This window comes from Nymphaea colorata, chromosome 4, assembly GCF_008831285.2.
Source record: "Nymphaea colorata isolate Beijing-Zhang1983 chromosome 4, ASM883128v2, whole genome shotgun sequence".
NCBI classification, from domain to species: domain Eukaryota; kingdom Viridiplantae; phylum Streptophyta; class Magnoliopsida; order Nymphaeales; family Nymphaeaceae; genus Nymphaea; species Nymphaea colorata.
The window spans coordinates 15,299,346-15,433,145 of record NC_045141.1 but is presented as its reverse complement, the minus strand read 5'-3'; the positions used below and the strand labels follow the sequence as shown (position 1 = coordinate 15,433,145).

Below are 133,800 nucleotides of genomic sequence, written 5' to 3'. Positions count from 1 at the left end.
GTATAGAGAAAAGCGGTTAAGACATGAAAATGGTCAAGAATAGGACAGGAATTCTGTGGAACCTATAGAAATGTCACATACTTTGTATTTTGAAAGTATTTCCATGAAAATATATTATTTTGTGACATGAAATGAACACTTTAAGATCCAGGTGCACTTCTTGAGTCTTGCGGGAATTTTGACTTGTAAATTTTTGTAGTGATTTAATAAAAGCGTTGGGGGCTTTATCCCCCACTGTGTTTGCATCGTTTATGTAAAATATTTTTGTATATTAATGTTAATAATTTGTAATTTTCAGGTACTTAATTTTTTTTTTTTTGTTCTGGACGAATTCTTAAAATACACTTGTTCGTAATATGAAAAGTACAAACACAACATATTGTTTCTATTTAGAACTTATGGGTGTATTGTTACTCGCTGATAAGACTCTTGGCGTTTGATTGGCCCCGACTTTGAATCATCAGGATTTGAAACCAATGGAGTCAAGATCAGGAATTCTTCACTTTGATTTAAGATCATACAAAGTTGAAAAAAAAAAAACAGTAAACTAAGGATTCCAAGTGTGGATTTAATTCAAAAAATAAAATTTTGTATCGATGAACCATAGATTTTATGGTGAATCTTTTGTCACATCAACAAAAACATACCTTATCTATGTAATCTATGGAACTTAATCTAATATTGATTCTATGGAGTCAATATTAGACCTTCTTCACTTTGATTTTAGATCGAACAACCAAAAAAGAAAAAAATAGTAAACTAAGGATTTTAAATGTGAATTTCAGTTCAGAAATACAATCTTTATATTGATGAACTATAGATTATACCATGAATCTTTTGCCACATCAAAAAAAAAAAAAAAAAACATACTATTTACTAAACAAATGCACCCTCAGGTCTGAGATCTGCATGTATGAAGTCAGACCTTGCTTCACCGACTTCACATCTATGTTTTTTTTTTTTTCTTTTTTTGGTAGCATCACCTACTTGTTTGAAAAGTAGATCTCGCTAACATAAATTCGAAATTTGTCTCGGATATGATATCCAATGCTACCAAACATGACCCTTTCAGCTATGGAATGGAAACTGTTTTTTCGACGTGGTTTGTTTAAAGATTGACAGATGGGAGGATTTCAGATTGAGATTGCAAAATCTGATTTAGAATTTGGATTCCAACATGATTTTCTTCAACTGTCTTTGAATAATACGAGTATATGTATATTCGAAAAAACAACAGATACTTTTAACGGTTTAAGAAGATATGTGACACGAATCTGATTTGTTGATATATCTAGACGAACCTGACACGAAATTTATGGTTAATGACTAAAATAGGCTCCGTTCACACTTAAACAGGAAACTTAGTTTTTGTTGAAAATCTCAAAAAGTAAAAAAAAAAAACTATAAAAGACATTTTTTTAAAAATATTTCTAAAACGTCTCATCTACTCTTCAAGGCATATATAGGTGCGTGCGAGAATAAATACATTTATATTTTTAGTCTAGACCACTGTGCATGGCTACCACTGGCCACATGGGTATTTGGGTGGAATTCTTTTCATTTGGAAAAGATTTTTTTTTTTCTAAAAAATGTACTCTTTTCACCTTTCTGTATTAAACGGTATACGGGGATTTATCTTTTTCATTGTCCAGAATATTTTTGTCGTTTAAGCACCCGACCATCGAGTTAGATGGTTGGTCTATGTTTTTTTTTTAATTATAAAAATCATATTTAGAGTTTCTTAAGATTCAAGATTTTCATGAAAATACAGGTTTAAACTTAAAAGCAAATTTTTGTTATCTTGAAAAACAAAGTTTATAAACAAGAAAATATTTTTACAGTACTATTACCGTTTATTAATATTTGAAAAGAGTGGAGTTGTATACAGAGGGGTGTCCGCAAGAGCGGAACTAAAATTTTTTCATTATTTGGGCCAAGGTGTAATTTAAATTTTTTTTTTTGCCTGTATCAAAACTTCATGGATGCATGCTACCAATGTTGTTATCGGCGTTGGAACTTATTAGGAGGCAAAGCACATGCTTTGAAGCATAAGCTTCAAGAATTAGTTAGTATAATAGTACCAACAAAAATAATGAAAACTTCGACAAAACACAAAACATTTAATAAAAAAATTATTAATAAGACAGAAATTATCGAATTATTAGGTAACTAAAAAAATCATACCTAATATATCACACAGAAAACACAACTTAGTTCAACTGGAGAATAACGTAGATAAAATGCCGCTTTCAACAATTACGCTTTCATCAAGGTCTTGCTGTTCAAATTTCAATAGTTCATCTTTGTTCGATATGCTCAACAAATTCATCTTGTTTTTCTATAATCAAAACTTTCATTTTCGAAATTTCCTTATTTCCTTTTAAGTTAATTAAAAAACATTAACTGCTTAGAAAGGGGCTCGCTTCCTACTTCCCCTGCCTTCACACCAGTGTGATGGGCTCGCATAGACAATGATAGTGGCGTATCTTCAACTTGGGTACCAGACTTTACCACCTTAAAACCTAAGGACATAGTCTCTATTTTAACCTAACCAGCTATACTATAGCTCTTGATGCTTCATTTAAAGAAATTAACACACAAAAAATACGTTGCATTGATCTCTGTTTAATATTATATAAATTACACCAGTATTGGTTAGAGTCTTTAAAATATAAAGTGGCCATATCTATCAGGGTGAGTGGGGTTACCATCATTCGAATGCAGTATCATAGAGCCAGAAATTTTTTTGTTATAAGGTACTGTTGTGAAAATTCTCATTTTTTCAAAGCGCACAACATATATATATATAAGTAAGTGAATAATTGAAAAATATCTATATAAAATTAAATATAAAATTTTGTTGTTGGCGTAAGCAACTACCCAGACCAGCTTATATGTAGCTCTGCTACAACCTGCCTAAAGCGAGAAGGTCCCCACCTTCATTTTGGCTCTGGGTCCTACGCTATGTTGGGGTTTGGGTAGACAACATGTTCGGTCCACCTTGAACTGCTCATGAGAATAGCACTCACAAAAATCAAAACAAAAACATGCCATCTAAGAGCCCCCTTCTAACCAGCTGTGAAATGCCTCTTGAAGGGAGTGGCATGATAGTCGAGGCGATGGAATGTAAGCTTCCATAACAAATTAGCAAAATATTTACTGCTAATAAAAACAATGACAATTTGCAAAAGGAACAAAAGCAGACAATTAGATAATAATTTAACACAGATCATTCAGGCTTTCCATCGCCATTAGCTCGTTAAGAATAATCTAATAATTAGATCATTCAAGCTTTCCATCGCCATTAACACGTTCTATTTATGAATCTACATGTTCTTTAATTAATAAAGCATGAAGAGAACTTTGGTTATTTTTATTTTTAGAATTATAAATGGTATACGCATTTTTGTTAACTCGTATAATTGTGAATGATGAATCGTAGGTTTTTGTTGCTGAAACGTCAAATAGAGTTATGTTTATGCCAACCATATTGAAAGTTGAGGCCAGTTAAGAACTTCTTATTAAAACAAGTTCTTCTTTTCCACTATTCTTTTAAAATTATATATGACTGGCAATGGGCCAGCCCATATTATATATTATTATTTTATATTTTATATGTTTATATATTTTTGTCTTATATTTACATACAAAAACATAAGTATTTGTACTTTTTTAATTAAAATTAGATCTTCTGCCCTGGACTTACTATTGACCTACCTTTGACCCACCGCAGCTACAGTAATAGGAGGATAAGTATTGAATTCCAAAGTAATAGGAAGATTCGTGCTGTATTCGAAAAGGATGCTGGAGAGCATATGTCATAGAAAAAATGGCTTACATATAACCAGCTTGCTCCGGCCGATCCCTGTCTCTACGTGCTTGGCATATACAATACAGTGTAAACTTCAGTGCAGTCGCAGCTATCAACTAATCAAGAGGTGGGCGACGTTTAATTTTGCTTTTGTGCAGATGCTCACACCGAGTTCTCTCCGTCTATACGAGACTTTGGTGATCGCTTTCCGAATCTTTTGTCGAAACTCTTTTTGATTCGTAACATCGTGGATCTACCGAAACAGCCGGCGTCAGCGTTGAAACCTCACATGTTCATCCCCTAGCTTGACAGTCCAAGAAGCTTGGAAAGAACAACAGATATATATATATCCCTGGTAGCAGTGTGTAAGTTACGACTACACGGCGCTACTGTACTGATTAGCAACATTTCGATCGAACTTCATATTGACCAAATTGGATACATAGATTCGTTTTCTGAGTTTACTGTATTGAAAATTGTGGTGAAACTCACTGTGTTGCATGATAAATGGTGATCATGAACTGATTCTGTGACCAGGTTGGTGTTGGGTGCATGCTTCGAAGTTAGAGCTGCATGCAAGAGGAAATCTAAAATACTTAGTGATTTACTAGTAATTAGTTAAAGACAAGGAGGGAGAGAGAGAGATGGATGTAAGTAGGTGATACACCGAATTGCTAGAGAGAGCCAAGGTGGTTAGCTTTGCCTGTTGCATGCATGGCCATGGCCCGACTGATTGGTTGGACAACGTGCGTCTGTATGCATGAACAAGAACTGCTTGAATAATGTGTGCATGTTACTATGCATGAACCCGGGTGCGTGCACCGACACGCAGATAGAGTTGCATGTAGGCACTCCCAAAACGCATATCTTCCACAATGGGTGTTCATCAGCTCCTCTCTCGCTATTCATACTTGCAGTAGGGCTCCGGCTTCTTTGTTCTTGTCCCTGCGACATGAATAACAAAAAGCTAGTAGAAACCCTTGCTACTGCTTAGTACGTTCAAAGCTTGCCAACAGAGTGTCACACACCCACCATGAAATTAGCGCTCGATCGAGAGTGGTAACAGACATGCTTTTTCTTGCAGTCGAGCAGCAAGTTGATCGGCTTGCCTTGAAACTCTATAGTAGTCGTTTGAACGACTCAATGGGCTGCCCATTGTGTAGATTTGCAATAAATAGTTACAAATGATGCTTCCAGGTTTGATCCCATGTAATGGTTCATGCGCATTACTGTGAAAGAAATTGCCGGCCGCCGGTCGAGAGAAGCTGCAGCAAATTATGCAGAACTTCACGCATGCCGCCTTCAGGCGCAGAGAAGGGGATGCTGAAGGCAGGTGGAGATCTGGAAACCGGTAGGTTCGAATTTTAAATCCAATAACACTTGCATCTAGCACCGCCGTCGCGCGGACTCCCTTATCTCAACGGCGATCGATACCGCTTCACCCACCAAAGGAGGAAAGTTGGCTCGAGGGAGAGCCACGACGACGACGGAACCAGCTGCTAGCTCATCCTTGGGAGACACCTGGGGTCGAGGATCACCTCCCTGTTCTTGGCTAGCGGACGAGCCACGTCACGTGGTGTGGCATGTGGAGTGGGACCGAGGGAGAATGGCTGGCTAACAACTTCCTTGGACGTACCCGTGGGGATGAACAACGGGTTCGAGCCCAAGGGTGGATGGCGTGGACCAGGTTCGACCACATCGGCAGGGTGGGCACGGAGATCCCAAGGAAGGCGACGTCGCGATACGATCGGTTCGCCACCTGCACTGCCGTGAGTATGAACAACCAGCTGGTGGACGAGCTTGAAACCGACGCAAGGTCAGATCACCAGAGACTTCTAGAGATCGACTAGAATGCGGCCATGGACGTCTATAAAAGCAGCGGCGGGCGATGGTGGTAGATCAGGCCTAAGTAAGCTACCACTGCTTCTTCCATGGCTGCTGCACTCTTCTTGATCTCCATCCATCTCCGTTTTCGTCTCGTGTATGTGCTGCATGTCTTGCGACTCTTGCATGCACGCACGTACATCTATATGTGGTTGTGTGGAGTATTTCTGTGTTTTCGAGAGAGAGGTTCGTCCAAGGCGAGAGAGAGAGTGATTCATGGTGGGGGGTGGTGAGATGCAGAGCAGAGATCTAGAGAGAGAGAATCTTGGGGTGCACAGAGCGGGGCACGACGAGTGAGCCGATCATGGCTGACACGTCGTGCCACGCTGCGTGCACCCGTAGCCTTCTCTCTGCCCAAGGGTCGAACATGTGAAGAAGGAAGAGTGTCTATGGAGGTCTGGTGCGACAGTTGTTGTCGGCATGTTCATGCACATGCATGTAAGAAGCGTGGTGACGGAGATACTGTCGATCATACGCGATCATCATGATAACTTCACTGGTGAGCATCCAAGTTTCGCTTGTTTTCATCCTCAAAAGTGCGTCGTCGTTTGTCTCTCTCTCTTTCTTTATGATCATAACTGTTTTCTCGTTATCTTTCTCATGCAGAAACCGTCAGGTTTCAGAAAGAAGAAAACTTTATCCATGCACGAAACCAGTAAGTGAGTTTTTCGAAAAAGTTTTCAAGGTGGGGAGTAAGATCGATGTCGCGTTGTTCTTCCTCTTTCCTGCTCATCTGTTTTTCGTTATATTTATTCTTCAAAATATAAACGACTCCCCCTTTTTCGATCTTCACGTCCATTTTTGCATGGAGTTTATCGTTTGGAAACCATGCGTCAGTCGTATATTACTTTTTTTTTATATAGAAAATCGTATTAAAATTTTAATCTTTTATATTGAAGAGTTTTGTACAAGATATGGGCCCAGATCTATATTATGGGTTGCTTTTCATATGCGAATTTCCACTGTCGTATCCAATCATGCGGATTGACATCAGCTCTTTAAAATTCATTGATTAGAAATTTAACATTTACTATATATATATATAATATAAATATTTCTAAATAGGTACCCTCTAATTTATTTTTTCAATTTACTTTTTGTCAGCTCCGCCACCGTTAGTATCCATGGTATCGGTTTTCATTTGCTTGTTATGATTATGTTCCTTATTTAAGTTAATTTTCTTTCCGCCGAACAAGGAAAAGACTTTCAACATTAAATATATTAATCGGTAGATAAAAATTTTCAGCAACTTATAAGCTCTGGTTAGCGGTTGACAACCGGCCATGAAGTGGCTCTTCATGTGCGCTTTAGACATGTTGCAGAGACCCGAAGTTGTCTACACAAATAAGCTACCTCTTGTGTTCGCGCCTTCTTCTCGTGAGTTCTTCATTTTCTTTGCAACTTCGAACTCACGATATCGAGAACAACCATTTATCATTGCGAAAAGGAACTTTATTTTTCTCTCGTCGTCTTATTATTTCTATGCTTGCTACAGTTTTATTTTCCTTGCTGGTATTGCATTATGAATTCTCTAACACGTATATTCGTCATTATTCCATGCAATATATTGCTGTTACTGGAAAAGGTATATACATATATATATGTGTGTGATGTCGTGTCAACGGCTGGTTATGATGATCTCCTCATGACACGAGAAATGAAACGACGTGGGGTTGCTGCTGGTGGGAGCTGTGGCTGGTGCCGACTTGGGCAGCTTGTCTTGTAATGGTTGCCGGGGACTGGTGGGTGGATGTACACGCCTGTAAAAGGTCCAAATTATGCACGTGTTCCCGTTCACAAGACGCCACTTGAGGTTATGAGGGAAGGATTGGTTTTTCCGCTTTGTCCTTGCTGGGAGGGGCCAGCTTCGTTATGTTTGGCTGTTTGCTAACACTCTTTTTGGGCATTTTATCGGCGGGAGTTTTGTTCTTTTCCGGCGCCCGATCGAATATTTCCGGCCCGAGCATATGATCGTCTCCGATAAGGAGGTTAAGCACCAGTGCTCTGGAGATTAATCTGTTTGAAGTTTGCAGCGGATTTAGAGAAACGTTTGGTGTCATGTAAATTTTGACACAAGTTGCTGTTATTTTGCTACGATGCTCCCATATAGATGTTGCAGAAATTTCAACTTAAATGTTCTGCCAATTAATTTTTCCGATCCGACAGATCGGCCGATTGAAACACTTTATTTGGTATTCAGGATTTTTTTGCTTCACGAATCAAAAAAGGAAAAGTGAAAGGATTCTTAGACGAACTTATTGAGTCATGTTTTCGTTTACAGTCAATTGCCCTGCTGTGGTTTAGATTCAGATGGTTGTGGATCCAAATTCAATCTCGGCGTTGAAGTTAGCGGCTGGATTTTTCACTTTTTGCTTCAAAGCTGGTTATGCACATAGTGCTGGTGTATGAATGACGAACATTATTTTATTTAAACAAGAAACTTTTTATGAAAAATAAAAGAATCAAAAAATATTTTTTTTTTCAAAAATGATCATTTTTCTTGTGCACCAAGCGAGCACGCAACTCTATCTCCATTTGCTTTGGTGTGAAGAGCACATAAAATTTTAGAATTTTTTAGATATGACAACGTGGTCTTGAGACATTATATATGAGATTGTGATGGGCTGGCCAACCGGTAGCGGATTTATATATTGCAACGGGTTCTCGAGACATTATATAATGAGATTTTGATGGGCTCGCCAACGCTGACGTTAAGAACAAGTTATGTCAAGTTGGTTTTACGATATTTGTCAATTAACCTGGTTTCGGCCGATATTTTGCATGTTCTCCTAATTGTAGCATATTTTTGGTAATCCAAAGCATCCAAACTGATATTCTTATAGTACCAAAAAAAATGGCAATTAGGGTTTAAATTTGGTAGAAGAGCATAGTTTAATTACAAAACTGTGGGATTTATATCCTAAATCACTCATTCCTTAATATTGTTTTGTGTTTTGACGGTTAAGTTATAAATTTCGTGTCTATGTGTACATAAGACTGATCAATCTGATAGTAAGATCTTCATGCATGTAGGGGTGGAGTCAGGATTTTTTTTTAGGAGCAAACCTAAAAAATTCACGGGTTAGGCCAAGAAGAGTGACAGGTCGAGCGAAGAGGAGCGATGGGTTGAGTCAAATTAGAAAATTTTGATTTTTTTAATATAAAAAAAATTCCTGCACTCACCCACGGTCGCTGCTGCATGCATGTGCAAACAAGTCAAGTCAAAGGTTAACGTAATCTGGTTGGTAGGGACTAAAGGACTATTACACAAATTAGGTGTATGAGTTGTCTGTATCTGCCAACGCCCTTTCACTGAAAGAAGTAACAACGTGTACGGTTGTGCTCTTCGTCTCGAAAAGAACTTGCGATCGCTACTAAGTCTGACAGCCATATCTGATTTGGAACCAAAACCAAACCTTACATTCACTTTAGATGGAAAATCAGGCCATAATCTGCCTTTTGGACCTCATTCATATGTAAGTGTACCTTTCATATCCATTTTAGATCTAAACTATCAATTTCAGATCCAAATATAGTTCCTCAATCTTATTTGGTTCCAGAACCAACTTTTGGATCCATTTCAGATCCAAACGATCAATTTCAAATCCAAATGTAGTCTCTAGATTCCACTCGGATCCAAATCTAATTTCTGAATCCATTTTCATCAATTTTACAAATCCAACGGATACAAATCATTTTGGATTCAAACTATCAATTTCATATCCAAATCCACCTTCTGGATCCAAGTTGAACCCAATCTCACTTCAGGATCCATTTTACATCTACACTACCAATTTCTATCCAAATCTAGCTTTTGTATCCAATCCGAATCCAAACTCATTTTTGGACCTTTTTAGGTCCACACTATCAATTTTATATCCAAATTTAACTTTTGGATCCAAATTTTACTTCCAGATCAATTTTAGATCCGAAGTATCACTTCTAGATCCAAATGTAGCTTCTTGATCCAAATCTCATTTTTGGATCCATTTCAGATCCACCTTATCAGTTTCATGCCTAACTAAATCTAGCTTTTGAATCAATGTGGATCCACCTTCCTCCTTAGCTGGTCCGCCTTCTAGGCATTTTCCTCCTCTTTTCTTTTATTTGTTTGCATTTCAATTGTCATGCTTAGTTAATTAATTGCTTTTGTTAGTTAGTTATTTCATTAGTTTCAATTTAAATATTATTATTTTATGGTTTTGCACTAGTTTGGCCTAAAATACAACAATAGGTCATTGTTTTTATTAGTATTCTTAAGCATGTTTAGCTCAAGTTTAGACTTAGTCTATTGACATCAGGCCTTAAAGGGGTTAGGTATGCCCCCTCTCTCTTAAGCTTAGTTTCTAATTTACTTAGATAATACATATACCAATACTTTATTTAAGTCTTAAAGACGATAAATCCTAATAATGATATTAATATTGCATTAGAGAACTGATGATTGTCACTTAAGCCTTGATGAATCACGACTTAAATTCAGCATGCTTTATCTTATTTAATTATGCTTAGAATAAGACTAACTACCAACTTTTATGCACTTCTTGTAGTTTTATCTTTAAATTTTAATTTAATACATACTTTCACATAATATGCTTAGTTGAAGATTTGTGGATGATTAGAACCCCTAATTGTAGCATTATCCATTGTTTAGGAAATAAATAATCATCTAATCAATACTTCAGGTAAGTTCACTTGAATTTAATTTCCTCGTCAATTACATAATATAGGTTAAGGTAAGGTGTATCCCTCTTTCCCTCTCTCATACTCTAAGTTGTTAATTTCAATTTTAATTGTATGCATTTCATTTATTTATTTTTTTTTAGTATTAAAATCGTTCACACATAGCATTTTGAGGTCTGAGGATTATTAATCCTTTAACCGTTGTACTAACCCAGTTTATGAAATAAATAGTCATATTTAAAACTCTAAAATAAAGTCACTTAGATTAGACATGCATAACTTTTAATCATGCACAATTAGCACACAAATCCTACGCACTTTACCTATAATTAGAATTTAAGCACGGGTAATTTAGTTCTATACCATAGGTACTAACTTCGGTATAACAAAAGTCAACCTTGCTTAAACTCTAATTTCCAGATATTCATATCTGCATATTTGATTTTGGATATCCAAATCTGAAATCTGATTTTACAATCCAAATCTGATCTAAATAAGAATTTTGAACACAATCCATCCGATCTTCAAAATATAAGAGCATTGGGTGTAAAATTAAATCTGATATGAATCCTTATCCAATAAGATGTTTTCGTATATCTGAATCTCAATACGGTTAAATGTTATTTCATAAATCTGAATCTATCCTATTTCTTAGTTGAATATTTATTTTTCTTTTTGCATCCATTTTTCTTTTTGGTAGATCCAAATCCAACATATTGACACAAGCAACTTATTGGAAAACCATCAATCTTTTTTTTTTAGTTTGTCCTTTACATGGAGAATGACGAGCAAGATGGCAGCCATTAAAATGTCATCCCTGTCTGTGGCTCACCGGTCCTTTCATTCCCAAGGGCAGAGGAGTCACTGCATTAATGGTTCCATTCGGGGCCATTGTCTGTACTTTTAATGCAATTGGCAACCCCGTTTGACTCAATGTGAAATGAAATTTGATTAGAAAAACGAAGCGGGTGAGAAAGCGGCTGGCCTTTCAACAAGCGTTAGCTTTTTCCCAGATCTGAGCTCCAAATTCCAATAAGTAGAATTAGTTCAATCCCCTCTACAAATTCCGTGCTTTCTGCCTTTCTTGGGTACCTTTCCTGACGAGCTGTCCGAAAATGGCCGGAGGCTCTTTTGCGCCGGCCGGCGTGGCCAAGGAAAGGGCGCAGCAGTACCAGGGGAGGGTCACTTTCTTTGTGGTCTCGGCCTGCATGGTTGCTGCAGTTGGGGGCTCCATCTTCGGCTATGACATCGGAATCTCAGGTGAAGTTTGATGATGGATCATGAATCCTTCCTAGACGCAGATACTTGGTAGTTTCTTTTCGATGGCTATTATACTTATAAGAAGCAAATCACTTGCAGTCTTGCATCCAGGCTTGACAGACTATTTGTAAAACATGATTCCCATCGAACGGGGTGAAATTCCTCCCGAAGAATTTCATCTGTTCCATGCTTTTTTTGAAATTTCAAGAAGAAAAAGGTCTGCCGCAAAGTGGTCGGACTGTTTTTCTCGAAAAAATTGGAAGACCTGTATCAATCGCGCCGTAGATTATTGTGAACAGATAAATTGTTTCGGAGTAGTTGATATGATTCTGAAAACTGCAGGTGGAGTGACGTCCATGGACCCTTTCCTGGAGAAATTCTTCCCCGTGGTTTACAGAAAGAAGAATTACCATTCGAAGGACAGCAATTACTGCAAGTACAACAACCAAGGCCTGTCAGCCTTCACCTCTTCGCTCTACCTGGCTGGCCTGGTCGCCTCCCTCGCCGCATCGCCGGTGACGCGGAAGTACGGTCGCCGGGCGAGCATCGTGTGTGGCGGAATCAGCTTCCTCTGCGGGGCGACCCTAAACGCGTCCGCTATTAATCTCGGAATGTTGCTGTTGGGAAGGATCCTGCTCGGCGTCGGAATTGGATTTGGCAATCAGGTGAAACCCCAGTTGGGGAGTCTGGATTTCTCTTTGGCTTTTCCCACTGTGATTGTTGGGGAACTCTGGTCTAATTAAGCAACTTTGATTTGAAATATGCAAGCTTTGCTTTTTGGTTGGTGATCAAAAGAATAATCTAATGAAGATGGTAACCTTGGCGTGATAAAAGCATGTTCTTCTGTGCTTTTGTTCAATTAGTTGGGAAAGAAAGCGCCCACCTAACTTTCATTGGGGAAACTCCAAATCTAGTTGCATTTATGTGATCAAAATATTGTATATACCTTTAGCTTCGACTTGCCCCACAATTGGGTCCCTTTTGCTACTTTGTGAAAAACGAATGAACTGTCAACTTTTTTTTTTTAACATATTCTATGACTTTTTGTACTTATGATCGACTTTCATATATGTTTTCTTGTATTCTTAGATCTAAATAACCAAAATCTACTTTAATTTGCATGGGAGCAAAAAAGCATTTTCTGTAAATGCATAGACTCTACCATCTAGTTACTAGTTGGAAAAGGCTAACTCGATGACTGAAGAACATTATATTACTGTATATCATGTCCGAACCAGAACGGAGAACTTGATGAATTAAGGCGCTGATCTCTCCTGGAAGATCTCAACTGAACAGTGTAAAACTGATGGTAGATGTTTGTTCTTTTGTGTCATCTTTGGACTTGCAGGCGGTTCCTCTTTATTTGTCGGAGATGGCGCCGGCGCACCTGAGGGGCGGCCTGAACATGATGTTCCAGCTCGCCACGACCCTCGGCATCTTCACGGCCAACATGGTCAACTACGGAACCGAGAAGCTGCGGCCGTGGGGGTGGAGGCTGTCCCTGGGCCTAGCGGCGGTGCCCGCTCTACTGATGACCGTTGGCGGCCTCCTGCTGCCGGAGACGCCCAACTGCCTGATAGAAAGGGGGCACAAGGAGGAAGGCAGGCGGGTTCTGGAGAGGATCAGAGGCACCCGGAATGTGGGTGCGGAGTTCGAGGACATGGTGGACGCGAGCGAGCTGGCGAACGCGATAGAGCACCCGTTCCGGAACATACTGGAGAGGAGGAACCGGCCTCAGCTGGTCATGGCCATCTTCATGCCCATGTTTCAGATTCTGACGGGGATAAACTCCATTCTGTTCTACGCGCCGGTGCTGTTCCAGAGCATGGGGTTCGGCGGGCACGCGTCGCTCTACTCGTCGGTGTTGACGGGGGCTGTGCTTGCCTCCTCGACGCTCGTCTCCATTGCCACCGTCGATAAGTGGGGGAGGAGGGCTCTGCTCATCGGCGGCGGCATCCAGATGATAGTCTGTCAGGTATTTCCAGCCTCTCTCTCTCTTTCTCTCTTTCTGGCATTCTCCATGAACCCACCAATAAACAATTGCCCTTTCGGCTGAGCTCAATCCTCATGTACAAGACGATGGTGCCTTTCAGATTGTGGTGGCAGTCATCCTGGGCCTCAAATTTGGGAACGACAGAGAGCTGTCCAAGGGGTTCTCCATCTTGGTGGTGGTGGTGATCTGCCTGTTCGTCGCCGCCTTCGGGTGGTCGTGGGGGCCTCTTGGGTGGACGGTGCCGAGCGAGATATTCCCTCTGGAGACGCGCTCCGCCGGGCAGAGTATCACGGTCGCCGTCAACCTCTTATTCACCTTCGCCATTGCCCAGTCCTTCTTGTCCCTCCTCTGCTCCTTCAGATACGGCATCTTCCTCTTCTTCGCCGGGTGGATCACCATCATGACTCTCTTCGTGTTCGTCTTCCTACCCGAGACGAAGGGCGTCCCCATCGAGGAGATGATTCTCCTGTGGAGGAAGCACTGGTTCTGGAAGAGGGTAATGCCTCCTGTGGCTGAGCAAGACGATGATGACTCCTCCCCTGCGTCCAACCACCTGCAGCTCTAGATGTACCTTTATATATATATATATATATTAAGGTAGAAAATCTTGTACATCAATTGGCTTCCTCTTGGGATTCATTATTTTTATTGAGATTGCAGTCAAGATATGAATAAATAGAGAGAGAGAGAGATCCAAATTTGAAACATAGTGGGAGTTGGTGGGATGACAAAGAAGCAGCAGCCATTTTATGCAATGCAAAGGTGATGATCTTCAGACAGACTGAACACAAAATAACTTGCAAAAGATGGGGAAAAAAGAAAGACAGCAGCCTCTGCAAAAGTCTATCGTAGCAGGCAGGCCCCTCCAAATTCTAGATCAATGATAATCACAGAGGCCCATTGTCGCCCCACCATTCTCACCTTCTTCCACTTTCCTCTCAAAAGCATCCTCAATCACGCTCTCACAAATTACATTCCTTCCCTTTCGCTCTATGTTCTCTTTTCTGCCGTCACCGCTATTTCATGGCAGTAGGTTTCCATTGATGCACCTACCGTTTGTCTTTCCTTTTTCCTGTTCCTTGGTTCTTGTTAAAGGCAGTCTTGTACTGTTTTCAAATCCAGTCATCTGAGATGCATTTGGGATGCAAATGATCGGATTTTGATTTTCTTTTCTTTTCCTTCTTCCAATCTTAATGTTGTCAAAGGTTTTAGTGGTGTGGACGGAAAAATTTTACCTATGGTCTTGTCTTTTTATTAAAACCATTAAAAAAACTTGATGTTTCTCTAACAACTATCCAATTGCACAAACATTATCCAACCATCGGTTCAAAATTGAATCCAAATGATCAGATTCGACAAGAAGAAACGAATTCAATTATCAGTTTATCAAATTTGAATATGATTTCCTCTTCAAACCTAAAGCTCTAGCTCGAAAGGGTTGTTTGGTAGCAAGAAAATTTGTTTGCAGCTGAAATTATTAGTGTGTAGGGCAGTGCAATAATTGAGGAAAATAGTTGGTCCTCTCTCGGATTAGCTAACAAGGATGAAGTTTTCCTTAGAATGTACAGGCAAGCTGAAATTTTAGCGCTCAGAATACCCAGAAATACCAAAACTATTGACAAAATATGGGATTTGTCTGCATGATTATTGTTGTAGATGCATTTGAGGCGCACACTATAAACATGTATGTGTGTTGGTTGTTGTGAATTTGTTTGGATCTGGATCGGGCCTAGTTTGAGATATATATGTGCATGTATGCATAAAATGTTCCTGCTTCACATTTGAGATCCAGATTTTTGTGCTAGTAAATGGGTATATGTGCTTGTGGACATGTGACTCATAAATGGATCCCAATGGTTATGAATTTATAGTAAGTGATTTATTTCTGGCATGTTATGTTTTATAGTGATATATGCTGAACGCATGCGATGGATGAATCATATGACCAAGATCAATGAGTTTAGTACTAGCGCGTCTTGTAGACATTATTAGTTGTTCTTTTGGACACTGTAATAAAAATACTGTGTAAATCGGCTGTGGCATCACTTGCATAGTGCCAGTAGTGAATTAACAAGAGAAACTTAATCATGTTTGCAAGAGCATGCCAACAAATAATAACTATTGCATATATTGCATTTATAGGCATGATGTAGTTGTAAATATTTGCTGTTTTTAAATGCTTTTACCCATGTGTATATTTGATGTGAGTCCATGTATTGTTTTCCTGAATATATGCAATAACAAGGTAATTTTGAATTTTTAATCCTTCATATATGCTAGCCTAAACTAAGGGTAGACATCATATTGATAACTTCTCCAAGTTCTCATCCCCAATTTCTCTTTTCATGTGTTCGCGGATATAAAAGATATTGACGAGGTTGTTGCATTGTCATGATAATCTTATGCTGCCCAACCAATCTAGTTAATGAATTAGATTTTATAAATTTAGGGACTTTTGGATGTCTCACAGACTTTTGTATTATGCGTTTTTGTGAAACTCTATCTTCAAATGTGTCATCTGTTTTATAAAACAATGCATTCAAATGTGTAATCTGATTTTTCATTTAAGTGTTGGTGGTTGGAATTTAGTTAGTCATGAATCCTAATAGCTTTAAGAGGTACAAAATAGTTTTGAAATTTGATTTTTTTTTTTGTGCAATTTGGTTTTGTAATTTAAAATGATTTGGATTAAAAAAATCATTGTCTTAAAAATTAGGGTCATTATAGACGAAGCCAGTTATATATGTCACCTCTGTAATTTCATGTGTCATTTTAACTATGACAAAAAAACCCATAATTAATTAGGGATAAAAATGAAAATTAAAAAAAGAAAAAAAAAGATTTATGGATTCTATAAAAGTAAAATTTGTCAGTCGTCTCTATGACCAATGTACCTCTTTAAGCAATAAAGAGTGTTTTTGTTTTTTGTCCTGCTTATCTCATTATCTCATAAAGATTATCTCATATATTCATTCATTATTTTATTATCTCATAAATACTTTATTATCTCATATATTCATTCATTATTTTATTATCTCATAAATATTTTATTATTTCATAAATATTATTATGTTTAACTTTTTATGTCATGCATCTCTTTGTTATCTCAACATCTTATTATTATGTTTAACTTTATCTCATGCATCTCTTTGTTATCTCAACATGTCATAAATTTTTTGTTACTTATAAACATTATATGTTTAGCCGTTGAGAAATATACATAAAAGGGAGAAAGTGATGGTGCACAAAAAATTCAACGGTACTAAGAGCAACCCAACACCTCCAACGAGGCGTTAAAGGGCACCACATCCTACAAGAAACAGAGACCAACCAAGCAATAAAAGTCGGAGAGGGAGAAAGAGGAACGACCGAGTGACTGCGAGATGAAGAAAATTTTACGGGAAAGAAGGTCTTCCTTCGATGGCAACATTGAAGACCCCATGAAAGAGGCACTTGTAGTCTTTTTTTTCAAAAAAATAAATAAGAAACCTTTTTTTTACTCAATCCAATCGATTGGGTTTGATAAAAGATCCAAATCTAATTAGTAACTAGACTTGGATTCTCAAAACCTCTCTCTTCTGCTCGTTGCTGACTGCCATTTTGCCGCTAGAGAAGTGATCGTCACTTCCACATTGCATGTCTGTTGCCCTTTAGAGGGCGTTTGGTTTGGGTTACGAACTGTTCTAAGAATATTATGTCCTAAAAAATGAGTAATGCCCCCAAACATTAAGACAGAAAAATATGGAGGACACAACTTCTCCAGCTCCAAAGCTTTTTTCACAATCTCTGGCTCTCTCTTGCCGTAGGTGTTGTGCATGTATCTCTCTCTCTCTCTTTTAGCTGTTGGTCTGACGCAAAAGCATTTGTATCTTCTTCTTCTCCTTCTTCCTCTTCATTTTCTCCCTTCTTTTCCTCATTTACCATTCTTTATCTTCTGTGCTTCCTCTCCTCTTCCTCCTTTTCATTCACTGTTCCTTTTCTTTTCTTCTTCATTTTTATCATTTCCCTCTTCTTTCTTGCCAATGGAAAAAACTTATCATCACTTGGTAAAGTCAACCATCTCATCTTTTCAATATGCAAGAGATAAAGGGTCGTCTCCACTCTATGAATGATAAACCAAAACAGAACAAGGAGAAATTGGGAATAAATAAATAAAATAAAATATCAAAAAATAAAAAAAATTGGGTAAAAAATCAACATGGGTTCAACTGGTGTTAAGGGTGAACACGAGCCGAGTTGAGCTTGAGTTCAATTAGCTCGAACTCAGTTTGATTAATGAAAACTCAAGCTTGAGGCAGCTCAAGCTCGACCCTATAATTACGTGTTGAGCTCGAGCTTGACTCGATTAACACTCCACAAACTAGTTTGATAGAATTGATACTCATTGTTACATGTTAAGCTCGAGCTAGACTTGTTTAAGGCTCGACACAAATTCTTTTGAATACATCGACTTGATTAAGGTTCAACAAACTCGATTAAGGCTCGAGCTTGACTTGGCAGTTACGTGTTGAGCTCGAACTCAACTTGATTATTTGAACGGATTGACTCACGAACTCAAGCTGGACTTGTTGTTCACCTCTAACTAACTGGTGTCGTGTTCTTGTTGTCGGGCTGGTGGCCAGAGCCACTCCGGTGATAGCCATATGGCAGCCTCAGCCGAGAAGGGGAAAAAAAGGGAAGAAGACAGAGGGTTTTGGGCAATGGTCGGTTGCACTTACACTCAATTTATAAAAATTTCAAAATCGACCAATATCTTACTAAAATTTTCAAAAACATGCTTAAAAATTTTAATATTTCAATATTTTAATATTTTTGACCTCATTTTTCAATATTTTATTTGCATAAAAAGGCTTTCAATATTTAGTTTGCAATATTTGTATGATGTTTTACATGTTTACAAGTTCACTCATTTACAAGTTCACTCGTCCAGTGAAGGTAATGTAATGGAGAAGAATGACAGTCTCATCTCACTCGAACACCACGACCAGTCTTCCTTGGGTTCGTCTTCCTCCTGAGATTTCTTAGACTACTCATTTGCATGACGGTACGTTGCCATCAATATAACAGCAAACACATCAGGTCTCAACTCATTTTTACCATGTTTGCAATAGTGGCCATCTCTTCTACATGTCCACTAGACTCGTTTGAACCATAAGCCAAACCACCTCCAACTAACTTCAATCCATACTCAAGTTTAGTTGGTTCTAACGACCTTCATCCAACTTCACAAAAGTAAATACAGACAAAGACAACACAGAAGCATTTGAGCTTCCATAACTAGCATTAGCATTGGGTATGCCAATCAATTTATTTTCTGGTTGTAGATCTTGATCCAATCTGATTAATTAGATTCAATAAAGATAGGATCCAATTACAATTTTGGATTGGGTATGCCATGTTCTGTATTCTTGTCCAAATACTGTGAAAATCTTTGATTTCGAGATTAGTGGACATATATAGCTCCAGCTTCAGAAAATCTTGTCAAACATTATTGAATCCTCTCCAAATTTGAATACTTTAGACCAGGCTTTTGAGTTGAACTATGCCTGACTATAAAGAAGTAAGGAGAACAAGATAAATCAAGAGTTGAACTAGACCAGGCTTTTGAGTTGAACTATGCCTGACTATAAAGAAGTAAGGAGAACAAGATAAATCAAGAGTTGAACTAGACCAGGCTTTTGAGTTGAACTATGTCTGACTCCATCCCTAACAAAAATCAGCCGTATCACATAATATGTTTGTGATATAACAAATTCCCAAAGAAGAAAAACATGTACACGATAACTATATATTTAATCTAAGTCACACTAATCCAAACTAAAATGTAGTAATAACCTCACCTAAGTCAAAGTGTCCAACGGTCACGTCTTCATTTTGTGGTTTCCTCTTCATTTTAGCAAATCCATTGATATTGTTCATGTAAGATTAAAATATTTGATTCCTTGGCTTTCTCTAGTAGTATAAAGAAGTAAGGAGAACAAGATAAATCAAGAGTGAAATTAACAAGTTAAAGCCTAATACTGATCATCGTTTCCAAAGGTGGATAACACTGCGATGAATGCAATATTCTAGATAACTAAGTTCTCACAGCACACTGTAGTTTTAACCCTCCCAAGATGGATCCAAGAAGATGATGACGAGAATTGATCACAATTTATTGAATATTTGTCATAAACTATTGCTCATGGGTGAGACTCTGCTCCCAAGTATACTTTGTATGGCTGTCACCATATTAAATGAGAACACTCAATAACATTTCCCTCTATCATCAAGTTTTCAAGGTTCCCAAAACATAAAAAAAAGATTAAAAGATCTAATTGTTTATATATGAGAGGGAGCCAACAAAATGGTTAAGAAATTGGGTACATGTTGCCACTAAAGTAGAAAAAGCGATGAAAACGGAAGAAACTGAAGAGACACAAAGCAGAGAGGGTGAAAGGATGAGAGTGAGTTGCATGCACCGCTCGCAAGATCTATACACCCAAAAAAAAAAAAAGTTAGTTGAAAATTGTTTAAAAAGAAATATCTTTTTTGGTCTTTTAATTTTTTCTCGAAGAGTTTGCTTTTTCTATTAACAGGAGCATTAAGCATATTAGTGCACAAAAAAATATCATGCACCAGTAACTGCCTAAATGGCTTTAGATGGAGAAACCGCTTCTGCGAATAATCCATTAGGGCGTGTTTGGTAGAGATCCAAGGCTGGATGAGATCCATGGATTTAAACCCCCGATCTCTCGCGCGTATCACCGCGGGGGGAAATTCTCGCGGGAAACCCCGCGCTTCTTTCCTCTTCCTCCTCCTCCCTTTCTTCTTTCCTCTTCACCAGTTACTGGGTTTCGTCATACTTCCACTCCAGTCAGTAAGCTGCACGAAGATTAAAAAGAGGATTATGATTTTTTCAGCCCATCTTCTCTGGGTCTCTCTGAATCCCATCTCTCTGGGCTTCAGTGAAACCCTCATGAACGAGGGTCTCTCTGAAGCCCTCAACGAGGGGTTCTCTCGTTGAGGGCTTCAAAGAGAAACCCTCATAAAAAATTAGGGTTTCGGTTTCTTTGAAGCCCTCAACGAGGGTTTCACATCAACATTGTTTCTCTGAGACCTTCGTTGACGGTTTCAGATAGACCGTTCTGGACAGAGAGAGAGAGAGAGAGAGAGAGAGAGAGAGAGGCTCACCATCGTCACGCCGCGTGCCATGGCTGTCGTCCATTCGAGCTCGCTCCGGTCGGGGAGAGAGGGACTGAGAGAGCTTTCGATGATATCAAGCAAAGGTTTTTAAAACCCAGGTTTTTAAGATTCGTGGATTTGAGATCCGATCTGTAAAATAACATTTAAGAAGCCTAACTGGATCAAGGCTGCCTGGATCCGATCCGAATGGATTTCCCGCCAAAACGTTTCCCGCCAAATCGCCTCCTTTCGTCCATATCGACAATAAAATAATGGGCAGAGAAGAAAAAAAGGAAATCTACTACAACGAAAGAGTCTCTGCATTTCTTGGGTTTTTTTCCTCTTTTCTTCTTCTTCTTCGTCGTCGTCGCTGATCGTTTGTTGGGCGTGTGGTCAGAGAAGAGGAGGAAGAAGTTGGCTGCTCAAAATGTCTGGATGGGACGAGGGTGCTATCTTTTACAGCGATCATACCCAATTCCCGCCGGAAGGACAGGAACGCCACGGTTCCCAATCCAGACACGCTGCCCTTGTTAAGTTCAAGGAGTTCATACGAAGCTTTACTAACGATAAGCGCGAATTCGTCTACCGGTAATCGCTTCTCTCCTACCCATCTTATTTTCTTCCGAATTTATTACTAGAGTTTCCTCTCAATCGATTCGACTGATTCTGTTGGGTTTGCTACAGAGAGAGTCTCATACAAAATCCCAAGTTCCTGCTTGTCGAGATGGAGCATCTGGATTCGTTTGATACCGATCTCACGACGAAGATCCGGAAGCAGCCTGCGGATTATTTACCCTTGGTGGGTAGTACTTTTTGACACATAACCACTTTTTGCATTCTCCCTCTCTCTTTTTCTCGATATGTTCTTTTTCTCATGGGGATTTCGTGGTTTTCAGTTTGAAACTGCTGCTGGCGAGGTTCTTGCAGGTTTGCGGTCTAAAGTCGCTGGAGAGACGGGCGAAATGGAGGAACCCAACATAGGTGATGTGCAGATCCTGCTATCTTCTAAGGAGGATTCCTTGTCGATGCGGTCACTTGGGGTTTGTATTTTAAACTTACATATTTGCTTTCAGGTTTTTGTTCTCCACATCCAATTTGTTAAATGTGACACTGGAACTGGGCAGGCTGAGTATATCTCGAAGCTTGTTAAGATTTCTGGAATCTCTATTGCTGCATCGAAAACGAAAGCGAAGGCGACATATGTGACATTATTGTGTAAGAACTGCAAGAATGTGAGAACCGTTCCTTGTCGCGCAGGTCTAGGTGGAGCCATTGTTCCTCGTTCATGTGACCATGTTCCTCAGGTAGTAATTTTGTTCTATTTCTCCAAGAATCTGATGCTTTCTTGGCAAAATTTTCGGTATTCTGTCAATCTAAGTGAATTTTTTGTTTAAGTAAATTTGAATATCATTAGTTTAACACTTTTTTCAATTGTTTAGCCTGGAGAAGAGGCGTGCCCAATTGACCCTTGGATAGTTGTTCCTGATAAAAGCAAGTACGTTGATCAACAGACGCTGAAGTTGCAGGAGAACCCTGAGGTAGATTACATGTTGCTCTTTCTTACGTGTTACTGGTTATTTATCGTTTTGGACTACTTTTGCTCCTTTTCAGACCGCAATGGTGATCCTAGTCACTGAAACTGCCTAATGCTTTATATGTTCTACATGGTCCTTTTCAGCAATCGGCATTTGAATTTTCCTGCTTTCCTTTTTTCCCTTTATCAGCAAACTATGAAGCTAAGGTTAAATGTACTTTTTAGTTATCTTTGGTTCTTCTAAACGAGTGAAGCTTATCTGTGAATGTTGGGCGAGAAGTTTGTATATAAACAAGCCATTCAAAATCTTTCCCATTCTTTATACTTTTATTCGTCCGAGGGAACTAGATTACTTCTGTATTCCCTACAATGGCAATCAGGGGTAGGAAACTATACCGACTATCTACCTTGACTCTTCATAATTTATTGTAGAAATTTCTAGGATCAGTGATTAGGCCATGCAAAAAAATAAAAATACTTTTTGATGGGTAAAGGAAGAGATGACTTGATGCGTTTCCTTATTGATGATGATATATGTAATAATTTGGGAAAATTTTGGCTAGCATGAGATTTTTAGCTGCAATTTTTTGTCCTCTGTCATCTGGTGCATTACAAGGGAAGAGAAAGAAAATGTCAAAATAAGGGAAAGTAATAGATGTTATTCTCAGTAACGCTTATCACAAATTTGATATTCTTTTTAAACTTGAAGGATGTCCCAACTGGAGAGCTTCCACGACACATGTTGCTGTCTGTTGACCGTCATCTTGTTCAAACAATTGTTCCTGGCACAAGACTTACAGTTATGGGTATCTACAGCATCTATCAATCTTCCGGATCTTCTGCGTAAGAGTTGGTTTGCTCAATCATTATATTTAGAAATATGCTTTCAGCTTAATCTAGATAACTGAGATTTGGCTCTATGATTGTTTAGCAACCAGAAAGGTGCAGTTGCAGTTAGACAACCTTATATCAGAGTAGTAGGTGTTGAGCAAGTGCATGAATCCAATTCATCTGGCCCTACATCCTTCATGAGAGATGAGGTAACAAATATAAAGAATACTTAGAATAGTACCATAATACTTTTTTTTTTCTTTGTGTTTCTGAAGAAATGCTTTGTTAATGTGCGAGCCATTCAGTTCTGCATACCTGTTATACTTTGTGCAATGGGCAAGTGATTGAGTTTTTATGACATATTTGCATGTATACTGAAGTTCCCTGAATCACAACTCGCTTTTATGTCACATATTTCTTGTACAAGTTACTGTTCCTGCATTCTGACAATGGTTTTACAGGAGGCAGAATTTAAAGAATTTGCTCAAAGACCAGATGCATATGAAAAGATATGTTCCATGATTGCTCCTTCCATATTTGGGCATGCTGATGTTAAGAAAGCAATTGCCTGCCTCCTGTTTGGAGGTTCAAGAAAGGTTTGGACGTGTACTAATCTTGGTAATCTTTGTTATAAGTCATACTTCTTTCCTGATTTCCTGCTCTGTGGTGCAGAAATTGCCAGATGGGGTGAAACTAAGAGGAGATATCAATGTCTTACTACTAGGTGACCCATCCACTGCTAAATCTCAGGTGATTTTTTAGTGACTTCTGATCATGCATCTGGGGCTTGGATGCCTGCTTCTTTTTTGCTAGAGATAGTGATTTAAACTGCAGAGGGTCACTCCAATGATCTGTGGCACTATGAATTTGAATTTAGTTGGTCTGGTAGAGTTTATGCCTATGTTCTGCTACTGTCAGAAATAGGCATCTTCATGCATTTCATGGAGATTGCTAGTCTAACACACTTTTTTAGCAGTATTAGAAACTCATTTTTGAAATGAGAGCTTATCTCATCTGCAAAAGTGTTGAGCATCCATGAGCTGTATCATTACATTGTCTGACAAACTAAAGTACTCTTTGTTCCCTGGGGGGCTTTGCTATCCACCACATGCTGCAGATGTTTTTCCCACTAATTATAGGAAAGTCTCAGGGTCTTGTCAGTGTGGGGTGATCTACTAGATACTTTCAATTTGTTTATTACTTAACCTTCTTTATGGATGTTCTCCGAAACTTATGGATGTCTTAAATATTCCTTATGGTTTGCAAAGAAGCATAGAATCACATTCCTTATCAGTTGGCTTTCAGATCCTTATGGTTTTTCTTTTATTTTGTTTGTGCAGTTTCTGAAGTTTGTTGAGAAGACAGCCCCTGTGGCTGTTTATACTTCTGGAAAAGGTTCATCTGCTGCTGGTTTGACCGCTTCTGTCATTCGTGATAGCAGCTCTGTGAGTATTATATGTATACGTTTGTCTATGAAATACCATAACTATGCTCTTTCATCTACTAAGTTATATTCCTTAATGAGTTGTGTTATGCATCTCATTTCCTTTCGATGATTATATTGTATCATGAATTGTCTTCAAAACAAAAGTATTGACTCAGCTATTTGCCTTTTTCATCTAGCGAGAATTTTACCTGGAAGGTGGTGCAATGGTTCTGGCGGATGGTGGAGTTGTCTGTATTGATGAATTTGACAAAATGAGGGTTGAAGATAGGTGAGATTCTTGCAGTTGCCATTGCATGAAGTTTCTTTTTCCCCCTTTACTGAATTCAACCTATAAACCTTGCTATGATGAATCCATGATCTTTTACATCTTATGTGCATTTTGCATTGGAGACATCACCATCATTGTAGCATCTTGTAAGGTTGCCCCAATACTTTTTACTTTTGTGTTTATCTCTATTTTGGTCCAGTGATGCAAAACTCACTTCTTGTTTTGCGGAAGAATTCTGTCAACTGTTTAATGCCTATGGTCGCACTTAGGCTTTTATCTATCGAATTACCTCTTTGTATCCTTTGGATAAATTAAAATTTTTCCAGGCTTTGAAATTTTACTCTGTTACAAAGGCTTCATTTTTAGGGCCTTTGTCCATGGCCATGAGGGCTATTTACTTTCGCAACAGGACAGGAAATGCCTATGAAGTTCATGGAGAATACCGATGCATTTTTATGATCACCTCTGGGTGCTTCCTGGCCTCCTTGTCTTATACAATGTGATTTTGGTATAGAAGACTATCTTAGTAAGAGTGGTTTTGTCCCATCTAGAGCAAAAAGCCAAAAACTACTTTGTTTTCTTATCATAATCATGAGTCCAGATCCAATGTATCTTATCTGCCGTTACTTTTCATCCAAGTCTTTTTGCTTATTCAATAACACATCAGTGCCATTTTGTAATTTGAAGTTTGTCTATATTTCACAAAACTTACAAGGTTATGCATGGGTTTCATTCATGTAGAGTTGCTATTCATGAAGCCATGGAGCAACAAACTATTTCGATTGCAAAGGCAGGAATAACTACTGTGCTCAACTCTCGGACATCAGTGCTTGCTGCTGCTAATCCGCCATCTGGTCGTTATGATGATCTTAAGGTTCAAAAACTAAAGAAACATATTTTTCTTGGCCTTCCATGCTTTCAATCTCATCTCGGTTACCCATCTGTGAATTTTCTGAGTTCTAAAAAAATATGGAAGAGGAATTAACTGAAGCTGCAACCTTCTTTCAGACTGCACAAGACAACATTGATTTGCAGACTACGATTCTGTCACGATTTGATCTTATTTTTATTGTGAAGGATATCCGGATGTATAGTCAAGATAAGGTAACCATCCTCCATGTATGACTTCTGCTCACTTTTTCAGATGGGATTTCTAAAAGGTTGTCCTTCTGTAGCTTATAGCTAGCCACATCATAAAAGTTCATGCCAGTGCTGGTGCAATCTCTAAGGAACCCGATGCTATAGAGGGAGAGAACTGGCTGAAGAGGTATTATATTCTTCCAATTTATTACATCTTGTAGCTTACATTTTATTGCTCAAAAGCTATTCTTCAATCCATGCAGATACCTTGAGTACTGCCGGGTGCATTGCATGCCACGGTTGTCAGATTCTGCTGCGAGCATGTTGCAAAGTAATTATGTCAGAATCAGGCAGGTAAGATGTGATACACTAGCACTTTATATTTGTGGTTTTTAGTTTTCTTATGATACATTCATTCACAATCATTAGAATGTGTCAATTTGCAGCAAATGAGACAGCAGGCTAATGAATCTGGTGAGGCTACCGCGATACCTATCACTGTGAGACAATTAGAAGCTATAATAAGGCTGAGTGAATCCCTTGCAAAGATGAGGCTGTGAGTATTAACTGTATCAATTGTGAATGTTCCTTACAGATCAAATGATTTTTAAATGAAATGGATTGTTGAATAATTTGTTAGTGCGCTCAATATCATAAATGTCCACATGAGTCAGACTGAGCATGTTATTTGCCTGCTGCTAGACTATCCAACAAGTGAATTGTGTCCTCATTTTTAAGGTTTCTCCTGATGCAGTTGTAGCTACCAATTGCTTTTTTTGCCTATTTCAATTGGTTATATTAGAGTAATTCATCAGCTTGAACTTACCCACTGATTCAGAAAAGAAGGTGAAGAATTGCCTTTTTGCTAATTAAGTACGCGATTGTACATGGACTTGCATATGTAAGGCAATGTTTGTGTTGTTCTTTAAAGTTTAAAGTTTTAAACTGCTTTGGGTTCAATGTCTCTTTCAGATCTGCTGTTGCTACGGAGGAGCATGTTACGGAAGCTCTAAGACTCTTCCATGTCTCCACGATGGATGCTGCACGATCCGGGTTAAATGAACAGATGAATTTGACAGCAGAAATGAGAAACGAGATAAAGGTATATGGGGTGTTAATTTTGTACAACCTGAACCAATCAGGTATGGTTACTGGTATCTGCAATGAAGGCAAGGATCTTATTGCATGTTCACAATCCTGTTTACAGCAAGCTGAAACGCAAATAAAGAGAAGAATGGGAATTGGAAGTCATATCTCAGAAAGGCGGCTAATTGATGACCTTACCAGAATGGGAATGAATGAATCAATTGTATGCAGTTTCTTTTTTGTTGTGATTTGGCTCAGTAAATTGTTTCTGATCTCTTTTCTACATGGATGAACTTAGTTTGTGCTTTATGGTTGCCAGGTAAGGAGGGCGCTGTTGATTATGCACCAGAGGGATGAGGTTGAGTATAAGCGTGAAAGAAGGGTTATTGTTCGGAAAGCTTGAGTGAGAATTGGGCACTTCTGTGGTGATTACAAGCAAGTGTTAATGAACCTTTGGCTGCCATTCTGCAGTGTCACCTAGGCTGTACCTGAACTTATAGTGAACCTTGAGCCACTGAATCAGTCAAGAGAGTGATTCCTAAAAGTGTAACGGCATCCATGAAGCTCAAGGGTTAACTTGCAGGGAGTATGCCTCAAAAAATGATGCCTGACTAATGATCTTAAAATAGTTGACAACCATGTTCCGTGAACTGGTTAATATATGTTCCCAAAATGCAGTTCTGCGTTCTATTATTTGCAATTGGTCGTGTCGCATCTGATCCATTCCTGTTTCACTTATAGCTTCAGAAGTCGCATTCTATTCTAATTTATTATTCTTCAAAGCTTTCACTTCTCATGATCTCCGTCATGTATCTTTGCGCAAACGTTTGCACTATAACAAGTATTCTCATTGCTTGTCTTGAAAAGAAACAAATTAATAAGGTAGCTTTATGGCTTAGAGAGCTTTTTTGAGTTGTACCAATGTCTTGTATCCCATATACATATAAATTCTGTAAGAGTTACTATGATCACATTTTTTTCAAAATATAAGATCAGCCATTCACATTTAGGCAGGATTACAGAATTTTTACTTTCCAATGGAGAACTCATGAGGTTGAGCTTGAAGTAGATGAAATTTGAGAAGGTTTGATCTATTTAGAGGGAGACTCAGTCAGTATTAGAGAGTTTTAACCAATTGAAATAACGGACTTGTGTAATATAATTTGAACATCTGAAAAATTCTTTGTAATTACCATCACTAAGTGAAATGCACAAGGGAAGCTGCATATGAAAGTTGAAACTTGGTAAAGAATCATGTAAAGCAGGAAGCAAATCCGATGGGGGAAGGTGAAGTGAAGACAAGGGTAGCCCCGTCAGTATCATAATAAATGGACAAGGTGTCAGAAAAAAATATATCGAGTGCAGAGGATGTTCTCCAGTGAACTATACCTTTTTACTGTTTTAAGTCATTTTAAAAAAGCAAGGATTCATTAGAGAATGACTTCTTGGGAATGGCTTTCGCTAATAGAGGATCCTGCTTGCTAGAAAAATGCATCCTCGCGCCTGGTCAAATTTCAGGGTTCGGAAACCCTGCTTTCTTGCTGCGGTTTGCCATTAGGGTTGCTAATGAATTTCACACAATAAAATGCATTAGAGAGGTCTCATTAAAGTCAGATCCCGTACATTAGAAAACCAATTAACACAATCTCAAAATAGACTACCTGCAACACTATTGCCAGTTGAACCTTTTATAGAAGGTCATCAAAATTTAACAGCAAAAGCAGAAAGGAAACTATATCAAGCCATCATTCTTCTATACAACTGAGAAAGAAACAAGATATGGCCATTCGGTAGAAGATAGCAACTAAAAGTACTCAAGAGCAGAAGAACACCCCCACTCACATTTGCCTGTTTCGCCCAAGGCACACCCGTAGACACCAATCCATGCCTTTACTTATTTCTCTCCACCTACCACATCATTTAGACACTGCAAAACAGAACCTATATACCTGTTAGATTCCTCTCAGGCCTCCCAGCAGATACCGCCATTTCCTTACTCTCAGTAGTAGCAGTACTCTCTTAAACAGTGTAGTGTTGTTGCATGGTGTCTATATCCAAGCCCTTCAACTTGACAACAGACTCTACATGTCCCTTAAGTGTGTGAAGCTCTCGTAACCTGCAGTACAAAGCACGAAGATCATCTGAATCAGTTTCCACAATCGAAGCAAATTCTGGGAAGTTTGACAAAGGATCACATCCAATTTCATTTCATTTGCTAGAAATCAACTTTTTGTGTTTTCTTCCGAATGTTATATACATGAACTCTAGACTGTTTGAAACCCAAAAGTTGATCCTTAGACTAGTCTCTTTCACTACTAGTTACCATTGATAAGATTGCAAGAACAAAAGCCTAAGATTTTTGAAGTTTTATTACATCTCAATTACATCTAAAACCGATTGAGGCAGTGCATCTCCATGTTTTTAATCATGTTCATTACAAACACATGGTAAGAATTTTTTAAAAGAACGTAAAATTTTCATTTCTGCATGTAACTGCAAAAAAATTACACAATTATGTATACTAGGTTCGATCTCAAGAATGATTTTGACATGCCAACAAGGCTCCTTTTTTCCAAGAATTCTCTTACCTGGCGACCTCGGCACGCCTCTTTGCCTGCTCTGCAATCTCTGACAGTTCCCTGTAGCTGTTCTTCTCGTTCAAAAGGTCAGAAACCTCGGGGTTTTGAAGCCCATGGAGGGTGCGCTGTGCAAGAGCCCACTGCGCCTCCCTCTCTCCTTTCCCGTAATCCCTCTTCGTTGTGAAGGCCGTCTGCAGCAGAACCAGAACCATGTTAACATATTAACAGTAAATCTCAATTACGGAAATCAGAAGAAGTAAGAGCGTCAAGCAACAAAGGCTATGTATCTCGTTCTGCTGTTGCTTTTCATCCTTCTGTCGACCACCAAGCATTATCAGGATAACACGAAGCAACAAAATGGCTTCATATCACCATTGCATCGTTTTTTATTCTACCTTCCTTACCAACTTATAATACATTCACTTACCTTGTTTTCGAGCAAGGAATCCCAGGCTTTCCCACTCAAACCATAGCGGACTGCAAACTTGAGGATGTCAAGGGGAATGTAGAAGATAACACTGTAGAGCCAGATCACTCCTGCCCATCCCCATCCCATTCCTTTGATTCGTGCGAAGCCCCAGTTAGCATAGACAGCAATGAACGTTGCAATCTGGGAAAAGAAGTCAAAATCACGTTGCAAACATGAGCTGATTCCATTTGGTGAGTCTTTTTAAAGAAAGCAGATAATTTGCTAATTAGATGAGTTCAATCTTCCTGGCCGTCGATTTATTTGACAATCTGGAGCATGCACTTAGGGGCCGCCTTATATCATGCGTGAATAGATTGTGTTCTCTATCAGACGAATGATTTATGGCTTCTGAGCACATAGGATCTACGTGTACCATCCAAAGCAAGAATCTCTAAGGAAAAGAGTGAACTCACCAGCTGGGCAATGAAGAAGGCGCCGACCAACAAGAGGCCAGGGCGCTCGATGAAGGACCAGCTCCTTGAACGTGTCACGAAGATGAGGGCCTGGCTCACTATACTTACTTGGAGGTAAAGAGCGGCTGTCAATTCGTAATTGCTGTCTCTAATCGATCTGACACCAAATGTATTCTGCCAAAACATACTCAGGTAAGATCATACCGCCAAATAGTTTCTTGGCTTTTGTAGTTAGTTTTAAGTGTTGATGAAAGTGCCTCTTTTTTTTCCGAGTTTTCAAGTTTCATGTTCATAGCCTCCTAGAATTGTTCAGTACTTTATACTGGTAGAATTTGACTGTGTTAGCCTGCTGTTTACTACTTACGGAGAAGAAGTCAGTCTCATGAGCACCCCAGAAGAAGATGACCGTCATCATGGCGAGGTAGCTTCCGAGTATAATACCGGTGGCAAAGATCTCCTTCAACTTCCAACTGTCCGGCAGGGGCGATGGCTTCACTCTGTCCTTTGAGATCGTCATGATCGTCCCTGTAGTGCTCATTCGACTAACAAGTTAAGCATATTGCATGCGCACACATATATGAAAGGGAGTGAAAGAAAGAGAGATTACCATCGTTGAGAATGGCGATGATCAAAACCATGAAAGGGGAGAAGTCAAACTTCCAAATAAGAGCAATGAGCATGAAACCGAGCTGCCATTTGTCAACCATGATCAGTGAAAGAGGAAAAAGCAAGTTAAGCATCAAAGTGGGCAGCTCACAACACACAAAAGAAGAACAAAAACCAGACATGTAAACTATATAATACTTACAACTATACGGATCGTGATGGACACGGCGTATATCTGAAAGAAAAGAAAACACAGTTGTCCTTCTTAGTGTGAGTTTGCTAAGTACCTATCACAGACAGAGGTAGAGGAGACCGAGAGAGAGTTTCTTACAGTGTAATTCTTCATCCTCTGGAAGATGGCCCTGCTCGTCAAGACAGCACTAACAATGACGCTCAAACCAGGTTCAGTGAGTACGATATCTGATGCACCCCTGGCTGCATCGGTGGCGTCTGCGACGGCGATGCCAATGTCAGCCTTCTTGAGTGCAGGAGCATCGTTGACACCATCTCCAGTCATGCCACAGATGTGCTTCCTCTCCTGTAGTTTCCTCACGATCTCGTACTTGTGCTCTGTTTTTCTCGATCCAATCAGAAACAAGCAAAGTGGAGTTCCGATCAGTTACAAGCCAAAGATGGAACAAGAACAGGATTTCTGAGGGTTCCTAGTCGCTGAGGTAGCTCTAGTAGCTCACCTGGGAAGACGCCAGCGAAGCCATCGGCCTTCTCAATCAATTCATCGACAGGGAGAGCCGCAATTGACTGGTCCTTACTCTGGCCCAGCAGAGTGGAGGAAGGGTACATATTGGTGCCCATGCCCAGCCTTCTCCCAGTCTCCTTGGCGATGGCAAGCTGATCGCCGGTGATCATCTTGACGTTGACGCCCAGGTTGAGAGCCCGCCGGATGGTCTCGGCGCTGTCGTGTCGAGGCGGGTCAAACAGAGGCAACAAACCAACGAACTGCCATGGACCTCCTGCGCTTTCTTTCGTCTTCTCAGGCACCACCTGCACATGCCCACATGACATACAGGAGAACTTCACAATTTTACAAGAACTGTTTCTCCACTGTACAAGAGGTGAAGTTCACCTGTTTTTTCACATTCTTACTGTTTGTTAACTAACTCCTGTATACAAAAGGTGAAGTTCATCTGTCTTCTTACATTCTACTGCTTGTTCTGTTAACCAAGGCTGAGAAGAAAAACTCACTTTTCCGCACTGAGACCCAACGCGTTCCCTTTTCAGGTGAATGAGAAAGTCTCAACACATTTCCTTTTCGGGAGAAAGACGAATCCGACCACCCAAGTGAGACGCAACTTTGCTTTCAAAATAAAGCAGATTGAGAAACGTACGATTGCCATTCTTTCGGCTCATACTTTTCCCACAGCTTAGCTTCTTTTGATATATGAATCGCTTAGTGTGAAAAGAAAAAACCAAACTTTTCTCACACACATGTGCAAGCCCAAGACTGTACAGTGGACAGAGATCCTTTATAAGGATGTTTTCTTTGGAGGCACACAAAATAGAATCGAACACCAGTAGACAATTAAGTATCCAGCTTCAAATTCAATTGTCAAATGGAGAAAAAGGATGAGGCGTTTTTGACAGAGATGCCAACCTGTCTTGCGACTGCCAGTGAGCGGAGACCACGATCAGCAAACCTATCGATGATGGAGTGAACCTTCTTCTTGGTATCCTCTCTCAAATTGCAGAGCTCCACTATCTGTTTGAAGTCGATGTGAGTACAAGTTATCAATAATCGAACACAGAAAGGTCTTTTCTCTGTTTCCTCAAAATATGCAACTGCAAGCTCTAAATCTCTTCAATTCGGCGGACCCATATTTACGTCAACAGAGTCGCATCAGGTAGTGAATGCGAGACCATCTTCAAATTGAAGATCTTAAGTATACCCCCCCAGCTATGTGGGTGGATCTCCTCTAACAAATATAAAAGGACTTCGAAAAATTCACATATAGAGTACAGGAGACGGGATGCAATGTTGTCATCCATTGAAGAGAATGGAAATTTCACTCTAACAACTAAGGCTTTAGGAACCTTTTCCCCTTTTTTGGCATTTGGTATTTTGATATTGAACCTGGTTGTAGCATTGGACTGCCTTTCCAGAAACAGATTTTGCTATAGTCAGTCCCAGCAGTTGGGTCTCTGAAATATTATGTCCTTGAGGCATGCTTTTACGATCAAATTTAACTATATAGATGTGGCGCACAATTGATTTAATAGTAATCCACTTATATTTTTAAGTAAATTTTTCATATGACAAGATCATGACATTTTCAATCACTGATCTTTCAAATGCCGAAGAATCCTATATATGTTTGACATTGGGAAGTCATGGTTGATTCTCACCAAGTAATTGCTCCTATTAGATCCACCCAAAATTTTTAGCAACTTATTATTGAAATGTAATAACGTTAACATAAGCAAAACTTGTAATGAATCCCAACTCCAAAGATGGAGGCTGAATTCGGGTTAGGTGGCCGATATATATTTGAGTAACTGGCGCTGATAATTGAACAAAGTAGCTCGTCGCTTAAATAGGTTCAGTTCATATAACACTTATCTCAATTTAGTTCTGCAAGTTAATGACCTAAATAGCTAACTTGTTAGGAGTACTGAGTCTATCATTTACATGTTAATCGATTCAACCTTAGCTCGATTAGGGCTCATTAGCTATGTGTGTGTGTGTGTGTGAAGCCCAACATGCGTTGTCTTACTAATGTTCATTACTGCATATACTTATGAAGTTAGTTTATGTGTTATTCAGATTGTTTCTACATTTGTGCCAATAGTCCTTACAAAAAACTCAAAGGCTAAATTGTGCACATATATGCAATTTTGTGATTGCTAAGTAATGGTCACGACCTCAAGCTGCACTTATACAGCTTTTTATATAATCAAGTAGTACATGAGACGAGTTTGAACAATTCATCTCCCAGCATTTGGATAGCCAAAAGAAGGTATGACCATGTTTTTTTTTTTTTTTTCAAAAGAAAAAGTCGAGCGAGCTCAATTGGCAATACGCATGACATGTATTTCTTGCTAAACACATAAATTATAATAAAATTAGCCATTAATGCAGCCATCTTTGCCTGACAAAAAGCCAGGCAATCTGAGCTAGTGCTGTTAAAAACTGAAAATAGATTTGGAACAGACCAAGTCGAATGCTTTAGAAAAATTAGAATGTACATCAATTCAGGTTTTTGTTTATATGTTTTATACTCCATTATTATTAAATAGTAATTAATATATTTTTTACAAGACCATCGAGTAGTGTAACCTTAGGTGATTCCAAACCAGTAAGCCTTAACAAAACAGGGATATAAAAAGCTTTAGAGCTTGATTCATGGTCATCATGACAGTATTTACACCCCCTTGTTCTTATCACCCGTTCACCACCTGTGTTATCGATTAATAACTATTAGCATTTTATTTTTTACAATTTTTTTTCTTTATTTCAATAACCCTTTAACAAATATTTCTAAATTTGTTAATGAACTTTGCCCATCTTAGCCTAGCCATAACCCGATAATAACCACTTCAGGCTCAAAGCCCAGGTTAATCCTTTTCAGTTTTCAAGCATGGATGTTGAGCCATAATCAGATCTTTCTCAGCCTATTCGGGTCAAGTTAAAGGTCAAATCACTTGGTCTTTTAAACGACTTGCATAAATTAAGGAGATTGAAATCAAATCCGGCACACTAAAAATTGAGAAACTTTTCAAACAAAATCTAGACTCCTTGCAAGCTACTACATGAAAACTACAGTCCTATCAGTTTTATGTTCAGTACACCACTGTGAATCAATGATGCAATATTAACAAACGTTTCACATTGCAAAGCAACCAAACTAATGTTCAACCTTTAAGGGGAAGAAGGGAGTGCACGATAGGAAGAAAAAAAAGGCAATCAATTCAAAGGCAATTTTTTGGTCTTTACTGAAGTCATGTCATGTCATGGCGGACAAAGAAGGTGACAAATGAACTCTCTCTCACCTGCTCGGGTGCACCTTTGCTGGCACGGTGCCAAGAGCCGTCTTGTTCGATGTAGGTGATGGCCGTCCTCTTGTCAACCGGGTTGAAAGGCAAGAAGTGAACCTCCTTGATGCCTGCTCTTGCCTGATTTTAACTCAAATATAAAACCAAACACAAAAATGAACCAGTTCCGGAAGCAAAACTAAATATAAAATGCGAGTCACCACCTTGCCGTGTCCCGTTAATTTACTTCACGATTTCAACTACCATATATGATATTTGGACTATGGCGCTTGAAACGGTTAGTAGACCAACGAGCCGGCCGGAAGGCAGCAGGCAATTTTCGGCGAACCAACCTCTTTAGGGTCTGCCAGCATTCCGACGGTGGCAGCATCGATGGCGTCCTGGTTTTCAACCCTCGACGCCCTTGCCGCAAGCAACATCGCCATGTCCTTCTCCAGTCCCTTGACGAACACCTGCAATTAACAACACCTCAACAGTGACAAGCCGTAGCTCAGAATCCTCCATTGAAGCTGGAAACTTCGCGTAACTAGGCCAGCCTAGCTAGCTTCAATTCGGACCTAGCGCACCTGACCAAGTGAGTTAACAAAATAAGTTGAAGGAGTTAAACACTCCAATAAAACTCTTTTACAGCAAGGGCAGATCGCTGTGCCAGATGGGTACGTAAAAGGTTACTGCGCACCTTAATGCCAGGCAAGTTACAATAACTAGAAGAGGACCCAACAAATTTCTCTGTTTTGACAAGATAGGGCCAGTCCTGTAAGTACTCGGTGTGTGTACTGTCCGTCTTAATGCACGGCTTTTTCTTGTAGTCTGTAGAGTTTGAATATATAAATTCGTGCTTGCAATTCATATTACTAGTTTCACGGCCATTGCTTGATACTGCTTTATTGTGTTTCAGAAGGCATAAAACGGCATGCAACTCTTAAGGTTCCCACCTCCCAAGTTACGTTGGATAATGTTACTCTTGAGGAGATTGAGTTGCGTACGCAACAAATATCCACCAAAAAGGAGATGGAGTATGTTTAAAATTTTTTACAAAGTAGTGGATATTTTAGACTTCTTTGTAATTCTTATTTACCATTTCAAAAATTTTCTTAAAAAACTGTGCACAGAGGTGTGCACATAACCGGGTTCCACTCTAAAGAGGAGCGTTGTCTCCCTCTGATAACAATACAGTAATGTATAATGTATGTGTAGGAAGATCCTATCAAATATTGGTAGGTGCAGCTCACTGATTTTACGTTTCTCTCTGATCACGATACAGTAATTTGCATATATATACCAGCTAGTTGTGTGAAGTCTACTCAACGCACAACAGTTCAATAAAAGAGAGTCAGTATCAAGTACTCGGTTGAAGCACTGTTTCTAAAGCAGACTTGGTCCTGAGGTAAAGGGCCACGATGATCCGTGGTCCTTAACACATTTTTTTTGCACGTGGTTGTTCAGGTACATTTCCTTCTCCAATCACTATAAAATAATGTGTATAGATCCCACCAAGTTCAGTGATCCACGCATTTTTATACAGAGAAAGTTAATCACCGAACCTGGGACATTTCTTTTTAAGATTACCAAAATACCCATTCCCTTGACGGCGTACCTTGCGACCTGCGCACACAACTTTCTCCAGTCCATCACTACATTCAGGATTTGGGTATGTGCATACTTTACCTCGATGAGGTTCTTGTCGATGGTGAGCTTGTTGAGAGTGAGGGTGCCGGTCTTGTCGCTGCAAAGGACGTCCATTCCCGCCATCTCCTCGATGGCAGTCATGCGCTTAGTGATGGCACCCTGCTCGGACAGCCTGTGGGAACCGATGGCCATGGTCACGGACAGGACAGTGGGCATGGCAATGGGGATGCCGCCGATCAAGAGCACCAGCAGGTTGTCGATCCCATCCCTGTACCGACGGCGCTGGATGGGGTACATCACCAAGATCTCGATTAACATGCCTATAGCGATGGAACATATACAGAAGTTGCCGATAGCCGTAAGAACCTGCGTTCCAATCACGGAACCGTCACCCGACCATAAGAACAGTGCAGAAGTCAATCAGAAACCGTAGTGCAGTAAGAAGGAACATTCGAGCGAGTTTCAGAAGCAGCGGAAAGTATCGACCTTCTGGAAGTGGCCGACGTTGTTAGTGCTGTCCACCAAGTGGGCTGCCTTCCCAAAGAAGGTGTGGACGCCGGTGGCAATGACGATGGCCTCGATCTCACCTTGCTTGCAGGTCGAGCCGGAGAAGACCTCGTCGCCGGGGTTCTTGGTGACGGGCAGGGACTCGCCGGTGAGGGCGGCTTGGTCGATCTTCAGAGGGTCCCCTTCAAGAAGCCGGGCATCGGCGGGGACGATGTCGCCGAGCTTGATGCTGATCACGTCCCCTGGCACAAGAATCGAAGCGTCCTGCTCACTCCATCTCCCATCTCGAAGCACCTTCATCGTTCAACCAAAGCCATGAGCTTACACTTCTCTCTCTCTCTCTCTCTCTCTCTCTCTCTCAGACATTTCTCCATTTTTCCTAACCTTGGTTTTTGGAGCAAGACCCGCCATGAGAGCAGCTGCTGCGTTCCCAGCATTGTTCTCTTCAATGAAACTGATAGTGGAGTTGATGAATAGCAGAACGACGATACCCACGAAATCTTGCCAATCCGGTGGCTTTCCCTGAAAAAGTCAACCTTGCCATCAATAAATCGAAGGGATCCTTCTTTCAATACCGAGAAATCACTGAATAGAAGACCTCGCCCTCTTACTACTACCCCTGCGATAGTTAAGAATCATGTTGGAAATATCCGTAACCGCTCTGCATCGGTTTGCTTGCCAACACGAATCGGCTTGTATCAGCTTTTTTGTTTCTTAAATTTAAAAAGATATTTTAAATTGATATACAATTTAAAGAATTAAAAGACGAATATATGCCGGCCTTCAACTGTAACCATAAGATCTCTTTCTCCAGCGTTATACATTTTTGAAAAGGAAGCCACTTGAGCTTACAAAAATAAAAAGCCAAGATGCTCCATCTTAGAAGAGATAACGATGAATTTGAAACCTATCCGATCCACAGTTATCTAGTTAGTTGGATAAGTAAGTTGGATTTGATAAGGATTGAAAATTTGATGGTTAGAAATCTTTGGAAATTATAAAAATTTATTTTGGCATACAAATATCCAAATTCATCCATCTTACCAATTAATGTTGAGATGGATCCCGAGATCATCTTCAAAAAACTCAGTAGGTAAGCAAGCTATTCAATAGGGATTTGGACGTTAAGCACGTAGAGATGCAGCATATTAAGGGACCTCTAAGAAAATGCTCTTAGAATATTCAACATCTTGTGACTGTTATATCTGGAAAGTTAGTATCTGCCGTCTGGAGTAAATGTTAATAAAATTTTGGTGTTTGAAATATAATTGCGGAAACATTTGTGATCGTTCCCACTACACTGCAGTACCCTAACCTCGTTCCATCGATTCCGAGACATTGAAGAAAGGAAAACGTACTCCTCCGTTGGCAAGAGCGATGGCCATGACGGCGGCGATCTCCATGACCCAGGACAGGGGGTTCCACATGAAGCCCAAGAACTTGAGGAGCTTGCTCTCCTGATCAGTAATTCACAATGAACAAGATAATGAGAAAAAGAAGAAGAAGAAGAAGGCCATTGCAAGAGATTTTCTTTATCATCACAGAGATCTAGAGGGAGAGGGGACCTTCTTTTCCTCCAACTTGTTTGGGCCAAAGATCTGGAGACGATGCTGCCCCTCCTCCGTGGTCAAGCCCTTATCGGTGCATTTCAACAGCTCGAATACCTCCCCGATGGGGATCCTCACCTGGTGATGATGGAGATAATCAACGCTAGAAAAAGTTTTATGTTCACAATGAAAAAGCGGTTTCATACAAAAGGCACTCAACATTTTGCGGCACATATAACAAAAACATCTTTTTTGATATTTTTATTTCAAATGTTGTGCTATTAGGAATTTTTTGAAGCTAATTAGATGTTTTTTTCAAGAAAGAGTTAACTCTTGATCGAGGAATTGACAATCTAAATAACATTAAAAAAAGAGGAAAGAAGAAAAGAGATAACTAATTATACGAAGTTAAGCACACCAAACTGATCTCACGAGAAAATCAAATCACTAAAGCGGAATTTAAGAGATCGATTCTTCCCGGGAAGAATACGAAAAAGGAGTAAACTAAATGAAGAAAATAAGATCAGATGATGGTCTCACAAGATCAACAGCTTCGTTCTTGATCTCCTCGAGGGTGAGCCCCGTCCCACTGCTGCCCTCCTCGGGCGGCGCCATCTCTGCTCTTTACTTGGAAACGAGAACGACGACGCGGGCACTGTCGCTCTCCACTAGAAAGACATCCTGCGCATCGTTAAAGAGAGAAGCAACAGCAACAACAACAACAGTGGCGGGGCCGAGCCCGCATCCCTTTAAGGGTTAACGAGATCGAATCTGTAATCTTTGCTTGCGTAAAAGGGTTAACGAAAACCAGCTATAATCTTGCTCGATCTTTCTCCTCTCTCCCTTCCTTCTACCTCGGGCACCTTTGCTTCGATCCGGCAACTTGAGCGAAGAGATCAGAGACAGAGAAAGGGAAGGTCGTTGCGGGCGCCGCGCTCCCCTTTAATACGTGTTCTCCTCCTCCGCCTCTCTCGCCTGCAACCGCTCAACGGCGAGAGCGGGAGGAGCTGCTGGCTGTTCGGGTTTGAACCCCCAAAGCTTTTTGGGGCCCAACCAATCACCTCCTTCCTCTCCCTCATGTGGGGCCCACCTTAATATAATTAAAATGAAATTCTTAATTTATTAACATTTCCTTGGTCAGTCGCACTATTTTAACTTTTTTTCCATTTTCAGCTCTTTCTTATGTTGTATTTCTCCGTTAACACATTCATTTCAAGTTGTCGTGCAGCGGCTGCGCCGCAATAATTATAAAACAGTGCCATATATAAATTAATATATTTTTAAAAACCATCAATATGGAAATAAAGAGATTTTCTAGAGTTCGTGTGGGCAACTGCCCACACTTTCTTATATGTGGCTCCGCCACCCTTCCCATTTTATGAAGAAGATAAATATAGTAATTAATGCGAATTAAACTTGAATATATTGTCACGAAGATCGAAATCAATTTTTTAAAACATATTAAAAACTTTCTAAAGATAAATTGGTGGGATCATCTTCGATCTAGTTGTAATGGTCTGATTTAAGCTTATAATGGATATGGTAGATTTATGTATGACTTAATTAAGAAAAAACAATTACTAACATAATTAGGTGACTTACTAAATGAGTAGATTATTTTTCTTAAGGAAAATTGATTACAATTCTGAATTTGTTTATGACTATCGATATTTTCAAAATTTAAATTTAATTGTTTTTCAAGTTGGGATCTTGTAAAAATGGTGCAAATGTCGTAGCGAAGTTTCTTATTTTAAAATCTATAACGTAAAATAGTGAAACATGCTTTGCATTGTATATAACGAAGAGTTAGTCATGGTTCTAAAAATATTTATTTTTTGTCTTCAAATTATATATTTAATTATAAAACGTATCAAAATTATATTGAATTTATATATGTCTATAACCAAATTTAGATGGTAGTGCAAACTAGGTATCTACTCGAGTTGTAAAAAAAAAAAAAACAAGTTTCTTGGATGTTTCAAAATAATGTAAGGTGTATATTAGTAACTATTTTAATTATATTATAACTTATCAATTATTTGCTATAGATTTATGAGTGACGTCAATAAAGCATTGGCTGACAATTGTGGATGATGATAAAAACTCTTCCTGTTCAACGAAAAAATTGTAGATGATAAACTTGGATGACTATCCTTATCCTTAAAAAGGTGGCAAAGAAAATCACACCTTGGTGAAAAATCAAATTTGATTTCTATACATTTGAAGTATAAGAAGTAAAAACAAACTTACAACAGTTGTTCAAATTTCTCATGTGTAAAAAAAGATAGAACTCCGAGTCATCAAAATTACCTCGATTCATATACTTAATTTATTTATTTATTAAAAATGACACAAACTCAAAGCCAGGGATTCATAATTTGTGTTTTTATGATCAACAAATCAAGAGTTGGGATAAATAATTTTGCAGTAGATCTGAATTGGACCCAAAAAAACCTAAACTGGATCCATTCAGTAGATCCAAGATGGAAACGGGACCTCATTATTTATAAATGCACACGGTTTAAGTGACCAAATTCGAGATCTGATAAAGGGTCCAATCCAATTTCATATGACTTTTCGGATGATAAACCCGTTCGATCCAGATTTGATTTTAAAAAAATTTAATTCCAAGTTTGAGTCCCACTATGAATTCCCATTAGAGGAATCTGATTAAGTCGGATCTAGTAAACGGTTACCTCTGACCCGGCCCGAACCGTTTACATCCCCAACCGCCCCTTGTTTTTTCCCGCTAAAATTGTTGAAGCGTCGAGAAGCTATTTGGCGGTAACATCATCGGAGGGCCGTAGAAGCGCGACGAGGGAGTGGGAAGGAGCTTGGCGGTGCGTCCTCTCCCATCCTCATCGCCTTCCTCTCTCTCTCACCACCTGATCTCAGAGCGATCAATGGCGTCCCTCACAGATTATGAGAAGACGAGGCTAGAGAACATCAAGCGCAACCAAGAGAAACTTGCCTCTCTCAACCTCAATGTCGATGAACTGCGCCTTAACCTTCAGAAGCGGTATATCGTATACCCCATCTCTTTCTATTCCCTCCCCCCACACTCTATCTCTGTGGTTGTCATCCGTTTCATTCGTGATCAGGAAGGAGGTGAAAGGGTACAAGGCGTCTCCTAGCAAAAAACCCAAGAAGGAGAATGCTCCGGTCGTTATCAGAAGATCTCTTCGGGCTAGAGGAATTGCCCCCGATGCCGTCCTCTCTAAAGGCCTCGACGACGACCTGCCCACGCCCGACCGGCACCAACCATCTTTCCCTTCTTCTCCGACTCCTCCTCCCTACAAGCGCGAAACGCCTTTCTCCACAAAGGAAGTTTACGAAGGCAAATCTGACGAGGGGGAGTTCAAGAAAACTGTCCTCGATATCTGCGAGACTACCCCTCTGGGTCGATTCCGCGGTCGCGGGGAACCGAGGGATTTGGTGGATTCTTCTTTCAAGGTGGAGAAGTTGCGGTTGAAAGAGGAGAACATAGCAAGGGTCGTAAGTGGTAGGATTCTGACCGTGAAGTTCTTTCCGACGGATCAACGAACCGTGGTCGTGGCCGGTGATAAGTATGGTCATGTTGGGTTCTGGGATGTTGATTATGGCGACGAAAAGGAGGGCGGCGATGGGGTTTACATTTATTGCCCGCACTCAGCTCCTGTCTCAGGGATTACAGTTCAGCCGTTTGCTTTGTCGAAGGTAATCACTCCTGTTCTTAGGTACTTGTCCCTTCATTCAACCACGATGCTTATTTTGTGCAAGCTAATGGTTACTTAAGTGGACTCCTCTGCAGTTTGTGAACAGATTTGGTATTTCTGGATTGTTGGTTTTACCAGATCCAGTACTGTTAGCTTGATGGTCGGTGAATTATTCTATTTGCATGGCTTTTGAAACGGGCTTCAAGTTAGTTTCAAGACGTTGGCTACCATTTTCACAAAATTTGCTAGTAGTTTAGGTTTCGAGTCACAGTTAGAGTTAGTAGATCCATTATTCATTTGGTGAACTTAGCATTTCTATTTTTGTTTATCCCAACACTTCAGGTATCGGACGACTTGCCAGCTCTTATTATGCCCTTTATTTTCCCTTTCTATCTGGTTGGTCCTGCTGCTCGGGAGTTGCAACAACCTTTAGTAATTATTTGATATTTACAGTCACTGTCTTTAGCTTATTGTCTCAACTCCAACTTATTTGTAGGAATGGTTGTCTAAATCCTGGTGAAAAATAAAAAACGAGGGAGATAAATGTATTATCATGTTAGGCCAAAGTTGGTATTGATCAAGGTAGTCAACTAATGTCAGACCTACATCGAACCTTTCTGGGAACACAGTTCCTTGCCCTTTTGTTTTGTTTTTTGGTTGTGCGAGAGGAGAATGGGTCGTAATTTAAGAGAATACAATTTTTAAAATTGTAATACAGACATGTATGCAGGTACGAAGAAAAACTTCACAAAAAAAATTTATTTGAATTTGCAAAACATGATTTTAAAACACTAACGAGATTTTGGCATGTAGTATTTTGTGGAATTATGCCTATTGCCTGCCCTCTACAAATGACATTATGAAAACCGTCCTACTTTGTGAATGCCATTAACATTTTGTTGCATTGATAAGACATCACTTGGCAGATGCTTCTGAGGGACACTTGGATGCCTGTTGGCGTGATAAAATGTGAATGCGAGTCCTCAGGAAACGGAGCCAGGAATATTTGACAAGGTCAACTATGAATGAGGTCACCTGATTAAGCGACAAACTTTGGCAGTCCAGGCCATCAGATTTAGATCTGAACGATCATTTATTATAATTTGCTTCGAACACTTTTGAATCTCCTAGAAGCTCATAGATTCTACTTGAAGTTGTACCAAAGGAATTTTGATGAATGCTTTAAATCATTTAACAGGTAACGTAGCACTTGCACACAGGAAACATTTTCATAATACTAACTTTAATATGTACGTCTTCTTGTGATGTTATCTACCACTGACTGGAAGGAAATGAGAAGATGAAACTAAAACAAAACTCTATCTCAAACGAGGAAGGATGAAAGAAAATTTCCCTCTGGTGAGTCATTTGGAGAGAACTTTATGTGCCTGTTTGTGCCAAGGGAAGAGTAACGTTGTGACTATTGCTGTCCTGTGTGGTTGTGATCAGCTTTTAAGATGTAAGTGGCACCAGGGACTTCAGTCTATAAACTGCTGCAACACTTAAATGGGATCCTGGTCAAATATCTCCATTTTCCCTCTCTCCTCTTTTCCCTTGCTCAACTATTGTCATTCAATCAATACTTGGCTGCGAATCTTCTCCTACTTCTTCATCTGCACTCGGCAAGCACATACGTGGAATGTGGCAAGGACCATACGCAACAGTTTTCTTTAACTAGAGAAGATGCTGACACCAAGGCATGAGATTATGAGGAATAACAAAGGATAGAATCTCGTTTGTCTTGGAATCTGCATAAAGGTCCCTCCTGTCCTTGGACCTCACTAAGGTCCTAAATACAAAATGATTAGGAAAGAAGGCTGTGCAACAGTGCAGCTACTTGGCGAAGGTACACATAAATTAAATATTAGGGGAAAAAGACTGTAGAGGAAAACTAATTGTATGGATCCAAGAATAGGTAATTTGAGCCACCAGATAGTCTTTTATTTATATGGTGACTGGACACATGGTGATCTGAAAGCTACTCGTCAATCATCATGCTGGTTGCCCAAGAATAAATTCTTCAAGAAGCAAACATTGGAATGAGATATTTCATTCTTCTTAGAAAAAAGCTATATTTGAATACTTGCAACACATAATTTGAGACTATTCCTACGTGGACAACTCTCCTCTAATGTAAATGTCACATCTGATCTGACTATGACTAGAATTTCTATATTTTATGCACTTTCTTGACTACAGAAATCACATAGGGCACATTTGAACATCACAAAGATGAGGACGTCAGTGACATATATTTCTGATCTGCTCATAATCTTTCATCATGCATGTGACTAATTTGCTCTCTATTTTGCCCACATAATATGGTTTGATTCAGCATGAGTATCCTAAGGAAAAATTTAAACTTTCACTGGGAGCAAAAATTGGTTTGGGAAAAGTCATATACTACCCATAGGTACTGCAAAAACCACAAAATTCATGATTTAATTATTCAAATAGACATTGTACTTGTGAACCTCTATCAATCTGAATCACTCCGTTTTGGTCAAGCATAATGTGACTGCTTGGTTCGGTTTGCCTATTGCTGAAAAAGAACAACAGGAAAGGGCAAAGTGAATCTCATCTGGAACACACTTGACCATCCTGCACTAGGTCAGAAAAGAAGCAACTGGAAAGGGCAAAGAAGTATAATTTGCAATGATGTTGTTCCTTTCCAATAACCTTAAAATCAGGCATAGCTATGCACAATCAAGCAGCTGACTATATCTGACCCTACCAGCCGCTGCTTGCAGTCTTACACTGCTGCCAATTGTTGCTACTAGGAAAATCTGTCTCCTCTCACCCATCTTCATGCCTTTCAATATGCTAGATTGAAGCATTCTCAAGGATAAATCAGCATTTAAGTTGTATCACTGTTCATGATGCTGAATGCTTCAGGGCTGTCTCCCTGTTTCCTTTGTCTTCTTTACATGGCTTTGATTATTTTATGATTCAAATTGCAGGTGTTTACCAGTGGTTATGATGGCTTTATTCGTATGATGGACATTGAAGAAGAGACCTTTCATATGGTTTACTCTACTTCTGAGGCAATTTTTTCTCTTGCACAATGTCCTAATGAGAATAAATTGTTATACTTTGCGGAAGGTTCAGGTGAATTGAAGATTTGGGATAATAAATCAGGGAAGATCACAACCTCTTGCCATTTGCATGAGAGTAGGATCAACTCCATTGACTTTCATCCGAGCAGCACCAACTTAATGTTGACAAGCTCATCAGATGGGACTGCCTGCATTTGGGATTTAAGGAATATCAAGCAAAGCCGGTCAAGGTGTATAACTACTGTACGTCATGAACGGGCAATCCATTCAGCCTATTTCTCACCAACTGGAAGCCATCTAGCAACCACAAGGTTTTGCATCTGATCTTAGGATTCATTTTGAAAAATTTTCGTGTCTTCCAGATTGCAGGTCTATTGATCTGGTTGTATTTATTGAAGTTTTCTTATCTCTTAATCTGTGACATTTTAGAAAAAAAAAATCTCTGTAAATTTGGATTTTTTATTTGCATATATTTGGTCATTTTTTTCTATTTAAGTTTCAAATATCTACTTGTGTAATGATGATGTTTCTTCCTTAATGTTCACCATGCTTAAAATTTTTAGTTGTTTCGTGATGGAGTTGTTGCTTGCTGTTAATCCTTTAAGATTATTTGCTTTTGTACTTCTTCCTTTTTTTGTCACTCCATTCATAACCTAGTCATTGTTAATGAAGGTCGAGAAGCAATTTATATGAGTAAAATTGTTTGATAACAGGCAGATTCTGTACATCTACTAGCCACAATATCTGATCCAGTTGCCTAGGCCATGACTCCGAGTCCCAGACAATTAGCTTGAGATATTTATAGCTTCACATTTTGTACATATAAATTGAACTTAAGTTGAATGTGTAAGTTTATCAAGTGAAGTCAAAATAATGCACCTGCACATAAGGTTCAGAAGAGATGGCTCGAACCCTGCTGTTTCATAAAAATCTCTCTTTTATTATGAGTTAGTAGCTTTTTCCCTCCTTTAGGTATTGTCAAATGGGTTCCTGGCAATGCTGGTGTCCCTCTCTATTGTTCAGCAAGAATGGTCCTTCTCTACATGTTCCATTCCGCGAATTTGTCGCCCGAATACTGTACACACATATATATACATGCATACATATCGTAGTCACAAAAAACGTGTTGTTTTCGAAAAAACATGAAAAAATGCGAGAAAATGAAATGCCCTTTAAAACTAAAAAAAATGCAAAAAACGAAAAAACTAGTTTTTTTCATTTTTTTAATGCCAAACAATTTTTTTTTCATTTTCTATTTTTTATTTGTTGCAATCTATTTATCTTTTGATGTTTATGCTATTATTTTCTCACTTATTTTATTTTTCTCCATTTTTAGTTTTTTATTTAAAAGAACATTTTTTCCCCTTTTTTTCTGTATTTTTCAAACCGCCGTATTATACCCGAAAAAAACCTCGCCGTTTAAAACTCCAAGACGTTATATGATACATATACATGGTTACACAGCCATACATAGTGTTACATACCATGACCACAAATCTGTGATGCTCTTATAATATCCTGATATGTGGCCATTTTGAAGCCAGCTGATATTATTGGCAAAATATTTTGGCATTTTCAAAATGTTATCAAAAACAAAATAGAACAATATCCTCATTCCTCACAGTAAATCCCACATACTTTTGATAACTTTTTGAACTTTCAAAAGTTTATTTTTTATATTTTAAGCAGTGATTTTTCCATTTTGTTCTTCACGTTTTTCAAAAAAAAAGTTTTCTTTTTTTTTATCTTTTTGCAAGAAAATTACTTGAAAACCTATTGCCCAATAACTGTTTTTTTATTATATTTTCAAGTTCTAAAATTCCAAAATTTTCCCAATACTTTTCAGAGGAAAACGACAATTTGAAAAAAATTGTATAGAAGATCTTGCAAAGAAATTGCATGTTGGTGACTATGGTACATTGAACATACATATATAGTATTCAAAATAAAGCTAGGATTATCTTTTCACTTGAATTTTAACTCATGGGTCCACCTAATGGTTAGACCCAAGAATGGATATTTTTATGGTTAAAAAATGGCATGTTTGGAAAAATCTAATTCAAAAAATGAATGTGAATTTCGTTAATGGAGGGAACAACTTTTCTGTAACTGTATGACTGACTAGAGAGGGTGGGAAATTTACGTGCCATACTTCAGGTCCAAGGTTGGCATTTCACCCAGTATCTGAGCCCTTTCTTGGATTTTTTGTGTCAAGCCTGCAATGTAGGCGACATGAATTTGCGAGTGCCAAAAATCATGGTGATTAGGGGAAGATTTGATCTGGCAATTTTGTTCTTGGTCGGTTCATGAGTGTGCAAGCTCTGCTTTCTTCTTGAAATATATGTTTTCATCCTTTTTTCTTTTACATCTTTAACCATAAGTGTAGGATAAAATGGTCTTTTCATGATGATCTGTTTGAATTATTGGATGCAGCTATGACAATCGAGTGGGATTGTTGCGAGGCACTGATGCTCGGGAATTAAAATATGTTCACCATAACAATCAGACAAGCAGATGGATTTCCTCCTTCAGGTATGAACCATAGAATTGGTTGATCTGCTTCAGATACTTTCAGTCTTGACACTTAGTTTCGCTGCTGGGAACAGTGGATTTTTCTGTTGGAAAGGTATTTCACCAGGTTTTGTGGCTTGGTGAAGAGCCAGCTTTTGCTAGTTTTTTATTTTGCATTCTTTTGCATTCAATGCAGTGTGTTTGCTGATAGCCACTGATTTCATCCAAGACAGCCTGCAGCCTTCCACAGTCGTCTAATCCTTGATTGTGTCATGATCTTTTGGGGTAATCATGCGATGAAATATCAATTCTGGCTAATGCAAAAAAAATATCGTTTGATATCTTCAGATATCAGTATAAAAATGCAAAAGGATGATGAAGAAAGTGTAGCTAGGAACACTATTTTCATAAGAATTCAAAAATATTTTTAGCAATTAATGATGTAAAAAAATCTCTTGATTAAAATTTTTTTATCAATTATGATGTGAAACAATCTCTTGAAATTATCATGAACTTTAGTTTGCTTCTGCTTTTAAGAATAAGCGAAACTATGAACCAACATTTTGATGGCCAATGATACAGGAAAAGTCAAAGAAATGTCAACAATATTTGTGACAATTGCAATCACGTTTGAAGGTGGTGCTGATTCTGTCTGCCTCGTGCTCTTATTTTGCTTTTGCTTGAACAATATCGAATGCGCCTCTGCTGACGTTAAACGACGAATAAATGTTTCTGTAAGCTGTAAGACAAAGACCAAAATCAGCACTGTGTAAGGCCAGAGGATCGCATGCTTAATTCCATCTTAGTATTCTAGAGTGATTTTGCAGGTGGACCTGTGTCCAACCAGTTTCCTTTTGCATCTTATGTTCAATGCTTTGTGCCTTGATTTTCTGTCATTTGGTTCCTTTTCCATGTCTTTACATCTTTTTTTGGGACAGAGCCATCTGGGGATGGGATGATTCATACCTTTTCATTGGTAACACAAAGCGGGCAGTAGATGTCATCTCCACAAGTTCCAGAACCACAACGACCTTGGAGAGCTCCTTGATGACTGCTATTCCATGCCGTTTTGCTGCACATCCCCATCTCCCAGGAAGCCTAGCAGGTGGCACCGGTGGAGGTCAGGTGTATCTGTGGACGACTGGTTAAGAAAGCCACCACGCTGCTACTTAACCATCATTCTGTCATTGAATGAGTGCGGGTAGTGAGTTAGTAAGCATGTGTTAGCTCATAGGCTTTCTTTGATGTTAGGTCTAGCTGAAGCTGTGTAAACTGTAAACTACTGCAGGTAATCCTCCAATGGTTTCTGAGCAAGTGTATAAATGATATTATGGCCGTCTAGTGAATTCTGGAATGGTATCTCTCGATCAGGCCATGCTTTCTGATGAAGCTCTTGGTTTAGGCTCCTTAAATTGCTGAACTTGAGACTACTGGTCCATGTCTCGCCGACACACCGAAAAAAGCTGCAGCATCTGTACTGTGGCGCATATGGTTCAGGCTGATATTTATTTCTCGTTGGGTGCAGGCTGATATTTACTTCTTATTCATCCCTTATTTAGTTCAAGTTATTTAACCGTTATTACTTAAAAACAGAAAACTACCTGATAACCGGCTCAAGGTAACAAATTTTATTTTTAAAAAAATGCAAAGACGTACCCAAATTAATGTTATAGAATTTACTTAAAACTCTGTCAGTAAAATAATTCTCAAATGGGTGTTTAAAACTAAAGCATTGAAGCTTAGCTTTTATGCTCTTTATTGTTTGGCAGCTCCTGTTTTCAGTTGAGCTTTCCAGTTCTTGCTTGGAACAGATGAATTCTTGGTGCCCATGAACATGAGATTGATTTCACCATCGTGTTGGAAAATGAGTTGACCCAAAACTTCAAGAAAAGAAAAGTGCCATAACTGCAGCATACCCAAAAAGATCGTGGTAGAGGGAATACGCTGACGTAATTAAGAGCCAGAGCCACACTCTCTCATATGCGCTGTTTACTTATGAGATGATCACTGATCACCACTGTTTCCGTTGCATGGGAACAACAGTAAAGCATTCCGAAGAGAGAGAGAGAGAGGCCCAAATGTTCCACTTATTTATGGGTAATTAAAGATTCATTAATATACTTAATCTAAAGGTTGTAAACAAAAATGGGTGTTAGAAAATTGCCTATAAACTTACACAAGGTTAAATTTTAAGCGCTTTTTTATAATTTCTCGTTTAATTTTTTGGTGGCTTTACTTTCCAAATTTGGAGGTGCTCAATTGTTGCTTTTCTACTTTCATTGCCAACTTTTCCAGCCAATCGTTCCCGAAAGTTGTTTTAATACATGGGGCAGCCAGACTTCACGCCATTCAGTCGTCACTCTTCCTGGTTGATCCAGTTGCCTGAGTCACGGTCTAGCAAGAAATTTTTGTAATATTTCGTGAAAATATCAGTAGGGGCAATTGCGCACGGATCTTGCAGGCCACTTTTTCACGAGTCAACTGTCAAGTGCTCAGCCTTTCTTCGAGGAAACCTGCTCTTGCCTTGTTATAAAGAGCGCAGTTGATTGGTCAGTTTATTCGCTTCGGTAACTAATGCATCTCTCAGAAGTCAGAATCTAGGTGGGTTGTTGCCGGGTACTGATTCTGGGAAATTAAAATGTATTAGTCATATTGGTGAGACTTTCGGGGTAGAATTTCTTCTTCAGGTATGAACCATTAGAATCGATTACTCTGTTTCAAAGATTTGCAATATTAACTTACGACTTGTTATGTTTTCCTCCACCGTTACTGCTGATAGAAAGCAGTAAAATATGTAGAAGGGGAAATAAGGGAATGATTAGCATGAAAGTTCCAACAAAATGGTTTCAACTATTTATATTGTGAAAAAAGCAACGTTTTCGAAGTATACGAAGTCCTCAGGCTGCCACGTTCTTTGGTTTTATCTCGTTTTATTTCAAAATATAATAGCAAATAACAAGTATCAAAATATTCACTATATTTTTTATTATTGTAGTTATTGCTGATTGAGTTCATCATTTGTGCAATAATTGTCAAAGACACATGCAGCTCCAAATTGTAACTCCATCGGAAAAAGTCAGTGCTGTTAAGTTCAGCCTGATCGGCCAACACGAACGAAACGGCAGCAATTCAGTAATTCTCATGCTGGGAGAGTGTTCAAAAATTGGCTGATGCACTGTGAATCGGCCATTGAAGCTTCATATTTCCACTTAGCTTTTTATGTTTAAAGTTTCTTCAAGCGGGTTGCGGGCGCCTGGCGTATGTCGATTTATTAAAAACCTTTTTTTCACTTACTGAACTTCAAATGTCTGTTTTCAGTTGTTTGTATATTTTCTTGAATTTTCCTGCAATTTTCTCTTTTTCCTTCTTTCTGTTGTGTATTTGAAATTATGGCTTTAATGAATCCGATTTACAAGTGACTTCAATTCCGATTTGTTTCAGCCGATTCACTGAATTCTCTAGCCTAACAATTTGATTCGGAAACCGATTTTAATAACATTATGTAAGAAAAAGGCCAATAGAGCATGAGCGCATCTTAGATCTTTGAACAAAGATCTTGCATTTCCTCATCTCCCTCCTACCGTATTCAACTTTCATACTTTGATTGCACTAAATTTTACCCTGTGCCTTCGGTTCTGTCATTGGCTGGTTTCGCTTTCATGTCTTACATGCTTCGATTTCACTATCTGTCATAGAGGTATATGGGGAAGGGATGCTTCATGTTTTTCCATTGGTTACATGGAGCAGGCAGTGGATTTCTCCTATGATGCTGTTCTGCTGCAGTTGAAGACTGATTCGATGTTGTTCTTCTGAACATCTCAATATTTCGGTTACCTATCTGCGGGACTATGAATTGAGGAAGCCGTCGACTATGATGTTGAATTGAACTACCAGTATAATTTTGAATTGATATAATTTGCTTAATTGGCCATAATTATGCATGATACTCACAAGATATTACTGTGCTGCGATTGGAAGGGAGTGTACACGGACTGCTGAGTTATTAGAGAAGTGTAAACCTTCTGTCGGTCATTTAAAGCATTCTTTAGCAATGAGAGAGAACTTACGCTCGTATATTCATTTAAGGATGGCGGTAAAGTTTCTTGTTGGAATAGCCTTCTTCTATTTGCTAAAGAATTTCCTTTCCTGGTTCTGGGGATTTAGCAAGAAGTTGGCATTCCAACAATTTTGAATTTGTCCCGGCTAGTCTGTGGAACAACTGATTCAACATTTTCCATTTTGAGATTTAAATTAATGTTTAAGTGCATTTTGCTTGGCTCTAGATGTTCATAGATGTCACAATTGCAATTAGCAGGTGAGATGTTGGTCAATGACCTGACTAGCATTCTCTACATCAAGTATTCAGGATGTAGAGGTCATATGGTTTAATAGACACTGGTTTGACATGAACACCTCTAGACGTGCAGCTCTGCTGGAATAGTTCCATAAAGGCCCTAGTCATTCCATTTGGCCTATCTCCGAAAATTAAATATGAAGAAACCAGCAAAACGAAGTTTTAAAGGTCAAAAAAAGACGTCTATGAGCATCTGGTATATGGAGTCATGGTTAACATGACCACCATTGCTTTTTGACATCATTACACAGGCACGAGCATTTTGCAGCCTCTACATCAGCACAACAATGATGGTGTTTTCCAATCCTCCGATCGAATAATGGTGCTCCTCTCTCTCTCTCTCTCATTCAAACATCTGGCTGAGTTTTTACGAAGTGCTTGACTATCAGTCTGGCATGCACGTCGATGAATCTTCTCAAATGGCCGTCCTGGTCATGCTGCTGGCTTCGTTGTGAAAGTAGCAAACTGCACGCTCCTTCAGGCGCCACACAAACCATGCGGATGAAAATACCTCAGGTTAGATGTATCCTATCAGATGCGCGGGTTGAGCATTTTTGTTGCCACTGTTTTGCTATTACAGTAAGTTTGGCACTTGTCTATCAGAAGAAGCATTTGAGAACTCAGAGATTTATCACCTTTTCCATGCAGTTAATTCAGGAGGCAACTGATTTTCATCACACGAGAGCACAGCTTTGGCCATTAATTTTCCAAGCCAAGCATGGTAAAGCAGTCCTCTAGCACCTAATCCCCCTACAAACCAGTATCTGCACTTTGGACTCCCTCCTACGAGATCATTCAGGCAACCCAAGAGAGGCAGTGATCCGAGCCCAGTCAAGGGTGGCATGGCTCTCATGCCCCCTTTTGCATTTCTGAAGACCCACTCGCTGATATTAGGCAATACAGCTGAAGCCTTTGGTATAAGATCCTGAAGTGCAGAGGATGCTTCTTCTCCCGAAACAGCTGATGAGTAGTCTGCCGAACTCCAATCCCATGTTGAACCAATAATCAAATCCCTTGGCCCTTGGATTGCAAGCCATGCATCTGATAATATTGAAGGGGTGTTCTCCGTATATCCTTCCCTATGAGAAATAGATAGCACAAGAAGTTAATAATTCCAGTCCTTCCATTTTCTGCTGAACCTGAAAAAAATTCTAGTAGCATCTTACTTAAACTCATGAGGCAACTGCATATTCATGACAATGCCTCTGCACATTCTCAGAGGGAGCTTTCCTGATAACTCTGGCAAGAGACCTGATTTTGCACCAAGACATATTATAACCGCAGTATATGCATCTGCAGAAGCAACACAGCTATCAGTTCTATGAATGTATTGAAAGAAGTGCTCTGCAAGTGTAAATGTGCATATGCATGAGAGAGAGAGAGAGAGAGAGAGCAAAAGGCAAGCAGGGAGGAAGAACAAAGGAAGAAACAAAAGCACGAAAGAGGAAGAAGCAAATTGTTATCTTTTGCAGGAATCCCGTTCGACTCACTTCTAACTTGCATGATCTCATTACCATTTTTGTGTTGTTCCTTACTGAAAATCTATACCTTGTTACTATAGAATCAAAGAAAAGGTTTCCAGCAAATCCAGGGAGCACAAAGGAAAGAGTCTATTTCATGTAAGAAAGAAGCAAAAAGAAGAGGAATGAGCCACACAGCAAAGTTTAGAAAGAAAACAATGCTAATCCTTTTTTTTTAGCTCCTAAAATGCTAGCAACAACAATATGGGCCAAGTGGAGTTTGTTCAGGTTTTCATAGTATTGGTTAGTAGCAGCAGCCAGCAGGCACTCAGAGACATCACTTGTTCTAACACTAGTAAAGGAACACCTACGACAGTAGTGAGAGAAAAGGGGAAGGAGAATCAAGAAGAAATAGAATGGGGAAGAAGAGGATAGCTGGCATGCCATCAAGGGGGAAGAATGACCTAGAACTATCTACAGATAGGAGGTCAGCTTATAATGTACTCATGGACCGTAAACCATGCTAAGAAACTAATGATTCCAAAATGGGCACAAAGTACATATGGCAGAACGTAAACTGTGAATAGCTATAACATTAGGCCAAAGAATTTATTTAGTACGAAGAGAATCAACACTTGATGTTGTCAAGCATCATAACATGTTTTGGCTCTAGTACAAATGAAAATGGCTATAAAACATACAGAAGCTGGCCTGACTAACCTCATATTATTCACATCAACCACGATAGAAAGAGAGAAGAATGGTAATACAACCGACTAGGAAATAACCTGAAAGCTCTTGGAGATTCTTGATTCGTCTCTTATGGAAACACATCCCTTTTGAAGGACTCCCTGAAACCACAGAATTTCCTGAGAGGTCTTGGCATGCAAAAAAGAGTGCCTGTGGATATGTAATGAGTTCAAAACTGTCACACAGATTAAAATTTTGCACAACAAGAACGGCTGAGAGAAATACATCACCTGAAGATAACGCATAGGATGGATATTTACAGCTTGGGGCATGTAGAAAGCCTTGTTTAAAGGCATAATCACATCTGGCATCAGCTTCTTGACAAAATCATTAGTTACAATTTCAAGTTTGCAACTCTGAAGGTGGTGCCGAGCATTCTAACAGTTTAAAATGAACTTTTTTAATATTAGTATCGCTTGATTCAGCAAAGCAAACTACTATACCATTCACCAAGAAAATTATTACCTCGGTCATTATATCCAGACTCTTTATTTTGGTTGCAGGTCTTATGATTCCCCTGCAACAGAAGAAACTATGACTATAACTAGAAGCAGCGACACATTACTGCACACCAAGACATTTAGCACCAAAAAGAATAAGAAACAACATAAACAACTAATTTTTGAAAAATCTCTTAGCATGTAAATTAAGTGCATGGAGTCAATCTTTACTCGATGATAACATTGCTTTGATAGGTTATATTCACTTGCCTTTCACCACTTATATAGACCAAGAGCAGGGGGAAAACAAATTAATCTTTTGATTACTACACCAAAAGTGGAGAGAAGACATGGTTGTGCAACTTAGCTTGAGGAAGAACATGGTTTAGTAACATTTTTAGTAAATTAAAGAAAAGGAACTATATTTTGTTAAACAGATAGGATGATTCAAAAACAAATGATCATTCAAAATGCCTACAAGGTCAATATAGAAGAGCTGCGTCTTTGGTTAGATGTCCAGTTTCAAAAAGTGGCAAACCTTCTCCAGAAGATTGGCCCATTAAAATCAATGGTTTCATAAGAAATGTCATTGGTCCAACTTGAAGTCCGAGATTCCGCTGCAATTTCTGCAACCCTTAGCAGCTTCATAGCCTCTTCCCAGCATTCAGCTCCTCTCCACAAAGGTTTGACTGCAACATACAACCAAAGAAAACTGAAACAAGTATAATTCGTGAAATAGTACAGAACAAAGCAATATTTCAGTTTTATTCCGGAATCACAATGATAAATGTAGGAACTCATACCTTTAGGGGAGTATGGATGCACAAGCCCTCCTGCAACCCCAGAAGCACCACCTCCAATACCGACCTCATCATAGATATCAATATGCAGATCTGTATCCCTTGCACTGAGCTGCATAGCAGAGAATTTTTTTAGTTCCTAAGTTGCTTAAGCACCACAAAGAAAAGTCATCACAAAGACCTAGAACTTGCAAAAACATGATCCTATAGTACATAAACCATAAAGTAATTGAACATTTGAATAAGCTACTGGTTTAAATTCACCAATAGCATGAGCAAGCCGTTCAAACATGCCAATAGTGTATCAATTCACACTACAGATATTTACGTATGTAATTCAACAACAAATAATGCTTATTTCATAAGACTCACAAAGTGGACATAAATTGCATTTGCATGTGTGGCTTGGAAGAAATTATTCATTTAGTAGCATCTCAAAAAAGTTCAGGCTGCTATTTTTGCGTCTGCTCTACATCGGTCATTGACCTATTAAGAATCAAGGTCATCTACAGTGCAGTTTATATCATGCTTGAAGTTTCTCTGCTGATTCCAATGGAATGTTATGGGAATCTTGATTCAGTACATTGGTTACTAGGTGCAGGTGTAAAGAATGCCTTATTAGGTTCATAATTTCTTTTTACATTTGCAAATTCATTTTAGAAATGGACATGTTTTTGAGGACATGGAGGAAGCTAATCTGACAGCAACAAAAGGCCTTTGTTTCTTTTACAACTTAAGGCCATTGTGTTTCTCCAGCATTCAATTTGAAGCACTTATAAGTTATTAACTAATTTTCATTACCCAAAGGAGAAAGATACAAACAAGGTCATGATCATACAGTCCTTCGGGTACCTACATTTAGTTTCTTAAGCAGATTCCACTCGTCTGAACATGCAACTTTATTAAAAAACATCCGAACTCACTTTTTCCACTCGTCTGAACATGCAACTTTATTAAAAACACATCCGAACTCACTTCCCTTGTAGAAAAGCTGACAGGAACAAGTGCCAGCCCCAATGTTGTAAAACGCGTATCGTGAGCCGTATCGGTCGGGCTTTAAGATACGCCGTATCGTAACCGTATCGTAAATTTTTTTAAAAAATTATTAATAAATCAGAAAAAAATTAAAAAAATTCGGAAAATTCATAAAAAAATCAGAAAAAATTAAAAATAATAAATTGTTCATAGAAAACATGTTTGAGATAATGATAGACTTATTATTGCTATAAACTTACGCGTTCATCATTCATAAACATCAAAATTCATAACAATAATACAATATCATTCAACAAAGCATAAGGCCATAAGCCATAAAGTGATAAAGTCATAAATGATAAAACATTCAATCAAGTGTTCAACAACCATAGATTCATAACTCTTAAGTTTTTGATACATATAAAATGAAAGCACTCTTGACTTGACTCTCATTCATGATTCATCATTCATAATCTTCATCATCTTCATCTTCATCTTCTTCTTCTTTTTCATCGTCAAGAATTGGAAGATCTTCACCAACATATTCAGCACCAGCACCAGCAGTAGCAGACTCTCCTTCATCAACAAAGCCTTCTGTTGCTTCAGCTTCAAGGTTGAAGCATTCAAGATCTTCATCATCAAATATTGTAGCTGGTTCTTCTTCAATCCATGGCTCTAGATCGTCAAAATTTTCCAAGCTGATAGGATCGAACTAAGATGTGTGCTTCCTTGCTAATGATTTTTCTAATTCTCTACATTAAATAAGAGAAAATTTGTTAGTATATAATTTCATATAAATATATTGTACAAAAAATGTAAACATTAATTAATCTATATGCCTATATTACCTTTGTTTCAACCTCATATTATATCGAACAAAGACAAGGTCATTCAACCTTTTATGTTCGAGCCTATTCCTTTTTTTGCTATGGATATGTTGGAACACACTCCAGTTCCTTTCGCATCCACTAGCACTGCATGTCTGACTGAGGACTTTGACTGTAAAACGTGCTAGGTTTGGACAATCAAACCCATACCTATTCCACCACAAATCTAAACAAAAATATAACAAATCAATGTGAAAGTTTTAAAAGAATCAAATGTAACAAATGCAAAGTAAATTAAAAATTTTTATGTATTTACCATGTTCCGAAAACAACTATCATATAGATCCAACTCATTATGCACAACATCTTGTTCTGTAGAATCTTCCACTAACACATTAATACAATCTAACAAACCATGCATGACTTCTTTGTCCTTCTTAAATGTAGGAGAAAATCTAATTGCAGGATTTAGATAATAAGTTGCTGCATGAAGAGGTTGATGAAGCTGTTCAGTCCACCTTTTATCTATAATCTTCCATATGGGCATATATAACTTTTTCTTTTCCTTTAAGTTGTCTTGAATTGCCTCTTTTGCTTTGTCCATAGCCTCATATAAGTACCCTATGGAAGGTCTGTCCTCGCTGTCAGCCAACCTGAGAACCTTAACTAATGGAACACAAACCTTCAATAGCTTCACACATGATTCCCAAAATACGTTATTGAATATAATATCCACAACTAAAGAAGCATTTCTTTTATGAGCATGTGGATATGCAGCCCATTCTTTACTAGCAAACATCTGTCTCAAAGGAGTTCTTTGTTTCACCACACTCTGCACAGTCAATACATTTGTGGCAAATCTAGTTTGTGCAGGTCGTATTAATTCAACTCATTTTGTAAATTTTCTCATCAAACTCAATACATATGCATGATTATAGATAAATTTTGTTACCTCTTGACATTAGATTAACACAATGAGTGACACATGGACTCCAATAAAATGTTCTATACTTTTGAAATAACAAATCTCCTGCAGCTCTATAATTTGCAGCATTATCTGTAATAAACTGTACAATGTTTGCAGGTCCAACTTCTTGTACGACATTATCAAAAACATTGAATAAAATCTCAGCAGTCTTAGGAACATCAGACAAGTCAAGAGATTTCAAGAACATTGTACCTTTAGGGCAATAAACAAGAAAATTTACAAGTGTTCTTGACCTTGTATCAGTCCAACCATCTGACATAATGGAGCAACCTGTTTCCTTCCAACATAATTTCAACTCATTGCAATGCTCAGACACTTCTTTGACTGTATCCTGAAGAATTTTGCCCCTCAACTGATGATATGATGGCATTTTGAATCCAGGGCCTATAGAAGCAATTGCATCTGTCATGGCTTGGAATTGAAAAGAATTAGCTGCATTAAATGGAATACATGCATCATAAAACCATTTCCCTACCTGTTTTTGTGCATGATATAACATATCTTTAGATGTCATAGCAGCACGAATCTGCGGCTGACCACCTGGGCTGGTATATGAAGGGAAAAAACTCTTAATAGAGCCAACACTAGACCTACCAGTAGGAACTCTACCACTAGGTGGTCGCATACCACGCCTGGCCCTAACATCTGTTGTGCCTCTCCTCTTCCTTCCCGTTATGCCAGATCGACTTCCTTCATACATAATCCCTTTTCCTCTACGATCTCTACCTCTTGAGGTCTCCAAATCTGTTCTTAGACTGCTATCGTCTTCATCATCACATTCATAAGCTTCTTCCTCTTCTTCTTCATCTTCCAAAGGCACATTATAGCCTACATGTGCATCTTCAATTTCTTTTTGTATTCTCTTTTGACGTAAAGCATGAAGCATATCTAAACATTGTTGACGCACAAATGGAGGCAAAGGTTTGTTTGGTCCTCCAACACAAGGAGACGCATCTTTAGAGGTCCCTGCCAAATGGTGTTTCATTCTAATAATCCCTCCTGAAAGTGTATTCCCACAGAAGCCACATTTGAGTTTCAAACGGTTATTCTCCTTCACCCTTTCGCACCATTGCCATGTAGGATCCATATCTTCAAAAAAAAAAAACGAAATCCTATGGTAAACTTAATGAAAAACACTCAAAGTCTTCCAATCTACGATTATACGGTAAAAAATTAAGAATACATGGTAAGAACATGAGATTTCATACCTTACGAAGAAGAAATGTCTGAAATGAAGAAAACCCCTTTCCTTCCCACGAAAATCAAGCACCCACGCACAAATCGACCACTTAATCTTCGATTTGACGATGAAAATCAAGTTTTTCATGGTGAAAATGAACGATCGCCCTCCCTCACGGCACTATCCAAGCGTTAGAAATGAAGAACGGAAGAAAAATTTGAAAAAGAAGCCGAATAAGTAGGTCTCAGCCCCCTTTTGCGTTTTTAGGCCGTATCGTACGATACGGGGTGTATCGCGCCGTATCGTACGATACAGGCCCTGTATCGTACGATACGTGCGATACAGGGCAGATACACCCCATTTTTACGATACGGGGGGTGTATCGTACCGTTTTTTTCAAACGAGACGATACGGGGTCGTATCGTACGATACGTACAACATTGGCCAGCCCTTCCATTCCGCAGTGTGACTTTTACCATGGTGTGGTCCTCATAAAAGTTGATAGCATTGGAGTGGACATTTTTTCCCTTCCATAACAGGGAGAAGGTGAGACTATTAACAGGGAGAAGATGTCGATGCAGATACCAGCATCAGAAACCAATAGTGAGTGAAGCCAGATATGAGCTAATACTAGAGTTATCTTTTTAGTCTATGATAGTTTTCCTAGAAAAAAACGAAGCAACAGAAAATGCACTGTACGGCATACGTCTGTTTCACTTGAATCAACATCAGAGTCAAGGGTGACACGATACCAGGAACAGGGATAAGGTGAAACTATTAACATTTCTCGGATGGCAATAATGGTGGGCATCAAATTGTGTGGACTATATACCCTGGTTTTGCTGCTTGATATAAATCAACACTAGGGAAGAAAGGCCACCATCTGAAAACCCTGCTGCACCTGCCGGTGCATTTGAGGATATGGAGTATCCTATTCCGTCTTAACCCATTTAGCTAAGCAAGTGACCAATACTTCCCTGCGTGCATACGATCATACACATTGCCATAATCAAAGTATCAAACTACCGAACATGCCGATTTTGATAACACACTACCATTGAGTACATATTAACGCAACAACCAAGTAAAAGACAACGAATAGCATAGAAATTTGCAGCACCCACCAACCAAAAGGAACTAAAAAACCAAAAAAAAAGAGCAGAACCGCAGAAGCAAAAGCAATCCCCAATTGTTTAAACCATATAATCAGACAATACATAACGGCAAATACTGATAACAGGATAAAACAGAACAAGGAATAACGAACATTCAAGAAGCACGAACATAAGCCTTCTGCAATGGTTAGCTGGTGACACTACCTTCAGAAGATGCCATGCCACGGAGAGACCGGCAAAGCCCGCACCTAGAACAGCATATCTCTGAACCTGTTCGCATTGAGAAGAAGAAGAAGAAGAGCAGTTCGGCAGGGATGCATTGTGGTGCGATCTGAAACAGGAGATGGACTTGCGGTGGGGTCTGGAGTGATGGCAGGGGAGCAGCCGGAAGGGGCGCTGCAGTGTGGCAGGCATCTCGGGCAAGTCCTCTAGCAGATGCTGCTCGCTCCTTCGCCACGCCTCTACGGATAGAAGTTTGGATGTCGCATATACCGCGGCCTCATCTAGACCGTGGAAATCTGGATGTCGCATGGACTGTGGGCTGTGGCATGCTTGGCCCGCGAATTCAAAACGACTCCGCTGCGTGCCGCCGGCGGGGTGGTGGGTTGCTTTAGTTTTATATTCTTTCCGGCGTCAGATTACTTTATTTTTTATAGGCAAACCAGGTTTAGGTAGTTAGGTAGCTCTCTTCGGTTGCATCGGTAAAATTGTAACGATGCAGAGTAGCCTGAGAAAGATTGGGCCAATAACTCATTTCTTGGCGATAAAAAAGTTAAAGTTACGCTCTTCCTTCGCGAGTCCCTATAGTCTGAATATTTGGTTAGGAAGGCTTAGCCTAGTTGATTTTATCACTTCAATTTTTGTGGGTGTTATTTTTTTACTACAAATGATTGCAGATGCTACTCTCAAGTTGAATCACAAATTTAAGAAGAAGTTGAAAGAACCTCGACCTCGGAGTACTCTTCGGAGTATACCCCCATAAACATAACACTTTAAATCCAATTCATGCGTCATGCATTTTCAATGACCATCTAACAGCTTATCAACAAGGGTGCAAACAATCACTTTAAGATATTGAAGGCCAGCTTGAGATTTTATTCTATAGAGAGCTAAAATTTGCAAAGACCCTTACCTTGAATCTGATAAATTTCTGCATGTAAGTTATGTAAGTTGGATGAACGCGAAGCGGCTAATAGTTATGTTTAAATGATCTGTTCAATGTTTAAAACTTTTGTGGCAGATGAGAACTGCAAAGTTTTGATGTAGTATGATCGTGTGAGTTTTTCAAAAAGTTAGTCGCATCTATCCTTCCATCACCATTGTACATAGCTCAAGTTCAGGAAAACTACACATGATTTAAGTTAGATATTGGTTCCATCTTTAACTACAACTTAGAAAATAAGACTTGAATTCTTCGTATTTGTAAGTGTTTTTCCCACCAAACTAACTAACTTCTTGCCCAAACGCATGGTGAACTTGTTTCTGGACTGAACATAAACATATTAAGAACTGATACATATTGAATTTAGTACAACAAAAAACTAAAATCTCAACTTCATATTTTAATAATCTACAATTTCCAATTAAGAAAAACCCCTTAATATTTAGAGTTGTTAATAAACATGCAAGATTCATTTTCTTTTGTAAACAACCGATGCAGGTCAGCCACCAGTAGATCAGGACTTGGCCAGAAACCCAAAACTGATTTGGATCCAAACATAACTTGTTCGGGTCGGATTCACACATTCACAGTGTACATTCACACCAAAATTATCCGGATACGGGTTTGATGCATTTATCTAATCCGCCCCGGTTGTTGGGAAGCTCAACCTAACCCATGAGGCCTGACACAAAGTGGGAGCAAAGTCTTGCCAAGTGGCCCCAAGTCGTCGTTCGAGATAAAGCGTAAATATTGTCGAAAATGGAGGACAGAATGGTACTCTCATGGTATGACATTACCTATAAATAGGTGAACCCCCTGCCTGCCGACGTTCGCAAGAGAGAGGGAGGGGGAGAGATTCGTGGGGGCATCGGATTCCGGGAGGGCATTTTTTTAGCTGCTCGCTTAGCCCCATTTCGCTTTCTTGGATCCTCCATTGCGGTGAAGACGATGAGGCGCTCTTCCACCAGGAAGACAGGCACCCCAACCTCCGCCTCTTCACTTAATTCCGCGGCCGATCTTTTCCGCTCGGGTATCGCCCTAGTTCTTTGCCATATTTAATCGAGTTCGCTGCTTCTTATTTTCTCTTTTCCTCTCTTTCTGTGTCCAATTGCAAACTTTGAGCCTCAGCCTCTTTCGGTACTTGTTTTGCTTACTAGATATGTTGGATCCTAATTGTAATAGAAGGAATTTGATTATCGTATTACATTGTGCAATTCAAATATTGGGGACACGTTCTGATTGGAGTTTTATGGTGAATTAGTTTAGAGCGAGAGAAAGACATGCTTTTTAATTGTTTCTATAGCTTTTGTTGCCAGCAGATTCTGTTGTGCTTCAGTTTGAAGTAGCTCATATACCACTTAAAAGAAAATTTTCCAGTTCAGTTGCTTCTCCGTTAATCTGGATGAAATTTGTGGGTGGTAATGAGAAGTGAGAAGGTCATTCTGCAGTAGTAATATATGATAGGGCGGAAGATGAAGCTGCTACACGTCATTTTTTGTCTTTATTTTTTTCCCCGCTAAATGAAAGCACACTGAGAATGGCCTATCCAATGGAGTGCTACCTGTTTTAGGACATTGTTTAGCTAATAGTGACGAGAAAAAATTTTTGTGCTGCAAATTCAGTTTTTCTACACTTTGATATATTAACCACCATTACGGTAGATATAGGGTGCGCCCTGGTTCCTGTTGCACGCATTGTTCCCTCACAATGAAGTGATAACTCACAATGAAGTGATAATTTTTATGGTTCACACTCTGGGAGTGTTTCGGTTTCTCCTGTCATTGGCATTCTATCATTTTCAATTGCTGTACTAACTCGGATTGTCTTATATTTTTTTCCAGCATCCAATAGAGCGTCAGCAAAGGAGATCGAAAGGATTGATCACTTATTCAACTCCTATGTTGACAAGTCATGTGGAATGATTGAGTACGTATTAGCGTCCATGATGTATTAAAATTGTCTGTTCATTTAATATGTTCTCATTTTTTCATTTTATCTGTTGGTGATGGACCCTACGTATTCTTGTTTCTGAAGTGCTGAAAAATATTCAAAATCTCTTATTCAATAAATTTTATTGCTGTTTAAGTCCTTGTATCACATTGTAGACTTTGATTGCTGTAACCCTCCTTTTTATCAGGTTATCATCCTACGGTAGCTTTTACTTTTGCAGTTATTCTTTGCTATAGGAAAGGGTGCCTTTACAATGTCAAGGGAAACAAGGAACTTTGTGATTTTTTTTTCTTATTATAAGAGATGGATTTTTATTGGTGGTATTGTTCACATAATCTGAATTAATATCCACATACATGATATCTATGATCAAATTTGTCACCACTTACAATACACTTGCTTGATGCTTCATAGAATTCGTTTTATTTCTTATAATCTAGCTTTCTAGTTTCTAGGATGCTAAAGGTATCATATTAAGTGAAAACGAGATATGCTTTTGAAATGACCATAAGGAAATGCCGAAGGAAACATCCATAAGAATGCAGGTAGAAAAAATCAAGAAATAGAAACCAAAACTTGTAGAAAGTACAATAGGGTGAAGGAAGTATTTTAATATTTATGTTTTAACATGATATGTATTTACAAACAACGCACAAATAGTTGAAAAAGAAACATATCTGTGCAGATTGATGGTGGTGCAAGAAGGAATATCCTACAAGCTTATTCCTAGTCAGCTGACCTTTGTTTCCTTCTCTTTGGGAGGAGAACAGAGTTTCTTATATATCTATTTGCTTGACCGTATTGCAACTAGAAGCTTTTGTAGCTATAATCAAGTTTACTTCGTTATGAGTATAAATGAAGCACCTTCCTGCAAAGGGGTTGTTGGCTAACAAGAGATGTCATGTGCTGCTGTTTTCGAAAGCTTCAACCACTTAGAATGTGAAAGTTAAAAAGCGAAACAGAGATGGTTAACCTTGGTGTGACATATCTGAGGCTAAAAATAGCCAAACCCTTGTTGAGGACTTTAGGATACACGTAGTTTGAAATATGCTTTGGGTTCATATATCTTTGATTATGGTTGGGCTTCATACATATTTGGATGTAGAGTACTGGTTTAGTATGTACAAGCAAGAAAGCAATTTCAGAAGAAAGGCACCTTAAAATTTTTAGCAGGCAAGAAGCAGGGTTGAATTCGAAGTGAACTAGCAATTGAACCATTCTAAAACATTATAAATTCTAGGCAGGCCAATGCTGCAGATCCAACAAAAAGGCTTTCCTTTTTTTTGTGGGATGTGTGTGTTTTGGGGTGGGGGGGAGGGGAGGAGGGGGTAGGGATTGTTGAGCAAGAATGAAGGAAGAAAAAAAGGCGAAATTTGGGGTTTTGACATTCTTCAAGCTCATCAATATATCTATGAATGGAGCAAACAAAAAATTAGCTTATAGGGTTAAAATTCAAACATTTTGTTGTTTGGGCTGCAGGCCGTTCAGGTGTGCTGCCTAGAATGAGGCCCACTTAAGCAGCTGCCAAAGCCAACCTTTGACAACAGTGTGAACGAATGAACAAATTATGAAGTTAACAAGAGAGAAGACTGAAGAATCAGAGATGAAAAAAAGGATGACAAAAGGACATAAGAAGAATATGGAGCATGGAAGAGATGCTTCTTCTACAGCAAAAAAGGGAGAGAAGCAAACTCATGTGGAGGTACACTTCCCTTACAAAAGAAGGTCTTTTCTCTATAAAGTAGTGATTTGCTTCAAGGGTGCTGCATTTACTACTCCCAATGCAGGGTTTTTGGGAAGCTTCTCCATCCTTGAATGCTTTCAAATTTCAACAATCCAGCTAAAAATGATTACAAAATGAATAATAGTGGTTAATGAAAATTTCCAATATATATTTAGATATATTACTCTTGGAAAGAACCATCAATCAAAACAAGCATGTGGCACTAGTTACACGAGATGGTGAATACAAAGTGAGAGATTTTGGAAATATGATCCTTTTTGTCTAATTTGAGGGTGGAGACAACCTATTTCTTGGGCACTGGAGTGCAATACTTATTGCGGCTACTTGTAGACATGCAAGCTGTGAACTCTGGCAAATGGTAAACCATTCCTAGACTTACAAATGACAAGTTAAATACTTGAGGAAGGAAATTTTCTAGAGACAAAAGTGTGCAAATGTAGTGAGAGTTCATATATGTACGAAACTAAAGGTAGTCACTTGAAGAAAGGGTATTTTTCCTCAAAAGATTATTTAATGTAGTGAGAATTCTTTAGGATGTTTGAGAACCCAAGCCTGAACCTTCTAGATACTAGCGGTAGAACCGCTTGGATGTGCCTCTTTGTACTGCCATATAATTGTCTTGTGCAAAGGCATAACACCTATGGGATCTGAAGATTCTGAACCATGATAGCCCACATGACAGCCTGACAGCTTTGGGTCTAAGAATGCTTTTGTTGTACAGGTGCATTTTTTAGAACTGAAGTATTTAGTCAAATGATGTTTAATTACCTGAAGTATGGTATTATTGTTGTGTGACACCGTGATACTATTCAAATGTTCCCATAGCACTGGGAGCTTGAGATCAAGATAGAATAATCTCATCTGTCATTCTAATGAAAATTATAACTTGTTATTGCTCTTTAATCAGTTGTTATCACCATGAATTATGATGTTCTCTAGCAGATCCTTTTAAGCTGAATCTGTTAATAGCATTCTCAGTTTAGAATATCCATCCGATGGGATAATAGTTATGAAGCAGAAATGGACAAACTGTCAAAGGTATTTACTCTTTCTTCTTTTTGCAGCCCAGAAGGAATAGAGAATCTTTGTTCAGACATTCAAGTGGATCATACTGATGTGAGGATTCTGATGCTTGCCTGGTAATATGCACTCAAGTCTTATTCCTGAGCTTGTTACTTGTCTAATTTATTGGACATCTAGAGACTGTTTGACAGCTTGCTTTCTAGAGCTGATAAACTCATGTTGTCAGGAAGATGCAGGCTGCGAAACAAGGCTATTTTACACTGGTATGTAGCATTTTTGTAATCTAGTTTTTTGCAATGAGATTTCATAAAACTGATTATGTTCTTGTTAGATGAGATTTGCACATACTGCCCATTCTGGAATCCCGATCCTTGCTTTGTTCCACTAAAACTACGGCAATGCAACTTTCCAAATGGCTTTAGAAATTCCACAGAATTCCTTTGCTATGGGATATGAATGCATAATATCCTAGTGCTCCAGAACTTGCTATCTGCAAATCATGTTTGCTGGATTTATATTACTAACCTGCTTCCATGTTCTTGCATCTTTTCAGTTACATTTCTTGATCCTTAATAAACCCTGTCCTATACAGTGCATAAATTCATGTATTCCTTCTACCTTGAAACAGGATGAGTGGCGACAAGGTCTTAGATCTTTAAGAGCTGATACTATTGCCAAACTAAAGAAGGCATTGCCAGAACTGGAGAAGGAAGTAAGTCTTAAAAATTTATGGTAAATAGGAGAAGGATCTCTTCCTGAGCAGAAGGTGCTAACGTTGGTCTATATTTTGTCATGGCCTTAGGTTTCAAAACCAGGGAATTTCAAGGATTTTTATGCTTATGCATTTCGGTACTGCCTAACAGGTATATTTATGTATTTTCAGTTGATGATCTTTCGTTAAGACGGTTATGTCAGCTCCACTTGTAATTTGGTGATCTGCTCTTGACAGAGGAAAAGCAGAAGCACATCGACATTGAGAGCATTTGCATATTGCTGGTGCTTGTTCTGGGTTCTCAGTACCGTCCTCAAATTGATTCAATTATCGAATATCTAAGGGTATGTCTATTGAAAAATTTATCAGCTCCATTATCTTTATGGTCAGCCTGTTCCTGTAGCATTGTGGTCAGTTTTAAGGGGTTTTTCTTGTGTTCTAGGCAGATAATTCTATTTGTAGTGCACGTGTTTGGTACTATCTTTTGTTTGACTTTTCCTTCCTTGATGCGATGGCTTAAGTCCTAATCTTTTGGTTGTTTGTAGTACCAAAAGGAATATAAGGTTATAAACATGGATCAGTGGATGTCCATTCAACGGTTTTGTGATGAGGTAATTTTCCAATCACTGTTCGAGCTGGTATGTTGTTCCTCAAGAGTTGCATTCTTGGTTCTCTAGTTCTCGTTTTCTTAAACATTTGCCATGGTTTATCTTGGGAACTGTGCAGTGAATGCAGAATGTTAATAAGCGCTGCATATCGTTGCGACTCTTTTCTCATTGACTTGTAACACACCTATTAACTTCTGGCCTGAATTCTTCTGCAGATAAATTTTCCCAGCCTTGAGAACTATAATCCAGATTATGGGTGGCCGCTACTGCTGGACAACTATGTCGAGTGGATGAGAGGAAATCCATGCTAGGGGACTTTAACGTGTTAGCAGGTCTTTTCTTGCTTGACAAGGGGAAGCAACCATAAATGTCCGGTGAGTGCAATTGTCTTCAGCTCTCAAGGGCATCTGGCAGCCCCCCTTTTTCATTGTTCATTTAGGTTCAATTTCCTGCAAGTGGGTTTCGTTCGTCAACATTGGTGCAGTAACTAAACGGCAAGGATTTACCCATTGGAGAGAGGCCGGAGCCTTCGTTTATTTTTTCTTGAGATATGTTATGATTGATGAAGAAGTTCACATTTGATATTTCATTTTTCTTGGTCATGTATACACAGGTTTATAATAAAACTTACAAAAAGAAAGAGAAATGCTTAGCATCAGCTAGTTTGCAGTGTTAGTGAGCTTTACTGGTTAAATGGAATCTTCATGATCATCATTTCAGCGGTGTCTTTAATATACAATTGAATTTCAAGCGTCATGTTTCTCCATTGCCACCAATGGTTCAAACTATTTCTTCCTTCGAACTATTTGATACTTCCTTTGCCATAGACTGAAGCAATGAAGAGACGATTTTGTTGAATGGAGGAGAGGGATTCTTAGGGCTTTCCACGGCAAAAGAGCGCACAACACCGTTGCTGCATTCCCAACAACGGTCGCTGCTACTTTCTTTTACTTAGCAACGGCCATTTTGTTTTAAAGAGGTTATTAACTTGGTGATGGCTTCTGTCTGACAGCCCATCATACGTGGAAAGTTGAATCGAAGTCGCTTAAGCTTTGGTTTTATAGGAAAACGGCACTTTGTCAGTGACATTCTCTCATTTGTTTTTCCCTTGATTATTCAGCTTAAGGAGCTGACGCCCATGAAGCTCTAAGCTACTGTATGTCTAACAGACCAGAGACAAAGTAAAAAAATGTTTCATGACTGTCAAACTTGCAACTTCAACTGGACACTTAAAAAAAAAAAATCATGAATGTCATACTTGAGTCCTCAAATTTTCAATATCTAACATGTTTCTTTAGCCCCGATGGGTTTAGGTTACTCGCTTGGGCCAAGTAGACTGTAAACGGCAAGTCATTTCGAGTGGCATAGGCATGAGATTAATAAGTGAGCTGACATATTCTCCAGCTATAACATGGTTTTCACGGGCGCATTTTGGACATGATTTTGAAATTTTGAGGATAACCACAGGGTCTATGATAACGAGCACTTTTTAAAACATTGTAAACATATACAGGGAACTAAAACCGTCGCCAAATTAAGATAACATTGTTGCTGATTTGAGAAAAAGGAGAGAAGGCTTTCATGGCTTAGAAGCGGGCACAAAACAAACGCAACATAGACAATAATCTTTATCTTTCTGCAGTGAATGTCTATTTCTGGCAAGTCCTTCAAACTATTACAATCTTGCAGGCAGCGTATTATAATTTTCTTCAATTTGTTAGAAAATTTCTCGTACAGTAAGGTTAAAAAAAAGGACTGATCGAACGCCATTCACTGGCAGAAGTTTCTCATGCACCAATCCCAATCGCCGAATGCATGTTTTTATCCCTTTCCAAAGGTAAAGAACCTTCCATGTATCATCTGGAAAGTCCAACCAGACCCTAATTCGATATATATGATCTTCTCAAACATTATACACAAAGCGAGGAGAAACCAAATAAAAACCAACGGGAAGTTGAAAAAACCCCGACATTCAAAGAGAGAGGCACCGAGACTTCATATCAGGAGAACAGGATTTAGGTGGTGGGTATGGAATCTCATGCAAGAACTGCACGTAGAGTTCCACAACAGCCTCCTGCATTATTCACCATGTCAATCCATCATGCAGGCCAGACGGCCAGAGATGAGAGACCAATTAGTGGAATCCCAGATCCCCATATCCCCTATCTTCATCCTCAATCGGTTTATCTTTAAATTATCTTAAGCATTCATATCTTTCAAGCATTATGCTGAATCCATATGTAGCCAGCACATTAGTTCAAACTCAAAGGCAAACTGTTCTAAATATGCATGAGAAATCCACGGGAAGATATTAGTAAGTGAGCTGACATATTCTCCCAAACAAAAAATCGCATTTCTTCATGAATATGCTTATAATTAATGGCATGACTGATCCAAGGGTGGCTAAAGACACCACACAACCATCAAGAAAGCCAACTGAAACAAAATGCCAGAACTTGGCCGCAACCTACTCGAAGAACAGTATACTCGACGACGGAATGGGATAACCAGAAACACTGATTACACCAGCGGTTCCAGGTTGGTAACCACATAACTTTCATGTCGACAACTATTTTCAATCACTCCATCCTCTCTAACGCATAATATTTTAGCATGACGGAAATGATTTCGTCTAATTTAATCTCAATAGATAGATCTTCAATCGAACTCAAACGCAAGCAATGGTCATCCATAAAATGCCCAGAAAAAGAAGAGCAAGCTGAAACCAGATGATGATGTAAACTCAACACCAAAGGGAACCAAATCCATCCATTACAAAACAGAAATCGGTTACATCATAAGAGCAAAATCAAACGATTCTTCACGGCATACTAGACCGAAGCTCCTCCGTCAAAATGGATGAAGCGAAAAAAGAAAATCTAATCTAAGAAATAGAAAAAGGCAACCCAAATGACCTCAAAATCCTAATTTCGTCCGGCGCCAATGTCGACGCTTCGCGTTATACCTAAAACAGACCCCGAGAAGGTTTCTCAAAATCCAACATAAAAACTCCAAACAGCCACTAAAGTTTCAAAGTAAAACCGGAAAAATTCGAAGGAAAGAAGGCACTAAAAACAAACTCTCACCTGATGGTGTTGTCCGTCCTCATCCTGATCCAGTGAGGGATAGGCCTATTTTGCCTCATCTTCTTCGCCAACTTCTTCTTGATCATGAATGTCTTGTGTGAAGGCTGCATCAACGCCCAAATGAAAAAAAAAATCAAAATCTTAGCTCAGCATTCGTTTTCACTTCCTTTTCTCTTCGTTATTCTTCATTTTCTCAGAATCATCAAACAAAAGCTAACGAACATCAAAATTGACAAGGGGACAAGGGTTTTACCATCTCTGCGACTGCGGCCAATAACGCGCCCCCGCAGCTGAACAGAAGAGGATGTCGCCCGCTCAACCCTAGTCGCTCGCCGGTTAGTTTTACTATATAGTCTGGATGAATTTTCTATATGGTCCTTTCAGGGACAACCGATTTCATATTTCCCTGATATTCTTTTCTGAATTTTCAGAATGACGGTTTTCAGGGCTTTTTGAATTTTGAAGCACCTAGACTATTCTCCCGTGCAGATTGAATAAACTGAGCAAATTCGGCTCCTAAAACTCGTGTGTGGAGGCAAAATTAATTCATTTCTAAAATTCAATTTTTTTTTTCTTTAAATTAGGTTCACAAGCTAACGTTGCCAAAAGACTCATCTTTCGATCGGAGCTAAAAGACTCAAAACTTTGTAGAGCTGCCTATTAGCCCAATATAGCTCCATACTCGGTTTGAGTTTTAGAGAATAGGCTCGAGCACAACTTAACAATGCAGCATCTACCTCGGGCTCGAGTTCAACTTGTTTAACTCAATTTTGTTAATCTTGACTCATTTCTTTCAACTCGTTAACTTATTTGGTTTGATACTTGTTTAACTATTTTTTCATTACATTTCATCATTCATTATGTAGGTGAGTCTAGTCGAGTGTAAACAAGTTAACCTTTTATAACTCGAATTTAACTACGTCTCAAGCACAAGTTTAACTCGTTTATAAGCGAGTCAAGTTTTGACGAATGAATTCGAGTTGAGCTGGAGCAGGCTCGACTCATTATGCAGCCATACCTACCAACCCCCTTCATTCCGCCACTGCATAAGATTGAAGCAGCATGGATGAGAAGTATTAATACTTAATTCAAATTGTTAATCTTTAAGAGGCATTAATACGTAAAGGATAAAATGACTACGATACATTCATATATAAATCAAAAATTTATGTGGATCAAAATGACGCCATAGAGCAGTAGTTTTGTACACTACCCCATGTACACAACAAGCGTACTACCCCATGTACACAACAAGCGTAAGTCGAGGGTGGATTATACTATCAATATGTGTATTTACTTCAATGTCCGAGTGAACATTCTTAACAATATCGTTACCTTATACTATTTTCATTATCTCATACCCCTATTGTTATCTCATACCTATTATTTTATATCCACAATGTCACAAGGGTATGAAATAATGAGTATGAGATAACGATATGAATATAAGATAATTGATACGAAATAATGTGTTTAAGATAATAGCAGAAGTATGAGATAACAGTAAATGTATAAGATAACTACAAAGGTATAAAATAACGACAGGATGTTTCTTTACTGCATGGGAGGATATCTTGGTCTTAATGATCTGCAGGTATGGACTAAAACATCACTTTTTAACGAAACTCAAAACCTTACTTTTTTTTTTGTTTTATTTTTTCTTATGAAAAAATTATTTTTTTATTAACTATGAGCATTTTTAGCCATTACTATATTAACACATGAAAATTCCGTGCACGGCACACGGCATGTATAACCCACTCCGCTTGACAGGGGCCTTTCAGGCCTCTCCTATTAAAGTATAACACACAACAAATATCAAATAAAGGAAATGTTGGAGATAAGGAAAGAACGGCCTTGGCTTATCCATGAGACTAAGAATAGGCCATGCCTTTAGCAGCTTTTCCTGACATTTTCTGTCATATCAATCTATCATGTGTAATTCCTGAACTTTTTTTACTCAGATTCATTCAGGGCAAATGTTTAAACTTTAAAGATGTTCATTTAAAAATAAAGAAATTTTAAAAGATTGGTGTGGGCAACTGCCCACACCCACACCAACCATATGGCTCAGGCACTGTATGAAAATGACTATCCAAACAAAAGCAATAGCATTGCTTTTTCGTGTGGCCGTTCATGTATTAAAGCAGCATAGAGAGATGCTTCACCTAATATAAAATAAAATTACCCCAGTCCCAAACCGCTGATTCAAGTTCTGTGGGAACTATTATCTTCAGCAGCGCAGCGAAGTCACAAATTTATGGTTAAGAGGCATCATTACTTTAAATTTCAAATTGGAAAAGCACCTGTATATAAAAACAATTGAAAATTAATAAAGTATATGATAAACTGAGACAATGATTAGAAAAGAAGGAGGTGGAGAGAAAGAATGACATACCGTTTACGTGGTTCAGCTTTGTAGCCTACATTCACGGGCAAGAGAGACCAATATGATGATATTATTCACCTCAGCCGATACACTTGTTTTGTATCTTTATACATCAAGAGAATATTAAAAAGAAAGGAAATTTGAGAAATTTCCATAAACAATGTATACGTTAATTGATGACCGTTGCCCAACTTTATTTCCTTGCCAATAGTTGCCATATTGATCTTCTTTTGGTCGTTGCAATTCTGTCACTCCCCCTCAAGTGAGGCATACATGTTGTGACATCCCCACTTGCTGGTGGCTATCTTCAATTTCAGTTTGCTGACTCCTTTAGTTAAGGCATCAGCAACTTGATCGGTGCCTTTAATGTAAGGAGTTCTAATTTCTCCAGATATGACTTTCTCTCTGATGTAATGACAATCAATCTCAATATGTTTGGTTCTCTCATGAAATACAGGGTTTGTAGATATGTGTATTGCAGCCATGTTGTCACAAAACATATCTATTGGCTTGGTAATACTAAAACCCATTTCTTCAACAAGGTTCTTAGTCCATGTGAGCTCACTAGCACCAGATGCCATTGCACCGTATTCTGCTTCTGCACTAGACTTAGCCACCACTCTCTGTTTTTTGCTTTTCCAAGATACTAGATTTCCTCCGACAAAAACACAGTATCCTGTGGTAGATCTTCTGTCACTAATGTCACCTGCCCAATCAGCATCAGTAAAACCAACAATGTCAATATTTTTGTTTCTTTTATACCAGAGTCCCTGTCCTGGAGTACCCTTCACATATCTGAGGATGCGATCAACTGCATTCATGTGAGATTCTCTTGGACTTTGCATATATCTGCTAATGACATTCACAGCATAAGAGATGTCAGGACGAGTAACTGATAGATATATCAACTTACCCACAAGTCGTTGGAACCTTTCTTTTTCAACTTCAGGTTCATCATCGCAAGGTCCAATTTTGAGGTTTGGTTCAATAGGAGTGTCTGCCGGTCGAGCATCTAACTTTTCAGTCTCCTTTAAAATATCTAATGCATACTTTCTTTGACATAGCATAATACCTTTGTACGATTGAGCAACTTCAATACCAAGAAAATATTTAAGTTTTCCCAAATCCTTTATGTCAAAGGTTTTCTTTAAGTAGTCTTTCAGAATCTGAATGCCTTCTGTATCATTTCCAACCACAACTATGTCGTCTACGTAAACTAAGACCACAGTGATGTTTTCTCCACATTTTTTGACAAATAAGCTATTGTCTGAGTGACACTTGTGGTACCTTGATTTTTCCAATGCCTGACTTAACTTTATGTACCAAGCTCTAGGAGATTGTTTTAAGCCATATATAACTTTATTGAGTTTGCAGACTCTTCCTTTCCTTTCATCTGGGTGACCTGGTGGTAAAGACATATAAATTTCTTCATTGAGTTCTCCTTGTAAGAAGGCGTTTTTGACATCTAGTTGATGTAGACTCCAATTCAAGTTGCAAGCAATAGAAAGCAATATTCTCAAGGTGTTCATCTTTGCGACAGGAGCAAATGTTTCTTCATAATCCAACCCTTTAGTCTGTGTGAACCCTTTAGCTACTAGACGAGCCTTGTATCTCTCTAAGGATCCATCACTATTGTACTTTACTCTATAATGCCATTTGCACCCCACTATGTTTGTGTTTTTTGGAGCGGTGACAACCTCCCATGTTCTGTTTCGCCTTAGAGCTTCAAGCTCTTCATCCATAGCCTTCCTCCAATTAGGATCTTCTTGAGACTCTTGAAATGACTTAGGCTCTTGAATGTTATCAAGATTTCTAACAAACTTGGCATGATTGTTGGAAATTTGATTGTAGGACACATATTTGTTGATTGGGTAGGTTTCATAATCTACTAGGCGTGAAGGAGCGTGCCTAATTCTCTCAGATCTTCTGAGAAGTGTTGAGTTGTTCTCTACATCTTCGATAGTAGTTGCAAGTTCTTGATCATTTGTGGGGCTTTCATTCTCAGCATGAATCTCATTATTGGCTCCCTGTACATCAACCACAGTAATAAACAAGTCATCATAATAATGCAAAGTTGAGTTAGTGGGCTCCCCCTGACTTTGTCCATCTATATTGACGTTAAAGTAAGAGAGAGATTCATTGAATTGCACATCACGGGAAATAAAAGTTTTTCTAGAGACAGGGTTATAGCAAACGTACCCTTTACTTTGCATATCATAGCCCACAAAAATGCATTTAATAGATCGAAGACTTAACTTGTCTCTTTTTGATGGATGTTGCCACACGTATGCAATACATCCGAACACCCGAAGATGATCGAGCTTAGGTTGTGATCCCATGAGACGCTTGATAGGACTATGGTAGTTCAACAATTTGCTCGGAGTCCTATTAATAACATAGCATGCTGTAGAAATAGCATATTTCCAATACTTTTTTGGTACATTCATCTGAAACAAGAAACTTCTTGCTACTTCGAGTAAATGTCTATTTTTCCTTTCAGATATACCGTTTTGTTGAGGTGTATCTACACAAGACGTCTCATGTCTAATACCATGTTCGCCAAGAAAAAAATTGAAATCATGATTTTTATATTCAGTGCCATTGTCAGATCTAATACTTTTAATTTTCAGTCCATATTGAGTTTCAATCATTTTGTAAAAATTTTTGAAGTGAGAGAACACTTCGGACATATTTTTCATAAAATAGACCCACGTGGTCCTAGAAAAATCATCAATGAAAAGCACATAGTAACGAAATCCATCCATAGAATCAATAGGCGCAGGGCCCCAAACATCAGAGTGTATTAAATCAAATGGTTTTTGGCTAATGGAATCAGATAAAGAAAATTTAGGTCTAGTCATTCTAGCAAATTTGCATATTTCACACTCTACAATTGAAACAAAGATTAAGAAATAGATAATCTAAAATTCTAGAAGATGGATGTCCCATCCTTTGGTGCCAGATTTCTCCATTGTTGGCATGATTCACGTTCAATGCATGATTCATAGTTCTTATTTGATAGAGTCCATTGATGAGTTGCCCTTCACCAATCGTCTTCTGAGTCATCCGATCCTGAAAAATAACATTAGTAGCAGAAAATACTACATTGCAATTTAATTACTTTGTAATTTTAGCAACTGATAGGAGATTGTTAGTAAGGTTAGGCATGACAAGCACATTGCTCAAGTGACTTTTGTTAAAAAAATCTATTTTACCCGATCCATTGACAGCTATTGGAGCCCCGTTGGCAGCAGCTACAGGACCAATATCTCTAGAATGACAATAGGAACTTAAGAGAGAAGATTTATTGGCCATGTGATCTGTTGCTCCCGAGTCAACTATCCATTGTAAATCTTGACCATCAATGTTATTAACAGAAGTAAGAGCCATACCTGATTTGATTGTACATTTGTCCCCCAAGTTGGTTGCGATGCCGGCGGTCCTTTGGACTTGAAGTTCTTTAATCATTTCAGCCAATTTGTCCAAAGTGATCTGATTTTCCAATGAAGTCGTGGCATGATTTGCTTGATTGGAGTTGTTCTCTCTTTTTTCTTGATTGCGAGCCATGCTTCTAATGAAAGAATTCTGCCATTTTTCAGGTTTCCCATGAAGGAACCAACAGGAATCTCGAGAGTGCCCATTCCTCTTGCAGTGAGTGCACTTGACTTTCCTAGAGTCCTCATGTTTGTATTTGAATGACCTCTCACCGGTGGTAGAATAAGCATTATTGCTTGTTGCAAAAGCCATTTTTTCTTCATTGGGTATTTCTTGACAACCGTCAGCCAGCATTCCCATAGCCTTACGCCTGGACTCTTCACGCATAAGCAAGGATAAAACTGATGCTAGAGAAGGCAAATCATGGGCCATAAGTATTTGACTACGAAGTTGTTCATAGTCATTAGGTAGGCCGGCTAAAATTTCAAAGATGCGATCTTGTTCACGCTGCCTTTTGGCCTTAGTAAGGTCTGTAGTAAGAGGTGAGTATATGTCCATCTCATCCCATATTGCTTTAAATGTACCAAGATATTCACTAATAGATGACGTTCCTTTTTTCAAGCAACCCTTCTTTTGTGCTAATTGATACATACGGACAGTATTGTATTGTTCTCCATAAAGGTCTTTGGACCCTTGCCAAACTTCTTCGGCGGTTTCTAAGAAGGTAAAACTCGCTGCGATCTTGGGCTCCATAGAATTTATGAGCCAAGATGCTACAGTGTCATTGGTGGACCTCCATTCTTTGTATTTTGGATCATTAATGGCAGGTTTTTTTATACTACCGTCAATATAATCCAACTTAGATTTTCCACTAAGAAATCGTGTAACTGCCTTAGACCATGGCAAATAGTTGAAACCATCAAGCAAGGTGTGAGTAATTTTGAGATTGGGGTTACAATCTTATGCATCGACCCATCGCTGGTTTGAATGATGGTGGCTTCATCGTTGTCATTCCTGGTTTCCCTTTCTTGCTCCATAATGACTCACTTTTTGAAGCTTGATGGTGTTTGCCTCATGATCTTCTTATGCTCTGATACCATGATAAACTGAGACAATGATTAGAAAAGAAGGAGGTGGAGAGAAAGAATGGCACACGGTTTACGTGGTTCAGCTTTGTAGCCTACATCCACGAGCAAGAGAGACCAATATGATGATATTATTCACCTCAGCCGATACACTTGTTTTGTATCTTTATACATCAAGAGAATATTAAAAAGAAAGGAAATTTGAGAAATTTCCATAAACAATGTATACGTTAATTGATGACCGTTGCCCAACTTTATTTCCTTGCCAATAGTTGCCATATTGATCTTCTTTTGGTCATTGCAATTCTGTCAGTATCTACAAGTTAATAAAGCAAATTTTGTGGATTAGTTTGGGCAATTACCTGCATCAGCCACAACATGGCTCCGCCACTGAGCCTCATGCTATGATCCTACAATTGGAAGAGTAGCCTTGAGCTGCCGAGCAAGCGACAAAGTCTCTCACCCTAGGGCTGTATAGGTCCATTTTTAAATACTTGTAACGTTATCGGTATACTTTTTCATCCTAAGAGCCATGTCTTACATTCTGAATTTAACTTTTTAAATTTGATATCAGATCATTATGAAACCTGGAAATTAGATTAGAGACTAATGAACTGTACAAATTCTAGTTAAAAAATATTTTAAACAAAATATGGATATACTAACATGTTTATATGAAAGTTTTGATATACTTTAGCTTTAGTTCGAATTGTTTTCATCTACTATCAAAGTTTTGCTGCTACATGAATCATTAGTTTTTTATAAGCAAAAATATGCATCCAGACTCAAAAATTGATTCTCTTAATATATGTTTCCTATCGATTTCTCGAAAATCATATTTGTAAGTTAACTTGCACAAAGAACACTATGGTTATCTATTTTAAGTAGTCCGGTTTTTAAATTTTAAGCTATATATTTTGCAGTAAGGATAATCGGTATGCATTTTTGAAAAAGTAGATGAAATGTCTCAAAAGTACATGTTAGTAACTCTCATAATTGGTTATATGAGCATGCATTTTAGGACTTCTCTTTTCATAGAGACAAAGATACTAAAATGCCAAAAGGCGTTGCATGAAAATTTAGCCTAAAAAAATATCTAATATATCTTCATTAACAAACTCCTAGAGACTTCTAAACTACTTAACAGGAGATCCGTTCTAAAGAATCATAGGATGTTGTGCTCGATCCAAAGACCAACGTATCAATCTGAAAAGGACTATCAAATATATGAATCCAAGACAAGTAGTCACTTACACCCGTACATGAACGCAACCACTTATGCTACTGTGAAGTCAACATCTGAACAGAACCAGACGCGTTTGCTGCCTTTACGCTTACAGTTGACATATTGATACGCATACAAACACGGACCTTCGGCTTTGTTGACTTTCTTTTTTTTAACAAAAATGAAAAATCATCGACATAAATACATGTCATGGTAGGGATAAACAATAAGTCAAACCAACTTCAAATCAATTTGAACTTGCCGTCTAGGGTTGACTCAAACTATAAACGAGTCAAAATTCGAGTTACGTGAGCTTAAGTTGTTTAAATTCAACTCTGCTTGTGCTTCTTCTATTTAATTTTCAAGGGTATAACTATAATTTTTGATGAATTTTAATACATTTTTTGTATTTTTTTATTTTAAAAGAATAGATGAATTAAGTGACACAAGCTTAAACCAATTGAGCTCCAGCCCGAACAGAGTCTAAGAGTCAACCTCGAAATCACCTCATAAAACTCAACTCGAGCTCGGACTGAGCAATATGCGACCCGAGCCAAGCTTGAACAAAAGCTGAATAAAAAGAATTCTTTGGAAAAAGTGTAGCTAAAAGATGGCTGAAGATGAAAAGAATTTTGGTTCTAATCTAATGGTAGCGTGGTAGAGCAATGAAGGTGATGGAATTGGGGAAGCCCTCAACTGTCACTAACCAACAAAGTGACAAAAGGGTCACGAGCAAGGAGGGCAGCTCCCGTCATCCCCCGCTTCTTCGTCTTTTGCCTTGAATTCATTCCCCTTCTCTCTCTCGGGTTTGGAGAACTTCTTGGCCTTTTCGGCAGCAATGGCTAAGCACGGCCCCTCATTTGGTCTCTTTTTCTTTTCTTTAATACTATATGTTCAGTGTTGAATCCAATTATCCTTGAAAATTGGTTTTTGGCAGGCTATTAGACATCTATTTTAACTGTTCATATTTTAGGAATATGAACAAATTTGTGTCAACAACAGCTTAGTCCACCTGGTTAGAGAATCAGACTTGAAATGTTCAAAGAAAAGCAGATCAAGAGTTCCAATATTCAAAACAAACTTTCTGTTGGCACAACTGGCTGACCCCAATTTGCATAGAAAGGTGCAGTGCCAACAAGCATTCACATCTAGAAAGACTGTTCTTTGTAAAGTTGGTCATTCATGTGCTACATGGGCAAGCATGTATCCATAATCTTGCAAAACATGTGCCCTCAGTTTGGGAACTCAACCACTCCAACTAGGGTGGTTTTGCTAGAGTTAATGCAGGTACAAGCGCCGAAATCAGAGAATGGAGTTTTCTTCTGACAGATGAAAAATCTTAGGTAGATCCTACTGTAAATGCATGATTGCCATTCACCAGAAATGTGCAGTAAATAAATGACTTCATATAGAAACAAAGCAAGTTCTAGGTTGATGGGTGCCATTAAAATTGGTCAAAAAATAGCAGCAGAATCATGAGAAATTTTATCTGCTGTTTCTTGTTTCTGGTTGGCAAGGGGCCTGCTGTCCTCACATGGCAGAAGAGAGGCCACTGTGAGTATTGGAGAGGAAAATCAGTTTGCTGATTTTCAGGAATCAGGAAAAATCTTTCAAAGAGGAGAATCAGAAAGTGAAATTTCAAGAAAGAAATTATATTCTTTCCTTCTATCATAAGATTGTGATTTCTCAATCCCAAAATTTGTGGGATCTGTATATGCCTGTAAAGTTGTATAAATACCTCATCATATGTGAAATGAAATATCTCTTTTTTTGGCCCATTCTTCTTCCTCGTTTCTTTTTCTCTCTTCTCACGATGCCTTCACATGGTATCAGAGCGTGAAAGAAGATGAAAGAAGAAAAGAGATCGCTTACCCTATTGTCATTCTTAGAAAGGGAATCACCGTCGGAAGAAAGGGCCTCACCGACTGGACTGCTCCTCTTCCCGTTTTTTTTTTCATTTCCCTTCTTCCAGAACAGACGAAGAAGGGGAATCTCTGTTTCGCCTCTCTCTCTCTCTGGAATCCCTAGTGCCCAAGGGGAAACGGAAGCCGCTCATGCTCTGTAATCGCTCGAGCGATTCTGCTCAAGCCCACCCTTGCATCGTTCTGTTCTGATCGCCTGAGCGTTCTGCTCAGCCCACCCCTGCATCATCTGCTCGAACGTACGCTTGAAAGTTGATCTCATCCACTCGCTCGTGGACTGCCATCGTCCTTCACCCGAGCATCCTGCTTGAGCCCTCTGCATCTCCAGCGCCCAAATCTCGAGCGTCATCGCCTGAACTGCAATCGGCCGCTCGAGCCCCCCAAATCTCGAACTCTGCCCTCGAGCTCCACCTGGTACACCGCTCGCTAGTCGATTTTCCGCTGCTGCACTCCTCGCCGGTCGGTTTTTTGCTCGCCGGTCGCTCCCTACTGACACTGCCTCCTCTGTTCTTGGGTTTACCCTACGTCGAGCAGAGGAGACCCTACCGCTCGCCCCTTGCCCGACGAGTTCCCCTTTGAGTCGGTACTCTTCATGGGGAGGAAGGTAAGAGAGAGGACCAATGCCAAGGTGCTCGACTGCTCCCTTCTGATCTGGAGTCAGCGCCCCTTGCACCACGGATCCTTCTTCTAATCGGATTCGGGTTTGGATCTGAAGCTTCGCGCACTATACTAATTTTTGGGCACATTCAATATTTTTTTTTTACTATGGCAACAACTACGGTGGTTGATCGGTTTACTGGTGAACAAAATGAATCACCTTTCATCATGCACCACTCTGATAATCCTGGTGCTATTCTAGTGACAAATCCTCTTGTTGGCGACAACTATTCCACATGGCGACGGGCAATGAAGATGGCCCTTAGTGCCAAGAACAAGTTCGGATTTGTTGATGGTTCTATTCCGAAACCAACCACCACTAGTTCAGACTATATGGCATGGGTTCGCTGTAATGATTTGGTTCTATCATGGATTCTCAATTCATTATCGAAGGAGATAGCAAATAGCGTCATCTATGCCAGTGAAGCTCACGAAGTTTGGATTGATCTGCAAGAACGTTTCTCTCAAGGTAACGCTACTCATATTTATCAATTGAAGACGATGATATCTGATTTACGTCAAGAACAAAATTCATTGGCTGTCTACTTTACTACACTCAAAACTTTTTGGGATGAACTCGGTTCTTATTCGACTGTGTCTGCATGTACTTGTGGTGCATTCAAAGAGTTTCATTCATGCCAAGATCAGGAAAAAGTTTATCAGTTTTTAATGGGGTTGAATGAAAGTTTTAGCAATCTTCGTAGTCAGATTCTTGCTATCGATCCTCTACCCAACATTAACAGGGTCTATGCTATGCTGCTTCAAGAAGAGACTCAACGTCTTCTCACACAAAAACTGTCTGGATCCAATAACATAGCTCTTGCAGCCAGGTCTTCTCCTACATCATATACCAAAAAGAATATGGCAAGGACACCTAATGCTACTCGCAACCGTCCTCGACCAAAATGTGATCATTGTGGAATGCTTGGACATATAAAATCTCGATGTTATGTGCTTCATAGTTATCCTCCAAATCATCCTAAGGCTACAGGTTCAACTGGTGATTCATCTAAAATTGAAAAGGCGCAACAGGGAGAAACATCGGCAAACAATGTAAAAGTCAGTGCTGTTTTATCACAACTTACCGAAGAACAGGTCAGTCAATTGGCATCTTGATTAAATGTTGATACTTCACCAGCTACTGCTAATCTAGCAGGTAAACAATCATTCTCAACTCATTTTCCTTGGATTATTGACACCGGAGCCTCAGACCATATGACCCCTCATTTACATTTGCTTAATAATATCAAAATTCTACCGAAACAGCGTGTCATTAACCTACCCAATAGACATCAAACACTAGTTTCTACTATTGGAACAGTTTACATTTCAGCCAATATTCAGCTTACTGATGTCCTATATATTCCTGATTTTAAATACAATTTATTATCAGTTCCAAAGTTCACCAAGTCCACTAATTGTATTGCTGTTTTTCTTCCAACCTATTATGCTTTTCAGGACCCTTTGTCGAGGAAGCTGATTGGAGTGGGTAACTTGAGCGGTGGACTTTACCATCTTCTTCTTCCAACTACTTCTCATGCTTTGTTTGCTTCTCCTAGTAATAAGACAGCTCATATATGGCATATGAGACTTGGACATCCTTCATTTGATAAGCCTTTTTCATTGAATGAAAACATTTCTATTTCCAAGCATGATTCTCCTTGTGATGCATGTCTTAAAGCTAAATTCACTCGTTTACCTTTTCCAACTAGTACTAGTAGAGCAAGTGATCCGTTTGGCTTGATTCATTGTGATATTTGGGGAGGATATGCTACGTCGTCTCACACAGGTGCACCTTACCATCGTAGATGATTTTACACGATCAACTTGGGTTTTCTTGATGAGGTTCAAATCTGAAACATTTTCCTGTTTAACTCGTTTTTGTGCCATGGTGTTTACTCAATTCAATACTCATGTGAAATGTGTTCGGAGTGATAATGGTGCTGAATTTATAGCTCATAATATGCAAGCATATTTTCATGAGCATGGCATAGAACATCAAACTTCATGTGTTGGAACTCCTCAACAAAATGGACGTGTTGAGAGGAAACATCGTCACCTACTAGAGGTGGCGCGAGCACTTAGGTTTCAAGCAAATCTCCCGGTAACTTTTTGGGGTGAATGTATTTTGACAGCAACCTTTTTAATTAATAGAATGCCGTCAACTCTTTTAAATAACAAATCCCCGTTTGAACTTCTCCTTCATAAAAGCCCAATTATGAAGATTTGCGTGTTTTTGGATGCTTGTGTTATGCCAAAAATTTAAACCCCATGCATAAGTTTTCATCATGTACACACAAATGTGTTTTTGTCGGATATCCTCATACTCAGAAAGGGTATCGGGTATATGATTTGGATACCAAACAAATTTTTACAAGCAGAGATATATCTTTTTTTGAGGATAATTTTCCATTTTTAACCGAACAATGCCATACAAACGATTTGAACAATGTTGTTTTACCTCATCCTCAACCTGATTACCTTGGAGAAAAATATATGTCATCGTGTGAGAATGGTGTTCCAGCAAATTCCTCTCCGTTATCACCCATTCAACCTCACGATTTCATCAACAATGACCAAAATCTACCAGTTTTAGATCATCAAGCTATGTCCAATGATCCACCTCCTCCAGATTCACTTGCTCTACGGAAATCTAGTCGTCCTCGTCATTCACCATCCTATCTTCAAGACTATGTGTGTTCCAATGTGATGGTTATAAGTTCACTGCCTAAGGAATCTACTTCAACTAAGCAATCCTCAGGTACACGTTATCCCATACACAATTATTTACTTGTTCACAAATTTTCTAAATACCATTATGCATTTTTGGCCTCTATCATGAGTGATGTTGAACCTAGCTCGTATGCGGAAGCGGTTAAGTATCAACATTGGCGAAATGCTATGGCTGATGAGATTCAGGCTCTTGAACAAAACAGTACATGGTCTATTACTACTTTGCCTCCACACAAAAAACCCATTGGTTGTCGTTGGGTTTATAAGATAAAACGGCGATCAGATGGAAGTATTGAACGCTACAAAGCCAGACTTGTTGCTAAAGGATACACTCAACTAGAGGGACTTGATTATCATGAGACATTTGCTCTGGTTGCAAAGTTAACAACCATGCGCACACTTCTTGCTCTTGCTTCTATTCAAGGATGGCACTTATATCAAATGGATGTGAGTAATGCATTTATACATGGAGAATTACATGAGGAAATATACATGACCATTCCTCCCGGCCTTCTGCGTGAGGGGGAGTATTCTAGTAATAAAGTGTGTCGCCTTCATAAGTCTCTTTACGGACTCAAGCAAGCGCCACATAACTGGTTTCACAAGCTGTTATCTGCACTCAAAGGCGCTGGTTTCATTCAATCATCAGCTGACAATACTCTCTTTACTCGGAAACATGACAAACAATTTATTGTTATTCTTGTCTATGTTGATGATCTTATCATTGCAGGAAATGATGAACCAGGAATTGCTTCAGTTAAGCAATATTTACATTCGAAATTTCACATTAAGGACTTGGGAATACTTAAGTATTTTCTTGGCATAGAAGTTGCAAGAGCGCCATCGGGAATATTTCTAAGTCAAAGAAAATATATTGTGGATATTTTGAATGATGCAGGTTTGATAGGAGCCAAGCCTATAGAATTCCCAATGGAGTAAAAATTGCGATTAACTCCCAATGATGGTATTCCACTGAAAGATCCAGCTAAATACAGGAGGTTAGTTGGACGTTTGATCTATTTAACCATTACTCGTCCAGATATAATGTATTCAGTCCAAGTTCTCAGTCAGTTCATGCAATCGCCACGAACTACACATTATGAAGCGGCACTTAGAGTATTGAAGTATTTAAAGGCTTCACCAGCAAAAGGAATACTTTTATCCTCATCAAGTGCAAAACAATTGAGGGCCTATTGTGACTCAGATTGGGCTAGCTGTCCTACCACTCGTAAATCAGTTAGTGGATATATTGTGTTCTTGAGGAATAGTCCTATCTCTTGGAAATCAAAGAAGCAGTCTACTATTGCCAGATCGTCTGTTGAAGCAGAATACCGGGCAATGGCTTTGACAACTTGTGAAGTTGTTTGGTTAAAAGCCTTATTGAATGACTTGGGATGGAGTCATGATAAACCAGTCAATTTATATTGCGACAATCAAGCTGCTCTGCATATTTCAGCAAATCCAGTTTTTCATAAAAGAACGAAACACATAGAGCTAGATTGTCACTTTATAAGAGAAAAAATTCAGCAAGGAATAATTCGGGCTCATCATGTATCATCATGTATGCAACTAGCTGATATTTTCACTAAACCATTGGGAAAAGATAATTTTCAAACTTTAAGAATCAAGTTGGGTGTTTCAGATTTGCACACACCAACTTGAGGGGGAGTATTGGAGAGGAAAATCAGTTTGCTGATTTTCAGGAATCAGGAAAAATCTTTCCTATACATCAAAGAGGAGAATCAGAAAGTGAAATTTCAGGAAAGAAATTATATTCTTTCCTTCTATCATAAGATTGTGATTTCTCAATCCCAAAATTTGTGGTATCTGTATATGCCTGTAAAGTTGTATAAATACCTCATCATATGTGAAATGAAATATCTCTTTTTTGGCCCATTCTTCTTCCTCGTTTCTTTTTCTCTCTTCTCACGATGCCCTCACAGTGAGCATAACTTCCAGAATTGAGAATCCCCAAGTTCCGCTTTTTTCTCCTGCAACACACCAAGCTGAAGGCTCTTCCTCCTTGAGCCCACAGAGTCGCATCCTGTAGAGACATAAAATATTAACAAATAAGCAAACAGATTATCTTGTAAAGTGTACGCGTTAGTTGCTTCATGAACAGTAAACAAAGATCGTATCACCTGTGTTTTGCGCTAAGACAGAACAAGACAAGCTTTGAGAGGGACTCCGTCAGAGTTTGTCGCCATGAATTGGCCGAAGCATCCCTAGCTTTCTTGAATTTCTAAACCTTTTCTCTAATCGCAAAATTTGGTTATGTTTATTATAAAATATTTTGGCTTATCGGTTTTACTATGTTGGAGAGGTCACTGTTACTATAGAAGCGAACCATTTTCTCTTCAGAAGAACGGAATAGAAACGCTTCAGTCTTGGGCTCCGCAGATCTGAATGTCGCTTCACCAAGCACTAACAGACCCAGTTGGAATTCTATGGCAGAAGTGAGAGCAAATGGACCGGACTGATTTTTTATTGGTTAGAGAAATGATAAAGCGTCTGACTTCTTTCTTAAACAAGTTTAAAAGAAAATCCAGACCTGAGCCTTCTTGAGAGAAGACAAATCACACAAGCAGACAAACAATATCAGAATTATATGATTCAGCCATGTCTGCCAAATGCCAAAGCCTCACTTCCTTGAAGATAAGACTGGCAACTTTAACTGGACCAATGCAAGGAAGAAGATGCCCGGACCGATTTATTTTGTGTCAAATCTGAAGAAACTCACAGGACTCTGAAGCAGTCCCCCTGTGCAAATTAAACCAACTTGGCAAGAAAGAATTGAAAAAGTTGGTGGTTCCATCAGCCACGTTAATGAAGGCAAGGGAATCCACGCTAATGAAGGCAATGATGGTAATCAGAAGGAAACAACAGTCCACCATGCTATTGAAGGAAGTAACGATGACAATCGTTACAATGGCCACATCAAGAAGGCAACACCAGCTAGCCACGATGATGGAAGCAACGGCTGTAATCGTTACAATGGTGATGATGTTGATAAGGAAACGTCATCCAGCCCAACTAATGAAAGCAGTAATGACAGACAATGGCTGGCTAAAGACGATAATGCAATTGTCAATCAAAGATGCGCAACAATTAAACAAGGAAATAACAACTGTAAATTAGATCTTGTTTCCTCTTGTAACGATCAATATGAATCCTATAATTTAGGAAATAATGATGCTTGTAATTCCATTATAAATAAGAGAAAGACCCAAGCCTATCGTTAAGAAGAACGATAGCTACCTTTGTGGATGTAGGTGTGAGTTTACACCGAACCACGTTAAATCAGACGTTAGTCCCTTAAGTTTCTGTTTTTCTTCATGGTATCAGAGCATGACAACCCCATGACGCAAAGCAATTTTTCCTCAAGCATGGCGTCAACTCCAAGCAAATACCCTTATCCATACAATCTGAACGTTGCCAACTTTGTGTCGATCAAGCTCAATCAAAGTAATTTTCTGCTCTGGCAAACGCAGATGATGGTGCTTATCGAGAGCCAAGATATGACTAGTTTCCTAGCTGGAGAATACCAGCCGCCCGCACAATTCCTCACCGCCTCTGCTGGAAGTACAGTCACAGGACTGAATCCTGACTATCTTGCTTGGCGAAAGTCAGATCGTCTTCTTAAAGGATGGATCACTGGGACTCTTGCGGAAGAAATCCTAGACATTATCATCGGACAACAAACTGCCATGGAGGTATGGACCACCCTAACTCAGCATTTCGCTAACACATCTAAGGAGCGAGAAATGTTTCTTATGCAAAAACTTCAAATGCATAAGAAAGGGAACTCGTCCATTGATGAATATATCCACAACTTCAAGAAAATTTCCGATGAGCTCGCTGCCATTGGAAAGATGAAACTAAAGTCTTTTGGCTACTCACTAGTCTTGGAAAAGATTATGAATCTTTTTGAACAACTCTATTGACAACCATGCTGAAACCACCAGCACCCTCATATCTTGAGGTAGTTGCTCTTCTTCAAAATCATGAAACCATGAGGACGTTCAAAGAAGATTCTCCTAGCACCCACGTTGCTTTTTTCAGCCACCGTCAACCTAATCAAAGGTACAAGGGAGGCAAAAATCAAAACTTCAATTCTAAAGGACGTGGTTTTGTGCAAGCTAGCCAAAGTGGTTCATGGAATTCAAACAACAAAAACAAAGACAACACTCAGAACCGATCAGCCCAGGAAAGAGGCATAATATGCCAAATATGCAGCAAAAGAAATCACACTGCTCTCAACTGCTGGCATAGGTTCAATCAAGCGTTTCAGTCACAAAAGGCCCCACAAGCTTTAACCATCACGAAAGCATCCGACAATCAAGATCAACAATGGTTTCCCGACACCGGTGCATCGGCTCATGTGACGTCTAACGCAGGTATACTCAGCTCTCTATCTAAATATTATGGGACTGATAAAATAATGGTTGGAAATGGAGAAAAATTGGATATTACTCGTATAGGGCAGGCTACTATAGCTAATGGGCGACAAAAATTGGTTCTTGATAATGTTTTAGTCGTTCCCAAGATCAAGAAAAACCTTATCTCCGTCAGTCAACTAACGTCCGATCTTCCTTATGTTTTTGAATTTTCAACTAATGATTTTGTTGCGAAGGAAAAGACGACCAACAAAGTGATAATTACAGAGAAGAGGCATGACGATCTTTATGCAGTTGAAAATAAGGGAGAAGGCTACGACCGGATCCAGGAAGTTCATTTCTCTACAAGATTTCAAGCAGCGAATAAAGAAGTTTGGCACCAACGTCTGGGTCACGTTCATCGTGAGGTAGTAAATTTTCTTGCAAATAAAAAGGCCATTCATGTGATAGGCCTTAGTTCCTTAAACAGCATATGTTCTAGTTGTCAAATGGCAAAAATGTGTGGTCTTCCTTTCTTACCAGTGGATGAGCATTGTGACAAATTTTTTGATAAAGTTCATTGTGATTTATGGGGACCAGCTCATGTTATTTCAGTTGCTAAATTTCGATTCTATGCTGTTTTTTATTGATGAAGCCACCCGGTTCACTTGGTTCTATCCCTTGCGTTACAAATCCGAGTTATACCAAGTGTTTACAATTTTCCATAAATATGTTGAAAATCAGTTTGATAAGAAAATTAAGAGATTTCAAACTGATGAAGGAGGTGAATTCAATAGTCTCAAACTTGCAGCGTATTTACAAGAACATGGTATACATAATCACAAAACCTATCCTAAAACGCCACCCCAAAATGGAATGGCAGAACGGCGTCACAGGACCATTGTTGAACTTGGGTTGGCAATGATGTTCAATGCTAATATACCAGCTCAATACTGGGTTGAAACTTTTTCTACTACAGTTTGGCTTATTAATAGACTAACCACTCCTACGTTGAAGATGAAATCTCCTTTTGAATTGGTCTTTGGAAAAAGTTCGTCTTACTGTTGTTTGCGAACATTTGGGACAAGATGTTTTCCATATCTAAGAGATTACACTCTCAACAAACTTGAACCAAGATCTTTACCATGCTTATTTTTGGTTTACAGTAATATACATAAGGAATACAAGTGCTTATATCCACCTATAGGGAAAATATATATCTCCTGACATGTTGTCATTGATGATATCTTCCCTTATAAGCAGCCTGGAGCACTCTTTTCCTCTACATCAACCAGAGCAACAGTGGGGCAACTTACAGTGATTGGACAACATTAGATCATTGTTTAGATGGTAACAATAATAATTCATATCAAGTGGCTGATCATCATCTCTTGCATGATGGTTCATTAGACACTGCAACCATCAGACACTGCTTTTGTCCAAGAGCCACCTAGCAGACACGGCAATGTTTCAGCACAAGGGACACATGATAGAGATGAAAATGCTCCACTCTCACCAAACAATGAAGTTGAAAGTCAACCATATGAAGGACAACAGTCGATCCAAGGAAGCTCCAATACTCATTCGATGGTAACTCGGGCTAAAGTTGGTACATTAAAACCGAACCCTAAGTATTTTCTAGCCTTAACAGTACCACTTGAACCAAAAACTGTTAAGCAGACCCTTAAAGATCCAAGTTGGGTTGTTGCCATGAAGGAAGAGTTACGAGCTTTGGGACAATGCCACACTTGGACGTTGGTACCTCGCCAATCAGGTATGAATGTTGTCTCAACTCGTTGGGTCTTTAAAACCAAACTTAAAAGTGATGGAACGGTTGAGCGACTCAAAGCTCGACTGGTTGCGCGTGGGTTCAACCAAGTGCCTAGCGTTGACTTTCTAGAAACCTTCTCTCCAGTTGTAAAGCTAACAACTATTAGAATTGTGCTTACTATAGCTCTTTCTCACAACTGGGATATTTGACAAATGGATGTCAAAAACACCTTCTTACATAGTGATTTGGATCAAACTGTATTTATTGAACAACCACCAGGATTTCTTGACGATAAAAAACCAGATTATGTGTGCCAGTTACACAAAGCTCTCTATGGTTTACGTCAAGCTCCCAGAGCATGGTACGATCAGTTTGGAACTTATCTTTTATCAAAAGGCTTCCTCTCCAGCATCTCTGATTCCTCGTTATTTATTCTATAAAGAAAAACGTGGTGTCATACTTTTATTATTGTATGCCGATGATATCATATTAACTGGCAGCAACCCTATGCTACTTAAGAACTTCATTCAGGATATTAGCAAAGAATTTTCTATGAAGGATCTCGGTTATCTTCATCACTTCCTTGGAATAGAAGTGATCAAATTTTCTGGAGGCCTCTTCCTCAAGCGATATGCCTATAGTTTGCTGGAAAGAGCCATAATGACATCATGCAAACCAGCCGTTACTCCCTTGGTTCAGAATTATAAAACTCCGGTTGATGACACACCTTTCTCAGATCCAACACTTTTTCGGAGTTTGGTGGGCGGTCTTCAGTACCTCACTTTCACACGGCCTGACATCTCCTTCGATGTCAACTTCATTAGTCAATATATGCAAACGCCCATGGTCAGTCACTTCCAACTAGTTAAAAGACTCCTTCGATATGTTAGTGGCTCCATTGCTATTGGATGTCATTTATATCCTCAAGAGCAACTCCAACTTCATGCCTTCTCTGACTCCGATTGGGCTGGTTGTCAAGTCACACGTCGCTCAACTACTGGTTTTGTTACTTTTCTTGGCACTAATCCTATCTCCTGGACAGCAAAGAAGCAACCCACAGTGGCCAGATCTTCCACCGAGGCTGAGTACCGATCCATGGCATCCACAGCTGCTGAACTAACTTGGATTACATATATTCTTAAGGACATCAGACTTTATCTTTCAGAACCACCGGTACTCTATTGTGACAACATGTCCGCACTTCAAGTGTCTATCAAATCTGTTTTTCACTCTCACATGAAGCATGTCAAGCTAAACTATCATTTTCTAAGAGAAAAGGTTGCACTTGGTCTTCTTACAACTCAATTTGTTTCATCAACCCAACAGGTGGCCAACATCTTCACCAAAGCTCTCTCCTGGACCACCTTCAAATCCTTAAGAGGCAAACTAGCGCTTTCCATACTGCCGCCTAGTTTGAGGGAGGCTAAAGACAATAACAGGGGTATCAAGAAGGCAACAACCGTCAGCCACGTTAATGAAGACAAAGGAATCCACGCTAATGAAGGCAATGATGGTAATCAGAAGGAAACAACAGTCCACCATGCTATTGAAGGAAGTAACGAAGACAATCGTTACAATGGCCACATCAAGAAGGCAACACCAGCTAGCCACGATGATGGAAGCAACGGCTGTAATCGTTTTTCTGTTTTTCTTCACTAGGGTGGTTTTGCTAGAGTCAATGCAGGTACAAGCGCCAAAATCAGAGAATGGAGTTTTCTTCTGACAGATGAAAAATCTTAGGTAGATCCTACTGTAAATGCATGATTGCCATTCACCAGAAATGTGCAGTAAATGAATGAGTTCATATAGAAACAAAGTAAGCTCTAGGTTGATGGGTGCCATTAAAATTGGTCAAAAAATAGCAGCAGAATCATGAGAAAAGTTTGTTTCTTGTTTCTGGTTGGCAAGGGGCCTGCTGTCCTCACATGGCAGAAGAGAGGCCACTGTGAGCATAACTTCCAGAATTGAGAATCCCCAAGTTCCGCTTTTCTCTCCTGCAAAACGCCAAGCTGAAGGCTCTTCCTCCTCGAGCCCACAGAGTCGCATCCTGCAGAGACAAAAAATATTAAGAAATAAGCGAACAGATTATCTTGTAAAGTGTACGCGTTAGTTGCTTCATTAACAGTAAATAAAGATCGTATCACCTGTGTTTTGCGCTAAGACAGAACCAGACAAGCTTTGAGAGGGACTCCGTCAGAGTTTGTCGCAATGAATTGACCGAAGCATCCCTAGCTTTCTTGAATTTCTAAACCTTTTCTCTAATCGCAAAATTTGGTTATGTTTATTATAAAATATTTTGGCTTTATCGGTTTTACATGTTGGAGAGGTCACTGTTACTTTAGAAGCGAACCATTTTCTCTTCAGAAGAACGGAATAGAAACGCTTCAGTCTTGGGCTCCACAGATCTGAATGTCGCTTCACCAAGAACTAACAGACGCAGTTGGAATTCTATGGCAGAAGTGAGAGCAAATGGACCAGACTGATTTTTTATTGGTTAGAGAAATGATAAAGCGTCTGACTTCTTTCTTAAACAAGTTTAAAAGAAAATCCAGACCTGAGCCTTCTTGAGAGAAGACAAATCACACAAGCAGACAAACAATATCAGAATTATATGATTCAGCCATGTCTGCCAAGTGCCAAAGCCTCACTTCCTTGAAGATAAGACTGGCAACTTTAACTGGACCAATGCAAGGAAGAAGATGCCCGGACCGATTTATTTTGTGTCAAATCTGAAGAAACTCACAGTACTCTGAAGCAGGCCCCCTGTGCAAATTAAACCAACTTGGCAAGAAAGAATTGAAAAAGTTGGTGGTTCTTTGGTCATTTTCAATGGCCTGAACTCTGTAAAATCTTGTGGGGCATGGCCTCATAAAAATGGAAAAATTGGATGACAGCCAATTAGCAGTATTTGTTATTAAAAGCCAAGTGCATCCCCTACTTATACTTCACATTCTAGCGTCCTCCTAGCACAGTTCTCTTGTTCAACAGGCCCTTAAAAGACTTGAGGCGCAGCATGGCTAGGCCACAGAGGTTCAGGGGAGTCAGGCAGAGGCATTGGGGCTCCTGGGTTTCCGAAATTCGCCATCCTTTACTGTAAGTCTCTTCACGAACAGCGTCTTAAGGCTTCCTGTCATCCCCTGTTTGCTGCCAAAAAAACTCCATTTCTTCAACATGCTCTTGCTGCAAACAAGTGAACAACGATGTTTTTTTTATCTTGGTCGTTTTCAATGCATAACGACACACAGAAACACCCAGTTGGCGTATAAGATCTGATTACTTATTTTACGGTCGATCACATGCCAAGATATTGGTAGTAAACAATTTTTCCATTTCTGTAAGTAGCAGAAAGAGTTGCAGTTTTCGAATCCACCAGATCATTTTTCTCAAAGTTTATGGTTGCTCCTGAAGCCTCCAAAATGCATATTTCCTTGTTAAGCAAACCATTACTAGTTTATGCCAAGATGTCTTTTCTTGATGTTGATTGCAGCAAATTAATTTTCAGAAGTTATTCTGATTTGTTTCAGGAAAACAAGGATCTGGCTTGGAAAGTTTGAGACAGCAGAAGATGCAGCTAAAGCCTATGATGAAGCGGCCCGGTTGATGTGCGGACCCAGAGCAAGAACAAACTTCCTTACAGCCCCAATTCATCTCCATCATCGTCCTGCAAGTTCTTGTCTCCTAATCTCACTGCAAGGTTGCACCGATGCCAATTGGCCTCTCTCCAGTTGATGAGGCCGGCGGCGATTGGCGGTGTAGCCAGCGGCAATAGCAGCAGAACCAGCAGCAGTAAAACTCATGCAGGAAGCAGCAGCAGCAGAAGCACCAGTAAAACTGATGGCGGAAGCAGCAGCAGCCAACAGTCCTTTACATGCCTGCGTCTCGACGCTGGGAAGACTGGTGATATTGGTGTCTGGCAAGACACGCCTGTAGGAAAGCAGCGGGAAAGCAATTGGCTTATGAAGGTTTTGTTGGAGAACGATCAGCAGAGTGCCCCAGTACTGGACGACGACTGTATACAGCAGATGATTAATGAGTTGATGGACTATGGACCTATGGAATTCATGGCTTCTGCCTCTGCTGCTTCATCTTCTTCCTGCTTTGAGCAGTGCCGGAAATCAATGGGAGGAGGGAATGAGAACTGTTTTGGATTCTAAATTCCAAACTTCCTCGTCTGTAACATGATTCTTTACAGCAACCCTGTATCCTGGTTCAGTTTCACTGCTCTTCAATCGTGGGTCCATAGATGGTAGAACTTTTAGTACATTACCTCTAATGTATAGAAGAAAGTAAATTCAGAAAGTTTGCTCTACTTATATCAGGAGTAGCTCTTTATATGAAGTTGAAGTTTCATTTACATACAGATGATGGGTAGTTTAATCTATCTGCTTCCTAGAGCAAAAGAAGAAACTGTCTTACTTTCCCTATGTGCATCGATAAGTTAACCTTTGATCATCAGTGACCACCTTCCAAAAAATTGGGAACAGAATGCTGGAAAAAAAAAAAACCAGAACATTTATGTCATAGAATGGTGGACAGAATAACAGATATAATCAACTAATATGCATGGTATCAAATTCAATTCTGCCGATAATGGGCAGGGATGTGGTCTCAGAACTGTTGCAGAAATTGAAAATGTTGGAAAAGCGGCTGATTCAATTGGCACTAAAATCTGACTGATCTTCCTCCTTCAATTATCTGAAGATTGAGTATACTTGATGTGAAGGCAGTATGATGTTGTTTGTCTGGAAAGGAGTACTCGAACACTTTTGTCAAACTGTGTCAGAAGGGGAGGTTGATGAGAATCATGAACCGACAGCTTAAGCGATTGTGTTTCCATTTAATAATTGTGAGATGGATGCTTGTGTTGATGAACAACTACTAATTTATTTATTTGTTTGTTCTATTCACTAAAGCTGCATGTGACTCCACATGACATGAGAGCGACCATTTCTAACAGAGATTCTTATGATGAATGAATGTGATAAGCTCTGATGCGAATAGATGGACCGTATCTCTCCAATTCTTCGTCTGTTGGTTGATTCTTTGGTCGTTCCATTGAAAAACTTATATAATAAGGAACGAAGGAGACTGGCTCATGTGCCCTTTTCTTTTTATCTTTCTTTTGGCATTGTTGGAAGTTTTCTTCTCGGAGCGAAATATTTTAAAATTAGACTCGTATGCTTCGATTTTAACGTGTTATTAATAATATGAAATTCACGTCCTTAAAAAAAGTGCGTTTTCGTTGTTTTGTAGACCATAAAATTTAGAACGCTTTGAGTTAAAGATAAACTTTGCTTGAGAAAGTACCACCCAAGTGGGTTGGCACAATAGTAAGGAAGGTCTCACTCATATGGGAGTTGACCATGATACATTTAAAGCAGACCCTATACCTTGTGGGGACTAAAGCTGAAAACTTCGACTCTCCTCTAAGCGATCTCTTTGTCACATAGAAACGTTGTTTGAAATGAAAAAACATGCCAACAAAAGTTTTAAACATTCTTTTTGTATATACAAACCTTGAGTGAGTCAATGTAACACTAGTTATTTAGAAACACCTAGCCATATAACTAAGGCTGTCTATTTAAAACAGATGAATGGTTGAAAGAAAAACAAGGATAAAAAAGTATGAAATAATATTAGATGATAAAAATATCATTATTTTTTTACTTTGTTTTTCCCTTAACCCTCTACCATGATCGATCAGACAACCCTAATTAAATGACTAGGTAACTTTGAAAAACTAGAGTTACCTTTCAATTTTCCGGCCAATTTTTGCTACTTTATACTAATCGAAACAAATTTGAATTCTAGACCTTCCAAAGATTAAAGGTGTTCACCTTTAGACGAACTTGGTATAATAAAAACCCTAATCATCTTCGGTTGAATGCAAAAAGCAAGTTAAATATGTCTTTCATGATACTAAAAGGTAAAGAAAGCTGAAGTGGATGTTATTGATTGTGACCTTAGATAAATTTTTCTGTTTTTTTGGGGTGGCTAGCATATGCATCGTGCAATTCGTTTTTTGGGTTTTTTGGGATCTTCATTGTAGATAGTCACATTTGTTTCCTTTCCAAGCTGTATGCATGAATAAAAACCTACCATTCAAGTCATTGAAAAAGCAGCAAAATAAGAAACATAATATAACGTATAGGCGCTGATTTTTATGGTGAATTACATTTCAAAGTGCCATGCTCAAATATTTCAAAAAAAGACCTACTTAACTTTCAAAAGATTTGTTTGAACGATATCATGTGTCATTTTATTTATCCATTATCCGCCATATGTTGGAATGGAAAGCGCTCTTGTACGATGTTCTTTTGGTGAGACTTGCTGGTCAGGATTCACCTCAGTCATTAAGTTAAAAAAAGATTCAACATAAGTTAAGAAATATGTTAACAAATCTAAGGGCTCTTTATATTTTTACAGACAAAGGCTAACTTGGGCAACTATTCGAATTAAAAGGACAACTTTGGTATTATGACATACCATCGTAGGTATAATGTCATACAAACAGCTTGAATTAACTAATAAGTGAAATATTTCAAATATGAGGCATGCAGCTAAACATGAATTCCAACTGCTGGATAGCCAAATCTATGCATCAGGGATGAAATACTTTATACTTTGTAGGATTTAAAATGCGTTCTTTTGATAGAAGCACTCATGATCATCACATTTAAACAATCAAATTAGGTGAAAACAACTTGAATTGTGAGAAAATGTCCAAATCTGTTGTAGCAATTATATGCCTAGAAAAAGGTGCTTATACCCTTTCACAGAAGAAACTTGTTTCCCAAGTAGAATTGAAAAGTAAGCACTAGAAAACACTGACACTTTGTGGTGCAACCATGCATGCAACACTAAGATCTGAAAGCACTGAAAGGACTTGCCATAGAAGGAAAAGGAAAGCCTTTAAATTGAAATGACAATCTTACCCTCTTCTGCTTTTTGAACATCCTCTCGCTTTGCCTTCATTAGCAAGCAACATTAGAGGACTTTATGGTCCACAAGAACTCGATATTTCGCTACAAAGTATGTCTGAAAGTATAGGACAGGTATTCCAATTCATTGCCTTTCATGCCCATAAGTATTCCGCTCTAGGTCGAGTTCAATTTTGGATGGGGCCCAATTCACGAGCTCTTTAGTATTTGAAGCACCCGAGTACCAAAACCCTAATCCCAACCTAATTCAAACGGCCCCTTAAAGACTAGGTACTAGGACAACTAATTATTTCGAAGTTCCAAAAAACCTTGGGATGCCAATGTAAGAACTCGAGGCTAGTATCCCCCCAACAAGGCTTATGCTTACTTTGACTTGTGTTAGGAGGCGACCCTTGTGAGAATAAAAACAACAGGCCTGCCAGCCGCTGGCTCAACCAACTATGGCCAACTCATTATGAGGGTGATGATTACAGTTTAAGCTGATTGCTTTATATATATATATATATATATAATCCACAAAAACTCTCAAAATTAAAGAAAAATAAGAGGAAAATCTATAATTGAGGCGAAAGAAAAATAAAAAAAGAGAAAAATCAAAATTATGAAATATACTTTTTTTAAGCTTTTAAATATAACCATATACCCACATATCAATGTCCTTGCACTCACATACCGTGGGTACTTGGACAGACCACATGTGCCCATGTCACTTAGCTGATCAAATGGTACCATAGTGCATCTCTAATAGTGTCGACTACACCAAATTCAATCTCGATGGATCTAGATTTTCTTTTATGCATTCAGTCAATGCACATCCCCAATTATTTATTTTCGAGTTTGGGTGAGCAGGAGACTATTATCTGGCACTTCCACTATGCTTCAACTTGAATATCGGTGCCCCCTCTTTTGGGGCACAAAGAGTTGACATCATAGGGATTCAAAATGAAAACTAGTTGCCTAGCGCTGCCCCCACCATTGCACCAACCCCCTTGGAGCAATTATTATCTTGATCCCATCCTATCTTGCATTCCAATCTGATCAAGAAAAGACAAGAAAGGAAGTATTAACTGCGCAACTGTGAGCAAAATCTCAATCCTTATCTAAGATCTGATTAAGAACAAAGTTTATTCTTAGCTCAGATTCACATGTTCCCCTGAATAACTAAACTAATCAGCCGGAACTTGGTAATAAGAAATGCAAGCTTATTCTTAGGTGACTTTGAGTTTCTCTTCGTACATGCATCAAATTGCTGGCTTAGAGTATGCATGTTTACCTTCCATTATGGCAGTCCTTTTGCAATAAATTGGGTCGATGCAAATGGATCGAATATATCTAGGGCTGCACAAGTGCTGAATTGATTAGCTCGAGCTCAACTCAACTAAAAAAGTTTGATTTTTAGCTTGGTTGAACTTGAGTCGAGCTCCATAGGATAGGCGCGAGCTTGATTCGACTATATATACAGCATTGGGCTCGAACTCAACTCGCTTAACTTGTTTAACTTGTTTTTGTTAGCTTAACCTATCTTGTTTCCTTTTACACGTTTAACTCGTTAACTGGTTTCTTTTAACTAAGTCAACCATGAACAGCCATCTAAAAGAAAATCCAAAGAAAGAATGCATATATTCTGCATCCAAATATCCTATAAAAAGAAAACCGTAGCAACAGAAGATCTTTCATTCATGACATATTTATATTTCATTCATGACATATTTATATGGTTGAGCTGAACCGAGTTTAAATAAGTCAAGTTCTTATAACTCGTACTTGACTTGTTTAACATTTTGAGTATAAATTATTAAACTCAAGCTTGATTCATTTATAGCTCAAGTTGACTTTTTGCAAGAGAATTCACGTGGAACCGGAGTTGACTCTACTCATTGTGCAGCCCTAAATATATCTGTCTATTCTTTTAATTTTGAATTCCTGCAGCAGGATCTGGTAAAAATTCCATAATTTTGGTGCAGAATGCAATTCCATAACAGATTCTATCTATTCTCCCACTGGAATCAGTTTAAAGTTCAACCTGATTATGTACAAATGTTGGATCTTATGTCAAGTGGGGCTACTTCAGTTTTGAAAGGTAGTGTTTAAACTCTCATTCAACTGCAAATCTGTTTACATAGACTCCGATTGACTCGAATTCGGTAGAGGCTGGATCCAACCCGAATCCAGACCTCTCACATCCCTGCCCATGAATGAGGCTGGTTGCAAGCTTTTTGAATCCAGAACAACAAATTAAATGGATCAGAGGTTGCGATTGAATCTAATCCGGAACAAAAAGATGCATTGGCGGTGTATTAATTGAGGTCTAATCAGAATCGGGTCCAGGTATTGGCAAACGATTCGACCCAGATCTTGACCGGGGGGCAGCAAGCGCGGTGGGCCACCGAAAATGAAATTTTACATATTCAAATTTTCAAAAAATGTTATTCAGGCTCCTGTCACACTTTCGTAAATACAGGTTGGTCCCTGAAATTTTTTCAAAAAAATTTATTTACTAGTGGAGATTTCCTCCATGGCCAGCCTGATGAATGCTTCTGTATTCTCCAAGAAACTATATCTATTATTAATCACTGATTTTATTATATATTGTCAAGAAAAGTAAAAAATACACCTAAATTGAGGGGGGAGGGGGGGAGAGAGGTGATTAAAACATAAGTCGGAATAAGAATGCAATTTTGATCTCATAACTGATCCATGTCAGTGGGTATTCAAGTTATTCTTTGCAGAGAAATGGTGGCGGCAGATTTTTGGTCAAGTAGGCCAACAGAAGAAGACACAAGAAATGAGAAGGGAGTGGAACTACTCACCTACTTGACCACCATAAAGCTTTTCCAAATGCGTCAGCTTACTTGAACTGGAAACATCAGGAATGAATTTTTGAATCTAAATGAATTGGTTAATTGCTTGTAAGGCAAAGACAAACTAAGAATACATACTTTATTTACTTTTCACTTGCAAGCGGTCATGCATACGCAGCAAGCATAAAAGGTGCTATAATTTAATGAAAATATTGATCCGCGAGGACGCTTTGCATGAACACTTGCAAGTGAAAAGTAAATAAAGTATGTATTCTTAGTTTGTCTTTGCCTTACAAGCAATTAACCAATTCATTTAGATTCAAAAATTCATTCCTGATGTTTCCAGTTCAAGTAAGCTGACGCATTTGGAAAAGCTTTATGGTGGTCAAGTAGGTGAGTAGTTCCACTCCCTTCTCATTTCTTGTGTCTTCTTCTGTTGGCCTACTTGACCACCGTAAAGCTTCACCAAATGCGTCATCATGGATCAATGTCTTCATTAAATTATAGCATCTTTCATGCTTGCTTCGTATGCATGTTTGTCGATATAAAAATTCCGGACATGGCCTCAGTATCCTGTATAAATTCACTTAATCCCTTCAAACTATAGCTCAAATTCTTCTTCTTGTCTCCGTCATTCTCTCAGTAACTCTGCAACCAACGGATCCCAACAGAACAATTGTTTGGAGTGCTTGCAAAAGCAGATCGAGAGCGATCTCTCTGACAGATTGCACCTGTTACGGGGTCTCCGATTCTCCTCTCCCCTTCAGTTCCACTGCAATGTGCCAGATGATCAACTCAATGTTTTTCGCTTAGAATCTGGCTCTTTCCTCTTCCTTCATCGTAAGCTGGGGCTGCGCAAGCGACAATTTAGCTTTTAGCACATATTTTCCTCGTATTCTTTAGTATTTCTTTATTGGTCACTGGAAACCGGCGCTGACTCTGAGCAACCGGCGAATCTTTTCTGAAGAGTAAGAAAAAGAAATCGAGAGAGGAGCCAAAAAAGGGAGAAGAGGGGAAAGAAGAGACAGAGAGAGAATTGAGAAGAAGAAATGGAGGAGAAAAGGAAGATAGCTGCAGAATTTGAAAATCGATCTTTATTTTGATTTTCCTTTTATTTTAACTAAGATTGATGGAGAACCTCATTTTTTATCTAGCATGACTGAGACTTTAGGAACGATGAATTTCTTTTGGTTTAACAATCTCCATGGACGTGCATGGTTAGGATCTTTTGAGGGTGTTTCTTTCCTCTGGTCCCAAAAGTGCAAGGTTAATCACAACAAAAGACACATTCTGCAAAGGCTTGAAAGAACAACCTCTTATGCACAATGAACCCACCCAACCATATAGATTCTAGAACAATGAGAGATATCACTACCAGGCCTTCAAAGATATCCATGACAGAAGAGCAAGGCAGAGAGACCAGGTTTTCAACGATATCTGCACCAAAAGTTGATGTTGTAACAAATAAGCAATGAGATGCACACGTTATATTCAAATTAAGTTAAAAAAAAAGGGTACTGTAAATTGCTTGTTTGGTCGTCTGAATTTGTTTGATATATGAACGGAGGAATTGGCTTACATCTTTAACGAATTCTACTACCTCAAACTGCGAAAACAACCAAGCTTTACAGAGGAGCTAAAATCTTTTTGTACCAACAGAGAAATTTTTGTCTCACAGGCAATTTATGTTTCTAAAAAAATCTCAAAAAGCAAACTTCATGTTATTTGAATTCATCCAATGTAAAGGTGTTTGAGAGAAGTCAAAAATTGAGAGCTGGCACTGACCAAAACACTAGAGGATAGCAAGGAAACCTTATAAATAGCTAGACATAGGAAATATGCTGAGGGAAGGCGAGCCCAAGGAAGAAGAAACCATGTATTTCCGCTACTTCATTCTCTTCTATTTAGCCTTTCTCAACAAACCTCGACATCTTATTTATATGCCTAAGAGTCTTTACTTCACCAACTCAGAACGGTCCAAGCAAGGAAGCTTTTAATATTTTGCATCTTATCTTGGACAATAAATATAGCGACAATATAAGTGTATATTACAGGCAATCTTAATTTTGCTTTCAAGATATTTTAATTAATGAAATGGATTCATTTCCATTTCCACAATAGATGTTTGCTACGTGTGGACAATGCAGAAAGAAAATTAGAATATATGGCCTCATCAAAATGGTAGAGGAAAAGAAAGAGAAATCACCCATTTCATGGCAATGAAATGAAGGCCAAGGCTGCATTTTCTTTATGTAGTCCATTTTACACTAATAATGATAAGATATAATATCATGATAAATCCGAGTCAAATGATGTTTTTAGTACTCAAGGTGCTTCTTAACTCTGCAACCAACGTGCCCCCAAAAATCCGCCGCCACCATTTCTCTGCAAAGAAGAAGATGTGGTACAAAGTAGCCAAGGCTTCAGAGTACCTTGCCATCACCGGCTATGCAGTCAAGGACATCAAATTAGCAAGGAAAGCATGGATCCTTCCAGGCCAATGCTGCGTCGTCCTCGATCTGTCGCCTGTGAACTACACGTTCGAGGTGCAGGCCATGAGCGCCGAGAAGCGAGAAGCTCCCTTTCCTCCTTCCTGCCGTCTTCACCATCGGCCCCCGAGTCGATGACAAAGAGAGCCTCATCAAGTATGCCAAGCTCCTGACTCCCCACGACAAGCTCTCGAACCATGTGACGGATCTGGTCCATAGCGTGATTGAGGGGGGGGGGACTCGAGTGTTGGCTGCTTCCATGACCATGGAAGAGATCTTCAAGGGGACCAAGGAATTCAAAGAAGAAGTTTTGATAAAGGTGCAGTTGGAGCTCAACCAGTTTGGCCTGTTGATCTACAATGCCAACGTGAAGCAGGTGGCCGACGTCCGCGGCCATGAATACTTCTCCTACTTGGGCCAGAAGACGCAGATGGAGGCCGCCAATCAGGCCAAGGTGGATGTGGCGGAAGCAAGGATGAAGGGTGAGATTGGTTCCAAGGAAAAGGACGGCCGAACTCTTCAGCATGCTGCGAAAGTGGACGCAGACACCAAGATCTACGCTGCCCAGAGGAAAGGAGAGGCCACCATGGCCGATATGCGGACCTCGGCAGAGGTGCAGATCTTTGAGAATGATCGAGCAGCGGAGGTGGCCAAGGCTAATTCCCAACTCGCTATCAAGAGGGCCCAATGGGAGCGGCAGGCAAAAATTGCAGAAGTGGAGGCCAACAAGGCCTTGGCTGTCCGGGACGCCGAACTGCAGCAAGCCGTCGAGATAAAAAAGGGGGTGGCCGAGACCGAGAGATTGCGAGCAGAGCTGCTTAGCAAGGCAACCGTCGAGCTCGAGACCAAGATGATGGAGGCGGACTGGAGGTATTATCAGAAGAAGAGGGATGCCGAAGCTCAATTGTATGAGAGGGAGCAGGAGGCCCACGGAAGGAAGGTGGTTGCAGACGCAGAGCTTTATGCAAAGCAGAAGGCGTCCGAGGCCATGGTGGCAGCAGCCAATGCAGAGGCATATTACTTGGAGAAGATGCTGAGTATACTAAAAGGTATGCCGTCAATAATGTAATCATTATTATACTAAAAGCTGGATTAATATCATCCATGCATATGCGCGTGCAAGTGTTTCATGTGTGGATGGAAAGAAAGAGAGAGAGAGAGAGATTGATTTTTGTAATGGGAGCTTCATCTGCTTTAGCTTTTGTATGTAGCTTTGTTTAAGTTGATCTATAGGAAGTAATCAGATAAATAGAAGAGCACAAAAACCTACACAAACTAACGTATGTTACATCTAACATTCATGCTTATTGTAAACCAGTTCAAAGTTCCGAACAAAGAATGCTATTTTACAGATACATAAACACACATATGCAGGCATTCTTGCTGATGTCCTTGTCCCCGAAATCAATAAACTTCTGCTTCTTCCCTCCAGCCAAAATCCGGGAAATTTGCAAGCGTCGGCTGAATGTTTGGTTGAAGCCGTGTTTGGAACTCCGATACGAAGGGAAACCATGCAAGGACAGCAACAGGTGTGAAAATTATAAGACCCATAATATACTCATATCCTTTGGCAAGTGCTTTTGCTGAACCCCAAAGTCCCAAAGCTTTCATCAGTGGCCTGCATGCTTGAGCAATCTGTTGCAGCATTTTGGGAAAAAGGTAGCAGGGAATCAAGATTAAAACATGCAACATGTAGAGCTAGAAGGACAAAATCTGACACCATAAAACTGATATTAGCCCCCAGTGTGGTAAAGCTCGGCTCAACCTGTAGCCCGATCTAGTTGGCACCAGAGAGGGCTATGAACCAGAACACTGATAGTATAAACACTGATAGTGTTCATGTCTGGCTGCTAATATATCTCAAACAATCAAAGATATACAACCTTTTTTTAAGTCAATCCTGGTACTCAGGATGTTATAGATAAGGCCACAATGCTTAGCAGCCATATAATGTAAGGGAACAGAGAAGAAGAGGGAAAAAAAAAAATCTTGCACATTACATGGTTGTGGCACAAATTAGTCCTTCTTCTAATAGTTGGGGGAAAAGGACAATTTACCTGTAGCAGTGCCCACCCTGTTGGCATGAAAGCTAAGATACTAGCAAAGATGTCGCCAATTGTGAGATTCAGTGTGAAGAGGACACCAACAGCTCCAACAGATCCAATAAATAAGATTAGTTTGAGAAATCTAAACATCAGCTGAAAATCAGCACTAAACTTCTTTCTTCTCATGGACACCACCTGTAACAAAAATTTTCCTTCTAAATACATGGAGACTAGACCATAAACCCTTATCTCTATCTCTCTCTCTCTCTCTCAAAGCATATAACACCATCCAAATCCTCTAAAGTTCCCTTTCATGCCCGTAGAGGAGTGCAAGGGAGAGTTATATTCAGGATCATGTTGAATGCTGTTCACACACACATAGACACACACACAACATTCACATATATATGTATATGAATATGTGTGTGTGTGTGTGTGTGTATAGACACGAGAGACAGAAAGAGAGAGCCTGGACTGTTGCTAAAAAAATTTGGCATTGAAGCCTCTAGAAACTTATTCTTAATTGAGGACGAATATTCAGGTTGGGAGCTCATGACCAAGAATACACTGTTTTTGTTTTTCACAACCATATATGGATCTCGCAATCTCCATGGGTATTGATTAAAGTTAAAATCAGTAAACAGCAGAATAAAAAAGCTAAAACTTTCAGTATAATCATGACTGCAGCAATGACCAGCCACGATAGCCCATAAACCTGTTCGTGGAAGACAATTAGTTCATTGTAATTGGAAAGGAAAAACAATGGACATGCTTTTCAAAGAGAAAGGCACAAACAATATCAAGCAGCTTTGAAAAGTAGCGGCAAGGCACATGTGGGTCTGTCTGCGCATTTGCCCAAACAAATTACTTATTTACATATTAATGCCCCACAGTCGTTTGCTTATTTACATATTGGTGCCCCTCAGCCATGGGAAGAAATTTCTGCCTTTGCAACTGATGAAAGAAATATGTTCTTATAGTTCATATCATCAATATTATTTTTCTATAATAACAAAAATTAAAATGAAAGATGATTTATTCAGAGCATCATGATATGGAAGCACCAGGCCAATAATGACAAAGTATTCAAGCCCTAAATGCAAAAACAATCTCATGAATCTAAAATACAAAATGATACTAATGAGGAAAACTAAACTATTGTGATCAAATGAAGTTAAACTAAGAATGTTCTTTTTTTTCTTTTGATGTGTGTGCATATCGTGTGACATCAGAAGTAGAAAGACGCAGTTGGCACAGGCTAGTTGAAGGTAACAGTCAATGCTAATGTTGCTAAACCCATAAATCAATGACTTTGATAATGCAACAATGATAACGACAGGCCATTACTCTTTTCCCTATCCTGAAAAATATATTGCCTTAGCTAAAGAAATGACAAAATGATAAATGCAGAATGGTGTCATTGATGTGCAAACTTGAAGTTAAGAATGGCAAACCTCATGCATCTAGAGATGTATCTTTGATTGAAAATGAGAAAAGACTTTGAAGGAATTAAGATAAAGAAAGTACAGATTCACAAAATACTCCTTCATTCTAACTTAGTTCCTACTAGTAGTGATTATTCTATTGATGGTTCCTGTGATTATAACAACAGCAATGTTCAAGAAGATTCTCAAACCTCCAAAGGAAATGTGGTTCTGCATATTCATAGAATTAAAGTTATTGATTAAATCTTTTTTATGATGATTTTGCTCAAAGAATTGAAGTAGAATGCCCTCAAAATTTCAAAAGATGAAAACAAATGCTTAATAGATCTTGATGTCTTTCTTAAATATTCAATGAGTTTGTTTCCTGCTAGTCTTTTTCCACAGCACAGAACATGTCTCCATACTGTATAATCTTACTTTGAGCTTTCATCTTTTAGTGAACCTTAAGACTGTTCACGTCAGATAGAAGCAACAAACAAGATCTGGTGCCCTAGAACATGATCAAATGAAAGAAATTGGGGACTTACCAATAGGAAGGAAAGTTATGGCATGTGGATGGGTTCACAGGGTGAAAACCAAGAGTAGCACATGAATTGAAAAATACAAAGCTGGATTTGTAAAAAATGGAAATAATCGGAAATATAGAATAACTTAAGCTAAGAGTTGCACTCATTGACCTCATGAACACTGTTAGAGTCTCATTTATGTAGCTTCTATTAAAAAACAAAAAAGGGTATCTGCTAAACAGAATTTATGAAAGCATTTTTAAATGGTATCTAGTCGTACAGGTTATATGAAGGCTGCACGTGCAAGCTAGTTTCACAATATAGAGTTCTTTTCTCGTGGAAAAGCATTTCTGGGCTTAAACAAACACCTGAGGCTTGATTTGTTCTTTTAAGTAATGTTATATTAAATTTCGTTATCTTCCAGACTCCTTTTCTGTTAATAATTTCAATGCATGACAGTCATCTTATGATTATATGCTGATGAAATGTTCATAACTGAAGTGATGATGCCCCTAAGCATATTAGATCCGTAATGTTCCTCAGCATTACTCAACTTGATTTGGCACATATTTCAATATACATAAGCGCAGTACGGTGTATAACTTGTTACGTTAAGGTGTCCCTATCCAAAGGATGGCTTTCACTGTTTTCCCTTTTCTCTTGATCTAACTGCATACACTGACTACTAATTTTTTAATGCCCTAGAGCATAACAAAAGACGTCTCCGTCATTTGCTAATATAAAATGTAGTGTCAAGGTTACAAAAACAATGGAGATTAGCTGGTTAATTAGAATAATTAATTTGTGACATCAGTATTTGTCTTCAAAAGTGAATAAAATTGCATTGTTATAAAGCTAGTATCATGTGAGCACATAAACCATGTGGACAATAATAGACGTTGCTTAAGTTGCTTTGGAATTTAAATTCACAGGTTTCTTTATGCTTTACCAGTTTCATATCTCCAAGAATTAGCTTCTTAGAAAGTTTCAAATATAATGTCCTAAGCTTGAGAATGTTATAATTAGTGCAACGTACATGTATATTTGCATATAGATATGTCTGTGCAGGGCTACAGGCATGCTTGCTTATTTGTATGTACCATTCTTTTGGCATTTTTTCAACTTCTGTATTGCATTTTCTTTCATCATTATGTCACTACAAAATGGCCAAGGAGTAGCTGTTACGTCATAGCAACTCATGTTGACAGCCATCTGGGATCGGCCCAACAGCCACTTTGTTCTGCATGTATGGGGGTTGAACCCCTTGACTCTTTCTTACGCCTTCACAAGTATATCTGCAGTCTTACTGCTTGGGCCGATCAGAACTGAAGATATATGATAGGGCGGAAGATGAAGCTGCTATACGTCATTTTTTTGTCTTTATTTTTTTTTCCCGCTAGATGAAAGCAAACTGAAAATGGCCTTTCCAATGGAGGTTCTACCTGTTTTAGGAGAGTGTTTAGCAAATAGTGACAAGAAAAAATTTATGTGCTGCAAATTGAGTTTTTCTACATTTTGATATATTAACCAGCATTATGGTAGATATAGGGTGCGCCCTGGTTCTTGTTGCACACATTGTTCCCTCACAATGAAGTGATATTATTTATGGTTCACACTCTAGGAGTGTTTGGGTTTCTCCTGTCATTGGCATTCTATGATTTTCAATTGGTGTACTAAATCGGCTTGTCTTATATTTTTTTTCCAGCATCCAATAGAGCCCCAGCAAAGGAGATAGAAAGGATTGATCACTTATTCAACTCATATGTTGACAAGTCCTGTGGAATGATTGAGTACGTATTAGCGTCCATGATGTATTAAAATTGTCTGTTCATTTAATATGTTCTCATCGTTTTCATTTTATCTATTGGTGATGGACCCTACATATTCTTGTTTCTGAAGTGCTAAAAAGTATTCAAAATTTCTTATTCAATAAATTTTATTGTTGTTAAGTCCTTGTATCACAGTGTAGACTTTGATTGCTGTAACCCTCCTATTTATCAGGTTATTATCCTACGGTAGCATTTACACTTTCTTTTGCAGTTATTCTTTGCTATAGGAAAGGGTGCCTTTACAATGTCAAGGGAAACAAGGAACTTTGTGATTTTTTTTTTCTTATTATAAGAGATGGCTTTTTATTGGTGGTATTGTTCACGTAATCTGAATTAATATCCACACCACTTACACTATACTTGCTTCATAGAATTCGTTTTATTTCTTATAATCTAGCTTTTCTAGTTTCTAGGATGCTAAAGGTATTGTATTAAGTGAAAGCGAGATATGCTTTTGAAATGACCATAAGGAAATGCCGAAGGAAACATCCATAAGAATGCAGGTAGAAAAAATCCGGAAATAGAACCAAAACTTGTAGAAAGTACAATAGGATGAAGGAAATGTTTTAATATTTATGTTTTGACATGATATGTATTGACAAACAATGCACAAATAGTTGAAAAAGAAATATATTTGAGTAGATTGATGGTGGTGCAAGAAGGAATAACCTTGAGAAGCTAGAGGAACACAAGCTTATTCCTAATCAGCGCTGACCTTTGTTTCCTTCTCTTTGGGAGGAGAATAGAGGTTCTTATATATCTATTTGCTTGACCTTATTGCAAGTAGAAGCTTTTGTAGCTATAATCAAGTTTACTTGAGGACGCTTTCCTGTGTTGCATTGAAGAAAGAGGACCTGGAGAGGAGTCTCTTCTTGGAGGTTTCTTCCTCCCATGTCTGCCGCCGCCCGGGCCACGTTAGAGGGGATTTCTTTTTCGCTAAGCGGTCAAAGACAGAGGGCAGCATTTTCTTCTCTTCGCGAAAATTTCTGGATTGGAGAAGCATTCGGAACGGGCTATCATCAATGAAAATGAAATTCATCCGTCAAACCTTGATCCCTTCTTTCAGAAAGCACTCGCAAAGCGATAAATCTTGTACAAAGCACTCGCAACTTTGAATTGAATGGCATGAATTTCAGACCAATGGAAGCACTTTTGACGATTTCCTGAATCAGTGACCTTCTGTATCATAAATGATAATTGCCGAACAAAGGGTTTCTTGGGCGGGCAGGATGATGCCTAGACTCGGTCAATTGAGTCCACTGCGGGGACTGGCACTGGATCTGGCCGCAGGTTGGTTTGCTATTGGTGGCGCACGGTCCCTGGATATGGAACTGGTCAGGGAACGAATGGGCGCGAGAGGTAGGACCCTTCGAATGTACTTGAGCTCTAACGGTACTGGAGAAGGATATGCTGGGTCATCAACCGGGACTGGAACGGGCGGAGCAGGATCTCCGTTCGATTGATTGGGCTGTTGTTATGACTTATGAGTATAAAATAAAGCCCTTTCCTGCAGAGGGGTTGTTGGCTAACAAGAGAAGTCATGTGCTGCCATTTTTGAAAGCTTCAACCACGTAGAATGTGAAAGTTAAAAAGTGAAACAGAGATGGTTAACCTTGCTGTGCCATATCTGAGGCTAAAAATATCCAAACCCTTGTTGAGGACTTTAGGAATTATGATACACGTAGTTTGAAATATGCTTTGGGTTCATATATATTTGATTATGGTTGGGGTTCATATATCTGAATGTAGAGTACTGATTTAGTATGTACAAGGAGTACTGATTTAGTATGTACAAGCAAGAAAGCAATTTCAGACGAAAGGCACCTTAAAATTTTTAGCAGGCAAGAAGCAGGGTTGAATTAGAAGTGAACTAGCAATTGAACCATTCTAAAACATTATAAATGCTAGGCACGCCAATGCTGCAGATCCAACAAAAGGGCTTTCGGGTGTAGGGATTGTTGAGCAAGAATGAAAGAAGAAAAAAAAAGGTGAAATTTGGGGTTTTGACAAAAATTTGCTTATACGGTTAAAATTCAAACATTTTGTTGTTTGGGCTGTGGGCCATTTAGGTGTGCTGCCTAGAATGAGGCCCACTTAGCTGCGAAAGACAACCTTTGACAACAGTGTGAACCAATGAACAAATTATGAAGTTAACAAGAGAGAAGACTGAAGAATCAGAGATGAAGAAAGGGATGACAAAAAGACATAAGAAGAATATGGAGCATGGAAGAGATGCTTCTTCTACAGCAGAAAAGAGACTGCAAACTCATGTGGAGGTACACTTAGCTTACAAAGGAAGGATTTTTCTCTATAAAGTAGTGATTTGCTTCAAGGGTGCTGCATTTACTACTCCCAACACAGGGTTTTTGGGAAGCTTCTCCATCCTTGAATGCTTTCAAAAATCCCAGCTAAAAATGATAACAAAATGAATAATAGTGGTTAATGAAAATTTCCAATATATATTGAGATATATTACTCTTGGAAAGAACCATCGATCAGAACAAGCATGTGGCACTAGTTACACGAGATGGTGAATACAAAGTGAGAGATTTTGGAAACATGATCCTTTTTGTCTAATTTGAGGGTGGAGACAACCTATTTCTTGGGCACTGGAGTGCAATGGGCAACTTATTGCGGCTACTTGTAGACAAGCAAGCGGTAAACTCTGGCAAATGGTAAACCATTCCTAGACTTACAAATGACAAGTTAAATGCATGAGGAAGGAAATTTTCTAGAGACAGAACTGCAAGTGTAGTGAGAGTTCGTATATATACAAAGCTAAATTAATATGTATAAGTTGGTAGTCACTTGAAGAAAGGGGATTATTCCCCAAAAAATTATTTAACATACTGAGAATTCTTTAGGATGTTTGAAAACCCAAGCCTGAACTTTCTAGATACTAGTGGTAGAACCGCTTGGATGTGCCTTTTTGTACTCCCATATAATTGTTTTGTGCAAAGGCATGGGATCTGAAGGTTCTGAACCATGATAGCCCACATGACCGCCAACAGCTTTGGGTAATGCTTTTGTTGTGCAGGTGCATTTTTTAGAACTGAAGTGTATTTGGTCAAAAAATGTTTAATTAGCTGAATTATGGTATTATTGTTGTGTGACACCGTGATCCTATTCAGATGTTCCCATAGCACTGGGAGCTTGAGATCAAGATAGAATAATCTCATCTGTCATTCTAATGAAAATTATAGCTTCTTATTGCTCCAGTTGTTATCACCATGAAATATGATGTTCTCTAGCAGATCCTTTTAAAGCTGAATCTGTTAATAGCATTCTTAGTTTAGCAAATATCCTTCTAATGGGATACTGATATGAATCAGAAATGGATAAACTGTCAAAGGTATTTACTCTTTCTTCTTTTTGCAGCCCAGAAGGAATAGAGAATCTTTGTTCAGACATTCAAGTGGATCATACTGATGTGAGGATTCTGATGCTTGCCTGGAAATATGCACTCAAGTCTTATTCCTGAGCTTGTCATTTGTCTAATTTATTGGACATCTAGAGACTGTTTGACAGCTTGCTTTCTAGAGCTGATGAACTCATGTTGCCAGGAAGATGCAGGCTGTGAAACAAGGCTATTTTACACTGGTATGTAGCATTTATGTAATCTAGGTTTTATTGCAATGAGATTGCATAAAACTGATTATGTTCCTGGTTAGATGAGATTTGCACATACTGCCCATTCTGGAATCCCGATCCTTGCTTTGTTCCACTAAAACTACGGCAATGCAACTTTCCAAATGGCTTTAGAAATTCCACAGAATTCCTTTGCTATGGAATATGAATGCATAATATCCTAGTGCTTCAGAACTTGCTATCTGCAAATCATGTTTGCTGGATTTATATTACCAACCTGCTTCCATGTTCTTGCATCTTTTCAGTTATATTTCTTGATCCTTAATAAACCCTGTCCTATACAGTGCATAAATTCATGTATTCCTTCTACCTTGAAACAGGATGAGTGGCGACAAGGTCTTAGATCTTTAAGAGCTGATACTATTGCCAAACTAAAGAAGGCATTGCCAGAACTGGAGAAGGAAGTAAGTTAAAAATTTATGGAACATGGGAGAATGATCTCTTCCTGAGCAGGAGGTGCTAACATTGGTCTATATTTTGTCATGGCCTTAGGTTTCAAAGCCAGGGAATTTCAAGGATTTTTATGCTTATGCATTTCGGTACTGCCTAACAGGTATTTTTTTGTATTTTCAGTTGATGATCTTTCGATAAGACGGTTATGTCAGCTCCACTTGTAATTTGGTGATCTGCTCTTGACAGAGGAAAAGCAGAAGCACATCGACATCGAGAGCATTTGCATATTGCTGGAGCTTGTTCTGGGTTCTGAGTACCGTCCGCAAGTTGATTCAATTATCGAATATCTAAAGGTATGTCTATTGAAAAATTTATCAGCTCCATTATCTTTGTGGTTAGCCTCTTCCTGTAGCATTATGGTCAGTTTTAAGGGGTTTTCTTGTGTTCTAGGCCAATAATTCTATTTGTAGCACTGGCTTAAGTCTTAATTTTTTGGTTGTTTGTAGTACCAAAAGGAGTATAAGGTTATAAACATGGATCAGTGGATGACATGTCCATTCAACGGTTTTGTGATGAGGTAATTTTCCAATCACTGTTCAAGCTGGCGTGTTGTTGCTCAATAGTTGTATTCTTGGTTCTGTAGTTCTCGTTTTCTTAAACATTTGACATGGTTTGTCTTGGGAACTGTGCTGTGAATGCAGAATGTTAATAGGCGCTGCATATCGTTGCGACTCTTTTCTCATTGACTTGTAACACACCTATTTACTTCTGGCCTGAATTCTTCTGCAGATAAATTTTCCCAGCCTTGAGAACTATAATCCACTGCTGGACAACTATGTCGAGTGGATGAGAGGAAATGCATGCTAGGGGACTTTAACGTGTTAACAGGTCTTTTCTTGCTTCACAATGGGAAGCAACCATAAATGTCCGGTGAGTGCAATTGTCTTCAGCTCTCAAGGGCATCCGGCAGCCCCCTTTTTCATTGTTCAATTAGGTTCAATTTCCTTCAAGTGGGTTCCGTTCGTCAACATTGGTGCAGTAACTAAACAGCAAGGATTTACCCATTGGAGAGAGGCAGGACTCAGGAGCCTTCGTTTATTTTTTCTTGAGATATGTTATGATTGATGAAGAAGTTCACATTTGATATTTCATTTTTCTTGGTCATGTATACACAGGTTTATAATAAAACTTACAAAAAGAAAGAGAAATGCTTAGCATCAGCTAGTTTGCAGTGTTAGTGAGCTTTACTGGTTAAATGGAATCTTCATGATCATCATTTCAGCGGTGTCTTTAATATACAATTGAATTTCAAGCGTCATGTTTCTCCATTGCCACCAATGGTTCAAACTATTTCTTCCTTCGAACTATTTGATACTTCCTTTGCCATAGACGGAAGCAATGAAGAGACGATTTTGTTGAATGGGGGAGAGGGATTCTAAGGGCTTTCCACAGCAAAAGAGCGCACAACACCGGTGCTGCATTCCGAATAACGGCCGCTACTGCTTTCTTTTTCACTTAGCAACGGCCATTTTGTTTTAAAGAGGTTATTAACTTGGTGATGGCTTCTGCCTGACAACCCATCATACGTGGAAAGTTAAAATCGAATCGAAGTCGCTCAAGCTTTGGTTTTGTAGGAAAACGGCACTTTGTCAGTGACATTCTCTCATTTGTTTTTTCCTTGGTTATTCAGCTTATGCATGCTTCGCCTGATCCAAGGACCTGACGCCCATGAAGCTCTAAGCTACTGTATGTCTAACAGACAACCAGACACAAAGTAAACAAATGTTTCCTGAATGTCAAACTTGCAACCTCAACTGGACACTAGAAAAAAAATTCATGAATGTCAAACTTGAGTCCTCGAACTTTCAATATCGACCATGTTTCTTTAGCCCCGATTGGTTTAGGTTACTCGCTTGGGCGAAGGGGCTGGTAGACGGCAAGTCATTTCGAGTGGCATAGGCATGAGATTAGTAAGTGAGGGCTGGTGGACGGCAAGTCATTTCGAATGGCATAGGCATGAGATTAGTAAGTGAGCTGATCATATTCTCCAACTATATCATGGTTTTCACGGACGCATTTTGGGCATGATTTTGAAATTTTTGAGGGTAAGCACAGGGTATGTGATATTGAGCACTTTTTAAGTAAACATCTACAGGGAACTAAAACCGTCGCCAATTAAGATAACATTGTTGCTGATTTGAGAAGGTATTTCACGTCAAGATTTCGCTTCCATATAACTGAAAAGGAAAGGTGACAAAGCTTTGATGCTTAGCAGCGGGCACAAAACAAACCAACATAGACAATAATCTTTATCCGTTTCTGCAGTGAATGTCTATTTCTGGCAAGTCCTTCATCAAACCATCACAATCTTGCAGGCACCGTATTATAATTTTCTCCAATTTGTTAGAAACGTTCTCGTACAGTAAGAAGGTTAGAAAAAGGACTGATAGGACGCCATTCACTGGCAGAAGATTCTCATGCACCAATCCGAATGGCTGAATGCATGTTTTTATCCCCTTCCAAAGGTAAAGAACCTTCGATGTATCATCTGGAATGTCCAACCAGACCCTAATTCGATATATATGATCTTATCAAACATTATACACAAAGCGAGGAGAAACCAAATAAAAGCCAACGGGAAGTTGGAAAAAAAAAAATCCCCACATTCAAAGAGAGATGCACCGCGACTTTAGGTGGTGGGTATGGAATCTCATGCAAGAAGTGCACGTAGAGTTCCACAACAGCTTCCTGCGTTATTCACCATGTCAATCCATCATGCAGGCCAGACGGCCAGATACCAATTAATGGAAACCCAGATCCCCATATTCCCTATCTTCATCCTCAATCGGTTTATCTTTAAATTATCATAAGCATTCATTGCCCGACCATCTCAATTGAATTACCTTTGATTCATATTTTTCAAGCATATGCTGAATCCATATATAGCCAGCACATCATTTCAAACTAAAAGGCAAACTGTTCTAAATATGCATGAGAAATCCAAGGGAAGATATTTGACACTGCAGGAACATATCAATATATCAAGTAAAGACCGCACTTAGTTAGAAGGGAGACAAATTTACTTGCCAAATTCTAACATTAACCAAAATTTAGATCAAGAAAGAACATTTCTCCCAAACCAAAACTCGCATTTCTTCATGGATATGCTTATAATTAATTCGATGACCTATGTTGAAGGAATATCTATATGATCCACTGATCCAAGGGTGGCTAAAGACACCACACAACCATCGAGAAAGCCGACGGAAACAAAATGCCAGAACTTGGCCGCAACCTACTCGAAGAACAGTATACTCGACGACGGAATGGGATAACCAGAAACACTGATTACACCAGCGGTCCCAAGTTGGTAACCATATAACTTTCACGTCGACAACTATTTTCAATCACTCCATCCTCTCTAACGCATAAAAAATTTTAGCATGACGTTCGTCTAATTTAATCTCAATGGACAGATCTTCAATCGAACTCAAAGGCAAGCAATGGTCATCCATAAAATGCCCAGAAAAAGAAGAGCAAGCTGAAACCAGATGATATAAACTCAACACCAAAGGGAACCACATCCATCCATTACAAAACAGAAATCCTTTCATCATACGAGCAAAATGAAACGCGAATCTCCTCCATCAAAATGGATGAAGCGAAAAAAGAAAATCTAATCTAAGAAATAGAAAAAAGGCATCCCAAATGACCTCAAAATCCTAATTTCGTCCGGCGCCAATGTCGACGCTTCGCGTTATACCTAAAACAGACCCGGAGAAGGTTTCTCAAAATCCAACATAAAAACTCCATGCACCCACTAAAGTTTCAAAGTTAAAACCGGAAAAATTCGAAGGAAAGAAGGCGCTAGAAACAAACTCTTACCTGATGGTGTTGTCCGTCCTCATCCTGATCCAGTGAGGGGTGGGCCTATTTTGCCTCGTCTTTTTCGCCAACTTCTTCTTGATCATGAATGTCTGGTGTGAAGGCTGCATCAACGCCCAAATGCAAAAAATCAAAATCTTAGATGAACGTTTCGTTTTCACTTCTTTTTCTCTTCGTTATTCTTCATTTTCTCCGAATCATCAAACAAAAGCTAACGAACATGGAAAATTCACAAGGGGACAAGGGTTTTACCATCTCTGCGACTGCGGCCAAGAACTGCAAGGGGACAAGGGTTTTACCATCTCTGCGACTGCGGCCAGGAACTGCAAGGGGACAAGGGTTTCCTATATTTTCAAAACTTTATAGGAACTAAACTATATTTTTCAAAAGCTTTTTTCAGAAAATGGGAGGGGTGCATGGCCCCCACAGGTAGAGCTGCGTATTAGCCAAGCTCCACGTGGCTTGGCCCTCACTTGAGTTGAGTTTTAGAGAATACAGCTCGAGATCGACTAGTTTAACTAATTTTTAGACTCGTTTAATTAATTTTTGTTAAGCTTGCCTTAACTCATTTGGTTTGATGCTTGTTTAACTATTTTTTCATTACATTTCATCATTCATTATGTAGGTGAGTCGAGTCGAGTGTAAACAAGTTGAGCCTTTACAACGCGAATTTCTCTATATTTCAAGCATCCATTTGAACTCAAGCTTGACTTGTTTATATTTATAAAGAAGCTGAGTTTTGGCTAATGAATTCGAGTTGACCTCGAGCTGACTCAACTCATTGTGCAGCCATACCTGCCAACCCTTTTGATTCCACCCTGCATAAGATTAAAGCAACATGGATGAGAAGTATTAATACATAATTCAAATTGTTAACCCTTAGGAGGCATTAATACGTAAAGGATAAAATGACTATGACAGTTTTATATATAAATAAAAAATTATGTGGATCAAAATGACGACAACTTGACATAAAGCACAAGTTTCTTATATTACTCTATGTACACAACAAGTGTATTTTTAGGTGGACCATACTATCAATATGTGTATTTACTTTAATGCCGTAGCATTACACATGTACAATGAATATTTTCAACCATATAGTTATTTCATATTATTTTCATTATCTCATACTCCTATTATTATTTCATACCCATTATTTCATATGAAATAATAAGTATGAGATAACAACATGAGTATAAAATAATTGATATGAAATAATGTGTATAAGATAACATCAAAGTATGCATCAGAAGTATGAGATAACGACAAGAGTCAAACAAAAAAGCCAATACAGTTATTTACTGCCTAGAAATGTATGTTGGTCTTAGTGATCTCTACATATGGACTGAAACAATCATTTGCTTTCCTTGACAGGGGCCGTTCAGGCATCCCTTATTAAACTATAAGGGTCAATAAATTTCAAAGGAAATGTTGGAGATAAGGAAAGAACGGCCTTGGCTTTTCCATGAGACTAAGAATCGGCCATGCCTTTGGCAGCTTTTCCTGACATTTTCTGTCATATCAATCTATCATGTGTAATTCCACATATTCATTGAGGACATATGTTTAAAGATGCCCACTTAAAAATAAAAAAAAATTAGGAGATTGGTGTGGGCAACTGCCCACACCAACCACATATGGCTCCGCCATTGAATGAAAAGGACTATCCAAACAAAAGCAATAGCATTACTTTTACGTGGCCGTTCATGCATTAAAGCAGCATAGATGTTCTTTTTGTTTCAAGAGATGTTTCACCTAATATAAAATAAAATTACCCCAATCCCAAGCCGCTTATTCAAGTTCAGTGGGAACCATCATCTTCAGCAGCGAAGTCAGAAATTTAAGGTTAAGAGACATTATTACTTTAAATTTCAAATTGAAAAAGCACCTGTATATAAAAACAATTGAAAATTAATAAAGTATCTACAAGTTAATAAAGCAAATTTTGTGGATTAGTTTGGCCAATTACCCGCAACAGCCACAACGTGGCTCCGCCACTGAGCCTCGTGCTATGATCCTTGGAGGAGTAGCCTTGAGCTGCCGAGCAAGCCATAAAGTCTCTCACCCTAGGGCTGTATAGGTCTATTTTTAAATACTTGTAGCGTTATCGGTATACTTTTTCATCCTAAGAGCCATGTCTTACATTTTTAAATTTGATTTAGATTAGAGACTACTGAACTGTACAAATTCGAGTTAAAAAATATTTTAAACAAAATATGGATATACTAACATGTTTATAAATACTAATTAGTATGAAGTATACTTTAGCTTTAGTTCGAATTGTTTTCATCTACTATCAAAGTTTTGATGCTACATGAATCATTAGTTTTTTATAAGCAAAAATATGCATCCAGACTCAAAAAGTGATTATCTTAACATATGTTTCCTATCGATTTCTCGAAAATCATATTTGTAAGTTAACTTGCACAAAGAACACTATGGTTATCTATTTTAAGTAGTCCGGTATTTAAATTTTAAGCTATATATTTTGCAGTAAGGATAATCGGTATGCATTTTTGAAAAAGTAGATGAAATGTCTCAAAAGTACATGTTAGTAACTCCCATAAATGGTTATATGAGCATGCATTTTAGGACTTCTCTTTTCATAGAGACAAAGATACTAAAATGCCAAAAGGCGTTGCATGAAAATTTAGCCTAAAAAAATATCTAATATATCTTCATTAACAAACTCCTAGAGACTTCTAAACTACTTAACAGGAGATCCGTTCTAAAGAATCATAGATTGTTGTGCTCGATCCAAAGACTAGATCAACAAGCCCAACGTATCAATCTGAAAACGACTATCAAATATATGAATCCAAGACAAGTTGTCACTTACACCCGTACATGAACGCAACCACTTGTGCTACTGTGAAGTCAACATCTGAACAGAACCAGACGCGTTTGCTGCCTTTACGCATACAGTTGGCATATTGATACGCATACAAACACGGACCTTCGGCTTTGTTGACTTTCTTTTCCTGTAAGGGTGTAGCAACATCGTGCTTTATTGGAAAAAGTAGTTGTTAAGTTGAGGGAAACGACTACGTAGCGACATGGGCCTTGGCTGTCATGCACACATATAATCTTAGTTGCGACTTTACCGGCAGTGTTGTCAGTATTGTTTGCACATTGTATGAATTTGATGACTGATAGGCAACCGACCTGTATAAACAAATATATTTTTTTAAATTTTTTGAGTGAGCAAGAGGAGTATTACATCTCATGCCGGATAAAAGCCGATAGCGACTTGAGATTCAAACTGATGCGCGGACTTTCATCGGGTTGTCCGTGCAGGAAAAATTGGTTTACAAATCTGCCAATTTGGTTTACAGTTGCTTTTCAAGTCTTCTTATAATTGTCATAGACTAAGTCCTCCTCATTCAAAACTCAGACCTTATTTAAAGTAACCTTGAATTTTGTTATGGACAAATTCCTGTTTGCTAACCACAACCATATTTTTCAACAAAATATATCTTTTTAAAAATGAAAAAGAACAATTTTTTTATGACCAAGTAAAAATACAATTCATGTCTGTCACACTTAATGATTTGAGTAGGATAATGGAGAGCCTACACGTTGTTGGAGTATTTAATCATCTCTGATCATGCATAAATAGATTTTTAACAAAAGTTTTATGGTCTAATCACCAATTCGTCTAATGACCAAATATCAAATCATTTACTAAAGCTATCAGATTGAAAATTTGTGATGTTTTAAAAAAAAAAACTAATAAATCTAATCTCACACCTAGTAGTGAGATTAATGATACATGTATAAGCTGTACAGTCGGGGAAATGATAGCTTGGGATGAATGTAAAGCTAAGCAAATTGCTTGCGCCAAGAACATAGGACTATGTAGACGGTAAGATATGTGAATCTACTTATCAAACTTCTCAAGTATATGGGTTCATTTATGGCTTGAGACAATACCTTATTAATATATTACAAGAAACTTCCCTTGAATCTGTTTGATTCCGCCCCAAGAGGCATAACATGGCCGATTAGCTTGAGTGGAGTACAGTCGATGAGTCTTCGATTCGATTTCCATGGGTGCTATTCTTTTTTTATTAAAAGTGGTGGCGTGTGTAGTACTCGAGTTAAATGGTTTATTGTAAGACTACACAGACTCCAAAGCAGCTGTAGACCCTGGAGGCTTTAGCTTTTCACTCAGATGGCTGGTTCCCGCTCACTCACCCCAACCAATTTAATTCTTGTTTTTCGATGGAAACCTAGATATTGGATTTTGAAGGTCTAATCTTATGGGAGAACTCACCTTAAGTTTGTGGCACCAGCCAATTATAGATTTAAGGATCATAAATTTTATGGTCTTCTAGTGTTTTCCAAATCCATAGATTTCAATTAAAAGGAAAAGTATCGGACTCATAATTCATAAATTTTAAGATGAAAGATCACAAACTACTCGATAGAATCCATACATTTTTCGGAGAAAAGATTTCATTGATGAGTGCAAAATCTGAAAATCTTATGTCACTTAGAATTTCAAGTCTAATGCAATTAAGCTTTAAGGGGTGTAGTGCAACCGGACGGCAAGGCGGTTCACATTCAAAGGGTTTGAGATTTAAACTTTATTGTCGTTGTCACACTCCAATCAGTGGCGGAGCCAGAAAATTTTTTTAGAAGGACACCGATTCACAAGTTTAATACATGAAAGAACACTTACATGTATAATAACAAAGTAAATATTAAACAATCTTAATGTGAAAATAAAAGAAAATTGAGGAGCTAGTGTGGGTAGTTGCAACTGCCTATATGTGGCTCTGCCATTGGGTTCGATGCATTACTCATATGAGATTTAAACTTTATTGTCGTTGTCACACTCCAATCAGTGGCGGAGCCAGAAAATTTTTTTTAGAAGGACACCGATTCACAAGTTTAATACCTGAAAGAACACTTACGTTATAATAACAAAGTAAATATTAAACAATCTTAATGTGAAAATAAAAGAAAATTGAGGAGCTAGTGTGGGCAGTTGCAACCGCCTATATGTGGCTCTGCCATTGGGTTCGATGCATTATTCATATGAGCTATAAACATTGACAAACATAAATTTAAGTTGAATGATATACTGTATATCCACTTACGCTTTGAGACAAGGCAAAACTTTAAAATAAAAAAATATGGCTGCTGATTTCTTCCAACTAAATATTTAAAAAAATCTAATGCAATTAAAGGCGAACAATCTAATTTGATTGAAACATTCAATCAACAACTGTGAATATGAAAACGAGTGAAAAAACATGAAATATGGAATATTTCTGAAAGAGAGAGAATTAATTAAGGGCAGGAGAAGCTGATTCCTCCCAACTACAACCGTGGTCCGTGTGGCTCTTTCAAGTCAAAATATCCGCCGGGCCCAGAGGCCCCAGACCCGAAGCACCGACGAGAAGAGGCAGGCAGCACATGGGGGCATCGGGAGGTGGGACCCACAGCCTTTCATCACCCACGTTGTTCTTGTTCTCTGTTCTCTGTATCACGCGCTTCCGTGGGTCCCACCCACCCTCTCCTCCCGTCACCTGCCATGAACGATCTTGACATTCTTCTTCCCACGCTGGACGCTACTACGCATGGTGTGTCGGCCGCCAAAACCAGACTCCATATATATATATATATCTATATAAAAGAGTCGAAAGTAATAAACTGAATTAATTTTAATAAACATTTTAATTGACTTTTTCTTAACAAAAATGAAAAATCATCGACATAAATACATGTCATGGTAGGGATAAACAATAAGTCAAACCAACTTCAAATCAATTTGAACTTGCCGTCTAGGCTTGACTCAAACTATGAACGAGTCAAAATTCAAGTTACGTGAGCTTAAGTTGTTTAAATTCAACTCTGCTTGTGCTTCTTCTATTTAATTTTCAAGGGCATAACTATAATTTTTGATGAATTTTAATATATTTTTTGTATTTTTTTATTTTAAAAGAATAGATGAATTAAGTGAGACAAGCTTAAACCAATTGAGCTCGAGCCCGAACGGAGTCTAAGAGTGAACCTCGAAATCACCTCATAAAACTCAACTCGAGCTCAGACTGAGCAATCTTGAGCTCTTTTGTGTTGAATGAAAAGAATTCTTTGGAAAAAGTGTAGCTAAAAGATGGCTGAAGATGAAAAGAATTTTTGTTCTAATCTAATGGTAGCGTGGTAGAGCAACGAAGGTGATGGAATTGGGGGCTCAACTGTCACTAACCAACAAAGTGACAAAAGGGTCACGAGCAAGGAGGGGAGCTGCCGTCATCCCCCGCTTCTTCGTCTTTTGCCTTGAATTCATTCCCCTTCTCTCTCTCGGGTTTGGAGAAGTTCTTGGCCTTTTCGGCAGCAATGGCTAAGCACGGCCCCTCATTTGGTCTCTTTTTCTTTTCTTTAATATTATATGTCCAGTGTTGAATACTGTTAACTTTGGCAATGGGTTTTTGGCAGGCTATTAGACATCTATTTTAACTTATCCTCCTAAGTAGTTACCGCTTTTTAAATTTTTTAAATTTATTTTTTGGTTATATATATGTATATATATATATATATATATATTTATTGAAATCAATCAGCTACCTATGTGATCGAATAGTTATTTCTTATTTTCTATTGTCAAAAACTATTGTAAAAAGTGCATTTGTGCCGGCCAATTGTTTGGCCATAGTTTTACATGACAGAGTACACTTTTTTCCAAGGTTTCTAACGATACAAAATGACAAAAAAATAACCATTCAGCTTAGCCGGCTTCTTTCATTTCTTCTTCTTCTTCCTCTCCCTCTCTCTCTCTTTCTTTCTCTCTCTATACATATATATATATATATATATATATATATATATATATATATATATATATATATATGTTTTTCTTGCATTTTTGTCCCACATAAGTGGGCTATTTTGTGATTTAATAAAATCTTAACTGTTGAGACCAATAAGCTGGGCTTCTTTAGGGCAGTAGATGGACTAGAGTTCTTAAGCTTTTGGATGAGTTGAAGGAGGATTTTACCACCCAAGTGGAAGCCGAAAACTCCTTATTTTCCTTTTTCCCCTTAGTTCTAATTTCTAAAGCTGCATTGCCATCAATGCATGCAAGCTACTGTATTAATTTCACCTCATCGGTCCAAGGAGGCGACACTCATGCCACTGATACCAGTGACCAGCCGCCTACCAGTTAATATGTTTTTTTTTTTTTTTAAAAAAACTGCTCAAGATGGTACAACAAAAACACACTTAAGTTTGAATTTCTTTCATTTAACAGCTTGTTTTCAATGTAGTTAAATAAAAAAGGAAACCTAACAGTGTCTTGTTCAATCAAAATTTGAATATCTCTTCCGTTTTAACTTTAGTAAAACATAATTGACGACATATTAAAAACTCGCCTACTTCACAGGTAAACCTAGCAACCCTCCCCACATGCCAAAAATTAATAGCTTTTCTTATCATAAGAAAGATAAAAATTGTCATTTGCAGCAAGCAGTCGCATTGACCAAGCGATTGATACCTCTCGGTACTTGCATATGCTTTATATGAGCAGAACTAGTTTGAACCTTACATCATTGGCCGTGTTTTTTAGGAATATGAACAAATTTGTGTCAACAACAGCTTAGTCCACCTGGTTAGAGAATCAGACTTGAAATGTTCAAAGAAAAGTAGATCAAGAGTTCCAATATTCAAAACATCTTTCTGTTGGCACAACTGGCTGACCCCAATTTGCATAGAAAGGTGCAGTGCCAACAAGCATTCACATCTGGAATTCAAAGACTGCTCTTTGTAAAGTTGGTCATTCATGTGCTACATGCAAACATGTATCCATAATCTTGCAAAGCATGTGCCCTCAGTTTGGGAACTCAACCACTCCAACTAGGGTGGTTTTGCTAGAGTTAATGCAGGTACAAGCGCCAAAACCAGAGAATGGAGTTTTCTTCTGACAGATGAAAAATCTTAGGTAGATCCTACTGTAAATGCATGATTGCCATCCACCAGAAATGTCCAGTAAATGAATGAGTTCATATAGAAACAAAGTAAGTTCTAGGTTGATGGGTGCCATTAAAATTGGTCAAAAAATAGCAGCAGAATCATGAGAAATTTTATCTGCTAAAGTTTGTTTCTTGTTTCTGGTTGGCAAGGGGCCTGCTGTCCTCACATGGCAGAAGAGAGGCCACTGTGAGCATAACTTCCAGAATTGAGAATCCCCAAGTTCCGCTTTTCTCTCCTGCAACACGCCAAGCTGAAGGCTCTTCCTCCTTGAGCCCACAGAGTCGCATCCTGCAGAGACATAAAATATTAACAAATAAGCGAACAGATTATCTTGTAAAGTGTACGCGTTAGTTGCTTCATGAACAGTAAACAAAGATCGTATCACCTGTGTTTTGCGCTAAGACAGAACAAGACAAGCTTTGAGAGGGACTACGTCAGAGTTTGTCGCCATGAATTGACCGAACCATCCCTAGATTTCTTGAATTTCTAAACCTTTTCTCTAATCGCAAAATTTGGTTATGTTTATTATAAAATATTTTGGCTTATCGGTTTTACTATGTTGGAGAGGTCACTGTTACTTTAGAAGCGAACCGTTTTCTCTTCAGAAGAACGGAATAGAAACGCTTCAGTCTTGGGCTCCGCAGATCTGAATGTCGCTTCACCAAGAACTAACAGACACAGTTGGAATTCTATGGCAGAAGTGAGAGCAAATGGACCAGACTGATTTTTTATTGGTTAGAGAAATGATAAAGCGTCTGACTTCTTTCTTAAACAGGTTTAAACGAGAATCCAGACCTGAGCCTTCTTGAGAGAAGACAAATCACACAAGCAGACAAACAATATCAGAATTATATGATTCTGCCATGTCTGCCAAGTGCAAAAGCTTCACTTCCTTGAAGATAAGACTGGCAACTGTGACTAGACCAATGCAAGGAAGAAGATACCCGGACCGATTTATTTTGTGTGTCAAATCTGATTGAACTTACGGTACTCTGAATCAGGCCCTCTGTGCAAATTAAACCAACTTGGCAAGAAAGAATTGAAAAAGTTGGTGGTTCTTTGGTCATTTTGAACTGCCTGAACCCTGTAAAATCTTGTGGGGCATGGCCTCATAAAAATGGAAAAATTGGATGACAGCCAATTAGCAGTATTTGTTATTAAAAGCCAAGTCCGTCCCCTACTTATACTTCACATTCCAGCGTCCTCCGCGCAGTTCTCTTGTCCAACTGGCCCTTAAAAGACTTGAGGCGCAGCATGGCTAGGCCACAGAGGTTCAGGGGAGTCAGGCAGAGGCATTGGGGCTCCTGGGTTTCCGAAATTCGCCATCCTTTACTGTAAGTCTCTTCACGAACATCGTCTTAAGGCTTCCTGTCATCCCCTGTTTGCTGCCAAAAAAACTCCATTTCTTCAACATGCTCTTGCTGCAAACAAGTGAACAACGATGTTTTTTTTATCTTGGTCGTTTTCAATGCATAACGACACACAGAAACACCCAGTTGGCTTATAAGATCTGATTTCTTATTTTACGGTCGATCACATGCCAAGATATTGGTAGTAAGCAATTTTTCCATTTCTGTAAGTAGCAGAAAGAGTTGCAGTTTTCTAGTCCACCATATCATTTTTCTCAAAGTTTATGGTTGCGCCTGAAGCCTCCAAAAATGCGTATTTCCTTGTTAAGCAAACTATTACTAGTTTATGCCAAGATATCTTTTCTCGATGTTGACTGCAGCAAATTAATTTTCAGAAGATATTCTGATTTGTTTCAGGAAAACAAGGATCTGGCTTGGAACGTTTGAGACAGCAGAAGATGCAGCTAAAGCCTATGATGAAGCGGCCCGGTTGATGTGCGGACCCAGAGCAAGAACAAATTTTCCTTATAGCCCCAATTCATCTCCATCATCATCCTGCAAGTTCTTGTCTCCTAATCTCACTGCAAAGTTGCACCGATGCCAATTGGCCTCTCTCCAGTTGATGAGGCCGCCGGCGATTGGTGGTGCAGCCAGCGGCAATAGCAGCAGAACCAGCAGCAGTAAAACTCATGCAGGAAGCAGCGGCAGCAGAAGCACCAGTAAAACTGATGGAGGAAGCAGCAGCAGCCAACAGTCCTTTACATGCCTGCGTCTCGACGCTGGGAAGACTGGTGACATTGGTGTCTGGCAAGACACGCCTGTGGGAAGGCAGCGGGAAAGCAATTGGCTTATGAAGGTTCAGTTGGAGAACGATCAGCAGAGCGCCCCAGTACTGGACGACGACTGTATACAGCAGATGATTGATGAGTTGATGGACTATGGACCTATGGAATTCATGGCTTCTGCCTCTGCTGCTTCCTCTTCTTCCTGCTTTGAGCACTGCCGGAAGTCAATGGGAGGAGGGAATGAGAACTGTTTTGGATTCTAAATTCCAAACTTCCTCGTCTGCTAACATGATTCTTTACAGCAACCATGTATCCTGGTTCAGTTTCACCACTCTTCAATCGTGGGTCTATAGATGGTAGGACTTTTAGTACATTACCTCTAATGTATAGAAGAAAGTAAATTCAGAAAGTTTGCTCTACTTATCTCAGGAGTGGCTCTATATATGAAGTTGAAGTTTCATTTACATACAGATGATGGGTAGTTTAATCTATCTGCTTCCTAGAGCAAAAGAAGAAACTCTCACTTTTTCTATGTGCATCGATAAGTTAACCTTTCATGGTCAGTGACCACCTTCCAAAAAAATGGGAACAGAATGCTGGAAAAAAAAAACAGAACATTTATGTCATAGAATGGTGGACAGAATAACAGATATAATCAACTAATAGGCAAGATAACAAATTCAATTCTGCCCATAATGGGCAGGGATGTGGTCTCAGAACTGTTGCAGAAATTGAAAATGTTGGAAAAGCGGCTGATTCAATTGGCACTAAAATCTGACTGATCTTCCTCCCTTCAATTATCTGAAGATTGAGTATACTTGATGTGAAGGCAATATGATGTTGTTTGTCTGGAAAGGAGTACTCGAACACTTTTGTCAAACTGTGTCAGAAGGGGAGGTTGATGAGAATAATGAACCGACAGCTTAAGGGATTGTGTTTCCATTTAATAATTGTGAGATCGATGCTTGTGTTCATGAACAACGACTAATTTATTTATTTGTTTGTTCTATTCACTAGAGCTGCATGTGACTCCACATGACATGAGAGCGACCATTTCTAACCAGAGATTCTTATGATGAATGAATGTGATCAGCTTTGATGCGAATAGATGGACCGTATGTCTCCAATTCTTCGTCTGTTGGTTGATTCTTTGGCGGTTCCATTGAAAAACTTGTCTAATAACGAACGAAGGGGACTGGCTCATGTGCCCTTTTCTTTTTTTATCTTCCTTTGACATTGTTGGGGCAAGTTTTCTTCTCGGAGCGAAATATTTTAAAATTAGACTCGTCCATACTTCTGATGCTTCGATTTTAACGTGTTATTAAGAATATGAAATTCATGTCGTTAAAAAAAAAGGTGCGTTTTCGTTGTTTTGTAGACCATACAATCTAGAACGCTTTGAGTTAAAATAAAACGTTGCTTGACAGAGTATCCAAGTCGACACAATAGTAAGGTAATTCAGTTACGTATAAGTTGAAACATGACGAGAGCAGCACCACAATACATTTGAAACAGACCCTATACGTTGTGAGGGCCAAAGGTGAAAACTTCGGCTCTCCTTTAAGTGATAGGATGAAATACTCCTATTTCTCACATAAAAACGTCGTGTGAAATGAAAAAACATGCCAGCAAAAGTTTTAAACATTCTTTTTGAATACACAAACATTGAGTGAGTAAATGTAACACTAGCTATTCAAAAATACCTAGCCATCTAGCTAAGAACGTCTATTTAAAACAAATGGATGATTGAAAGAAAAACAAGGATAAAAAGGATGAACTAACATTAGTGACAAAAATATCATTATTTTTTTTAACTTGTTTTTCTCTTAACTATCTACCATGATGAATCAAACAACCCTAATTGAATGACTAGGTGACTTTGAAAAACCAGAGTTGCCATTCAATTTTCCGGCCAATCTTTGCGACTTTATACTAATAGAAGCACATTTTGGGTTCGAATTCTAGACCTTCCAAAAATTAAAGGTGAACACCTTTAATCAAACTTGGTATAATAAAAACCCTAATCATCTTGGGTTAAACACAAAAATCAAGTTAAATATGTTTTTCATAATACAAAAAGGTAAAGAATGCTTAAGTGGATGTTATTGATTGTGACTTTAGATGTCTTTCAAAATTATTCTTGCCTTTTGGGGTGGCTAGCATATGCATCGTGCAATTTGTTTTTTGGGTTTTTTAGGATCTTCATTGTAGATAGTCACATTTGTTTGCTTTCCAAGCTGTATGCATGAATAAAAACTTACCATTCAAGTCATTGAAAAAGCAGCAAAATAAGAAACATAATATAACGTATAGGCGCTGATTTTTATGGTGAATTACATTTCAAAGTGCCAGGTTCAAATATTTCAGAAAAGGACCTAATTAACTTTCAAAAGATTTGTTTGAACGACATAATGTGTCATTTTAGTTATCCATTAACCGTGAGACGTTGGAATGGAAAGGGCTCTTGTATGATGTTCTTTTGGTGAGACTTGCTGGTCAGGATTCACCTCCGTCATTAAGTTAAAAAAGGATTCAACATAAGTTAAGAAATCGGGTAACAAATTTAAGCGTTCTTTATATTTTTATAGACAAAGGTTAACTCGGGCAACTATCTGAATTAAAAAGACAACTTTGACATTATGACATTTCACCATCATAGGTACAATGCCATACAAATAACCTGAATTAACTAATAAGCAAAATATTTCAAATATGAGGCATGCAGATAAACATGAAATCTAACTGCTGGATAGCCAAATCTATGCATCAAGGATGAAAATGCTTTATACTTTGTAGGATCTAAAATACGTTCTTTTGATAGAAGCACTCATGATCACCACATTTAAACAATCAAATTAGGTGAAAACAACTTGAATTGTGAGAAAATGTCCAATCCATTGTGGTGGATTGTGGCAATTATATGCCTAGAAAAAGGTGTTTATACCCTTTCCACATGGCTGCACATCAGCAACAGAAGAAACTTGTTTTCCAAGTAGAATTGAAAAGTAAGCACTAGAAAACACTAACACTTTGTGGTGCAACCAGCATGCAACGCTAGGATCCGAAAGCACTGAAAGGAATTGCCATAAAAGGAAAAAGAGAAATGACAATCTTACCCTCTTCTGCTTTTTGAACATCCTCTCGCTTTGCCTTCCTTAGCAAGCAACTTTAGAGGACTTTTTGGTCCACAAGAACTCGATGTTTCCTACAAAGTATGTCTAAAAGTATAGCACAAACATTCTAATTCATTGCCTTTCATGCCCATAAGTATTCAGCTCCAAGTCGAGTTCAATTTTGTATGGGGCTCAATTCACGAGCTCTTTAGTATTTGAAGTACCCAAATACTGAAACGCGCTCAAAGCTGTTTGTTTGAAGAAACCCTAATCCCAACCTAACTCTCCTAATTTTGGTTTATGATGTAAAAGGCTAGGTACTAGGACAACTAATCATCTCGAAGTTTCAAAAAATTTTGGGAAGCTACACTAAGAGTTTTATCATTCACAATTGACAGGGTATGACCTCGACGCTAGTATCCCCACCAACAAGGCTTATGCTTACTTTGACTTGTGTTAGGAGGCGACCCTTGTGAGAATAAAAACAACAACGAGCCTCTTAATTACCAGCGGCAGGCTCAACCAACTATGCCCAACTCATTATTAGGGTGATGATTATAGTCTAATCTGATTGCTTTGCAATTTGATATAATAATTAAATTGCACCAACTTTATTGCTGGAGGTCCAGTTAGACTGATCAGCTAAGTCCGATAGGCACCATAATTTTAGAAAAATCATGGTTGGAAGGAACAACAAAGTATATATATATATATATATAAATAATAATCTACAAAAATTCTTAAAATTAAAAAAATAAGAGGAAAATATAGAATCAATGTGAAAGGAAAATAAAAAAGAAGAGAGAAATCAAATTAAAAAGTTTGAAAATATAAAATTTTAAGTTTTTAAATATAACCATACCTACATATCAATGTCATTGTACCCACATACCGCGGGTACTTGGACAGATCACACATACCCACGTGACCTAGCTGATCAGACAATACAGTAGTGCATCTCTAATAGTGTCGACTACACCAAATTCAATCTAGATAGATCTAGATTTCCTTTTAAGCATTCAGTCAATACGTATCTTCTTCAATGCACATCCCCAATTATTATTTTTTATTTCGGGCGAGCAGGAGACTATTCTCACAGCTTAAGTGCTTCCTCTCGTCCCATAGGGTTCAGGGCTGCATTTTTGGTGCTTTAAGGTGGCACTCCTACTATACTTCAACTTGCATATCGGTGGCCCCCCTTTTGCAGCACAGATAGTTGACATCACATGGATTTAAAATGAAAACTAGTTTCCTACTAGCTCCTGCCCCCACCGTTGCACCAACCCCCTTGGAGCAATTATTATCTTCGATCCCATCTTATCCCGCACACCAATCTATCAAGAAAAGACAAGAAAGGAAGCATCAACTGCGCCCAATTGTGAGCAAAGCCTCAATCCTTATCTGAGATCTGATTATATATTAAAGGACAAAGTTTGTTCTTAGCTCAGATTTGTCTTGTATCCACCTGTTCCCCTGGTATAACTAAACTAATCAGCCGGAACTTGGTAATAAGAAATGCAAGCTGACTCTTAGGTGACTTAGTGTTTCCCTTCCTACATGCATCAAATTGCTGACTTAGAATATGCATGTTTAGCTTCCGTTTTGACAGTTCTGTTGCAATAAATTGGTCGATGTAAATGGATCGAATATATCTAGGGCTGCACAAGTGCTGAGTTGATCAGCTCGAGCTTAACTCAACTCAAAAAGTTTGAACTCATGAGCTTGTTTCGACTATATATACAGCGTCGAGCTCAAACTCAACTTGCCTAACTTGTTTAACTCATTTTTGTTAACTTAACCTACCTTGCACATTTAACTCATTGACTGGTTTCTTTCAACTAATTCAGCCATGAACGACCGTCTAATAGAAAATCCAAAGAAAGAATGCATATATTTTGCATCCAAATATCCTATAAAGAAAAACGTAGCAACAGAGGATCTTTCATTCATAACATATTTATATAGTTGAGCTGAATTGAGTCTAAATAAGTCAAGTTCTTATAACTCTAACTTGACTTGTTTATAAGGGTGGGCATCAGGCCGGTCTGGGCAGGCCCGGTATGACCCAGCCTGGGTCGGCCCATCGGGACCCAAGCCCGGGGCTGGGCCCGACCCGGCACGGCCTGTTTGACAATAAAAAAAGGTTGAGGGGCTATGTTGAAGGGGAGGCTCCGGTTGAGCCAAACCCCTTCGCTGGCCGGATGACAAACCTCTACTGCTGGGGAGCGATGTTGGTGACCTAGTAGGAGGAGCCGTTGGGGGTGGGGAAGAAAAGGGAGCCCGTGGTGGCAAAGAAGAAGGGGAGGAGGAGGAGGATGAAGAGGAATTAGTGGGCCGGATCGGGCCAGGCCGGGCCGACCCGGGCCGCGCCATCGGGCCCGGGCCCGGTTTTCTCGGCCCGGACGCAGGCCCGACCAGGTCGAGTATCGGGTACCCGGTGGCAGCCCGGCCCGGTGCTCAGGCCTACTTGTTTAATTTGAGTATAAATTTTAAAGTCAAACGTGACTCATTTATAGCTCAAGTTGACTTTTTATAAGGGAGTTCACATAGAGCCAGAGTTGATTCCACTCATTGTGCAGTCCTAAATACATGTGACTATTCTTCCAATTTTGAATTCCTTCAGCAGGATCTGATAAAAAAAAATATCGAATGAATCACTAATCAGATCCAAATTTTGGTGCAGAGTGCAATTCCATAACAAATTCTAAAATCCGTGTCTAATCTCCCACTGGAATCATTTTAAAGTCCAACCTGATTACAAATGTTGGATCTTGTGTTAATTGGGACTAATTCAGTTCTGAAAGATAGCGTTTAAACCCCAATTCAACTGCAAAGCTGTTTACATAGACTCCGATTGAGTCGAATTCGGTAGAGGGTAGATCCAACCCGAATCTAGACCTCTCACATCCCTGCCCATGAATGAGGCCGGTTGCAAGCTTTACGAATCCAGAACAACAGATTAAATGGACCAGAGATTGCAAATGAATCGAATCCGGAACAAAAAGATGCATTGGCGGTGTATTAATTGAGGTCTAATCAGAATCGGGTCCAGGTATTGGCAAACGATTCGACCCAGACCTTGACCAGGTCTAAAATTCCTCTCTGCGTAGCAATGTATTCAGCCGATTAACATTATTAATTGGTGCAATTTCTTTAAATTATTACTTTACATACTTGTCCTTTGTCCTTGTAAAATATACACGAAAGAACATAATAGTCTTTACCCGCAAGGGGCATAGTATAGCTAGTTGGACTGAGACACACAAACATTGTATTTCTAGTTCAATTCAGTGGATGCTATGCCTCTATGCTAAAAATTGGATGGCAACTCTGTGCTAGCTGACATAGCCGAGACAATCTCAAACTTTAGGAAGGCAAAGCTTGAACTTTCACTTGGAATTGAGATAACTCCTTTTCACCCACCCTGAATCAGCAGACTCTTATGAGGTCAACTAATAAATAATCCACTTCAATATCACAATTTGATCTACATAAATCACAACAGAAAGTACTGGAGTAGAATGTTAAGGGTGTCCTACTGGCATTACTTTGATGTCAAGAAGGTACATGTACAGAATCAGGTCAGCCATGTACCCAAGGCAATTTACGATCACTTACCGAGCTTTTTGGCAGCCGAAATGCATTGTTACATGAATCTATCTGCTTTCAAAAATAAAACAGATTTACGGAACACTTGTTACAATGTTCTGAACCGGATCCGTCACATGGTTCAAGTTCGTGTCGTGGCGAATGAGGATCATGA

General features: G+C 38.8%; 9 protein-coding genes and 2 pseudogenes across 13 annotated transcripts; 7 read left to right on the top strand and 4 right to left on the bottom strand.

Moving 5' to 3' along the window:
- Positions 1–11,262: 11,262 nt before the first annotated feature.
- On the top strand, positions 11,263–14,704 carry LOC116253514 (sugar transport protein 7-like). Its single transcript, XM_031628351.2, has 4 exons — positions 11,263–11,638; positions 11,981–12,303; positions 12,987–13,613; positions 13,732–14,704. Exons 1-4 carry the CDS (start codon positions 11,494–11,496, stop codon positions 14,194–14,196), a joined length of 1,560 nt encoding a protein of 519 aa, XP_031484211.1. The 5' UTR covers positions 11,263–11,493; the 3' UTR covers positions 14,197–14,704.
- A 6,390-nt stretch (positions 14,705–21,094) lies between these two features.
- Positions 21,095–27,741, top strand: LOC116252937 (DNA replication licensing factor MCM5). The gene is made up of 19 exons (XM_031627581.2): positions 21,095–21,383; positions 21,480–21,594; positions 21,692–21,835; positions 21,920–22,099; positions 22,235–22,333; positions 23,039–23,172; positions 23,261–23,369; positions 23,622–23,756; positions 23,833–23,910; positions 24,501–24,605; positions 24,784–24,875; positions 25,617–25,749; positions 25,884–25,979; positions 26,051–26,142; positions 26,219–26,309; positions 26,402–26,511; positions 26,928–27,057; positions 27,163–27,264; positions 27,361–27,741. Exons 1-19 carry the CDS (start codon positions 21,223–21,225, stop codon positions 27,442–27,444), a joined length of 2,190 nt encoding a protein of 729 aa, XP_031483441.1. The 5' UTR covers positions 21,095–21,222; the 3' UTR covers positions 27,445–27,741.
- A 904-nt stretch (positions 27,742–28,645) lies between these two features.
- LOC116252743 (plasma membrane ATPase 4) lies at positions 28,646–39,720 on the bottom strand. Its single transcript, XM_031627242.2, has 18 exons — positions 39,340–39,720; positions 38,818–38,937; positions 38,611–38,709; positions 37,637–37,774; positions 37,232–37,546; positions 36,785–37,111; positions 35,449–35,568; positions 35,114–35,236; positions 32,721–32,825; positions 31,801–32,110; positions 31,440–31,678; positions 31,311–31,343; positions 31,110–31,191; positions 30,867–31,027; positions 30,503–30,676; positions 30,048–30,230; positions 29,630–29,811; positions 28,646–29,157 (listed from the first exon to the last, which is right to left on the bottom strand). Exons 1-18 carry the CDS (start codon positions 39,412–39,414, stop codon positions 29,061–29,063), a joined length of 2,883 nt encoding a protein of 960 aa, XP_031483102.1. The 5' UTR covers positions 39,415–39,720; the 3' UTR covers positions 28,646–29,060.
- A 1,867-nt stretch (positions 39,721–41,587) lies between these two features.
- On the top strand, positions 41,588–49,420 carry LOC116252744 (uncharacterized). The gene is made up of 5 exons (XM_031627243.2): positions 41,588–41,818; positions 41,901–42,495; positions 45,455–45,861; positions 47,984–48,082; positions 49,000–49,420. Exons 1-5 carry the CDS (start codon positions 41,703–41,705, stop codon positions 49,208–49,210), a joined length of 1,428 nt encoding a protein of 475 aa, XP_031483103.1. The 5' UTR covers positions 41,588–41,702; the 3' UTR covers positions 49,211–49,420.
- A 3,133-nt stretch (positions 49,421–52,553) lies between these two features.
- Positions 52,554–61,567, bottom strand: LOC116252304 (uncharacterized). 3 transcript variants are annotated; one of them, XM_031626469.2, is made up of 8 exons: positions 61,155–61,567; positions 55,869–55,977; positions 55,604–55,754; positions 55,091–55,142; positions 54,856–55,002; positions 54,664–54,775; positions 53,582–53,708; positions 52,554–53,494 (listed from the first exon to the last, which is right to left on the bottom strand). In XM_031626469.2, exons 1-8 carry the CDS (start codon positions 61,479–61,481, stop codon positions 53,047–53,049), a joined length of 1,473 nt encoding a protein of 490 aa, XP_031482329.1. In that variant the 5' UTR covers positions 61,482–61,567; the 3' UTR covers positions 52,554–53,046. The 3 variants fall into 3 exon arrangements, 1 of the variants encoding a protein (XP_031482329.1); XR_007573312.1 differs by lacking the exons at positions 52,554–53,494; positions 53,582–53,708; positions 54,664–54,775; ... (2 more) ...; positions 55,604–55,754; positions 55,869–55,977 and adding exons at positions 57,020–57,592; positions 57,689–57,893; positions 57,984–59,744 and having other exon boundaries at positions 61,155–61,268; XR_007573311.1 differs by lacking the exons at positions 52,554–53,494; positions 53,582–53,708; positions 54,664–54,775; ... (2 more) ...; positions 55,604–55,754; positions 55,869–55,977 and adding exons at positions 57,020–57,592; positions 57,689–59,744 and having other exon boundaries at positions 61,155–61,268.
- Positions 61,568–62,952: 1,385 nt separating this feature from the next.
- LOC116252657 (uncharacterized) lies at positions 62,953–114,149 on the top strand. Of its 2 annotated transcripts, XM_050077221.1 has the most exons (10): positions 62,953–63,142; positions 63,954–64,038; positions 66,871–66,945; positions 67,056–67,092; positions 67,458–67,541; positions 67,632–67,692; positions 67,779–67,885; positions 68,087–68,152; positions 68,365–68,481; positions 113,814–114,149. In XM_050077221.1, the coding sequence occupies exons 1-9, from the start codon at positions 63,061–63,063 to the stop codon at positions 68,458–68,460; spliced, it is 693 nt and encodes a 230-aa protein (XP_049933178.1). In that variant the 5' UTR covers positions 62,953–63,060; the 3' UTR covers positions 68,461–68,481; positions 113,814–114,149. The 2 variants fall into 2 exon arrangements, with proteins under 2 accessions (XP_049933178.1, XP_031482936.1); XM_031627076.2 differs by lacking the exon at positions 113,814–114,149 and having other exon boundaries at positions 68,365–68,888.
- Positions 70,870–71,596, bottom strand: LOC116252658 (60S ribosomal protein L39-3). The gene is made up of 3 exons (XM_031627077.2): positions 71,489–71,596; positions 71,236–71,339; positions 70,870–71,114 (listed from the first exon to the last, which is right to left on the bottom strand). The coding sequence occupies exons 1-3, from the start codon at positions 71,489–71,491 to the stop codon at positions 71,066–71,068; spliced, it is 156 nt and encodes a 51-aa protein (XP_031482937.1). The 5' UTR covers positions 71,492–71,596; the 3' UTR covers positions 70,870–71,065.
- On the top strand, positions 93,814–95,182 carry LOC116252656 (ethylene-responsive transcription factor ERF003-like; annotated as a pseudogene).
- LOC116252662 (flotillin-like protein 2) lies at positions 102,881–113,792 on the top strand (annotated as a pseudogene).
- Positions 114,150–116,456: 2,307 nt separating the features above from the next.
- Positions 116,457–117,159, bottom strand: LOC116252659 (60S ribosomal protein L39-3-like). Of its 2 annotated transcripts, none has more exons than XM_031627078.2 (3): positions 117,063–117,159; positions 116,811–116,914; positions 116,457–116,688 (listed from the first exon to the last, which is right to left on the bottom strand). In XM_031627078.2, exons 1-3 carry the CDS (start codon positions 117,063–117,065, stop codon positions 116,640–116,642), a joined length of 156 nt encoding a protein of 51 aa, XP_031482938.1. In that variant the 5' UTR covers positions 117,066–117,159; the 3' UTR covers positions 116,457–116,639. The 2 variants fall into 2 exon arrangements, with proteins under 2 accessions (XP_031482938.1, XP_031482939.1); XM_031627079.2 differs by having other exon boundaries at positions 117,110–117,147.
- An 8,837-nt stretch (positions 117,160–125,996) lies between these two features.
- On the top strand, positions 125,997–127,388 carry LOC116252655 (ethylene-responsive transcription factor ERF003-like). Its single transcript, XM_031627074.2, has 2 exons — positions 125,997–126,124; positions 126,557–127,388. Exons 1-2 carry the CDS (start codon positions 126,045–126,047, stop codon positions 127,185–127,187), a joined length of 711 nt encoding a protein of 236 aa, XP_031482934.1. The 5' UTR covers positions 125,997–126,044; the 3' UTR covers positions 127,188–127,388.
- The last annotated feature ends 6,412 nt before the right edge of the window (positions 127,389–133,800 follow it).

Excerpts from the sequence above, each read along its gene's own strand:
- LOC116253514 (XM_031628351.2), top strand. The coding sequence starts at position 11,494 with ATGGCCGGAGGCTCTTTTGCGCCGGCCGGCGTGGCCAAGGAAAGGGCG. Across the intron at positions 11,639-11,980 it reads CTATGACATCGGAATCTCAG|GTGGAGTGACGTCCATGGAC; the intron begins GTGAAGTTTGAT and ends TGAAAACTGCAG. Across the intron at positions 12,304-12,986 it reads GAATTGGATTTGGCAATCAG|GCGGTTCCTCTTTATTTGTC; the intron begins GTGAAACCCCAG and ends TTGGACTTGCAG.
- LOC116252937 (XM_031627581.2), top strand. The coding sequence starts at position 21,223 with ATGTCTGGATGGGACGAGGGTGCTATCTTTTACAGCGATCATACCCAA. Across the intron at positions 23,370-23,621 it reads CATCCTTCATGAGAGATGAG|GAGGCAGAATTTAAAGAATT; the intron begins GTAACAAATATA and ends ATGGTTTTACAG. Across the intron at positions 27,265-27,360 it reads TGGGAATGAATGAATCAATT|GTAAGGAGGGCGCTGTTGAT; the intron begins GTATGCAGTTTC and ends TATGGTTGCCAG.
- LOC116252743 (XM_031627242.2), bottom strand. The coding sequence starts at position 39,414 with ATGGCGCCGCCCGAGGAGGGCAGCAGTGGGACGGGGCTCACCCTCGAG. Across the intron at positions 31,679-31,800 it reads CTTCGCTGGCGTCTTCCCAG|AGCACAAGTACGAGATCGTG; the intron begins GTGAGCTACTAG and ends CGAGAAAAACAG. Across the intron at positions 29,158-29,629 it reads AGGCGTGCCGAGGTCGCCAG|GTTACGAGAGCTTCACACAC; the intron begins GTAAGAGAATTC and ends TTTGTACTGCAG.
- LOC116252744 (XM_031627243.2), top strand. The coding sequence starts at position 41,703 with ATGGCGTCCCTCACAGATTATGAGAAGACGAGGCTAGAGAACATCAAG. Across the intron at positions 41,819-41,900 it reads CGCCTTAACCTTCAGAAGCG|GAAGGAGGTGAAAGGGTACA; the intron begins GTATATCGTATA and ends ATTCGTGATCAG. Across the intron at positions 45,862-47,983 it reads AGCCATCTAGCAACCACAAG|CTATGACAATCGAGTGGGAT; the intron begins GTTTTGCATCTG and ends TATTGGATGCAG.
- LOC116252304 (XM_031626469.2), bottom strand. The coding sequence starts at position 61,481 with ATGCGACATCCAGATTTCCACGGTCTAGATGAGGCCGCGGTATATGCG. Across the intron at positions 55,978-61,154 it reads TGGCATGGCATCTTCTGAAG|CTCAGTGCAAGGGATACAGA; the intron begins GTAGTGTCACCA and ends TCTGCTATGCAG. Across the intron at positions 53,495-53,581 it reads CAGTTGCCTCATGAGTTTAA|GGAAGGATATACGGAGAACA; the intron begins GTAAGATGCTAC and ends TATTTCTCATAG.
- LOC116252657 (XM_050077221.1), top strand. The coding sequence starts at position 63,061 with ATGAGGCGCTCTTCCACCAGGAAGACAGGCACCCCAACCTCCGCCTCT. Across the intron at positions 67,542-67,631 it reads TGCCAGAACTGGAGAAGGAA|GTTTCAAAACCAGGGAATTT; the intron begins GTAAGTCTTAAA and ends TCATGGCCTTAG. Across the intron at positions 68,153-68,364 it reads TTCAACGGTTTTGTGATGAG|ATAAATTTTCCCAGCCTTGA; the intron begins GTAATTTTCCAA and ends ATTCTTCTGCAG.
- LOC116252658 (XM_031627077.2), bottom strand. Across the intron at positions 71,115-71,235 it reads AGGACGGACAACACCATCAG|GTATAACGCGAAGCGTCGAC; the intron begins GTGAGAGTTTGT and ends GGTCTGTTTTAG.
- LOC116252659 (XM_031627078.2), bottom strand. Across the intron at positions 116,689-116,810 it reads AGGACGGACAACACCATCAG|GTATAACGCGAAGCGTCGAC; the intron begins GTAAGAGTTTGT and ends GGTCTGTTTTAG.
- LOC116252655 (XM_031627074.2), top strand. The coding sequence starts at position 126,045 with ATGGCTAGGCCACAGAGGTTCAGGGGAGTCAGGCAGAGGCATTGGGGC. Across the intron at positions 126,125-126,556 it reads GAAATTCGCCATCCTTTACT|GAAAACAAGGATCTGGCTTG; the intron begins GTAAGTCTCTTC and ends GATTTGTTTCAG.